Raw genomic sequence first — 144179 nt, forward strand, 5'->3', positions numbered from 1 at the left:
GAGTAGATTTATTCATTTTTTGGTTTGCATGTTGGGAAGACGATGTATCTTTTCTGGATATTGAAAGAGGATGTGAGAACACAAGAAACTGCAGCGGGCCAGGTGCAGTGGTTCATGGCTGCATTCCCAGCACTTTGGGAAGCTAAGGCAGAAGGATTGCTTGAATCCAGTAGTTCGAGACTAGCCTGGGCAACATAGTGAGACCTTGTCTGTACAACAATTTTTATTGTTTAATTTTATGAAACAATTAGTCAGGTATGGTGGTGTGCATCTGTAGTCCCAGCTAATCAAGAGGCTGAGGTGGGAGGATGCTTGATCCTGGGAGGTTGCTTGATCCTGGGAGGTTGAGGCTGCAGTGAGCTGTGAATGTGCCACTTCACTGAGACCCTATCTCAAAAAGGCAAGCCAAGGCAAGGCAAGTCACTGCATCCTATTCTATATCTTGGTAGATTTACTTGAATATTCCCCAAGGCCCATCAGCTTTTCCATCCTAGGCAAAGTCATTATTTGTTCCTATAGTTGCTGGATTAATACCCTCCACCTGCTGGTGGATGGGTCTCAGTCCTTCCCATTCTTGTGTCTGTCTAAAAGTCCCCAGGAAAAAAGGGACAGTCTCTCATACATAGTTGGCCTCTGCCTGCAGCTCTGCTCACCTGCTGCTCTAGCTCTTGCTCTGTTCTTGGGGCAGCCTCTGCTTCAGGTCTCTGAGGCTTTAATGCTGCTGCATCACAGTCTCCAACCACCCAAATAGTAAGAGGACACATCCCCGACCTTCATGACCCAGGGCAGTTGCATGGTAAACTGATGTCACCTAGAGTTCTTTGCCATCTGCTTAATGGTCTCCAATGCTCACCTCCCTTTCAGGTGACAGCATTTCTCTTCAAATGACCATCTCTATGCTGGACAGGAGGCCAGGGAGTGAGAAATTTGAGAGAAGAAAAGGTGCAGATGGTGGGAAGTAGTGGCCAGAAGGCAAAGCTGGTCACCGAATAGTGAGTGCTCTGTGGCGGAATTGAAGAAATTCAGCTCAGAGTCTGCCATTTATTTATTTATTTTTAGATTTTTTTAGAGACAGGATCTCACTCTGTCATTCAGGCCAGAGTGCAATGGTGCAACCATAGCTCACTGCAGCCTCAAACTCCTTGGCTAACATGATCCTACTGCCTCAGCCACTGAGCAGCAGGAACTATAGGCATGTGCCACCATACCTGGCTAATTTTTTAAAGCTTTTTCTAGAGACAGGCTGTCTTTGCTATTTTGCTCAGGCTGGTCTTGAATTCCTTGCTTCAAGCAATCCTCCCACCTTGGGCTCCCAAACTGCTAGGATTACAGGCATAAGCCACCGTGCTTGGCTGTCTGCTATTTAATGTTAAGTTTTTATGTAAGCTGTGTTATAATGCAAACTTTCCTCCATTTCTCTAAGCAAAACTTTAGTCAAGTCTGCTATCCTTGTCTGTTTGACAAGTCAGCTGCACTCAGAGGCACCATGTCTACTGTTTGGTCAGGTGGTACAGAGAGAAGAGAACAGGCTCAGAAGGCACGCTGGCTGACTGGCTCAGTGGCTTAGATGTCAATGGAAGCAGGAAGTAAGAGGAACAGAAACTATGATATTGTGAGCCCCCAGAATTCATGGAAATCTCCCTGGATTGTCAGATCACTGGATTGGCCACAGCATGTGAGACAGGGAAGCCTGGAGGGGATATTCTTTTTATTAATTAAAGGAAAGGGTTAGGGGACTTGGATCCCCTCAACCCAACAGGCTGAGGTGACTTGGATCACTTAGGAAGCAATAACACTACTGAGCGTCATCATGCCCTTTCCTTCCAGGACACAAAATCTTGCTAGAGAGTAGGCAAAATTAGGCTGAGTTAAGGCCGAGAACAACCACCAAGACCTGCCTGCCCTTGGCTCTGAAGCCATGAATCCTGACCTATAAGGATTCTTCCTCTCAGGGACTCCCTTTTTTACTCCCATAAGTCCAGCTCCATCCCTTTCCTATTTGCCCTTGTCTGTCAGACTGGTTTGTATACTAAGGCTGGATCAAGTTTAGTCGCCCACCATGGGACCTCTGGTCATCTGGATCATCAGTGTCATCGAGCAACCTATTCCCGTAAGAAGGCCTTCTCCGCTGAGAGCACGTGGAGGATCTCCACAGGGAGCCACCAACTCCTGATGCCAGCATAGCTGAGTCTCAGCTGAGCTGCAGCCAAGAGGTACTGAGACAAAAAAGCTTGTGGTTACTTAGTTGATACCTCCAAGCCCGAAAAGACCTCAACCTTTCTTGTTTTTGGAAGTCCTTCTTTCTATCCTTACACAGCCCATTGCTTGTGAGCACATACAGATGGTCCAAGGTAATGGCAGACTTCTTTTGTGACGGGTGTTGACTGACACAAACATGGATAGCTTATTAGGTCACGAGGTACCATCTTTTCTTGGCACAGGCTTATAGCACTCGTTATTGCTCCAGGAGCCCACAGACCCATCACCACATTACTTTTGGTCTGCAGGCTCTTCCACAGACTTGGGTGCTCTTCAACTTTTGCCGGACATCAGAATCGCCTGGGGCAATGTCCAAGATGCAGGCCCCAGGGCCCTGTGCCGTGGGGATTTTGAGGCTGGTGGTGCACAGCCTGTCCTGGGAGAAGCCCTGCTGGAGCCCTTGTCTTTCAGCTTCCAGCGTGTCACCTCCATGCTCCCCACCCTCCAGGGTCTTCTGAAGCTCCTCTTTGCTCTGATGTGACCCCCTTCAGGGCCAGATTCATCCTTTTTGCTTTGGGCGTATTACTGGTTCAGTCACCTATCACACCATCCTGTCAGTACTCTCTTTTATAGTTTTCCTGCTCTCTTCACATTTTTTTTTAACCGCTCATAGTTCCTCGTAATTCTGCTCTTCCTCCTGCTTCCATCCCCCACCTAACCTTCTGGATAAAATTCACTTTGTGTCTGGGCACAATGACTGATGCCTGTAATCCCAGCACTTTGACAGACTGAGGCAGGAGGATCACTTAAGGCCAGGAGTTCAACACCAGCCTGGACAATGCAGTAAGATCCCCATCTCAAAAAAAATCATCTCTATAATGTCTCCTTTAGATAGACAAAACAAAAACATTTACATGTTAAGAGAAACTTCTCTTTACCACCCTTAAAATATTTAAAATACCAAAGATCTCATATTTATATGATTAACAGAGAAAACTCAGACCCACGGGCCAGCCAGGAACAGTGACAAAGTCCACTTCAAAGTTGTTGCTGTGGCTGAGTGATTGTCTCCGTAATCGGGGAGCTGTTCCCAAGCTGCCTTCACTGTAACACTGAGAACCCTGAGGAATTTTCACTATTTCCAGTCACTGTTACTGTGACAGGGCTCTACGTTAGCAGTTTTAAAGTCACCTACATTCCTTATTGTAAATGAAAATTGAAATGCTTTGAAGATTTATATTTACCAAATGAGCTGAGGAAAAAGTAAGTGCTTAAAATATATTGCAATTGCTGGAATGAAAATCATTTTTAGGTATAAAATTGAATTTTTAGATTTCAATCACTTCCTACTCATTTAAATTCTTTCAGTAAAGGTCTCAAAGCTTTAAAGGGAGAAGAGAGCAGAACTAAGAATTGAACCATTTAAAACTTGGTGAGACAGGTAATAAATTATACCTGAATCATTTAATGGTTTAATAGTCTGGCATTTAAGCAGTCTTCTATAAATGTGGTGTTGGGTAGTATCACGTGAATTCAGCTACTTTAATAAAGAACTATACTTTCATAGAGAGGAAGGAAAAAGCGATGGGTCTAATCTTGACTTCAGATAAAACAGCTCCCCCGCGCCCCCCAACGCGGTGTTACTGCCACCTAGTGGTAGCATATCCTCATCACAGAGGTCCTGCCTGTGGAAGTGGAGGGGAAGAGGTGTAGTAAGCACAGCCCGCAGGGCGAATCCACAAATTAAATACACCCGGGGGTTGGGGGTAGCGAGGGGAGCGCTAGAGTAAGGCTATATTTTCTGTAATGTCCATTCTCATTGCTTCCAGGACTATTTTAAGAAATATTTATTTTGATGGGGTTTCAAAGTAAGTCATATGAGGACCTGTGAGCCACAGTTTTTACTCCCGCGGAGTTTGTTTTATGTAGGCTTCAAATAGACAAATAACATATATCTGAGGTTCAAGTTTTCTATTAATTTGATGCTGGCCTGGAAAACATTTTGTGATTTAAAAGAAAGCACTAAAGTTAGCTGTATTACTGGACTCAGCAAGGAAAGAATTGGGCTCAGTCAGAAGTGCCAGAACCCCTGTAACTAGGGGTGAAATCTCAGGCAAGTATCTTAATAGTTTCCAACCCCACTTGCCCAACCTGTTAAATAGGGGAATCGAAGTAGGTTCCCTCTAAGATGCTCTCCATGAAAAGCTCTGACTCCTCTTATTCATTTCTTAAGTCCTACCCCAAGGTAGACCAAACGTTCCGACATTTTGGCTGAGCTGCTCCATTCACTCACGTTATCATGAACGATTTCAAATTTTACCCATTTTCAAAAGCTGAATCTACCCTGGTGCTTCGTGGAAGCTAAGAATCTGGGAGATATCTCAGCTGGCCAGTTGGTCAAATGATCTTTGTTGTTTGCTATTAGCTCCCGTTAGTTAACACAGCAATCTTTTCAGATGAAGTGTGGCCAAGAAGACAAAAAGTATTTGGATAAGGCCCACAGGATCCAAAAGTGTGTAACCTTGTTTAATTTCATTTGGTTGAGTTAGCAGCTACTTTTGCAGACTTAAATGCAAAAGCTGGTGTGTTTGAAGTTTCATTTTTGTCCGGGGTTTCATTACTCAGAAATCAGTGCTGACACAATTAAGCATGACCTTTCCATGCAGATGGTGCCTTGCTTCACCAGCGCAAACAGCATCTGCCACACTCACCCGCAAGTGCACATGTTTGCATATTTTTAAGACACTGCGTCTAAAAATGGGAAAGCAAGTGCTGAAGTAAAGGCTTTGCAGAAGGGAGCATAATATCACTTAATCTGTTTGCATTACCTGTTAAGAAAGCCAGAGTGAAGTTCTAGGAAATTAGGAGACGTGTAAAACACAGCACTCTTCTTAAACCACACATGTGCTCTCTTAACATTATTGGAATAATGTATTAACACTGTTCTATCTGAAGGCATGTTGATTTGCTGTGATAAGAGGTGTTTGGTTAAATATAAATCATCCCCAGCTTCAGCGAGAAAGCCTAATATATATTATGTATGTGTGCAGGATAGCTTCAGCAACCCTGGGTATTTGTTTCTAAAAAGTCACATTATTTCAAAGTTAAAAGTGACTTAGAATAACTTTCCTTCTAATGTAAGAATCTTTTTTACCAGTGACATACAAAGGTGAAGGGGTGCGTGGGAGCACTTTAATCCCTGGTATAGTCAATAAGAATAAAGAAACAGGCTGTGCGTTGTGGTTCATGCCTGTAAACCTAACAGTTTGGGAGCCTGAGGCGGGAGGATTGCTTCAGCCCAGGAATTCAAGACCAGCCTGGGAAAAATGGCAAAACCGTGTCTCTACCAAAAAGTACAAAAATAAGCCTGGTTTCATGGTGCATGCTTGTAGTCCCAGCTATTCAGGAGGCTGAGGTGGGAGGATGGCTTGAGCTGAGGAGGCAGATGTTGCAGTGAGCTAAGATCATGCCACTGCACTCCAGCCTGGATGACAGAGCCAGACACTGTCTAAAAAAAAAAAAAAAAAGAAAGAAAGGGAATAAAGAAACAATGATAAAACCAATGAGAAGTCATTCTGCTCTTTATGGTCACCAGAAACCAGCAGTTCTAACCAATGTCAATGATAGAATATACCTCTCAGCAGAGGCAAACCATTCCTCACTCCCTACCAAAAACTGAACATTTGTGTCCCACAAAATTCCTATGTAAAAGCCTAATCCCCAATGTGATGGTATTTGGAGGTGGAGCTTTTGGGAGGTGATTAAGTCATAAGGTCATAATTCTCATTAATGGGATTCGTGTCTTATAAAAGAGGCCCCACGGAATGTCCCAGCCCCTCCCACCATGTGAAGACACAGCTAGAAGACAGCCAGAATCTATGAACCATGAATCAGGCATTATCAGACCCCACATCTGCTGGTGCCTTGATCTTGGACTTCCTAGACTCCAGAAATGTGAGAAATAAATTTCTGTTGTGTGTAAGCTACCCAGTCTGTGGGATGGGGTGAGGAGAGTAACCCAGGACCCCTAGTGATGAAGGTGGGGAGAGTGACCCAGGACCCCTAGGGATGGGGTGGGGAGAGTGACCCAGGACCCCTAGGGATGGGGTGGGGAGAGTGACCCACGTTATTCACAGTCATGTGAATAAGAAATTCACTTCTGTGTTGAAGTGTTAAATTGTGGGTCTTTCTGAAGTAGCAATTTAGCATACCCTGATGAACACAGGAGAGAATGAGGCAGAGTGAAAAGAACCTTGAGTGAAAATGTTATGTGCTAGTTATTCATCAATTGGCTTCAGCTCCACTTCTGACCTCCTCTCCTCCCCTGGTATCATAGGGGACTGGAAGCCCACAAATTCACTAATTCCCTTGCCAGCTGTCTTCCAGAAAGAATTTGCTAACAGGAAGACTGGAGAAAGGTAGAAATCTGTTTTTTTTGTTTTTTTTTTTTTTTTTCTTCCTTAGGCAGTGCTTTCAGCAGCACGAGCAGCCTTCAGCAATGGTGGGCAGCTGCATGCTCCAAAAGCCTCAGTCCCAGTTTTCAGCTGCTTCAACAGAGTTGTGTCCTTCTGGTCCCACAGACCAGCAGTGGCAGCTAAATGTCTACAGTGGCTTCTTTTTTCTTAACTGGATAGTGACTGATGCACATAAATTCTCTTCCTGGTGCTGCTAATTTCTGACAATTTTCTTAACATTTCTGAGCTCCAATTTTCTTATCTATTAAAAAATAACAAGAATAGCGATACCTGCTCTGTGTCAATAACATAATGTTCATGATATACACATTAAAATGATTATGAACACTCATAATCTAAAGAAATGTATTTTTATGGATCCTGGTTAAGTTTGCTGTTATTGGTCACATCTTTCTCTTTCTAGACCTCCAGGAGCCCATTGAATGTTTCTAAATTGTGATCCAGTCAAATATGTTAGTTATTTTTTCATTTGAAAAGATGAATATAGCCTGCACCAACAGGGGGAGCTGTTCTTTTATAACCACTGAGAGTGGCTGTATTTCTTGTTTGAGGGCAAATCTTTAATTGTTTCAACACTGGCTACTGGGAAGTGTCACCAATGAACCAATTAGCCTGGCTTCCTGAACCATGTAGAACTGATTATCCAAGTCAGGCCGGCAATGGGCTTGGGTACAGGGTATATGGTAGACACAAATGAAGAGTGACCTCAATGTCCCATTAATGTTACTTGACTTGTGCTCACTTGACCTCAGGTTGCTTGTAAAAAAGGTAGGGTCTTAGCCCTTTCTGCCTGAAATCCTCCCCAGTGATTTCTGGGAAGGGCTGGCTTTTTATTTCACTTTAGCTCTCTCGTTAGGTAGGTGACTTTGCATAGTTACCTTCAGTGGATTTACTGTATTATGGTTTTTAGGATGCTCTTAAAATGAGAAAAAAAAATGTGCTTGAGGTAGACCAGGTAGCCCTTTTGATACTTTTAGCCAGGTAATTCTTTATTGTGGGGTACTGCACACTAGGATATTCAGCATCACTGCACACTAGATGCCAGTAGGCTCCCCAAGTTGTGACAACTAACAATGAAAACCACCTCAAAAATGAGGACCCAATTGAGAAGCACCATTTTAGGGGCTATGGATACTATATCAGTGAAGGTTCTCCAGAGAAACAAAACCAATAGTATGTATATATGTGGAGTGTGAGAGTGTGTGAGAGAGAGAGAGTGTGTGTGTGTGTGTGCATGTGTATAAAATAAGGAATTGCCTCACATAATTATGTAGGCTGGCAAGTCCAAGATCTGCAGGGTGGGCTCACAGGCTGGAGAACTACTTCAAGTCCAAAGGCTGTCTACTATAGTACCAAGAAGAGTTGATGCTGGGAATGAAGACCAAATGCAATCTACTGGAAAATTATGTTGCTTGGGGGAGGCTGGTCTTTTGGTTCTGTTCAAATTTTCAACTAGTTGGATGAGGTCCACCCACATTATAGAGAGCAATCTGCTTTACTCAGAACCTACCATTTAAATGTTAATTCACTCAAAAACACTCTTACAGAAACACCCCCAATAACATCTGACCAACTATCTAGGCAACCTGTGGTCTGGCCGAGTTGACACATAAAAGTAACCATCAAAGATATAAGGTGATCAAGACCCTGGAAGTCCCTGCCTCTGGGAGCTCACATTCTAGGCATTGACCCAGATGATAGGCAATTGTTTCAGTTATCTATCGCTGGCTGTATTAGTCCATTTTCATGCTCCTGATAAAGACATACCCGAGACTGGGCAATTTACAAAAGAAAGAGGTTTATTGGAATTATGGTTCCACATGGCTGGGGAGGCCTCACAATCATGGCAGAAGGCATGGAGGAGCAAGTCATCTTATGTGGATGGCAGCAGGCAAAGAGAGCGCTTGTGCAGGGAAACTCCCATTTTTAAAACCATCAGATCGCGTGACACCTATTCACTATCAGGAAAACAGCAGGGGAAAGACCCACCCCATGATTCAGTCACTTCCCACCGCATCCTTCCCACAACATGTGGGAATTATGGGAGCTACAAGATGAGATTTGGGTGGGGACGTGGAGCCAAACCATATCACTGCCTAACAAACCATCCCAAACTTCATGGCATCAAATAGCAAACATCTTATTAAGTGCATGTATTCTTTAGATCCAAAATTCAAACAGGGCATGGTTTGTCTCTCCTCTTTGATGTCTGGGGCCTCAGCTGGCAATATGCAAACCATTAGGAGAGAGTGATTTGAATGGCTGGAGGCTGGAATCATCTGGAGGCTTCTTCAATCAAGTCTGGCAGCTGGACTAGAATGATTCAGGCTGGGCTTATCTGGGACTGTTGACTGGAGCACACACATGAAGCATTCCACATGGATTGGGCTTCTAGGCATAACAATTATGTTCCTAAGGGGAACCCCTGAAAGTGACATCTGGAGAGTGAGCCTTCCAAGAGACCACAATAGAAACTGCAATGCTTCTTCTGACCTAGCCTCAGAAGTGACCCAGTGTCACTTCCACCACATTCTATTGGTCACAAGTGAATCACAGAGGCCAGGCCAGATTCAAAGGAGGGGAGTTAGGTGCTGCCTCTTGACAGGGAGCAGCAAGGTCACATTGCAGAAGAGCATGTGGGTTGGGAGGTGTATGTATGTATGTATGTATGTATCTATCTATCTATCTATCTATCATCTACCTACTATCTATCCATCAAGAGAATTTGCCACAAGTAAGCAAGTATTCTATATAATTTCAGGTAGAGCTAAAAACAGAAGTGGTATTTAGACTGTTATAGATACAAAGGATCTTCTGGGGGTGATAAAAAGCATTCTAAAATTGTATTGCAGTGATGGTTGCATGACTCTGCAAATTTACTCAAAATTATTGTACACCTAAGGAAAATGAACATTATGATATACAAATTATACCTCAATATACCTGTTAAATATACAACTAGCATGCCACAGGCACTGAAGGATAAGAACAGACATGACGCTGGCCTTGGTTCCAAAACAAGATTTTTTTTTTTTTTTTTTGAGACGAAGTCTTGCTCTGCTGCCCAGGCTGGAGTGTAGTGGCATGATCTCGGCTCACTGCAAGCTCCGCCTTCCAGGTTCACACCATTCTCCTGCCTCAGCCTCCCGAGTAGCTGGGACTACAGGCACCCGCCACCATGCCCGGCTAAGTTTTTGAATTTTTAGCAGAGACAGGGTTTCACTGTATTAGCCAGGATAGTCTCTATCTCCCGACCTCGTGATCCACCCACCTCGGCCTCCCAAAGTGCTGGGGTTACAGGCCTGAGCCACCACGCCTGGCCCAGAGCAAGATTCTAAATGCCCCTTTCAGTTACACAGCAATAGATGTCCTGGGAGGGATGGGGTGGCCAAGATGACTGAGGGACATTCAGGGTCTCAGGACTTCTACAACCACCACAGGATAGTGACTATTTACGAACTAGTATGAAAGTATTTTCTACCAATATTAAGAGCTTTGAAAAGCAATAAGCAGGGTAAGAAAATAGAAATGATAGGCTTGAGGCAGAAGGAAAAGCATTTTAGACACGGTAGATAAGGAAGCTCTTTCTGAGAAGGTGACCTTACAACAAAACCCCTGAATAAAGTAAGAAAGCCACAGTGAGATCTGGAGGAAGAGAGACCCAGGAAGAGCGAAAAACAAAGGTATAGCCCTGAGCCAAAAGTGATCCACGCTCAGAGAGGAGAAGGAGGAGGGGAGGTTTGATTGAAGAGAGTGAGGAGAACATTAAACATCTATTTGTTTTATCACGAAGACAGTTGTATCACTATTTAAATGGAAAAGTAGCTAGAATATTGGTAGAAACTGAGACAAAATCTGCAGAAGCCATGAGCTTGATCCATTTCTGTGGCTCTTGTGCACTTTGCTCTACTTTAGACATACAGTGGATGGGGGACACATATTGCCACTGGGAAGTCCTGGGAGAATGGAGCTTTTTCTTTGTGACACCCTACAAGGAGATTCCCAGGACACTTAGGTGTAGGACAAGGATTCCCTTCTACCCCAGGGAACTCTGTTTTCCATCTTTCCTGAAGTGGGTTTTATGAACTACACAGCAGTGCTACTTCTGGAGAACCTTCTCACACCTGAAGTGATATCAAGGGATGAAACCAAGTGACTGAACTGACAAATAGAACAAATATTTCACATTAGAGAAAGAAAGGTCAGAATGGAGTTCAAGACTGAGTGTTGAAAGTGAAAGGTGGGAAAACAATAGAGAAGAGAAATAAAGAAGAAGAAAAGAGGAAGGTTGGGAAGATTTCCACTTGGTTTGTTTCTGGCAGATGTCTTAAGTGTGGTTGGGAAGATTTCTGCTGGTTTGTTTCTGGCAGATGTCTTTGGTGTGCCTGGAGATGGTGCCTTCTAGTTCTGCTGCCCACACTCCCACCAAAGCTTTCCCTGGCTGCTCCCAGCCATTGTCTGAGCACGATGGGGCTACTAGATCTGGCTCTTTCTGCCCAATGCAAATGCTTGCTCTGGGGCAAATCCTTGCTCTGGGGCTCCCCATGGGCCTGACTGAAGCTTTCTTAGAACTGCAGTCCAACGTTCTATCTACCCAATACCTCCCTTTCCTCTATCTCTTCACAGATGCCAGCTTATCCTGAATTGAATAATGGACCCCTAAAATTCTTGTCCACCTGTAACCTCAGAATGTGACCCTAATTGGAAATAGAGTCTTTGCAGATGGAATTAATTAATATGAGTTCATAATGGATTAGGGTGGGTCCTAAATCCAATGACTCATGTCCTTATAAGAAGTCCAGGTGGAGATGCAGAGAGGGGAAGGTGGTGTGAAGATGGAGGCAGAGGTTAAAGTATTGTGTCTACAAGCCAAGGAATGCCAAGGATTGCTGGTGACTACAAGAAGCTGGGAGAGAGGCCTGGAACAGATTCTCCCTCAGAGTCTCCAAAAAAACCCATCCTACCAACACCTTGGTTTAGGACTTCTGACTCCAGAACTGGGAGGCAATACATTTCTGTTGTTTTTAGCCATCCAGTGTGTGGTCCCCTGTTAAGCAGGCCTAGTACACTAACACACAGATCCACATTGTGGTCTGAGACTCACCCTGTCTGCTCTTCTCCTTCTCGCCTCTGTCCTTCATAGGGCACATCCACCAAATAAATCCCCTGCACTTTTAATTCCCTGTTGGTGCCTACTTTCCAGAAAACCTACACTGTCATACACCCCAAAATTAAAAAAAAAATCCAAGTTTTAGGCTTTCAATCAAAAGCTTCAGAAAGAGACTCTACCACTGAGTCAACAAGAATACTGAGCTGCTAGTCCTCCCCACGTACTTGGCTGAGTGGAAGGGGTATAAAGATGAACAAGACAGAAACTCTGCCATAAGTGCTCTCTCAGTCCAATTAGAGGAGAGTTTTGTCTTGAGGACACATAATAAATCAAAATAAAATATCTCAATACAGTGGCAAAAATGTAATCAAGACATGAAGTACTTTAAGGCAGTGCAGGTGCTTAGCAACACGGAAGGTCACCTGACCCAGTATACAGAAGGGATAGCCAGGAAACACCTCTCAAGAAGAGATAACACTTATGCTGAGACTGGAAAATGCACAGGAGTTGCCTGGACAGAACACAGAATAGAAAAGCATTCTAGGCAGACAAAGAGCGTGGACAAAAGCATATGTATTCTTTAGGAGACTAAAATTAAGTTGATCTTAAGTCTCATCCACTTTGGGAAAAAAGAAAGGAGATAACATGGCCAGATAGCTTTTCAGAAGTGGTCTTAGAATTGTGCTGGACTTGAGCATACAACGTGGAGTTGGGGACATATTTCTTAAACCTCCCCCCACCCCTGACCCCTTGTCCAATTAGACTCACTCCTTGTTTTGCATGGGATTTTTGAGACTCTGTATGAAGTTGGGTTTTAGACATAACAGACATGACTGAGGGTCTAAGGCATCCAGCAGAACTCTGCTTAAAATCAACCTCCAATACCCGTGTGGAAAAAATTCAGTGCTGTGAACCAGCACCACTGAAAAGAGATTGTTGAAATAATAAGTAAATTATGCGATTTTTAAAAACATACCTTGTACTTGCTTGGAAGCAAAAGTTGAGGTCCCTTTAATAAACATACTGGATGCAGTGGCTCACACCTTTAATCTCAATATTTTGGGAGGCCTAAATGGGAGGACTGCTTGAACCCAGGAGTTTGAGACCAGCTTGGGCATCTCTAAAAAAATAAATAAATAAACAAGTATTTAAGAATTATATCATTTGAATAATCTAATGTAAAACATATATTACCAAATATTTTTATGAAGGTCCAGCGTTTTGTTGAAACTATCTAGTAAGCCTCCTGTAGCTGTTACCACTGCAAAACTAAGTGTGTAGTTAGTGGAGCGGGCAGGGTGGTAGGGATACTGTGAAAAATTGAGTAAATGACAAAGTGGAACAATGACATCAAAGGAGAGGGCAACAGACAGGACAGCAACATGAGGAAGGGAGAAAGGCAGGAAGATTCAGACAGAAAAGCAGGACGATCTTAGAAAATTCTGCCACTTGCGCTTCCAAAAAAGTTAAGAAAAAGAATAACCAGAATTTGCTAAAAATGGGAATGAAATAGATACTAAAACACCAAATAAAGGGCTCTAGAGAGGGAACAGGAACTCTAGTGCCCAGGCTGTTCCCTGTCACTGCTGTGTGCATATTCAGTATCTCCCTGGCCTGCACTGGCCTCTCTGTTCAAGTGGGCCCTGTCCTCCTCTGTGAACAAACTGTAGCCAAAAGAATTTTAAGTGCTCATTTAGTCAGTTACATATGTATTATCAGAGCTTAGTCTTCAGCAGACTGCCTCTAGACACTCAGGAATTTCTCACTGGCAACCAGTGTTGCCCAGGGTCTCACCGATCCTGGGTGAACAGTGGTAATAGGGAGGAACATGAAGGATAGAACCATTGCACAGCAGCCTCTTGCAATCATCTAGTCCTTTAAGAACAGCTCTGCTGTGCTGCTAGTAGTCCTCAGGCCACACTGTGAGAACAAGTTACAGAGCACCGTGGTGAGTGCTGAGTGAGTCAGGAAGTAGAGATAGGAAGAGAGAGAGAGAAAGGGAGAAGGGGAGAGAGATCTGTAGTCCACAGAAAAGGCAGGAAGCAACATATGTCCTTGACTCATTTGATACTGCACTTTGTCCTACTTCCCAAGGATTCAGTCACTGCCATTTACCTTTAGCATTCCAGGCAGATAGAATCCTGCTCTACACATGAATCTGGGCACAAAGCCATGCAGGTGTGAGTACACCCATGAAGGAAGTGGCACTCAAAGACTCCAGGAGTTCAGGCCAGGCGCAGTGGCTCATGCCTGTAAGCCCAGCACTTTGGGAGGCCGAGGTGGGTGGATCACCTGAGAGTGAAACTCCATCTCTACAAAAATACAAAAATTAGCCGAGCATGATGGCAGGTGCCTGTAATCCCAGCTACTTGGGAGGCTGAGGCAGAAGAATCACTTGAACCCTGGGAGGTGGAGGTTGCAGTGATCTTAGATCATGCCATTACACTCCAGACTGGGTGACACAGCGAGACTCTGTCTCAAAAAAAAAAAAAAAAAGACTCAAGGAGTTCTAATATGCCCCATTAGGTGGACACCAGAATGGCCCCCTGTAACTTTTTCCTACCTTCTTCTCTCCTAATTCTTTTTCTGTGGAGGAAACAATAATTGTCTCTGAATCATCCCTATTCGGAGCATCAAGGATATATTAGAAGGTCTGGGTAAACAAGCAGAAATATTGCAAAAGTGCTAAAACATCAGACTTCAGGGTCGAACTTGTGGTTTGCTTCTGCTTTTTCTACCCGCTCTAAAGGTGTTCCTGATGTAGAAGCTTCCTCAGTGTTCCCTGTGTTGGTGTGCAAGGCAGAAAGAAGATGGGGTAAAAGAGTGCATGCATCCTCCCCTACAAACCAGAGGCTGATAGCATTAGGGAGAAGCTAGGGTTTGGCCTCACACAAGCAGTTTGCACTGTTGTCCAATCCCAGGTGGGGTGGTTGCCTCTTCATTTCCTTTGATAGCAACCGCCTGTTGCATGATGCAGTGTGGGTGTCCTCAGAGGTAACTACCTAAGTTTGCATACTTCCTGACTGACAGAACACTCCTGCCAGTGCCTCCAGGCCAGGGTGGTGGTGTTGGTGGGAGGAGTAAGTAACCAAGTTTCACTTCCTTGCCTTGGAGACTCAGAGCCTTAGCAGGCTGCTGTCTCACAGAGCGAGAGGGTGTCAGGAGCAGCCCAGTTGTCTCTCTCTCTCTACCTCTGTGAAGGGTGCGAATGGGCAGAGCAGAACTTCTAGAAGGGAAGATGAGCACCCAGGATCCCTCAGATCTGTGGAGCAGATCCGACGGAGAGGCTGAGCTGCTCCAGGACTTGGGGTAAGGCAGCAGATCTCCTTTCAAAGTACCTAATGGGTGGATATTGACTCCACACTCCCACCTGCATGCTTTGATTAATGACTATCTTCAGTGCCTTGTTGCCCTCTGCCACCTCAACCATTTATTTTTTTCCACTTTATTCATTTATATCTGTTAAGCATCTTCTTGTTTAGGGCTAATTCCACTGGAAAAGCAGACATTATTTTTCTAGATGTGAAAACAAGTAGGTTGAGAAAATAGGAAAAAAAATCAAATGTTGGACATTCTTTGAGAAGAGGGACAGAATTGGGATGTAGAGGTGATGTTGCCTGGCTTCCTTGATGTTGCTCTGGTTTATGAATAAATGTGCTGTTCAAGAGTTTCTAGCACTGACCCAGGGACAGTAAAAGGACTGTGTTTCTGGTAAGATAAACAGAAAGTCTACTCTACTGTAAGGGAGAGGGACTTTTTCAAAAGATAGAGAATGAGGAAGTTTCTGCAACAGTCTCGCTTGAATGTTTCTTTCTCCTGATACTGCATTTGTTAGCTTTTATATCATATGTATGTCCAGAGAGCCAACTTTGAGCCTTTCAATACCAACAATCCAGGAAGAGGATAAAATTTCTGCTTCAAACAGGTAGTTATAGGTAGGTGGAGTCATTGGACCTCTGTCTTTAAGAAGGGACCCAGATGACAACTCATCCGGGTATTTAATAAGAAACAAGTATTACACAAGAGAGGAATTGGGAATTTCCTAAAGAAACTGCCTAATGCACTGGGAACATCCCAATGAAGGTGGCTTTGACACCTGTGCATGAGGAGAGGCAAAACCTTTACCTTCTGCCTGGATAAATAGCTCTAAATCTTCATAGCAATCCAATGACATAGGAGCTGTTGTCATCTTCATCTTACAAAGGATGAAAACAAGCACCAAACAGGTTTGAATAACTTGCCTGCTAGTCACATATCAATTACATAGCAAAGCTGGGCATCCAAACTGCCACAGGCTACGTCCTAAACCAAAGAAAAACCAAAATAAAGTTGAAATCTCTCTGTGTTAAGGCTGCAGAGATTGTATCTTTTTATGTTGTATTACTGTAAAAGTTTATCAATAATTCCTGTCTTTAGATTATAAAACTGAGGTCTCGGAATTGAACTCTACTTTCATTTGGCAAATCAGATAAAACACCTGGAATTTTCATTAAAGAAAACTCCCCTTATTAGGAAGCCAGAGCTCTAGAATCTCTCTATCCCTCTAGATTGAATCCACAAACAGAAGAGGTAAAAGGCCCTTCTGTGAGCATCCAGCACAGGTGTCACCAAGTCCAAAAGCTAAAGCTGAACTGTGGCCCCCAGTGCCTTACTGAACTATTAAGCTGCAATGCTTTACATGTTCTGTTAACTGTATTCCCAGCCCACTGTAATAGAAAACCCCACAGGAGGAGATAGAGGAATATATTCAATTCTGGTCCTTAGTTAAACAAACAATCCTAGAACCCAGAGTCTATGGTTGAGTACTGTGGGAACATGCTTAGATGACAAAGATTGGTTAGATGCTGTCTCTGTGCCCCACCATGATGTCAACAGCAAGAAGCAACTACAGGTGAACCCCACAGGTGAAATAGGACTATGTCTTTCCTCCATGTGCAAAGAATAGACATTGAATACAAAACCGAGTCACACCACTTCCCTGCAAAAAAAGGGTACATTCATGTCCCGATTTCCCTATTTCAGAAGGCCTGAACAATTAATAAACATGAGGATGATTTCTATAGCAGTGGGCAACCTGCAGTTATCTGGGAAAACTGCTCTACAGTCCTGGTTCTTGACCTTGGCTGCACTCTGGAACAACTTGACACCCAAGCCACAGACTTGACAAATGATTTCAGTATCTCTGGGGGTGGGCGTTTTCTTGTCAAACTCTCCAAGTAATTCCAAAGTGAGACCCTAGGTTGATGATTACTGCATAGAATATGTATCTACCAAATGCATTAGCTAAATGTGGTCTTATTTTTCATTTTAAGTCTGTTGGGTGTGTACTTGAATCTTAAAATTACTAATAGATGTTGATATTTTGTTTGTTGGTTTAGGGGCATTTTGATTAGCAACTTTATTGAGGGATATTTTACATGCCATAAAATATGCCCGTTTCAAGTGTACAATTCAATACTTTTGACTAACTTTACAGAGTGATACAACCATCACCATAAATCAGTTTTAGGACATTTCTGTTCTCCCAAAAAGAACTCTCAGATGTATGGCTTATTTAAGCATGCTCAACAGTGTGCTGGAAAAACACCTAGGAAGAGTTGGGGTGTGGAGAAAGCCCTGATTTCAAGAACTTGCCTAATTCCCTGCTATAAGTACTCCCACTATAGACAATTTCAAGCTGCCAACAATTTAACATCATTGAATTGAATATTTAATAATCAACTTGTGTCAGTACTTGCTCCTGCAGCACCTCACTGATACATTTTTTATAGATAACAATTTGAGAACTCTTGACAATGACTTGTTGCCTCTGCCAGAATACTGAACATAACTCGAATATTATACTGACTTTTTCTTTGAACCTTTAACCACTGGTGCGATAGAATCTCTACCAAACCTTCTGATTAATTTAGTTTCCAAAGACCTCCTTAAAAACAAAATGATTTAATGTAATTGATAGATAAAAGGTGGCTGGTTTTAATGACTTAATTTTTCAATTATTTTTAAGAGGTTATTTGAGTAGTTAGATAAATCCTTACATTTATATTTTTGATAGACATAAACAGATAAGTTAGTGGTTAAATTACAGAAATAGCAGAAGTCTTTGTTCCTGGGCCTCTGTTTTTTTCAGGCTCTGGAATATGTAAATCCTGTAAATTGAGCCCTGAACTACAGCAAATCCATCACTTGCCTTTCTAGGACACATACAACTTGCTCAGAGTACAGGTTTATTAATTTCTAAAATACCTAAATCAAGCAACACAGTGCTTTTCCATGTCTCATTTATAGAGTGTCAGCCTAAAATCATTAATTTTCTTTCATCTAAAATACATTAATGTATCCAGAAGCAAAGGAGAAATAAAATCATCTTAAATTGTTGCTCAGCTTCGCTTACACTTCGCAGTGGAGAGTACGGGCTTAGGGGAAAGAGAGGTGTGGGGAGGGCAAGAAGTGAGGGTGTGGAGAATCGGGGGAGAGGAAGGAGGTGGACCACGAACGAGGAGATGGGTCAGGCTGTTTGCTGCTTGCAAAATGAAAATATGGCAAAATAAAACAAGCAACAAATACTGGAGATATCACCTAAGTAACAAACTGGTAAAGAATAGCTAGTTAAATTACTGAAAATTCCAGCAATTCTTTGGCTTTAACAAAGGTTACTATACTATTTCTACATATAGCTATATATATGTATAAACACAAAAGAAATAACATAAAATGAAGGTGTTTTAGTACACTTTAAATATTCAAATGATCTAGTCAGTCGTAACTCCAAGTAAGAAACATAATAAACGTTCTGTTTTTTATATACTTTCTCAAATCGAAAGCTGTATAAGAAAGTGCCAGTGTTTGGCTGGATTGGCCAGTGCCAAAGAACCAGATTCTAAGCTCTGAATATTTAAATAAATTGATAACTAATTCTTCACGTATAAGAGAAGGTTAGAGTAGATCATGGAGCAGCAAACCTTTTTTTATAAAGGGCTGGGTAATGAACGTTTTAGGCTTTGCAGGCCTTACAGTCTCTACCTCAACTACTCACATCTGCCATTGTGCAAAGCTACCAGAGAACACAGAAACAAATGACCGTGATGGCGTTCAAACAAAACGTTATTTATATACTGAAATATGAATTTCATATAATTTTTATGAATATTCTTCTATTTCCCCCAAGCATTTCAAAATGTACAGCCATTCTTGGCTCTCAGGCCATACTAAAACAGGTATGGAAAGCTGACAGGAATTACCCCTCAGCTGGTGGTTTGCTGACCCAAGGAATAAATGATAATAAACAAAATGAGTCCCTATTATAAGGCAGGCATTTTGTAGACACTAGCTCTGGTCTTCAAAAGGCACTGGTATTCCAGCTTTACACAGGAAGAGACTCAAGAGCAGAAAAATCAGGTTGCCTACAGTCTCGGAGTGTCTGTGTTCAAAACCCATGCTGACTTCACAAACCAGGTTATTTCCCTGCTGTGACAGTCCTAATTTACTGACCACCTACTGTGCACCAGCAGCATGCCATTCACGTGCATAATGCCATTTAGCCTTCACAATAACACTTTCAATACGATATCACCATACTCATTTCATAGATGCAAAAGGTGACTTCAATAAGCTAAGTATACAATCCAGGTCACAGACTTTGTAAGTAGTGGAGCTGAGAGACACACCTAGGAACTTACCCCAGAGCTTTTCACTGCATGGTGCTGCTTTGTAGAGCCCACTGGTCAAAGGTATATATTCTAATAATGGCAATTAGTAATTATTGGATGCTTATCATGTGCCAAGCACTACTTTAAGCCCTTTGCCCATGTGAACTTGTTTAATTTACACATTGCTGTGAAGTGGGTATTATTACTAATGTCATCCCCATTTATAGATGAGAAAAGTAAAGAACAGAGTTTTAATCACATGCTCAAGGTTCCATTCTAACATATCTTCAAATCCAAGAGTTTTGCTCCAGAGCCTTCATGCTTGACTGCTAACGTAACCTCCTGGTTTTCATCAAATTTCTCTCATCTTATTGTACTAGCACATGTTCATAGTGCTTAATATGAACTGAGAGAAGCAAAGAAAGTTCTATGATTATAAAAAGTTTACTATAAAAGACATTATTCTTTCTATTCCTCACATAATATACATGCATATGTACACAAAGCCAGGCCAGCATCCTGGTTAATCAGAACATTATTGAATTTTGTGTAGATTTCATTTTCAGGACTAGAAAAATTTATTCAGCTAAGAAACTAAAGTCAAAATTTCAGTGGAACCTGTTTACAGAGGTGTGACACCAACTACAGCAATACAGCTTGTTCCTCTTCTGTGCACAACTCTGTAATCTTGGATTCTAAAAACGGAAGGTGGTTCTTCTGTGGTTGTATAATTAGTATGTAACTAGTGTACAGTTCCATCTCTTCTTAACTCAAGTGAATTTCCCTTCAGTTGTGGTGTTTTTCTGTTCCTCCGAAGGGTGACTTCCTTCTACTTACAAGTGGAAATCTGTCCCACAGATTGTCCATGTTAGAGGGAGTCACTTTGTTTCATTCATTCACTCTTCTACTGGGTCATAAATCTATCTGTTGAATGATGACGCCAGGCAAGGCAGCATAGAGGAGACTACAATAAAGAAGGCATGGCTGTGCAGAGATGGAGGATTCATATGCATGTAGCGTTAGAATGCAGTGTTGTGTGGGCTGAGGGCTGTGACAGTGTCTAGATAAAACAGCCTCCTATGGAAGGCTGTCTTCTCCACAGTGGAAGTGGAGAAGATGGCCTTGGAGCTGATATGATTTTTGTCAGTTGAAGTTAGAAGAGGTGAAATTTTCTACAGAGAAAATGGCACGAATAAAGGAGTGATGGTAGCAAAATACGCAAGGATTCAGGATTGAAACAGCTCACATGAACTCAGACCCACCCAGTCCCCAAGACCCATCTGGTTTGTCAGCATTCAGGGTGGTCTGGTTCTGGTCTCTACCTCCATCAGTCTCATCCTATGAGAAGCTTCAACTTGGCTTTTCTCTTGTAATTCTGCTTTCATGACCATATTCTCAGACATTTTGTTAAAGCTTGCATTAATTTCTGGCTCCTACCAACTCCCGTAGAGGATAAATTCCTATTGTGAGCCCATAGACCTCTGTCTCCTACTCCCTGATAGAGGCCTGCCTCTACCAGGAGCATAGTGCACACTGCTGGGCCTCACTGGTGTTCCTTGCTCACCACCTCCTTCTCTATGGTCATGCTCCCCCTGACCCTGCCTACTAGTACCTGCCCCCATTATCTGCTGTTAGACCTTCTTTGTTTAAAAAATGTTTATAACTTTGAAAAGTGTAAGAGTAATTGTTACGTAACAGGGGTACCTTAATGGCGCCGGTTCCGGGTTCTTCTCCCCTCCTTGACCAGGCACTATCTGAACCCGCCAAAGGAGGGCCAATCAGAAAGAAGCATCTCCCGCCTTCCCTTGGGCCCGCCCCTAGCCCAATCCACGTAGGCCCAAGGGATATAAAACCCAGCACACCAGCAGCCCTCTCTCTCTTCTCTTCCTTCTCTGCTCGATACCTCCAATAAAGATCTCTTGACCGCGACCGGTGTAGTTTGGTCTCCGCCCGGCCCCTTTCATTGGTGCCGTGACTCGGATCGGGACTCCCCACCCCCCTTGGTGGGACCCAGATCCCTTTTGGGCTCAGTCCAGACCCCGGCCGGTCTTTGCTTATTTTCCTGTTCGCCGACCTCTACGCCCAACACCAGCCTCATCTCGGTAAGTCTCCCCTTCCGGTGTCTGACACCAGTCGACCGGCTCCCGCCTCAGCCGCCCACATGGCTGCTGTAAATCCTATTTTAGACTCGGCCTCCAGGGAGCGGGGTTCCCTCCTTTTCCTCCTCACTCGCCAGGCCTAGGCCCCTTCCCCTTTCTCGCTCCGAAAATCCTGGTACCAGGTGGCCCACGGCCCTCGGCCTCCTAGAGGCCCTCAGTCCTTTCATGTCGGTGACGACCAACTCGAAGGGTCTGACTCACAGCATGGTCATTGGCTGGTAGGGGACGCCCTGCCCAGCCCTTTGCCATATATTTCCGTAAACCCCCTCTTCTCATAATGGGAGCCTCTGCATCCCTGCCGGCCGACTCTCCCTTACAATGCCTTTTAAATAACTTATCAGCCCTTGGTTTGGCTGCTGATCAAAACTGGCCCACCTACCCTCTAGACAACCAAAACAGATGGCCCACTTATGGGTCCTTTGATCCCAACCTTCTCCAGGATTGCTACAACTATTGTGAGTGAACAGGAAAATGGTCAGAGATCCCCTACGTTCATGGCTTCTTTCTTCTACGGGACAAACCCAACCTCCGCCTCCCTTGCAAGCCGCAACACCTTATCGCTGCTCTCAAGCTACCAACCTCTCCTTCCGCTCCCGACTTTGATCCTGCTAATGAACCCCCTCCCCCATACCACCACCCTCCACCTCATCTTCCAGTCGCCGCTCAACCGGTTGAAACCGGCTACCAACCCGGACCACACAAAGACCAAACTGCTTACACCCCGCTCTCATGCATCTCCTAAGTCCTCTTCTCTGGCTTTCCGCCTCTCACATCTTTACACTTTCCTCCGCTGGCGGGCCCTCTTCCCAGCCCTATTCTCACTATGATAGAAAATGGCTGGGACCCTCTCTTCCACATGTTCCACTTCGCCGTCTGGCTCCCACATCAACAAACACACCCCCTTCCTATATTATACCACTAAAAACAATGCCTCCTCCCGAGCCATACATATCGACAACCCCGCCGACCCGGTCTGGGGCCAGTCAGTTACAGGAGGCATATATCCCAGCAATGCCTGGGCATATCCAACTCAAACCATAACTATTTCCCGTTCCCTCAGAATCCATCTCTAACCAAACCTTTAACCAGCTTCTCCTCAGAAACTACCAGCTCCTAGTGACTTGTGAAGACACGGCAGACTCCAGAGACAGTCTCACACCCTGCTGACCTCTTAAACGGCCAACGACAAGCAATAGATACCCAGGATTGGAGGGGGGAGGGGGTAGGCCTGCCCTCGCACCCTAAATTAACTACCATCTTCTTTTCTCTTCGGGCAGACCAAACTCTACCCCTAGTACCCCAGATGGCTACAGCAAGCCGATTCTACCAATTCTTAAACACCCTTCGCTCAGACAGCTGGCTCATCACAGACCCCTCCCTGCCCCTTGGCTGCCTCACGGCTTTGGCATAGACTTCACACCCAAGGAGGTGTTCATATATAGCGCCCTACTACTTGGCCTTATACTCCTACTGTGCCCTGTCCACAACCCTCACAGTCCTCCCTTACCCCTCCCCCACAACGCCCCTGTCCAGCAGGAAGTAGCCAGACGAACTACAACGCCCATTTCCCCACTTCTTAAAAAACAAAAAAGGGAGGGATGTTAGGTAACAGGGATACCTTAATGGCGCCGGTTCTGGGTTCTTCTCCCCTCCTTGACCGGGCACTGTCTGAACCCGCCAAAGGAGGGCCAATCAGAAAGAAGCATCTCCCGCCTTCCCTTGGGCCCGCCCCTAGCCCAATCCACGTAGGCCCAAGGGATATAAAACCCAGCACACCAGCAGCCCTCTCTCTCTTCTCTTCCTTCTCCGCTGGATACCTCCAATAAAGATCTCTTGACCGCGACCCGTGTAGTTTGGACTCCGCCCGGCCCCTTTCAGTAATCACTCGTTTTGATAACGGTATGATGATTATTTAAAAGAATGTCACTTTTTAGAGATGTACGTTGAATTATTTAGGGTTAAAGTGTCAGGATATCTGTAATTTACTTTAAAACTGTTCATCAAAAGAGTCAAAATTAAACATTGTATTAAAAATGTGGCAAAAGTTTAAAAATTATTCTACCTAAAATATGGGTATTATTTAAATGCAGTAACATTCATGCTATTTTTCTACTTTTCAGTATATCTGAATTTATTTATAATAAATAGTTGAAAATAATAGTAATATATACTAATTATTAAAAATTAGAGAGATAAAGAGAAGCATCAAAATACAAAGAAAAGCACTAAAATGTCAGCCATGTACTACCACCTAAAATAACATTGTTCATCTTGATTCCAGTTTTTAAAAAAGGTTTTTCTCTACACACATGTACACATATACGGAGATTGAATTGTAATCGTATTATATGTATAATTTTGCTTTTGCTTTTTGGTAGGATATTTTTCCATCATCTCCTTCTTGATCTGTCTCAAAGTAGGCTCTTGTTTCCCTCTGAAAGCATGGATATTTAGGTTGATCTAGATTCCAGAGGGCCTAAAGTAGATTTGGTCAATTAACAATGTGGACTCACTGAAGGTTTGTAGGAATGTGGAATTACATAGTCATCATGTTTTGTTTTTAGGGAGATTAATCTGGTAGTTCAGCATGATGGGTGGCAATGGGGCTAGAGCCAAGACAGTGGGTTAGTGAGGGAGTTTTCAGATTGGTGAGTAGGAAACTAGAGTACTGACCTGGGAATAGTCAGGAAGGAACAAGGGTAGAATCCAGCAATTCCACTGAGCTAAGCAAAATAAGTGACCCATGTCCAAACAAAACTAGTTCTACTGCTTTTGTGTACGTTTTCAAAATGGTATCAAAGAAATTTTGAAAACCTTAATGTCTCACAAATATATTATAACTCATTGTTTGCTTTATCACTATAAATTACTAAATTTTCCTGGGTTTCATGTTACTGCTCCTAGAGTTCTGACTTATACAACTTGATTGCATGTTTGGGTTGATTCACCAGATAATCTTGAAACCATTTTGCAGATGTCAGTCCTGAGGTACTGAGAGGTTTAGCCACCTGCTTTAGGCTAGAGCACAGTAAACTCCTTTTAATGGTGAACTCCTTAGGAGCAGGACAGTGGGTTATTCATCTTTGCATTCTCCATCTGAGCATACCATTTGATAAAGAGCAGATGTTTAAATGTTTGTTGAATTGCCCCAAGTTGAGTCAAGGCCAAGACCAGAACTCAAGCCTCCTGACTTAAGCCAGTGAGCTTTCCACTGCACCAACGCTGATGATGTACTTGCATTCATCACTTTCAGACTCACTCAGTCCCCTTATGCTCAGTGGTTTTTACTGGTGGAATAAACTGACGTTGGTTAGAGGTATCGCCTGAACCATGGAATAGAGAAGAGATAACTAATGAAACAAGAATCTGCCTGTATTTTTTTTACAGACCCCAATGTTCTTGTAGCTCTTTCTTGTAGCTGAAGCTTCCTGAAAGTGACCCTCTCTGTCTCCTATACTAGCCCATAATGGTAGGTTGTCAATGGCAACCACAGTTCGAAGACAATTACCCTGAACCAGCACTTTGTGAGGGATAAGTTACAAGAGTAACCATAGTAAGCTCAGAGTCAAGCTTGATTTTACTTGAAGATGAGCCCTCTTAAGAGAACCTCTGATTTTCATTCCCTGCCTAGTCATTCTAGGCCTTTTCATGGTTTTTTCCAATCCAAATAAAATGTCCCCTGAGCCTCAGTTGATGGGGAGCAGTGGTGCTCTTTTGGTCTTGCAGCCATTCCTGTACTGTGAAGGCTTCCCTGGGGACCGAACAGAAGGATCTCAGCACAGTGAGATGCAGTTTTCACCCCTCCCCAAAGTAGTGGCTCTGTCCCCAAGGTCTGTCCAAGTCTGACTTCCCTGGGTATGTTGGTCCATCTCTGAGTCAGACTCTGGATTTTTCTTTATCTTTGAAGACATCTCTTTATCTTTCACTGTTTTCTCTGCCCCTGTCTCCTGGATCACTCTTTGGGTCTGCATGTGCATTCCCTAAGTCTCTGTCCCCATGTGCTTCTGGCTATCTGTGTGAGCTGGCGAGTCTATCTTGGTCTCTTGAGTTTTGTGTCTCTATCTTTCTAGCTGTCTGTCTGCAGCTCTTTGACTTTTGTGTCTCTGAGACTTCGTGCCACTCTGTCTCTGAATCTCTGAGTCTCCATCTCTGTCTCTGTTTTCATCTTCCAGAGCTTCTTGCCTCATTTCTCAGACTTCTTCAAGAACCAGTCCATCCTGATCTCAAACTCCTACATAATTCTCTCCTCCCTTTCCGTTTTGATTTCCATTAGCTGAGCCTTGACTCCCACCAAAAAACTTGGGACCTGACTTTAACTCACAGATCAATGAGATATTTGCATGCTCCGCCTCTGTCATCACTCAGGTCTGTTCTCTAAAGCCTGGGGCAGCTGGTCTCACCATTTAGCTCTGCTCTTAGCTCATGTAAATGTGGGCATTTAGAAAAGTAATTTTGAAAGATACAGCCCTGCTGGTTCCATCACAGAAACCTCTCTATTGGAGAGACTCTGGAGAATCTTGGCCTCCCCTGTATATCACACTACATCTGTCTGAGACCATGTAAGAACTTCCAAAATCCTTTATAAGGCTTTGGCTTGATTCTCTGTTTGAACAGGGTCCATTGCTATTATCAATGGAAAAATAAGCCCACACTTGTGAACATGTGACTTAACGAGCTTGTGTGGGCAACACCATCTTTCTCAGATATATCACAACCTGATTCTAATATAAATTACAGCACTGGTAGCTCTTGAGTTACATAAGACACCCTAAACCCATGATTTCTAATGGCATAGAGGGCCAAACACTTTACCTTTCACAAAATCAAAGTATCTAGCACCGACCCTATGAACAAATGAGCATGAATGAAATCAGCACCCAAGCAATCCCATGGAATAGTTCAAGTGGTAAGAACAGATTAACCCTTAGAGTGTGGATGCCTAATAAATTCATCTTTGTTCAATCACCATTGTGTTCAGAAAGATTGTGAGGCTAAGTATAGTCTCAGCAAGAAAGACACATCAGTTAGCTGTGCCATGTATGACCTTAGAGAAGGGATGTGGCATGTATGTTATGCATTTGTCATCTTTGGTCTAGATAGTTCAGAGGGGTGTCAGTGTCATATAAAAGTGAGAACAACTTTGAAAATGAAGAAATAAGAGAAAATTTTCTAAAGAAGAATACTTTTGTTGGCTGTTCAACTCCAGGGCATTTGGGCTGTTTTAACACAATCAGGAACTTTTTTTCCCACTTTGCGTTGAAATATATGTCCTCTTTACAACTCTGATGAAACAGAATTGAGGTTCTATTTCATGTATCTTTTTCAGGCAGGGAAAAATATATCATTAAATATGTGAATAATCTGTAGACATGAGTTACTAAGAAATTTTGTTGTCAAGAAATATACTATCTAGCCGGGCGCGGTGGCTCACGCTTGTAATCCCAGCACTTTGGGAGGCCGAGGCGGGCGGATCATGAGGTCAGGAGATCGAGACCACGGTGAAACCCCGTCTCTACTAAAAATACAAAAAATTAGCCGGGCGTGGTGGCGGGCGCCTGTAGTCCCAGCTACTCGGAGAGGCTGAGGCAGGAGAATGGCGTGAACCCGGGAGGTGGAGCTTGCAGTGAGCCGAGATCTGGCCACTGCACTCCAGCCTGGGCGACAGAGCGAGACTCCGTCTCAAAAAAAAAAAAAAAAAAAAAAAAAAGAAATATACTATCTAAATGGATGTGTGGCGTGTGTTTTAAAGTGCAAGACTGCTTTCTGTGTCCACCAGTTCTTCCGGAGTTATTTTGCATCACTTCCCAACAGGGACCCTGTGCTCCAGCTAGGCATTTGGTTGTCCATACACACCAAGCACATGTCAACCCCAGTGCCTTTGCTTGTGTCATTTCTCCTCTCAGAATGCCTCTCACTGCCTCATGAATCCTATATTCATTCTTCAAACTGCAGTTTGTCATTTTCCCGCTCCATGAAGTTTTCCCTGATCATTCCAGCCCACTGTGAGCTCCCCTTCCTATGCTATAATATTTACTGTCCATATCACTAAGATAGCAGCTATTTGGTGATTCTTCTATGTTAACCTGCAGATCCTTCTCTTTTCCATTCTGTTGGTACTGAAAAGTCTCTTAGTACTTTGCTTTGCCCTTCTCTTCAGATGCCAAATTCTGTGAACTCAAACTGTTCACATTATTGAAGTGAATTAAAGTTTTCAGGCCCAAGAGTCCCTCCCATGCATGCTCCTCAAACTCTAAATGGCATAACAATCATGTGAGACTTAGCAGGTTGAGGGAGGGGGCTGAGGTGGTGTGTGGACCATGTTGGCTGCTCATTAGCAACTCTTTTCACTTGGCATTTCCCAGTAGTAAAAAGTTTCTTACTGCACTTGATTTTAAAACCATCACTCTTGGCCGGGTGCAGTCTGTAATCTCAGCACTTTGGGAGGCTGAGGCGGGAGGATCACGAGGTCAGGAGATCGAGACCATCCTGGCTAACAAGGTGAAACCCCGTCTCTACTAAAAATACAAAAATCAGCTGGGCGTGGTGGCAGGCGCCTGTAGTCCCAGCTACTCGGGAGGCTGAGGCAGGAGAATGGCGTGAACCCGAGGGGCAGAGCTTGCAGTGAGCCGAGATTAAGCCACTGCACTCCAGCCTGGGCAAAAGAATGAGACTCCGTCTCAAAAAAAAAAAACAAACCATCACTCTTATAAGTGCAGATGAAGGAAATGACCTAATTGGCATCAGTAAGTCCAATGTGAATCAGCTGTGTGATGCAATTGTGAAGAAACTAATGCATTCTCGGGCTGCCTTATGTGTGCCCAGCAGCCAGAATAAGGGAGCTCCTGTGCTGCTTTGTTTTGCAGATCAGAGCTTAACGTTAAGATAGATTTTTTAAGTTTGAAAGGTTTTCAGAGGAGATGAGGTCTCTGGGTGATAAGGTCCCTGGATGATAAAGGAACTTAAAGCCTGTCATAAAAGGAAAAGTTGAAGATGATGGAAAGAGAAGAAGGTGCATTCTAAATGCTTTCAACTCTTTCTATAAGTATCATCTATGTAACTCCAAGAAGTAGCTCTGAAACCATCTGCTGAAAGCCATCTACACAGCAAAAAATGGCAATTCATTGTTGCCCAAGAGTTTTCTAACCATGAATCACGAACATATGGATTGAGCTTGCCTATACAGGTACCGAGTTGCCCATCATTAGCAATATGTAGGCAAAGATTGGATAAGAGTACTATAGAGTTTAGAAATTATTCAAACATTGCTGTTGTACGTTTCTGACAAGATCCCAGGTAATGCTGATGCTGTTGGTCCATACTCTGAGTAGCAAAGCTTTGCACTGTGATTTAAACACCAGGTACAACCCGTTAGTAGGGTTAAAGTGAATTTAATGGGTCACATCAATATTCGTTCAAAATAAAGAGAAAAGAATATATTCAAGTTAATAGCCTATAGAAAGATAGGTGTTATGTCCTGTAACTTTTTGTTTTTTGTGTGTGTTTGTGACATATGTATGTTTATATATACACAGAGTGATATAAAATGTATTTTGTACTGTGAGTCAATTCAAAAAATTTAAAAGCCTCCCCTTTAAAGAACAGAACAAATGAGGTACAAAGTTAGATTAGTAAATTAAAACAGTAAAACGCAATGGGATAAGAAACTATGAAGTTTCCACTATTCTGGAGCAATTTTCCGGAAGATTCTAGCTCAAAGAGGCCCCAGAATGAAAGGAAAGGAAGCTGAACTGAGGACCAGCTTTCTGGATCCAGCCTGTCTGCATTCTCTGTGGCTGAGTTTATTTTCTGTACCTTACTAAGAGGCACTATGAAAATTCTTTAGTGGGCGGGTGTTTCCTAGTTTTTTACTGTATCATGGAAAAGATAATATCACTGTTTCCTTCAAGTTGAATTGCTGGTTTTCATAATCTTATAAACTCAGTACAGATATTCTTTTGGAGCTTGATTAGTCTTTCTTCTGTTGACTCTATCAGACTTGAGACATAATTATGGCAATGTGTGGGCCTTGGGGAAGATAGAGACTATTAACATTCTTTCTAATAGGAGTTTCTTGCTCTTTTTTGCTTCTTCAGGGAAAATGAGACTAGAAGACTTTTTTTTTTTTTAGTTTCAAAAAATGAACCTATTCTCAACTGCATAACAGTGTGTTCCTACCACTTTGCAAATGTCTAGCATATTCATAATACATTGTTTAATTTAGCAAATCTAGTTTGCTTTTTTCTGTAAAAGTTAAAGAATTGCGTAAAAATTTATGAAAGAAGAAAATTGTTCCAATACATGAAAATAAGAAGGTTTTCTGGCCAGGTGCAGTGACTCACGCCTGCAATCCCAACATTTTGGGAGGCCGAGATTGGCAGATCACCTGAGGTCAGGAGTTTGAGACCATCCTGGCCAATATAGTGAAACCCTGTCTCTACTAAAAATACAAAAATTTGCCAACTGTGGCGGTGCATGCCTGTAGTCCCACCTACTCAGAAGGCTGAGGCACGAGAATTGCTTGAACCCGGGAGGTGGAGGTTGCAGTGAGCCGAGATCGCACCATTGCACTCCAGCCTGGGTGACAAGAGTGAAACTCCATCTCAAAAAAAAAAAGAAAGTTTTTTTCCTAGGCATTCTTACTAGTCACCTTGATGGATGAGAAAACTGAGGTTGCTACTTGCCAGAGGGTCACATAGTGAATAAGGTAAAAATTGTTGGAGCAGATGGACTACCTGAGGGAACGACCAGAGACAAACGCATGGCCTCTCCTCACCAACAATGATAAAAACTTCATTACTAATCACATTGAGAAGCTGAACATAGCTTTTCTATACTATCAAGAATGTTTTTAAAGTGTTCTAGATGAAAGACTGAATTATCATTCCATTCCCCCTATAGAAAATTATATTATTAAATTATTACATGAAGAGACAATCAAATACCAGACAGCAAAAAGATAGAGAAAAAAATTATAAGGTTTGATTCAACAGTTAATTAATACAAATAAGTTATTTTCTCTGTGTTGTGATGTTTGTGATATTTTTCAGTTTTTAAAATTTGTAATTTGCGATTTCTCATTTTAGATAAATATTCCTTTCTTTTTTGTAATTTTGTATAATTTGTCTTAAAGAGACCTCCAGATTTTATAAGCTTCAAGACCATTGAAATCTGCCTCTTCTCCCTAATAACTGGAATATTCAAATTTTTTAAAATTGAATATAGTTCTGGCCCGGCACAGTGGCTCACGCCTGTAATCCTGGCACTTTGGGAGGCCAAGGCAGGGAGATGACCTGAGGTCAGGAGCTCAAGACCAGTCTGGTCAACATGGTAAAACCTCATCTCTACTAAAAATACAAAAATTACCCAGGCGTGGTGGCACATGCCTGTAGTCTCAGCTACTAGGAAGGCTGAGGCACGAGAATTGCTTGAACCCAGGAGGCAGAGGTTGCAGTGAGCCAAGATCATACCACTGCACTCCAGCCTGGGCGACAGAGCAAGACTCCATCCAGGAAAAAAAAAAAAAAAATCGAATATAGATCTAATTATAGAAACTGTAAGGTCCATGCAATTAGATTTTATATAATAAGCTATTGGACATGCATATTAAGCCACAGGCGGCTCTATAAACATCAGACAAGGAACTGTCAGTATCCAGTGTCACACATACAGCCTCAATATCCTCCACCTTCCTCTCTCACCATTCCCAACTGCTGTCCTTCATCACTCACTTTGAATTCTCACATGACTGCATGATATTCTGATTCTCATACACGCTTGGCATTCTCTCACTTCTAGGCCTTTGCTGCTGCTATTCCCACCCATGTTACATCTCCCTGAACAACTGCCGATCCAAACACCACCAGACTTTTAATGGGAAAAAGCCAAACTCTCTCTTTCTCTCTCTCTCTCTCTCTCTCTCTCTTTCTCTCTCTCTCTCAATCTTCACCTAAGTGCCTAGGCCAGTCCAAGTACTCAATAAGCAGTAGTTGAATAAATGAAAGAATACAGCAAATTATTAATAAGGTTATCTCTGGAAGTTGGATTAAGGAAGAAATTAGCCATTTTCTTTTTTTCTAATTAAATTTGTAGTTAATTAATATAGAAATCTATTGTTTTCATTAGAATAAGCTAAATTAGAAAAATCTGATCAAGCTAAAGTCTCCTTTGAACAAATTCTGGTTCCTTCTACAAAGAAAATCATACTTATGAATTTGGTATATATTTTTTTAAACTCTTATTTTATGTTTTTATATATCTTAATATATAAGCGTATTTTTGTTGTTGATTTTTTGTAGGGTAACGTGTTAAAACCAAGTGGTAACATTTGGTGCCTGCAACTGGTTCTTCTAACTTTACAATATATGTTGGGATCTATCAACTGTGGTGTGTGTGTGTATACACATCGTCAGTGATTCTCAGTGGTGGGGTGTAATTGACATCATGAACAAGACAATTCTTAGTTCCTCAAGACTGTATCATTTGTAGGATGTTAAGCATCCCTGGCACCGTCTCACAAAATAACAATAGCACCCCACCTCCCTGCCCTCACTATCTGGCAATCAAAAATATGCTCACACCTTTTCAAACACTTTTGGTTAACTTTTTACATAATCTCATCCTTTTAGCACTCTGCCTTATTTATCATCTCCGTGTCAATGGACATTTAGGATGGCTCTAGATTTTTTACTCTTACAAACAATTCTGCAGTGAACACCCTTGTTCATATTTTCTTCTGCTCATGTATGGGTGTTTCACTAGGTGGAAACTAGAAGAGGAATCACTGGTCATATGTGCAGGTTCAGTTACACCCTATGTGCTAAATTCTCCTCCAACTTAAACGCTTATCAACAATGGACAGTAATAGCCATTGCCCAAATTCTCCAATACTTAATACTATCCAACCCTTTCATTATAACCGATCTGGTGGATAAAGAAAAATATCACATTATTATTTTAATCTGCATTTCTCTGATTAATAGTGGGATTATTTATTTGAAACACATCTTTCTTCTTCTGAAAAACACATACTTTCTCTTCTTTGCATGTATATATTTTAACTTCTACTATATATGCTTTATAATCAGAATAAAAGGTAACACATCCTTAAAAAAAAAAAACAGGTTATCTTTCAAGGCCTATACAGATGTTGGCTCATTCATGGAACCTAATTTCGATCTTTCTTTTTAGAACATCCCTTGGGTACTTTATTCTCTCTTGGATATAGTTTGCAATATGCTTGTCTTATTCTCCTGACTAGATTAATGGTTATTTGTCACCCAGTCTGAGGCTTTTCTATTTTTGTTCCCTTTGACCTGCCTAGCACAATGCCTTGCACAGATTTGAAGCAATGATTGAAGGCAGAAAAGGTTGATTATGGGAAAACTACCAACTTAACTCTATTTTTAACTTTTATGGACACAGTCTTGAATCATCCTTATCAAAGGTGGACATATTTCTATAAAGAATACAAAATGTCATTAGGATATATATTCACTCCCCTGGAAGAAATGCTCATCAGAATGTTCCAGGAAAGGAATGCTTAACTCAATTGAAAGGGGAAGTTTAGGTTTTTGTGGAAAAGCTATTTGGGGAATGAGGATCCTTATTGCACCATTGACATCATGGAATGTAGGTGGCTGCCTGGAAAGCTCTATAATGGGCTTGCCCAGGCCCTGGAGTCTGTAAACTCCTGGAAAGGCAACATTGACTCAAGCAAAGCTGCCACCAAAGAATTGCAGTCTCCAGTAATTTTCCAGACTGCAGCATAGTGTGATTCTTCTTGCATTATACTCAAGTATTTCTTATGTATTTATGGTATATAGTTATTGTTTTTTAAATTATCATTAAAACATTATTAGCGAAAATTGTTATCAGGCTATAATTAGATGTCAAAAGAATTCTATAAATGCTTTAAACACAAACTTCCAATTCTATTGAAAAGAATCCAAAGGAATGTCCAAATCCTTTAAATGTTTTGGAATTTTGCGAATCAAGTATTGCTTTAAATAAACAATCTGCTGGCTCAAACTGAAACTTATGCTGAAATGTTTATTATAAAGTTAATTAGTGGCAAAATATATCTAAGTTTTTATAACCTTGTGGAAATTTCACCTATCAAAAAGAATTAGAATTTTGGCTTCAGTTGAACTTGAAATTTTTTATTGCTTCACTTATAATTCTTCCAATTGTTCTTTGAAAGCATTTTGTAGTGAACAGATTTGAACTTGTCTGGGAATCAGTTCAATGAATGGAGCTGCTTTGGGTAAATAGCTCTGTGATTATTCTTATAAAATGTGTTTCATGCCATTGCTTTCAGCTAGCAAATATATTTCTAATATAGGATGAAAGCCTCTCTGCCCCAAAGATAAAATATGCTAAGAAACATGCATTAGGAAATGCAGATTTAGAAAATAGGTATCTTGGAGACCTATGTAAAAACTTCCACAGGTGCACTTACGTTTACTCTTTATTACTCAGGCTAAAATTTTATGCCACAGGGATGTCTCAGTGGATACCAGTGTGGTTCATGACAACAAGATCCCTTAATGCCAGAATAGGGCTATTCCTCAAAGCTTTTTTACACTATACACACTTCTTTAATAGCATTCAGTTCATCACACTGACATTATTTGTATAATTGCCTGTCTCTCTTTCATCTTCACTGGCCTAAACTATGGTCCCTAGCAGTCAGCAACTGCCTCTGCTATCTAGCTTTCTGTTATCTGATCTAAATAAAAAGTAACAAAAATTATATTTGAGCAACAGGAAAATCATGCCACAGAAGGTAAATTGAAAGTTACAGCTTTGTGGATCTCAATGGCTTTCTGGTAGCAATTAACACATACTAAGCACTGCTTTAGTTGCCAGGCTTTATGGAGCACATCTCACCCATGTTAATGTGTGCAGGACTCACAACTGGCCTGTGCCGTATGCCTATTAGTCATACTATTTTAAACATGAGGAACCAAAGCTCAGATTGGTTAAGTAACATGTCCAAGGCCATACAGCTAGTAAGAGGTACCACCTGGATTGGGACCCAGGCAAAGCAACCCCCGGGGCCACAATCCTAATCATCACATTGTATGACTCTGACATCGTTTAAAATAATGTGAATGACCTGTTGTTGGAGAAAAGACAGATGGTGCAGAGCAATATGCCTAGAAAATAAAAATAATAAAAAATGCTTGTATGTTTGTACAATCAGGAGTGGAGGTACACATCCAATGCCTCTAAATGTGTAGACTATCTCTTAAGAGGAAGCACAGGAAAATGGTTACCATGGTGTCCTCTAGGAAAGGAACAGGGAGCCCGACGGCCAAAGGTGAAGAAAACATGTTTTGCTATGTCTCTTTTGGACAATTTGAATTTTTTTTTTACCATAGATATGTATTACTTTTTCTAAAACACAAAGATCAGTTTGAATCTCCTTGAGCATTCCCTAGCTCTTCAGATACTTGTCAGGCTGAAACAGAACTTGGCGGCGTGTACTTCATATTATAATTCCTTCCATCCGGCTTTGTTTCACTCATGACAATAGACTTTAGTATTATAGCTCAGAGGTTTCGCCGTGAAAAGGTACCACACTTGAAAAAGAGTGTGAGAGACCAAAAAAAGGAGAAGGAAATTGGTAAAACCTATTCTTACGGTATTTTGACTTGGACTTTAAAAAGCAATTCTGATTACAAAGCAACACTGTGTTAGTTTGCTAGGGCTGCTATAACAAAAAACCACAGCCTGGGCAGCTGACTATAAGAAATCAATCAATTTCCTCACAGTTCTGAAGGCTCAAAGTCGGGAATCAAGGTGTCAACGGGATTGGTTCCTTCCGAGGGCCGTGAGGGAGAATCTGTTCCAGGCCTCTTCCTGTGGCTTGGAAGTGACCATCATGTTCATGTGCTATTGTCCCCGTAGGCAAGTCTGTCTCCTGATTTTCACTTTTTACAAGAGGACACCAGTCATATTGAATTAGGGCCCACCCTAATGACCTCATTTTTTTTTTTTTTTGAGATGGAATTTCACTCTGTTGCCCAGGCTGGAGTGCAATGGCATGATCTTGACTCACTGCAACCTCCGTCCCCCAGGTTCAAGTGATTCTCCTGCCTCAGCCTCCCGAGTAGCTGGGATTACAGGTGCCTGCCGCCATGCCAGGCTAATTTTTGTGTTTTTAATGGAGACGGGGTGTCACCATGTTGGCTGGGCTGGTCTCGAACCCCTGACCTCAAATGATCCGCCTGCCTCAGCCTCCCAAAGTGCTGGGATTATAGGTGTGAGTCACCACACCCAGCCATGACCTCATTTTAACTTGGTAAAGACCCTGTCTCCAAACAAGGTCACATTTTGAGGTACTAGGAGGTTAGCACTTCTACATAACTTTCAGGACACAATTCAACCCATGTCACACTACTATTAGTGAACTCTGTGCTCTCCTTTCAGCCCCACCCAGGGATTTCCTTGTCCCGATGTTGTGACTGAGAGCTGGGTCTCTGGGCTACTTATCTTGAAGAATGTTGCTAGGTAATCTTTGCAAGGAAAAGCCAGTGCAGGGGGAGTCATGCCATGGTTTGGCCTGAGTGAAAGCGCTGTTCCCTCCTTTCTAGGTGGTATCACGGCAACCTCACGCGCCATGCTGCCGAAGCTCTTCTCCTCTCAAATGGGTGTGATGGCAGCTACCTTCTGAGGGACAGCAATGAGACCACCGGGCTGTTCTCTCTCTCTGTGAGGTAAGGTGCTTCAGGGCTCTATGGCTTCAGCGTGGGCTCCTCTGTCACTTACTGACTTTATCATCACTCAAATTGCCAGACAGCAAAACTTCCCAATTCCTGTTGGACCACCAGGTTAAAGGATTCCAAACTCTAAATGATGAGGGTGTAAAAAACATTCCTGCTCCATTCATTAGCGGGAAAAAAATTGTTAGAGCTGGAGGAGACATGAGGAATTATTTGATAGAAACCTTTCATGGGGCTGTTGAAGAATGTGAAACCCAAAGCGGTAGAATGTCTGGTACCTCCAAAATCAACAATAGAAGCAGTGCCAGAATCCAAATTCCTGACACCTGGCTCAGTGTCCTTTTCACTCTTCTTTGATTTTTCTGTAAGTGCAGAATGATTTATGACTGTACAGCTTTCATAGTCACAACCTCAAGGAGGCAATATTGCAACTTTAAAATTTTTCCTATAGTGGGCTAGCTTTTCTTATTGAGTCTCCATTTCTCCCAAATGGTAAGAAAGTTAATCCAGTCCCCACCAGGTTCATACAGCCAAATGCAGTCATTGTCCAGCTCTTTCAGGTCCTCCCCACCCCACACCCCCTTCTTTCTGGCTGGCGCCCCAGATCAGAGAGGCTGACCAGGCTTCTGGTAGTCAGGGGAGGCGTCTGGTTCTCAGTCAGGATCTGACACTCTGGCTTCCACTGACATGTAGCAAGTATTCTTGGGTTTTTAGGCACTTCTCCATGGATTAGGCAGGGGATGTAAGGACTCCATTAAATTTCCCTCAGCCACCCACCCATTAGACTCAAACTGTTATTGTGTTACTGTTCTGATGGCACCTCCATATACCCTGGAGAGTCACTCTTCCCTTCATAGTGCAGTCCCTCAAGCTAATCTGGCCTCAGAGGCTTTCTCACTTCTTTCCCAGTCTATACGGTCACTACTGGTCACTAACTCAGTAGCAGCATTCACATTGTCTCTCTGGGCTCTGGGCCTTGTTTCTATATTCATTTTCTATGCTACATAACAAATTGTCAAAAACTTAGGGACTTAAAGCAACACAACTTGATTATCTCGCAGTTTCTGGCTGGATTCTCTGTCCAGGGTCCTACCAGGCTGAAATAAAGGTGTTGGAGAAGCTTGTGGCTCTGATCTGGCATTTAGTGTCTTCTTCCTTCATTTTCTCCTTTCCTCTTCATTCTTTTTCATCCATTCCCTTGCTGCCGTAGAACTGAGGTCCTCATTTTCCTTTTAGCTGTCAGCCAGGGGCCATTTTCAACTCCTAGAGGCTACCCACAGTTCTTTGCCACATGGCACCCGTGGCTGTTTACCACATGGGTGTTTGCTTTCTTGCATGCCAGCCAGAACACATCTCCCTGACTTTTTCTTCTGTGAGCAGCCAGAGAAAACTCTCTGTTTTACAGGGCTCATGTGATTAGTTCAGGCCCACTCAGATAAAGTCCATATCTTAACATCAACTGACTTGGGACTTTATGACCTGCAAAATCGTTTCCCAGTAGCACGTAGACTAGTTTTTGACTGAATAATCGGGATAAAGTGTGTGTACTCCAGGGGCTGGGATTTGGGATCATCTTAAAATGCTTCCTGCCACAGCTCCTATTCCTGGAATAGTGAAAATCTACAGGCCTACTTGAAGTGGGTGTGCTAAACAGGTAGAGGGTGATGGGGTAAGTAGGGGTCACAGAGGAAAAAAAAAGCATATTCATTAACATTTCTCATGTCACCCTGTTATATTTTATTTATAAATTTTCTGAATAACATAGATGCAAAAAATATTAATCCAAGATGGAATTCTGTTTGAGTGGCAACAAGAATTGTGCTTTCTCTGCTCAACAGCAAATGTTAAAAGTTCATCTAATGGTTAAGTTGTAGATGCTTTATTGCACACATCAGAAGTCCTCAACCTTTTTGGCACCAGGGACAATTTTGCCACAGACCGGAGAAGCAGCAGATGGTTTTGGGATGATTCAAGTGCATTACATTTATTGTGTGTTTTATATTTGTTATTATTACACTGTAATGTATAATGAAATAATTATACAACTCACCATCATTCAGAATCAGTGGGAGCCCTGAGCTTGTTTTCCTGCAACTAGGTGGTCCCATCTGGGGGTGATGGGAGACAGTGACAGTTCGTCAGGCATTAGATTAACATCAGAGGCACACAGCCTAGATCCCTTGCATGTGCAGTTCACAATAGGGTTTGCGCTCCTGTGAGAATCTATTGCCTCTACTGATCTGACAGGAGGTGGAGCTCATTGAGAATGCAAACAATGGGGAGCCACTATAAATAAAAATGAGCTTCGCTAGCACACCCATCACTCATTTTCTTGCTACGTGGCTGGCAGGGGGATGGATGGGGACCCCTGGCATGAATCTTCCAAAAATGAAAAGTGAATTAACTTTTCACCTATGTATGTCTCATCTGAGCAATTAGATCATAAGCTTTTTATAAATCAATGACACATATTTCATATACATAAAAAATAAAGAATAAATTATTGATTTTCATTACAAGCACTGGAGAATGCTTATTAAAAAAATGACCAGCAGAGGTGACAAAAACCACAGACTAATTCAGGAGAATGACTATTTTTGTTTTATGAACAAATATTCACTTATTTGTTCATTCTTTTAATGATGAATATTTGAAAGCATTTATTCTGCACCAGCCACTTTGGTAAGTGCTGCAGAACAGTGGTCCCCAATCTTTTTGGCACCAGGGGCTGGTTTTGTGGAAAACGGGGGTTCAGGATGAAACTGTTCCACCTCAGATCATCAGGCATTAGATTCTCATGAGGAGTGTGCAACCTAGATCGCTTCACATGTGCAGTTCCCAATAGGAACTTCACATGTGCAGTTCCCAGTAGGGTTCAGGCTCCTGAGACTCTAATGCCATCACCGATCTGACAGGAGGCAGAGCTCAGGCAGTAGTGCTTGCTCACCCACTGCTCACCTCCTGCTGTGCGGCCTGGTTCCTAACAGGTACCCAGTCTGCAGCCCCAGGATAAGGGGCCCCTGCTGTAGAAGATTCAAATACCTTATTTCAGGGAATTATAGCCTCACAGAGCCAAAAAGACCACATACAAATAACATACTACAAAGTAGAGGTTGATAAATAACACAAAAGAAAGCAAGATAAGTGTTTAGGTGGTTCAGAAGGGAAAAAGCAATTAACTTAAGCTGGAATTATCATGTAATACTTGACAGAGGAGGTGGTACTTGAACTGCAACTTAATGAGTGGCTGGGATTTCTACCAGCAGAGACAAAGAGAAAGACCGTTTCAGGAAAAAGGAACAGTATGAACTAAGGGACAGAAGTGGAAACTCCTTGAAGAGCAGTAGGTCCAGTTGGACTAGGGCAGCAGTTCTAAAGGTGTGGTCCCCAGACCAGGTGTGTCACCTAAGAACATGCTAGGAATGCACAGTCTCAGGCCCCATCTTGGATCTACTGAATCTGAATCTGCAGGGGTGGAGGTGGAGGTGGCAGCAAGCTGGGTTCTCACAAACCCATCAGAAGATTCTGATGCATGCTAACATGGTAGCATGGGCTGCAGTGAGAGGAATAGCAGGAAGTGAGGCTAGAAAGATAGAATGGGGTCAAATAAAGTGAAGAGGCAGATATATATATATAATTTAATACTCTGCCTCATTTCAAAAATGAAGTGGAAAATGACAATGTAGAAAATTTGATATTTTATTCAGTAGGCAGTGGAACATGCATGGGAGGAAAAGGGCTGGGCTCACATAACTAATCAAGCAACAGAGCTGAATTCTGATTGACTCCCAAACAAGCAAGGGAGAAAAGCCCAAGGCAGAGGAGAGTGTGGTGAGGGTGTCACATGTCATTTCTATCATTCCTATTCTCTGCCCTTCTTAAACTCATGCCCCTTAGCAGCATAATGTTCAAGGACTCTTTTGGTAAGTCTAGGAGTAGATAGGGAGAACAGTCTCTTGTCTTCCATTAGAGTGAAAAGTTGAGGCTGGGCGTGGTGACTAATGCCTGTAATCTCAGCACTTTGGGAAGCTGAGGCAGGAGGATCACCTGAGGTCAGGAGTTCAAGACAAGACTGGCCAACATGGCAAAACCCAGTCTTTACTAAATATACAAAAATTAGCCAGGCATCGTGGCAGACACCTATAATCCCAGCTACTCAGGAGGCTGAGGCCAGAGAATCACTTGAATCCAGGAGGCGGAGGTTGCAGTGAGCTGAGATCATGCCACTGCACTCCAGCCTGGGTGACAGAGCAAGACTCTGTCTCAAAATAATAAATAAATAAATTAATTAATTAATTAATAAAAGTTGAAAAGAGCACACTCTGCCAGAAGAAACTAGTGATGCTCTTTAAAATTGTCAGTGGTTTCAATGATTACCTAATTCTCAGCTCTTAGAAAGGGTTAATAGTGATGCTAACATCTAAGATCATATTTCCCTTCAACAAGATATTTATTTGTTAAATAATATTAAACACTTCTTTTTCCCTTTTAGGGCCAAAGATTCTGTTAAACACTTTCACGTTGAATATACTGGATATTCATTTAAATTTGGTTTTAATGAATTCTCATCTTTGAAGGATTTTGTCAAGCATTTTGCAAATCAGCCTTTGATTGGAAGTGAGACAGGTAAGCTATGAGCAGACATTTGACTTATGAAATATTGTTTCGGGATGGAGGAGAGACAAGGCAGATTTCAATTAAAGAATGTCATAGTTGTCATTTATATTTCAGTATTATCTTCAGGAGAAAACAATGTACTTTGTATAAAGTAGATATTTTCTCAGAATCTGTTACTTACTTAATGGATTGATTAAAAGCACACAATTTCTTTAAAATCGGCTCACCATTTTAAAATAACATATACAATACACACAAAAAGAACAAAGGTAAAAATGACTTTTTGATTACTCATAATTTCAGGTATAGGCAGTTTGCATATGAATGAGACCCACAGAAGTAAATTTTGAGCACTTTAAAAACTAAAATTCCCACTTAAATGTTCACAGAGATCACTGAATATTGAAAATATTAACTAAGAAGTGCTCTCCTAAGTTATAAAATTCTGTTTCTATTGTCAAGGTTTTTTAAATAAAATTTTAAGCTATACTTAACTATGGCTGGAAAAGTTTGAATTTTCCTGTTTGAATGGTTAGAGAATTAAACCAGAAAAAAATTCATGTTTAAAGAAAAAAACACAAAAAACAGTCTATCTTGGCACTTGAATTATCTAAGATTGAACATCTTGTTTATTTATATTATTTTAATGAAGTAAAATATCATCCCTGTATTTGTGATATAGAATCACAACACTTTTGTCCTAAATAATGATAAATCTTAGTTAATCAGAGACTAGGAAATTCCAAGAAACTGTGGCACAAGAGGAACTCAAGACTTAATAACACAACCAGTTACCATGAATTTGTACATACATGTTTTCTTGGCAAACTTGCCAGTGGGCTTTCTGTTAACTTCAGTGTGGTGGGAAGAGATGGCATCATTGGCTTCTGTCTTTTCTGCTATTTATGTGGCATGGATAGTCCCTGATGTGACTCACACGGTGTCTAGTATACATGAAGTACACAGCGGAAACTAGAAAATAGTTGCTCTGCTTTATACTGACCACACCAAGCCTAAGATAGAATAATCCAAACTACAAAATGAAGCTATAACCTTTTTTTCCATCTTTCTCCTGGTATAAATTCTCCCAATCAACCCTGAAAATTACTTCACCATTTAACAAGCAGTCATTCTCATGAACAAATGGCCAGTGGAGGTGTATTTATTTCCATTGCTACCTTGGCCTTGGCAAGCATTTCAGTTTCTCAAATCCCTTCACTTCAGTCTCCTTTCCTCCTTGCATCCAATTCCACACTTGATTTTGTTCAGTTATTGGTCACTGGCCATGGAGAGGAGATTTTTAAAGCCAGGGTTTTGTTTTGTGTACCTCTAATTTTTGTCTTTCATATCCGCCAGGTCCTGGCCTACTGCAGGGCATTTTGGGTGAATAAATAAATGAATAAATGGATAACTATGAGTAAGAACTCTTTGTAGTCTTCAAAGCCACTAGAGTTGTCATTTTTCTACTTTCTCTTTTTCCTCTAGCCAAAGACAGCTCCCTTCTTTTAAACTCTTCTCCTAGACTCTGTTTTCAACTTTTTTGATCATTCCCTGTGCTCCTTCCTGGGCCTTCTCCAAGTTAGGGAAAAGATACATATTCTGCCTACTGGCAGATTTCAAAACATTTAAGATCAAAGTGAAGGCAGTGCTTTCTGGTCGAACCTTTCTGGCACTGATCCAATCATCAGGCAAGAGGATCACCTAAGGATGCTCCAAAATAAAGATGTTTTGATATTGCATTTGGGACAATGATAAGCTTCCTTTTAAATACACTGTTTTGAAGTAAAGAAGCCTTATGATTAATGCATTAGGGATTGTAAGGATTTGTAATCCAGACTTCTACAGTAGTTTCTCTAAAACTCAAACTTGCTGTATTATTATCTTGACTACAATTACCATTTTATTTATTACAATATAACTCAGGAACCTAATATTTTTATCCTCTCCACTGCCTCTCCTCTGTTCTGTTCATTACCCAACAAAGAATTTGCTGCTGTTTGAATTCCTGCTTCCGGCCCCTCGTGCCGATGGATATGCACTTGACTTGCTGGCTTCCAGCCCTTGAGTTAGAGTCCACTAGCTTTATTCCTCTTATCTGTCCCAGCCAGATGAAGGGAAAGCCATCAGGGCTAGGAACAACAGGCAAAACCCATGACAGATGAGTGTTCAAATCTTGCCCCTCTGGGAGTAATAGGCCTTGGGAAACAAGATAACGTGCTCAAGTCATGATGACTTGTAAGCCCAGAAAGTCCTCGAGGTTACGGAGTCAGCACTGCAGACTATAAAGAATGGTGAATGGAAACTGACATGCCACCTTCTAAAAATAGGCCTTTTTCTTCTTGTTCATTTAAGCATGGGCTCCTAGTATTGGCTCCCAGTGATCAGAAGATCTTCAGGCTAATGGTTTCATGTTCACCATCAGATGAAGTACAAATACTTCTTATAGTTTATGTTTGATTAACATCACCAGGAAAAGCATTTGTCCACACAATGGACAAGCCCCTCCCAGGGCTCTCAACTTCAGATTACCAGAATGACAAGGACTAGAATTGGATGTTTCAGGCCACTCCTGTCAGCCAGACCCCACCCAGGCCCAGCCTCACCCTGCAGGGCCTAGAGGGTAAGTTTATTAAAAGAGTGACTTTCTTATAATACATGTATCTACTGGCACAAGTGGCATTACCTTTGAGGGCAACAGAAATGATATCCAAATAACCAAAACTTTACACTTTTGCCTTGCAGTTATATATAATGCATTTGGTAGAGTGAAACACAGAATATTTGATTTTGGGTCATAAGAAAATTTTTGCACTCAAAATAGATAAAAATGTTCACCTAAGGGAATTAATGCTATTTTAAGATATCTTTTTTTCCTATTCCCTACTCTTTACGCTCTTAGGATTTCTGTTTGCTAATCTGAAAAGCAAGGATTTCCTAAGCAACATCTAAGCCTCTTGCCAACTTTAAGAGTATGTTATGATAATTTCCCTTTCCCTTGCCATAATCTCTATTTCATCTCTCTAATCTCCATTAAAGTTTGTGTTCACTCTAATTTCTTTTTATCAATACCCATAAACACTCTTAAGATACTTCCAGTTCTCAAAACCTAATAATTTCCCAAATACATGATAGAGATATACAATGTACTCTCTTGCTTTATTTTTCTCAATGGCCCTTTTACCTTCTGACATATATAATTCACTTATTTAAAAAAAAATACCTTTTTTTCCACACTAGTGTGTAAGCTCCATGAAGAAAGGGACTTTTGTCAGCTTTGCTTCCTGCTATGTCCCAGGACCTGAAAACATAAGTACTAATCATTTCCACAATATGTCATGTTGGATGCCCCATTTCCAATGCCTGCATTGCAGTTTTTTGCATGGCAACATCAAAACTAGCAAACTTTTGACAATTTTAATTTTCAGAGTTTATGAAAACATAATTTGAAATGATGTTTTGATGTTTTGTGTTGCATGTATGCTCAGTGATGATTAAATTCAGAATTTGCCTTTCATTTGTGATAGTGTTGCAGGATTTTTCCTTAGTTCAGCTAAAGATTGGGTCCCTCTCCATCCCACGGCCACAAAAATTTAGGCTCGCAGACGGTTTGAAGGGTGAGTGAAGCAGGGTTTTATTGGATGAAAAGAAAGAAAAGCAGGAAACAGGGAAGCTAGAGCACTTCCTGCCCAGCAGTTTGAATTCTATGCTCCTCACAGGAAGAGGAGGGGCTAGGCTCCTCCCCACTGCAAAGGACAGGAACTTCCTAAGGCTTCACCTCAGTGGGCAGGCTGGTTGGAGTTTTTCTGTCTCAATAGTAGGATATCAAATAAAACATATTCATGTCTGTGCATGAACTCTAAACTCAACTCAAATAGACTTAAAAAACTGAGAAACTTTTTTATTAGTATAAATATGTTTGGTCCATTATTAATTTTTTTGTAGCCTCTTGTAATTAGCTAAGTTTCATATATATAGTCTTGAAAATGTAGATGGCATTTATCTTTATGCTTAAATGTCTAAATATGATTAGAACAAAAAAATTACCTTTACCATTACCTTTTGTTTATATTTCAATAATTCTTAACATGAAATTGCCATGTATAATTTATTATATTGTATTGTGACTGTAATCACTTAACTGGCACGAAAAAAATATAATACAAGTCAAGTTCTATGTTTGTGCTTACCCTTTATAGTAATTGGTTCTCAATTTTAAAGATCGCATCTGGTTTTTTTCTAAATGTCAAATCTCCATTTCTCTTTTTGTTTTGATATGGGGATTCCCAATCTTTTGACGACAGCTACCGCTATTATTATTTTATTTTGTGACACCACTCAGGTGGTATTTTTAAATAATGTGGTTAAAATTAATTTTAATTTGAGAATTGGGTGGTTCTTCAGAAAACAGCTGTAACAACTTAGAATTTTGCCAAACTTCCTTAGTTTATGTTTGCCAAAAATACAAAATGTTCTCAGTTTATAGATGAGTTTTGTTTGAAAAAGGAAAAAGCAGCTGAGGAAGGGAATTAAGCCAGCATTTTTAGAGTGTTTGCTAGGTTCCAGGCATTCACCTACATCAACTTATTTCATCTCAACCACCCACAATAATGCATACAACGGTGCTATTTTCAGATGAGGAAATGAAAACTCAGAGGTTTTAAGTCACTTGCCCAAGTTTTCACTGCTGGTAAACATCAGGGCTGAGATTGGAATCTGGGCTAATCTGGTTCTAAAGCGTAGATGCTTTCCATGTACCTTGCTATCTTTTGAAACTGGTCCCACAATAACAATACATTGTTGCCATGGTACAGCGTGGCCTTAAATGGATTTGGAAGAATTCAGAGCTGAGATTGGAATCTGGGCTAACCTGGTCCTGAAGCATAGATGCTTTCCATGCACCTTGCTATCTCTTGAAACTGGTCCCACAGCGACACTGCAATACATTGCTGCCATGGCACAGCGTGGCCTTTAATAAATTTGGAAGAATTCCTGCCACAGTAATGTAGTAGAATGATTGTAGAATATGGCAGGGCTGTAACACATGTCTTAGTCCTATCCCTCAGTCTCTTCTTTATCTCTTCTTTAAAGTCTATAATAATGTGTTTGGTACATGAAGTAAACCTATTGTTCTAAAGAGTGTGAATCAACTTTAACTTCTGCCTTTGTATTTATTGTTATTCCCATTTTATTTACATGAATTGCTATTTCAGAAATTATACCAGAGGAAACTTTAAAACATAAAAAGGCTGAAAAGAAAACATCCCCCCAAATATGCAGGCTCATCTTAGTCATGTGTCTTCAGCAAGGATATCAAACAGCCTATCTAAGTACAACAAGGTAAAATAAAATTTAAAGCTTGAGAGAGAAACTGAAAGAAAGGGAAAATGAAAGGTAAGATCAAACGACAGCAGGAACAAAGTATTTCAAATGAATATTGTACATTTACAGGAAGCAGTACAAGCATTTGGTAACGAAGCTTCTTGATGTTTTTTTCCCCTTATTTGGGCCTGTATGCTTAATTAGATTTACAGGATGTTAGAGTTGAAAGGGAGCTCAAGGACTATTGCATTTTTCCTTTATAAATGAAGAAACTGAGGCCTGGTTAGAAATGGGGAAGCAAAAACTCACATCTCCTTTCTCAAGCTGCCTCCTAAAGAATCAATTTCTTCAAACTTTGATTTATACATGTCAACTCTTGCCCACAATACAGCACAGTATTTCACATGCCCTAGAGGTTTCCATGGTGACTAGATAGAGGCTGAGAATAATTATGCTATAATGAGTAAACACACGAATTCTAAGTTTCAACTCCAGCCTCTGCCATTTGCCGGCTCTGTGTGTCTCCTCAGGCAAGTTACATAATCTCTCTGAGCTTCAGTTTCATCATCTTATGAAACTGATTAGATGGTAGTAGCTCATACTTTAATGACTTATTGTGAAGATTGAATGAAATTAGGCACACAGGACATTTGGAATGATTCTTAGCATAGTATAAGTATTCAATAATTATTATTTATATTTAATAAAACCCTTTTATGGTTATTAATTCCATCAGATTCTATGCAAAAGCTGTATGTTCTTTGATAAATAATAGTTAGTTTAGGGACAATTGAATTTGCATTTATCAAATGTTTGTGATGTCCCCTTTTTCAAACTTTAATCTAGTTCCATAGTGGACTCATATAAGTGGTAGAATCAAGTGAGCACTCCAAAAAGAGTGACTTGACTTGGATATTTGAACAGAACTTTCTCTTACACTGACTAACTGGTATGTCTCTCCTAGTTCAGTGCACTTCACCCTATGAGACTGGAAATTAAATATTAAAACCCCTTCACATGTAAATGAACAGGGCTTAAAGTCAATTTGCAGAGCAGGTGGCAAAGAAGGAAGGAAAAAGATCTTGAATAACCCTATTCTCTCCCACCAACCCCAATAAATCTACTTCTCATTGGAAGGAGGGGAGAGAGGAACTCATTATGCCAGTTGCAGAGCTTATTTTCTGAACCTGAGGGCAGTAATGAAACATGGATGGACATGATCTGATTTTAATTTAATTCAACAAAATGTTTTGAGTGAAATGGCACTGTGAGCCACTGATAACATAGAAAGATAAATCAGATATTATTCTTGCCTTCAAACACCTTACAGGATAGCTGGGGTACCTGATGAATAAGCACTGACCTCATTGCATAAAATAAACACTCTAAACAAAAGTTTTTCTTTAGGAGTTTTGTGTACCCTGTGCTACACTCTATTTCAGATACCAAACCAACGCCTAAGAATTGAGACTGTTCTTACTCTCTTTCTGAGTTCCTGCTGGAATACAAGATAAAGGGTCCTTCAATGAAATTTCATATTATTGCATGCAGTTATATATGTAACTCTTACACATAACCGTAAGTTAGCATTCAGTCAAAGTAAATGGAAATGCCTGCCTCGGTCCAGCTCTGATCATCTCAAAAACGTACCTCCACTAAGCATGGCTGAAACCAGGTTTCATGTCAAAGGCAGGAAACAATAGTCACTTTTACATAGTTCAGAAACTGAAGTGAAACTTACAGCCAAGTTTCCAAGGCCTGTGGTTACTGGTCTTCCTCCCTCTTCTTGCTCTGCTACCCCTGCCTCCTGTTGCCTTTTTCTAAATCTCCCAGCTGAGTTCTGGAGTTCATTTGGTCTGAATCTCAGTAACCCAGAGTCCCTTTCTTCCCGAGCTGAGGCACTATCTTGGACCTTGGATGCAAAGTATTAAGAGTCTGTGGTAGCCACAGTAGATAAGTTTGTTTGTTTGTTTGTTTGTTTTGAGACAGAGTCTCACGCTATTGCCAGGCTAGATTACAGTGGCGCCATCTCGGCTCACTGCAACCTCTGACTCCCTGGTTCAAGCGATACTCCTGCCTCAGCCTCCCGAGTAGCTGGGATTACAGGCATGCGCCACTATGCCTGGCTAATTTTTGTGTTTGTAGTAGAGATGGGGTTTCATCATGTTGGCCAGGATGGTCTTGATCTCCTGACCTCATGATGTACCCCCTTGGCCTCCAAAAGTGCTGGGATTACAGGCATGAGCCACCGCGCCCAGCTGATAAGTTTCTTTTGATTGGAAATGACAGAAACCAACTCTGGCTAGCTGGTTTTTTTTTTTTTTTGGTCTTGTTTTTGATTTTGTTTTTAAGTGAGTAGGGTACAAGAACAGGAGAATAGGAACAGAATTTTTTTTTTTTGTGATGGGGTCTCACTCTGTTGCCCAGGCTAGAGTGCAGTGGCACGATCTCAGCTCACTGCAACCTCCGCCTCCCAAGTTCAAGGGATTCTCCTGCCTCAGCCTCCCAAGTAGCTGGGACTACAAAAGCATGCCACCACACCTGGCTAATCTTTTGTATTTTTTTTAGTAAAGCCAGGATGGTCTTTATCTCCTGACCTCGTGATCCACCTGCCTCGGCCTCCCAAAGTGTTGGGATTACAGGCATGAGCCACCGCACCTGGCCCAGGAGCAGAATTTTTTAAAAGGATATTAACAATATACCCTCCCAGAATTTAAGGGCAAGTTGAACAACCAAGAGACAACAAGGAATCGGCTTAGTAATCATGGCAACTCTGAGGCTTTCAGTCAGTTGATGTGTCTGTCTTGATTCAGCTCTGATCCTCTCAGAAGTGTACCTGCACTCAGCCTTTCTGAAACCGGGTTTCATGTCAAAGGCAGGAAACAATAGTCTACTTCATGTAGTTCAGAAATTGAAGTTGGTGGACCTTCTCTCTAGAGAAGCAATTAAGTGGATCCCCAAGAAGTGAATCCAATTAGTGTGACCAGGTCAGGTGTTCGAAGGCCACGCCAGGTCTGGAGGTATTACATGGTTGTAGGGAACCTATCTCTGTATACTGGGAGGTACAATCTCTGCAGAAGGGGAAATCATTAAGCCTCACAGCCATGCCAAGAAGTCTGTATATTGGCTCTTCCTTGGGCAAGAATAGTCAGCTAAGGAGAACTGTCTTTTAGGACACCAGATTTTTATCAGCATAAGTTGCCGTTTTATAAGTACTTTGTCATCTTCCTCATCTCGCAATTTAGTTTAGCCTCATTTGTGGGGTTACTAGTTAAAATCAATCTACAGTCAGTTTTACTCTCCTGATTGACTCAATACCATTTTCCTTTGTTTCACTTTTGTTGAATTAAACTTTAGAGGAGGTTTTCAAAATAGAATTTGGGTTCCTCCAATAGAGATTTGAAAAGCTGTGCCTAAGGTTGTTGTCCTTTCTTGCCTCAGGCCTGGAGAATTGTGGACCTGGGAGGCTGGTTCATCCCAAGCTCTTTCCTGGTTCAAGCCTGCATTACTGTAGCATTCATTCATTAATTCATTCACTCATCTGCCTTCATTATGTCAGAAACTCTATCAGGTGGTAGGGATACAAAGATAAATTTGACCGATATGTGCGCTGAAGAGGCTCACAGAGGTTGGAAATGCACACGTTGGAAAGGCTGTGGCTGTCTAATACCAAGAGGTGAGAGCACTGCAGGCTCAGGTAGCAGCCCAGCCCAGAGATCCTTACCCTGCAGCACAACTGGCCCCAGTGGCTATTTCAACTCCAGGGACTGATACAGTGGTAGCAGGATAATGCCCCCACAAGATGTCCACATGTCTCCCTGGACCTGTGAATATATTGTTACATGGCAAGAGGGAATTAAGTTTGCAGATGGAATTAAGGCAGCTTATCAGATAACTTTGGGGTGGGGAGATTATCCTAGATTGTCTAAGTAAGACCACTGTAATTGACAGGGTCCTTATAAGTAGTAGGGAGCCAGAAGGGGGAGAACCAGAAAGATGGCAGCAGGAGAAGGATCTGACTGGCTGTTACTGGCTTTGAAGACAGAGGAAAATGGCCACAAGTCAAGACATGAGGGAACCTCTCAAAGCTGGAAAATGCAAAGGAATGAATCCTCCCTAGAGCCTCCACTAGGAAAGCAGCCTTGCCAGTTTTAGACTAGTGAGACCCATTTCGAACTTCTGACTTCCAGAACTGTAAGATGATAAATCTGAGTTGTTTTAAGCTGTTATGTTTGTGGCAATTTGCTACAATAGCAATAAAAAATTAGGCCAGACACAGTGGCTCACGCCTGTAATCCCAACACTTTGGGAGGCCGAGGCGGGTGGATCACCTGAGGTCAGGAGTTCAAGACCAGTCTGGCCAACATGACGAAACCCTGTCTCTACTAAAAATACGAAAATTGGCCTGGTGTGATGGTGGATGCCTGTAATCCCAGCTAGTCGGGAGGCAGAGGCAGGAGAATCGCTGGAACCTGGGAGGCAGACGTTGCAGTGAGCTGAGATCATGACATTTTACTCCAGCCTGGGTGACAGAGCAAGACTCCGCCTCAAAAAAAAAAAAAAATTAACACAGGTATTATTAAGTGAAGTGTGTGCCTGGTCGTATCAACTAAGTACATCTTTCTGGAGTATCATTTAAAGCATTGTTTTCATATTAAGTATTAAATATATGAAGTAGAATGAAAATTAAGCATCAACTTTGAAGATAAAGCATAAGAGTTCAAAATGTATCTAATTTGGGAGCTGCTTTGAACCCAAGGCTTCAGTTCCCCTCTCCTCTTCTGTAAGGTAAAAGTGTTTAAGAGGCACCGATTTAACTATGGTTAATCACAAGTAGTGATTACTAGACTACCACCAATTTTATTCCTAGCAGAATGTTGCATCTAGATCTTTTTTAAGATTTCAAAATCCATGTCCCCAAAGATGCAATCATTCAAATTTTATTTAAGGATTTAAAAATATTCTGTCAAAGAATAATAATATCTAATATGTTATCATTTTCCCACAAACATTTATTTGGTGCCTTCTGAAGGAAGCATAATTATTCTCACTAGTCAGAAAAGGGGCAGAAGCTTGTAATGATTGTCCAAGGCTGATAAGTACTGAATGGTGGTAGTGACAATTGAACCCTGTTCCTCTGCCTGTACATCCAGTGCTCTTTCCAAGGGTCCAGAGTGACTATGAGGCACATCACTGGGAGTGGGAGCCAGCACTGAATTTACCATGCATCTGCAATGTGAGCACTGTGTTCACAGAGCCCCTGAGCCTGCACAGCAGCTACTCTTGATATAGGTACTGCTGCTTTCATTCTGACTGTAAAACTGTAGCCGGCCCCTTCTCCTTGTATGACTGGATCTGTTCTTATGGGAAGATCACATTGACAAAAGAGAGCACAGACAATGTGCAAGAATGGGACCGTTCTGATAATGGCAAAATCCGTTTTTCATTGTGATCCCAATGCTGCAATGCCAATGAGAGGCAGCAAGAGGAAGGGCCAGAGGCTTTCATTCTTCTCTGAGGTCGAGATCAGACACCCTCTTCTGGCTTTTCTCAACAGCTTTTCATTTTACAGCAGCATCTTATCTGGGCCCAAGTATCAAAAGCCACAGTTCTGTTTTTGCAGTCAGACATTTTATGTATTCAAGTATCATAGAATGGTTTTGTTTTGTGTAGATTTTTTTTTTTTTTTTTTTTTTTTTTTTTTTTTTTTTTTTTTTTTGCGACAGAATCTCTCTCTGTCACCCAGGCTGGAGTGCAGTGGTGCGATCTCGGCTCACTGCAACCCCCGCCTCCTGAGTTCAAGCAATTTCCCTGCCTCAGCCTCCCGAGTAGCTGAGACTACAGGTGCCTGCCACCATGCTTGGCTAATTTATTTTTATTTTTATTTTGTATTTTAGTAGAGATGGGGTTTCACTATGTTGGCCAGGATGCTCTCGATCTCCTGACCTCGTGATCCACCCACCTCGGCCTTCCAAAGTGCTGGGATTACAGGTGTGAGCCACTGCGCCTGGCCTGTTTTGTGTAGATTTATCATTAACATTAGGGTGTTTTTTAACCACAGAGGAGATATTTTTCTTTTTCATTTTCTCTGTCTTACTCTAATTCAGGTTCTATACTTTCCAGAATCTTTCAAATCTTTTCAAAGACGGCCTTCCTGATAACCCTTGTAAAATATCACCCTCTCCCAACCCCATCTTTTTAATTCTCTATCCCTTTACCATGCCCTATTCATTTTTTCCATAACACTTCTCACACATAAAATATTTTTTTAAATTTTTTTCTGTCTCCTCTACCTAGAACATAAGCTCCATAAGAGCATTTAAACTCCTTTGTGTGCTGTTGTATTCCCAGTACCTAGACAAGTGCCTGGCACAGTGCGAAGCTCTGTAAATATTTGTTGAATGAATTGCTGAATTCTTTACATCTCTTCCATGTCTGGTACAATCTTAGGCTTGCTATAGAAAAGACCCTAGTAAAATTAAAAGCAAGAAACCATAGCAAGAAGAAAAAAAAATCCCCTTAAGTTGCCTCTTTTTGTAGTTAGTTTCTAGTTTCTGATTGACTGATTGATTGAGGGAAGGATTTCAAGAAGGAAATGTCAGAAACATAGCCTCAGAACTGCTCTGAGCTCTTGGAACAAAGTTCCCCAGCCCCCCATGCCTGGACCCCCTGGGCTGAGCCCTTTTTCTGCCTGGAGGCTCCCCACTCCAGATGGAATGGGAAGGAGGCAATCACTTGTGAACACCAGCTTGTTCAGGTCATGTTCACTTAGTAATGCAAAGACTTTGCTTGGTTACTTTCATTAATTGGGTAGTATCAGAGAGTAGGGAGAATGCTCACTTTTTTGAAATCCACTGATTTGTTACACGTTTATTCTGAAACTGATAGGAAATAAGGGCAATGGAGTGGATCTTCCTCTGCCCCAGTGCATTTGTTCAGTCTTGTTTTCATGGCTTTCATAAAGCCTTCCTGGAAAACTTGCAGTAACTACTTAAGATCTAAATCAAATATCACCTCCTTTACGAAAGCTGTCCTGAATCCTTTCATGGAAAGGTTATTCAGGCAGTCTGGGGACGATTATCATGCTTTGCTCACATGGCTGCCATTGGTCTCATCACCCTGTTCATTTAAACGACCATATCTGTTACCAGTTCAGAGCACAAGGAGGCCAAGGAGCATCTCCATCATGCTTTATATCTCAGTGTCCAGCTTAAGTGCCTTATACATAATTGGTATTTGATAACTGTTGAGAAAATGAGTGAGGGAATACATGAAAAAAACAAAAGACTTTCCAATCCAGCCACAGTTATCCAGTTAGCATTTGGACCTTCCTTCTGGGAACACTGTTCGATTATATATTTTTCGTCTTCATTCAGGCACTCTGATGGTTCTAAAACATCCCTACCCAAGAAAAGTGGAAGAACCCTCCATTTATGAATCTGTCCGGGTTCACACAGCAATGCAGACAGGAAGAACAGAAAATGACCTTGTGCCCACAGCACCTTCTGTAAGTGACCTTCAATGTGACCACAAGCTCTCTCACTGTCTAAAATCAATCAAGTTCAATAAAAGTTAATAAGAGTGTATTTGTTCACATAAAAATTCTAGCTTGGAATATAAAACTTGGAAAGGAATGTAAGATTTGAAGCCTATGACTCAGTTCATCTGGTCCTGGGTAGATCATAAAAATTATAATGCAGCCAGACATGGTGGTTCATGCCTGTAACCCCAACATTTTGGGAGGCCAAGGTAAGAGAATTGCTTGAGCCCAGGAGTTGGAGACCAGCTTGAGCAACATAAACATCTCTACAACAAACTTTTAAAAATATTAGCTGGGCATGGTGGCATGCACCTGTAGTCCCACCTACTCAGGAGGCTAAGGTGGAAGGATACTTGAGTCAAGGAGGTTGAGGCTGCAGTGAGCTGTGATTGCGCCACTGCACTCCAGTCTGAGACCTTGTCTCAAAACGAACAAACAAAAGCAATGTAATAGTAATAGGATTTTAAATACTTAGAAAATGGAACTTAAATCTCTGTCCTTAGTTAACCAAACAACTTCGTAGTAGAATGGAAAAGAGAAATTTGCATTCACGTAGTTTACTAAACTGTTTTCTCCTACAATTTTCTTATATTAAGAAAATATATTTTTTTTAATATTTCAACTATCTATGGAAGACAAATATTCTCCACCTTTACTATAAAAACTCAGTGTATTATTTTTTCTAGCTTTTTTTCCTTTACTGACTGAAGTTTACAGACAGAATACACTTGTGCTTCTTTGCAACACGAGCCATTGTTCAGTTTCAGTGCAATTGGAGCACTCATTGTTTGTCCAAGAGTCCATTTATGTTTGTTCTGTGAACTGTGACTCTGCAGAGGTTCCTCTCCAACACCCTTTTCCCTTCATTATTCTGAAGGCTCTTCTATTTGTTGTCTCTTCCTTGTTTGCTGAATACTCCTGGTATAAGAAACCTCGATTTGGGCAGATGGTAAAGAAGATAATACCCAAATAAATATCAAGAACTAATTCTGGATAGTAATCATGACACTTGAAAAATAATCACTTGAAGGTATTCAGCTACAAATTATATTAAAATAAGTGTAACTTTCTATATCTGCAGTACTTTTCTCTACCCTTGACCAGAGAGATCTTTCTTAAAAAGAAGCCTTGCCACGTGACCTCTGCTTTACATCCTTTGATGATGCCCTTTGTCTTCATGGCCCACCTGGACCCTGCTTGCCTCTGTCTTCATCTCATGCTACTCCCACACTCACACTGTGAAACCTGTCTCTATCGACATTGTGCTCCTTCTCCTCTCCCTACATCTGAAATGCTGCCAACACCATTGCTATCTACTCATGCCTCAAGACTGGTATCAGGGATCATTATCTTCCAGGAAGCCTTTCTTCACCCCCACTAGCTTCTTTTACAGTGCTCCTCTTCTGTGCTCCAGAGCACCCTCTGCTTGCCTTTATTCTAAAATTACCATGCTGTGGGTTAATTACCTTCACATCTCTCTGCCCTCCCCACCAGCCAGAAACATCTAAGGACATGAATCATTGCTTGTCCTTGCAGCTTTACAGCCTAGCCTGGCTCATGGCACATCTTACATTTTCATTGCAGTGCTACATCTCCTCAGAAATAAAAATCCTGAAAATTGACGGATAAATTTATTTTGGCTTTGTTAGAAATGGGGGAGAAGGCATCAGAACTCAGAACTTGAGAAATTTAGGAGTGCAAAACAATAAATAGTCCAAAGGCAGAAAAGACCAAAGAACAAATCAAGATCTACTCTGCAACCAATTCTTGTTTTCCACTTGACCAGTCCCTTCATAATTTCCTCTTTACCCACCCTTACCCTTAATATAGATCACCAGTCACTTCAACATCTCTTTCATTTGCACTGTTAGTTTAACTTCACATTCTCCTCTGCTACACTTCCCCTAAAGATCTCCACTCAAGGTCAAACAAACCATGTCCTACTAAGTGTGTTCTTTATCAGCAATAAAATGCAGATAATACCTAATTTGTGAGATTGGTGTGAGCAGAAGATATAGTATCCTTATGCAGAAATAAACCTCTTTAAAGCACATTCTGGAAACCTTGTTTCTTACCTTCTTTGCTCACTCCAGCTATCAGATGGATTCACCTCTTATAAAATGGAGTTTTTAAAATAGTGGTGAGTGATTGGTTGACAATGACTTGAACTCACACTATATAATGACAAGCTTATGAAGTTGATTGTACATCACTATGGGCAAAAAAACTGTAAAGGTTTCCTAGAGGATCTGAAATGTTTCTCACTACTTCTCATTGGGGAATCATTGGTGACTGGACCAGTATAGCTGCTGGGGAAAGAGTTCTGGTCTGATCAGAATGCTCTTGTCCCTTATTGAACACAAGTTCTAAGCCTTCATTTGCTACCCCAAATGGCTGCATGATGCTGCACCTCCATCTCCAGCCTGAAAGCCCTGAGGGTTTTCAAACTTCTGCATTTTCTTTTTGGGATGTAGTTCTTGCTCAAGGTCTAGCAGTGGAGGAAGAGAATTAAAAGAACTTCTTGTTTGAAGCAAAAGTGAAAGATGCCCCACTGCCCAGAAATGCAGATGACTGTGTAAAACTGTTTAACATCTTTTAGTAACTGCATTTGGGGAAATTGCTATTTATGTCTTATAAACAGCATAACATTGAGTTCCCATGATAGGATTAAATTTAATTAATTCATTTATTAAACAAACTTTTTTTTTAAAAGTGCTTCCAATACACTCAGAACTGTTTTAAGCACTGGGAGTTTGGCAGTGATTTTGACAAAGGTCCTCCTCCCCTCACTGAGCTCACATTCCAGTAAAGATCACAGACAATAATCAATGCAGTAATCTAATACCAGACAGTAATACGTCATGAAAAGAAAAGTAGGATAAGGGGAGAAGAGGGAAGCAGGGGAGGCCTCTGTGAGGAGGAACCATTGGTAAGAGACTTCACTGAAGGGAAGGAGTGACTCACGTCAAGATGTGGAAAGAGTGCTGCAGGCAGAGGAAACAGTACAAAAGCCCTGGAGTGGGAACAAAATTGAGGTGCCTCAAAGGCTAGAAAGGTAGAATTATGGGATGAAGTGAGCTAGAGGAAAAGTTGTAGAAGGTGAGATTATTGAGGTAATGAGGGATCAGATCACATAAGGTAATGGAGTTTTCAAAGAGCAGCACCTCCCAGCTGAGCATTTAAAAATATGAGTGTTTCTGTTGGTGCAATGCTTTGCGGCACTACTATCATGAGTGAGTGTCAAGAGCCATGAAGAGTCTGACTTTACTCTGCTTGCAAGCTAACAAGTTGGCCTGCTGCAGTTTCATGGATGCTGATGGATGACACACGACTTCTAGGTAAGAGTTGAAAAATAGCTTGCTATTCACAGGAAGAGCAACAGCCAGGATATCAGTATTTGTGCTAGTTCCCTGTGCTGAGCCGAAGTTCCCAAAGGGCAACATTGAAAGGGCCAGGTGATATCCACAGTGGGTTGCCCTACAGGAGAGGAACCCTGAGCCTCAGGAACCCAAATCTTTTCTAATGATCAGTAGACATGTCTTTTGCTCTGAAGGGAAATATTTCTCTATTCCAAAGTTGCTTGTATATGCATACTTTAAATATCAGTCTGCAACAAAGAACTGTTAATGCCTTGCTCATAAGACATTTGGAAACTTGACAAGAGACCCGAGGAGAATTATTTCCCAACAGTGATCAGGGGCTAACTACTCTTCTAAGAGTGGTAGAGAATTATCTTGCCCAAAATCTCAGTAGTACCTTTTGTACATAACGTGAAAATTCTTTACCTTCTGAGCTTGTTTAAAAAAAATTCTTGCAGATGGATTGAATGTGATACATGAAAGAAAGAGTAGCAGAGTCATGGCAGAGAAGCCCTGCTATTTACTTAGAAGGCTAACTCTACAGGAGGGGTGGGTTGAGGGGATGAGAAAGAAGAGCTCTATTCTGGACATGTTAAATGTGAACTACCAGTTAGTTGGCTTGGTAGAGATTGAGATTAATATAGTTCAAGTTCCTGACATAATATGTCCTATCTAAAATGTTAGTTTCCTTAGCTTCCCTTTTGTGGTATTTGACATTTTTAACAACTCCCTCCTTCTAAAAATTCTGTTTCCTTAGCTTTGGCAACATCTTTCTCTCTTTATTCTGTAATCTTTGACACATTTTATGGTTCCTCTTCTTGGACACTTTCCTTGCATGTTGCTCTTTTCCAGTATTTTGTTTTTGAAACTCTTCTCAGGTTTAGCATTTTGTTGTTTATCCTTTCAGTCTTTCACTTGGAAAAAAAAATGCATATATATACATATAAACACACACACACACACACACACATAAAATAATGAGCTCTTCATTGTAGATTTGTAATATTCTTGTTTAATTAACTATATATTTAAAATGTTTTTCAAGTAATTACTTAGTTTTCTAAAACACCATTAAACAAATTCCGTAATTTTCCATTATTTGAGTATATAAATTTATTCAGTTAATCCGCTATTATGTTTTAACATGCTTTTTTATTTGAAATAATGTCAAAGTTACAGAATAATTGCTAGAATAGTACACAGAACTTGGTTTTCCCCAAACCATTTGAGAGTAAATTGCCTACATGATGCCCCATCACCCTGAATATTTCAGTGTGTGTTTCCAAAAATAAGGGCAATTGCCTACGTGACCACATAGAGCCTTTCAAACTAGAAAATCAACATTGAGGCTGTGCCACTGTTTCATCCACAGATCTCATTCAAGCTTCACTAGTTTCCTCAGTAAGGTCCTTCAGAGTAAAAGGATCCAGTCCTCAAGCACAAGTTGCACTTATCTGTCCTGTCTCTGGAATATTCTTCACTTTGGAACACTTCCTCAGTTTTTCCTTAATTTCCTGACTTTGACACATCTGAAACTTAAAGGCCAGTTATTTTGTAAATTGTTTCCCAACTTTGGTTTATATGATATTGAATCATGATTAGATACAGGTTTTTTCATGTTGAGTACAAATACCACAAAAGTGAAGCTGTGTTTGCACTTCTCACTGCATCTTCTCAGATGGAACACAATTGCAATCTGTCGCATTATGGTGTGTTTGATTACTTAAGTGGTGTCTGCCAGGTTTCTTCACTCTGAAGTCACCATATTCCCTTTGTTATTAAAAAATATTTGGGGTGAGGTTATTTGAGACTATAAGAATATTCTGTTACTTATTAAATTTTTACTTGCCAATTTTCACATTTACTGATGTTTCTTGGCTGTTTTAATCATTACTATGATTGTCACCAAATGGTGACTCTCTTATTCCTTTTTACAGTCATTGGTTGTCATTCTACTGTAAGGAAAAGCTTTTTATTGTTCAAAATTTTCAATCATTTTTATATCAAATGGTTATAATCATGACTATCATTATTTATTTTGATCCTTCAAAATTTCCCTGATTTGGCCAGTCAGGGAAAGAGCCCTTTCAAGTGGTGTCTGTGTTCATACGACCTCAAAAATAATTTTTTTTTTTTTTTTTTGGAGACAGTGTGTCACTCTGTCACTCTGTCTCCCAGGCTGGAGTGCAGTGGTGTGATCACGGCTCATGAAGCCTCGACCTCCTGGGTTCAGGTGATTCTCCCTCCTCAGCCTCCTGAGTAGTAGGGACTACAGTTGTGCACCACCACTCCCGGCTAATATTTGTATTTTCTTTCTTTTTTTTTTTGTTTTTTGTTTTTTGTAGAGTCAAGGTTTCACCATTTTATCCAGGCTGGTATCGAACTCCTGGGCTCAAGCAATCGTCATGCTTCGGCCTCCCAAAGTGCTGGGATTATAGTTGTGAGCCTCCGTGCCTGGCCTGGCCTCAAAATTCTTTTAAGAACTTCCTTACTTTCTGAATAGCAAGATGATCCGGACTTATCTTGTTTTTTCTTTGTACCCAGCTCTAGAACCAGCTATCTCTCCAAGAAACTCTGCTCTTTTTCCACGGAATAGTACTTTAGAAATTGACATCTAGGTACTATGTGCTTATTGTTATCAGGATGTCACTCTCCCAGCCCACTCAGTGAGCAGAGCTGGGAAAATATGTATGTATATACATATGTACACATACATACTTTTACATCTGTATTTATCGATTCATTCATTCATCCATCCATGAGTTCACAACAATACTTCCAATACCACAAATTTCATTCTAGTGTTTTCCCTTCTCCCACAGTGAGAAAATATGGATCTTATCCTCAGTACATTTACTCATGTGATGATCAGTTGAATATAAGCAATCTCCTATTGTTGTTTCTGCTATCCAGCCCCCACCCCGACACTCCAGTCACCCAGTCATGCTTCAGTAACCAGTTCCGGGCCACTGCTGCTCCCACCCTCACTACAGATGCCCACCTAGCCCAACTCAGCTCTGAAACTGTGCAGTAGCTGCCTCCTCCACCCCTTCATGCAGAAGCCCTCCACACCCTGCCAGGCTTCAATGCCTCGCACACAGCTGCTGCTGCCACCGTCACTGCCATTGTCCACACAGAGGCTCCCTGTGCCCTGCTTGGGCTCCACCACCCGGTACTAAGGTGCTTGAAAGCCCTCCACTCACACATCGATGCCTGCCTTGCTTCACCTGACCTGTTGGCTTCTGACATCATTTAAGGCTGGTAGGCAAGTAGGTAGGTAGGATGTCAGGAAGGACAGTCCTTTGTTTTTGAACATTTAGATGGTACCCCAATGGGGGCTCTTACAAAGAGCTTTTCTACTACAGATCATAGATTTTTAAAGATAAATGTGCTCTGTAATTATTTACTTTCTTACATCTTGAGACTCTGAATAAAATTAATAGTCTCATTGCTTTCCCATGCAGCCTTCTACTTACCTATCAAAACCTTAGAAAAATACTACACTTATAGTATATTGTTTGGGTGGAGGTAAGATAGGATTATTCCCTAGCTTGATTTTAGTAAATAATTCTATCAGGATCTTTTATATAACAATTTACTCCTAGTTATTTTGCCTCTACAGATTTTAACCTGCAACAGCCCAAAATAATTACTTTTTGTCATTGCTATAACACCTAAACTCAATTGAGTCGATTCAATTTATTTAATGTCAAAATAAATCACACCGATTATGAGATATCAAATTCACTAATATTGATTAATATTATTTAAGTGAACATTTGGGTAGTTTATCCTTACTTTTACATCATAAGATTTTAAAAGAAGTGTTTGCTTATTTCCTGCTTTAACTCTTTTTAATGTGGTAGAGATGGTTGTTCCTCTTTTTATTTGGTTGGGAAAATTCACCTCAGAAAAAAATATTCTGGAAATTACCATAGAAAGAACCTTGTTGTCAACCAAATCACTTCCCAATTTTTGTTAATTTTGTTTCTTACTAAGACACATGATAACATCACATTTGAACAAAATATTCTACCACAAATTGAATTTCTTCTGGAATTTATGAAATGATAAATTTCTTGATGTTAGGCTACTTTTCTTATGCAAATTTCTGTTCACACAATTCTCCAGCCTTCCTTATATTTCATAGGTGCTAGGTAAGTGTGTGCTATTATTTTTACATTTGAATTAATGACAACATGAGTTAAAAGAACTGGTTCATTCTTATTTCAGATTCATTTTGGATAAATCACGTGTAAATAAATCTACACTCCTCCTGACAGTCTGTTTCTTGGAACATGGATCTCAAGAGAGTGTGGGGGTGGGGAGGAGGATTATGTGATAAAATAAATGGTAAAAATGCTATTTCTAAGGTTCCCTCTTAAAAATTTACAAAGTATATTAACATAATACAGACTCTGGGAAGCCCTGAAGTAAAAACATCCTTTTAGTTTTGTTAATCCGCTCTCCCAAACGTATTGACAGTAGATGTGTGCGTGTTTATGTGCTAATAACCCTGTAACAATCCAAACAGCTGGATTTCACATGACACACTTTGACAAACACAGACTTTTGTAAGTGAAACGATGTGGTTTATTGTTTGCAAATTGCTAACTGGAGTTAGTAGCTACAGAATGACGCCAGTGGATCCAGTCTGAAAACAATCTCTCACAGCACATGGAAGCTTTTCAAGTGCCTAGGTGAAAAATGATAGACAGTAATTTAAAGATCAAAGGCAAACATTCTTCATTTAAAAATAGGATAGGAAAGGAAGGACAAACGTCTTGTTGTGACAGTTCTGGGGTTCACTCAGTGCTTTTCTTTTTCAGCTGGGCACCAAAGAAGGTTACCTCACCAAACAGGGAGGCCTGGTCAAGGTAAGGAAGTGTGGTTTTGCTCATGCCAGCCACAGAAAAAGAGAACACGTCATGTAGACTCAAGTCTCATCTTGTTAGTTTTTCTTGGAAGCATAATTGCCTGCTTATTTTAACCCACTTGTAATATTTACCTGACTCAAGAGTTCATTTTTATGGCTTATTAGTCAAAATTCTGGAAAATGACTTGACTATTTTTTGACAAAGCCCTGCATAGGTGTAGCCTGTAGTTAAAAGTCAATAAAACATAGTCCTCTGAATGGAATGATTGAGGATGAAGATAGCAAGTTAACTCTAGAACATCTTTCCTTCTTTTTCTAAAACAAGGAAGAAGTCAAAATTGTATAAAATGTTTCCTTAAAGATAGGCCAAAAACATCACTGATGCTACTGGAACTATGTTATAAAATCCAAAGAAAAACACAATTTAGTTCTTACAAGTTCAGAGTATCCAAATCTTCCCCATTTATGAGACTGTACCTTTAGAATTCCTTTGTTTCATCTCAATGTGCCAAGAAGACCTTCATGGAATGTGTCTGCTCCTTCTTGTTTTAGGAGTCACAGTATTTAACCTCTCACAGACACTGGCGTGCTTGGAATTAGCCTAAATAATTTCATTATTTGTGTCCCTTCTAGATCGAATGCTCCCTGAGGACAGAGAGTATTCATATTCATAGCATACTTATGTTTAAATCCTCTGTTACTTCTTTTAACTGGGCACATTGCCACCCAGGGTAGAGTAGGATGCTGTTTGTATATAAGAAGGTAACAGCAGGCAATGACGGTTTTTACCACTGATACCTTGGAGTTCTTAGGCAAGGTTTAGAATGTCACGTGAGTCAGGGTTCCTAAACCTCAGTTTTGTTATTTGTAAGACAAGAATAATAATACTGGCATTGTTTTGTGAGGATTGGATATAATATATAAAGCCTCCAACGATAGTATATCGTCCATATTAGGTACTCAAAGAACAATATTTATTTTTATTATAGAGTTAATAAAATGGAAATTGTAGTGGTTTGTTATAAGTCACATTGAATATTTATGATAGACTAATTCTTTTTGTATTTAAAAATATACTAATGATATATCTGCCTTCATTTTTGTTATAAATCACATTGAATATTTACGATAGACATTCTTTTTGCATTTAAAAATATACTTATGATATATCTGCCTTCATTATGAGCTTAATGCATGAAATTATTTTAATTTTTATAGATATTTTGAAACTTTTTTCTCAGAAATGACACACAAGAATTTTTTCAGGGTTATAGTATTTAATTTTTTAGGTACTTTTAAAATGAAAGTAAATCATCTGGTTCAAATATTACATTCCTGTATTCAAAACTTTGTGTGTGTGTGTTTGTATGTGTGTGTGTTTTTCTCAGACCTGGAAAACAAGATGGTTTACTCTGCACAGGAATGAACTGAAATACTTCAAAGACCAGATGGTGAGAAACGTGATAATATATTTTTCCTTTAAAAATCAATTATCTAGATGAAAGAAACTTATGTCTTTAAAATCTCTGAAATTATTTTTATATCCACCTGAAACACCTAATAAATGATTGGAGTTATGAATTCTTGATTCCTGAAATGAGCAGAGTTATTTTGCAAAGATGAGATGTATATCCCAGAAATTGCTGTCTTGGATTGGCTAAACTATAGCTCCCCAGGGCACATAATTCCCTCTGTTTAGGGCAATGTAATTATTCTCTTGCCACAATTTATTAACTGTCTGTCTGCAGCAATTTGTCCCTTTATTAAAAATACAGTTTCTCTATTTCCCATGCCCATTTCATTAAGCCAATTTAAAATTATTTTTTCTCACTTTTCTTATATAACATTTCTAAGAAAGTAGAAGTTTTAAAAAATGAGAGAAAAGTATGCCCCTCTTCCATGTGTTAAAATCTATCTTCATCAGTAAATTGATGAAGGTAGTCTCTTAATGCCCAGTTTTATGAAAGGCTCATTCCAAAACCAAGGACTTCCCTTGGTAGGGCTTTTCTATTGTCAGTCCTGTTAGTGAAAGGAAATTTGACAATTGCACATAATGGAAGACTTGTCAGAGGAATAACTGAGGGACAGATTTGTCTGTTTTTTTTTTTAATGATGACGTATGTTGCTTTTTATTTTATTTAGTCACCAGAACCAATTCGAATCCTTGACCTAACAGAATGTTCAGCTGTACAATTTGATTATTCACAAGAAAGGGTAAACTGTTTTTGGTAAGTTATTTTATAAAGAAAACGTTTTTTAATGTCTTCTTGCCAGACACTTATTTTGGCTAAGGAATAGAAAGCTGTATATCTTAATGCCTACAAAGTTTAGATCTGAGGGGCATGCCTACATGTAAGGAGTGTTTTCAGCTGAGCGTGACATAACACCTCATTTAAAGTAGCTTAAACAAACAGGCAGGTCAGCTCAGCTTACGTTGTGTGCTGGAGAAGTATGACTCACGTAGAGGATGCCATTCACATCTTAGACAATTTAATTTCTTTGAGGTTTTCTCTCTCATTTTATTTATAACTTTGTTGACTCTAATGATAGGTGACTTGTATTGTTTTGACAATTTCTGGCAGATGGCACAAAAATATTTTGTTCTAACGTAATCAGTATGTTATAAAAATGTTCTAACTGAGAGAAGAGTCTTGATAAAGGAATGTCTTATTTCCCACTACCTTTTATTTTAAAGTTTTTCAAGCATACACAAGTTGAAAGACATATGTTTATATACCCTCCATAGCAGTTATTAATATATCTTACCATATTTGCTTTATCCTAGTCTATCTACTTTTTTTTTTTTTTCCTGAACCAATTGAAAGTAAGTTGCAGACATCATGGTACTTTATTCCTAAAGACTTTAGTATGTGTCTCCTAAGAATAAAATATCACATATGGGACTACAATATCATTTTACACCTGAGGAAATTAATGTTAATTCTATAATATCAACTGAGAATGGGTGTCTTTTTAAAATGTGCGTAGACATGCCCTGTGAGCTAGCAGACCTTTATTTTTCGCATATATCCAAAAATCAGGAGGCAAGCAGCTGTGGTGACAAGACCAGGTCCAGGGTCTCTACTGTTCTCCTGGCCTTTTCTTATGCTGGCTACTTCAGGATTTGAGTGTCTACTACACCTGTAGGTCTCATGTTTTCAACAAAGTACAAAGACAGATGTAGGGATGATATCATCCATGTCTGTCCCTTTTTATCAGGAAAACCAATGTTTCTCCAGAAACTCCCCTGTGAGACTGGGTGCCATGGCCATCCCCAGCAGCTGATCATAATTGGCTTAAACAAATTAGGATTTATTGCTGGGGTTCTGTTAGCAAGAGAAAGGGATAATTATCTCTATTAATAGACAGTTAATAATGTCTCCCATAGGGAGTACCAAACAATGACAATGTCAGAAACCAGTTTTCGAGTATATGCACTGTATCACTCCCTCTCCACCACTGTCCACTCGCCCTCCACTAGACCTCACATCAAGGTATTACAAACTTCTATGCACAGGGACTTACCTCTTACCTATTCAACTTTAATTGCTGGTATCAACAAAATATACTGCTTAGGCTTTAAGATATAGAAACCCTTCTGAAGGCTTTTTCACAAAAAGAAAAAAGATTTTTGGTATTTTTGCATCTCAACTGTAAGTACAGGAAGTATGTTCAGTATGTAATTTAGGGCTGACCTTATCGCTTACATAATTTTAACTAGGTAATCAGACACAGTCAAATGAAAAATTACTATACATCTAGGAAAAGTATTTTGTTCCAGTGGGAAAGTTCTTACTCCCTGCAGCAGAGACTGACTCTTGGCCAGAGATGGGAGAAATAACTAATTGAGTTTTATTGTCTCTTTTTATTGTCCCAATAGTTGAAATTGCCTACAACCACAGAAGGCAGAGGTATCCTCATTGAAGCAAGCTAACACAAATGAGTTCTTTTTAGCAAACTTCTCTGTCTTGCTTATTCTTTGGATCATAGCACAAGTTTTTGAGAGATCTTTGAGAGATCAGCTGAATAAACACATAAGTATTAGAGTTAACCTAAGACATGAACTAGAAAAGGATCTAGGGGTGTCCTGAACATGTTTCTTTCTTCTTCAAAGTTTTATTCGCGTATATACATCTGACTTGGAATAATAATATGAATCTACAACTTCCTTAACATTTCTGCAGTTTGCTGGCAGGAATAGGTGCATATATACCAACACTTCAAGGTACTTACCTGGATCCTTTATCAATTCTTTTTTCCCTTGCAATACTCTAATTAGTGTTCAACTAATATATATATATATAGCTAATGATCTGCAATATCTTATGTTCTTTCTTTTGTCCTATTAGTTTGGTATTTCCATTCAGGACATTTTATCTCTGTGCAAAGACCGGAGTAGAAGCTGATGAGTGGATCAAGATATTACGCTGGAAATTGGTGAGATTTTTAAGCCTTCAGATGTCGAGTCTTGAGAAATAACATGTTGATGATTTCAAACATATTTCTATGAAAAGAGTCAGACTAGCCCCGAGAATCAAAGAGATGTCTGGATGTCTACTTCCAGGCTTGCGGAACAGTCTGTTAATTCTTCTGGGACGTGAGAAGAGATGGAGACAGGGTTGTAAAAAAGAAAGAATTAAGCCATATTTGGGTCTTAGACGTAGAGCCTTAGCCTAATAACCACCTATCAGACTTCCTTTAAGGTGTGTCAGTGAGTTCAGTTTTGTCTGGAGGGGGTCATTTGGAACCAGAAGGTCTGACAGAGGAAAGCTGACATATTTCTCTAGTTGAAAAGCCTTTTAAATTGTTAGAGAAGAAAGTTTGCCAGAGGAACTTAGCTTAGTTTCCAGTGTAAGCATCACTTTGTGCAGGTCAGGGACAAAAGCTGGTTTATTTTGTCTGCTCTCTGTATCTCCCGGGGAGAAGACTGAGTGAGTACTTATAAAACTTCACCAATCTTCTGCGTATTTTTCATGTGCTTGCAAGTTAGTGAGTTGTTAGCCTAGAACTTGTCCTTAAAGCTGACTAAAATTTCCTATAAATACCATCTTGAAAGCTTTGATGATTTCTTTTTTTTTTTTTTTTTTTTTTTTTTGAGACAGAGTCTTGTTCTGTTGCCCAGGCTGGAGTGCAGTGGTGTGATCTTGGCTCAGTGCAACTTCTGCCTCTCAGGTTCAAGTGACTTTCGTGTCTCAGCCTCCTGAATAGCTGGGATTATAGGAGCTCGCCACCACACCTGGTTAATTTTTGTATTTTTAGTAGAGATGGGGTTTCACCATTTTGGCCAGGCTGGTCTCGAACTTCTGACCTCAATGATCCACCAGCCTCAGCCTCCCAAAGTGCTGGGATTACAGGTGTGAGCCACCATGCCCAGCCAGATGATTTCAAACATAAAACATTTTTCTTAATTATTTTTTGCAAAATTTTCTGATATATATGAAAATTCCTTTCTAGATACTGAGACTTTTGCTTTCAGTTATCTTTTCAGCTTGAAATTCAAATAAATATACCATTCATTTTTAAATTGTTCCAATGTATTTATTATTCAGTGAGGGATAATTTGTCTTGTGAAACCTTTGCTCAGATATGAATTAATTTCTTATTCTTTCTGTTTTTAATTATCAAAGTAACACAAAATCATTATACAAGAATTATAGAAAAATATATCAAGTATACACACTTTTAGACTTCTCTCTTTACACATAAATATTTAAAAACAAAATTTAATCACTTGCTAGAAGTAAAAACCACAATGATGTATCACTACACACCCTTCAGAGCAGATACAATGAAGACTGTCAATATCAAGTATTAGCATAAATGTGAAGGAACCAGAACTCTCCTACATTGCTAGAGAGAATGAAAATGTGTACGGCTACTTTGAAAAATTGCTTGGCAGTTTCTTTTAAAACTATACATATACTTACACTATAATTCAGCATTTTCATGCTTAGGTGTATATCTAAGAGAAATGAGTGCATGTATTCACTAAAAAATGTTAATGTTCATAGCATCTTTATTGATAATATACAAACTACAAACAAAACAAATCACTTGCTAGTGTTCTATATTTGCTCACTTCACTTAGCAATATATTATGAACATTTTTCCATATTATTAATTTTAGATCTATATCTTCCTTTTGACTTGTTGAATAGTATTGTATTTTATAGATTACTATAAGTATTAGACCAATTCCCAATTTGTACATGTTTTAGCAATCACTTTACAATATGTGTCCTAAAAAAAAATACAGAAAATTTTTCTGGACACATGGTAATTAGCTTATAGTTGGGGGTGAGCACATGATAATTAGAGTTGTGTGACATCCTTACTAATCAACATGTCGTATTTAATATTTGTTAGAAGCCAGGGTTCATTACAATCACTCAGTAATGGATACACATGTGTGTACTTTATTACAGTCACAAATAAGAAAACAGCTCAACCAAGGGGAAGGCACGATCCGATCTCAGTCGTTCATCTTTAAATAGATCTTTCTTGCCAAGGAATGCTCTGGCCCAGGAGCAAGGTGGAATGTTCCCTGATGCTGTGATCTGCAGCAGGCTTCAAACGAAAACCGACTAAGGATTTTCTTTCAAAAACAAATCAGAAGCAGATGCTGATTGGGACCCATATACCACGTTGCTGACTCACGTTGCTGCCCTTCCATGATGTTGCCATCTCCTTGAGAATACTGAAACAATCACCATTCTGATAGAAAGTGCTTAAACCACCACTCTTAGGTCTGCTCACTCTTAGAACACACAATGGAAGAGTAAGGGCTTTTGTTTTCACTCATTGTGGTCCCCAAGCCTATTGACAGTAGTTGCCTAGAGTCCCACTCTGAGTCATGGTCAGCCTGTCTGACATCCAGGTTGTGCTATTAACCAGGAAGGAAACAGATACTTGGAGGCTTAGATGACTTCTGCAAGATTTATACTGAGATAGCAAACATCAAATATTTTCAGGGGAGAGTTTTGTTTTTTTTTTAATTTTTCCCCCTTTATACAAAAAAACAAGAACATTTCCAAAACTAAAATGGAAAATGCTTGTGGCATTTATTTTCTCTTTTTAAAATGTTCAGAAATTTGGCAGGTCCTTTGCTTCTAATGATAAAACTGTGAAAGCTAGATGTCTTATGGGCAATTAGGTAGTATAATAAAGGTAAATGAAGGTACAATTTTTAAACCATTATTTTCACCCTTTTGGGGTAAATGTTTTAAAGAGTGAAAAAACATAAATTGAGAAAGGGTGATAAAGTAGTAGATAACTTTTAGTTTAATAATAATTATTGTTATTATACTAATAATAATAGAGCACTTGTAAGCACTAAGTTATCTTTATCCAACATTTCTCCAAATGAGCTGAAAGAAACTTTTCAAGGACAGTGTATTATAACAATTCCTTTCCCAGATTTAGTTGTATAGGGTTGGCCCAAGAGATGTAAGAAAAATCTTGCATTGCACCCTAAGCACCCTGGGCCTTATTAAAGAGCAACTTCTATTTCCAGTTGGGGGAGTAACACTAAACTACAAGAAATATGTAATAATGATAGGTAATAACGTGTTCCAAAGCTTTTTCAGACTAGAATAAGGAGACAAATAGAAGAATGAGATACTGGTGTCCACAGTTCATTGGCAGAATCTAACCCCTTCTGTTTTTTTAATACTATTTTTGTTTAGATAGAAGTTTCAAAGAAGATAAAAATGCTTGAAGAGCCTGAGAGTAAAAAGATTATGCTGCAAAGCTATGATATAAACTGCTCTTGCAGTCCAAAGGGATACCTGGTTAAAGAAGTTTCTTATTTAAACATCTCAGATGCAAAAATTACATTAAATTTTTGTATATTTCAACAACATTGTTATGTTTGTATTATATAGGATAAAGCAAATGTCAAGTTAAAATGTAATGTGTTGTTTGTAAAGTAAGAAGTTACTGGCCAGGCGCGGCAGCTCACGCCTGTAATCCCAGCACTTTGGGACGCCAAGACAGGCATATCACTTGAGGTCAGGAGTTCGAGACCAGCCTGGCCAACATGATGAACCCTTGTCTTTACTAAAAATACAAAAATTAGCTGGGCATGGTGGCAGGTGCCTGTAATCCCAGCTACTCAGGAGGCTGAGGTAGGAGAATTGCTTGAACCCGGGAGGTGGAGGTTGCAGTGAACCAAGATCGCGGCGCTGCACTCTAGCCTGGGTGACAGTCAGGTTCCGTCTCAAACAAACAAACAAAACAAAACAACAACAACAACAACAAAAAAACAGAAGTTACAAATGAATCCTCACAGATATGTGTAGTTTTATGTTTGTTTTCTTAGAAACAAATGTGTTTCTTTGAGTGGGTAATACTGTTTTACTATGTTTACCTTTTATAAAACATAACCTGTTTATTTATATTCTTTGGCTTTGTTTATTAAAAAGAGCATGATTTTGCTGTGCATGTACTATTTTGCTATTAAAATTTATTTTTAATATAACTTGAAAGAAATATACAACTGATTAATATCATAAATAGCAATGAAGAATTCACTTCAGTTAGACTATTAACCACAAAGGATTGGAAGTTGAAGAAATAGTCCAAGGCCTCAAGGAGTTCTTAGTTGAATATGGAGAGAACAATAAACACACACACACACACACACATATATATATATATATGACAATATATAGCAGTAAATAAGATCATTACTGTAAGAGAAGTACACAAAGCTATATGATGGAGCAGGTGCTTCAGCAGGGGATACAACAATTTGTTGGAGGGTTTTGACATGAAAAGGGTGAGCTAACATGTACCTGCTATGTAATTAGTACTAGACTAGGTGTTTTGCCTGCCCTCAGCAGTCCTGCAAAGAAATGATTCTAACTCCTAAGTGGAGCCTGTGAGGGTTCCTCATCTATTTCTCCAAGTCCAAAAAGAGGGAGCATGTTTTGTGCCAATGGCAGATCAGAGCGGGGGAATATAAGAGAAAAGAGAGTGGGCTATCTGCATTATACTCTGTCTGCTAACAGGTATGAGCTTATCATTAAGACAAAGTATTCACAGTTATTCTCAGAATTCCCTCTGGGAAAATCCCAGTCCACAAGAGCAGTTTTGTCTGGACCAATGGCGACACCAACATGGTGAGGGAAAGCTAATACAGATGGTCCCTGACTTATGATGATTTGATTTAGGATTGTTCAACTTCACAATGGGTCTATTGGGGTATTAAATGCATTTTCTCCTTATGATATCTTTGACTTAAAATGAGCTTATTGGAATGGAACCCCATCATAAGTCAAGGAGCATCTGTACTGTTTCTGGGGGAAACTTCCCCCTATGCCAGAACACCTGGACATTAGAGAACTCACTGGGGCGGGATCCTTCTTTTCCCAACCACATGGCATGCAAGAGAGTGAGTTCCTCTCTCGTTATTTCTCACAAGGGCTTGGCATGCAGGTCAGGGCATTATGCTGTGTCCCTGTTTCAGGCAGAAAGCAAGAGAACTACTATAAGGAGAAGGTCAGTTCTACTTCCTTCCCTCTCCACTACTTCAGATCCACTGCAGCAAATCCATGTTTCTACCAAACTCTTCCTAGCCAAGTATACTACATAGCAGAGTGCCAGGCTGAGCCTACGGTCTGCTCACTATGAGTTCAGGCTGTCTGACCATGATGTCAAGCAGAGTTTCTTAAACCATCTGTGGCAAAGGATCTGATTTTCTTTCTTTTTTTTTAAATTTATAATCTATCACAGACTGAGATTTCACAGAATTCAATAAATTATTAGAAAAATCCAGCAAAAAATACAAATATCACAATCCCAGTTTATTATTACCAGATTCAATAGACGTAAAGTTACTATGTCAAATTGTTGTAAGTTTTTCAACACTTAAAACTGGCATTTCTGTACTTACCTTGCTAGCAAACAGTGTGCACAATAGCCCAGTCTGTGGACCACGTTGTGAGTAGCACGGGTCTAGCTGACTGGCAGGTAAAAGGAAACAGCCTTCTTGAGAAAGAATTCACCTGAAGACAGGAAGGGTTGAGGTGCACATGCTTTGTTGATGGAATATAGGCATCATTAGACGGGAAAGGTGATTCAGAGCACATTCTTGACTGTTTACTCAGCCCCTCCTCAGCAAAATCTAAAAGAGCTATTTCACCAGATCTCCAGTGCCTGGACAATGAGATTGTAAGTTGTGTCACATTTTCAGCTGTGAACAAAGATGGCACCCTTGGCCTTAAGCAAGGGTTGTGCGCCACAGCCTGACTTAGCAGTAGCAACAATGGCCAGGGTTATGGGGCATAATCATCCCAGAGAGCAAGAACAAAGGAAGAAAAATGGCAGATGCCATGTAGTTTCAGGAGTATATGTGAAGGGTCTATGAGGACTTCCAGAAATGTCTGGGAGGCATTTGAGAATGACCATATTTTCCACAGAAAAAGCAAGATTGGAGCCAGAGAAGTTAGACCAGCAGGTCCCTGATCCCATCCTACAGTTATTTCCCCAGTTCCAGATGCATCATTGGTATAGCCATCCGGGCATACCTTGAAGATACTGCAGGTTTGGATCCACACCACCACAATAAAGCAAATATTGCAATAAAGTAAGTCACACCATTTTTTGGTTTCCCAATTCATACTAAAGTTATTGCTAAAAAAGATTATAATGATCATCTGAGCTTTCAGAAAGTTGCAATTGCTTTGCTGGTGGAGAGTCTTGCCTGGTTGGTGATGGCTGTTGACTGATGAGGGTGATGCTTGTTAAGGGTTGGGGTGGCTGCAGCAATTTCTGAAAATAAGACAAAAATGAAGTTTGCTGCATCAATTGATCTTCCTTTCCTGAAAGCTTTCACTGTAGCATAAGATGATGGTTGACAGCATTTTACGAACAGCAGAATTTCTTTCAAAATTGCAGTCAATCCTCTCAAACCCTGCAATTGCTTTATCAACTAAGTTTATGTAACATTCTAAATCTTTTGTTGTCATTTTAAAATTTCATAGCATCTTCACCAGAAGTAGATTTCATCTCAAGAAACCACTTTATTTGCTCATCCATAAGAAACAACTCATCATCCATTGAAGTTTAATCATGAGATTGCAGCAATTCAGTCGCATCTTCAGGCTTCACTCCTAATTCTAGTTCTCTTACTATTTCCATCACATCTGCGATTACTTCCTCCACTAAGTCTTGAACCCCTCATAGTCATTCACAAGGGCTGAAATCAAGTTCTTCTCCACTCCTGTTAATGTTGATATTTTGACCTCCTCCTGTAAATCACAAATGTTCTTATTTTTGTTTGTTCTTTGGGTTTTTGTGTGTGTGTGTGTTTTTGTTTGTTGTTGTTTTTTTTTTTTTTTTTTGAGATGAAGTCTCACTCTGTCACTCAGGCTGGAGTGCAGTGGTGTGATCTCAGCTCACTGCAACCTCCACCTCCCAGGTTCAAGCGATTCTCCTGCCTCAGCCTCCCGAGAAGCTGGGGCTACAGGTGTGCGCCACCACGCCCTGCTAATTTTTGTATTTTTGGTAAAGACAGGATTTCATCATGTTAGCCAGGCTGGTCTTGAATTCCTGACCTCCTCTTGGGAGGCCTTGGCCTCCCAAAGTGTTGGAATTACAGGTGTAAGCCACTGTACTCGGCCACAAATGTTCTTAATGGCATTTAGAAGGGTGAATCCTTCCTGGAAGGTTTTCAGTTCACGTTGCCTGGATACATCAAAGGAATCACTATTTATGGCAGTGATAACCTTATTAAACATATGCCTTAAATAATAAGATTTGAAAGTTGAAAGTCAAAATTACTCCTTCATCTATGGGCTGCAGAATGGATCCTGTTACTAGGTATGAAAACAACATTAATCTTATTGTACATATCAGAACTCTTGTGTGACCAGGTGCATTTTCAATTAGCAGTAATACTTTGAAAGAATTCTTGTTTCTGAGCAGTAGGTCTCAACAGCAGGTTTGAAATATCCAGTAAACCATCCTGTGAACAGACGTACTATTATCAGGCTTTGTCTCATTTATAGAGCAGGGGCAGGGTAGATTTAGCATAACTCTTAAGAGCCCTAGGATTTTCAAAATGGTAAGTAAGCACTGGCTTCAGGTTAAACACTAGCTGTATTAACCCCTAACAAGAGAGTCAGCCTATCCTTTGAAGCTCTGAAGGCAGGCATCAACTTCTCTTTAGCTATGAAAGTGCTAGAGAGGAGAAGTCAATGACTGGCTCCAAAGCTTCAAAGGATGGCATCTTCTTCCAATAGAAGGCTATTCAGCTACATTGAAAATGTGGTGTTTAGTGTAGGCACCTTCATCAATGATACTAGCTAGATCCTTTGGATACCTTGCTGCAGCATCTACATCATCACTTGCTGTTTCACCTTGCGCTTTTGTTATGGAGATGGTTTCTTTCCTTAAATCTCATGAACCAACGTCTGCTAGCTTTGAACTTTTCTTCTGCAGCTTCTTTACCTCTCTCAGCCTTCATAGAATTGAAGGGAGTTAGGGCTTTGCTCTGGATTAGGATTTGATTTAAGGGAATATTGTGGCTAGTTTGATCTTCAATCCAGACCACTCACACTCAAACTTTCTCCATCTCAGCAATAAGGCTGTCTTGCTTCATATTCATGTGTTGATTAGAGTAGCACTTTAAATTTTCTTCAAAAATGTTTCCTTTGCGCCGGGCGTGGTGGCTCACGCCTGTAATCCCAACACTTTGGGGGGCCGAGGCGGGTGGGTCAAGAGGTCAGGAGATCAAGACCATCCTAGCTAACACGGTGAAACCCTGTCTCTACTAAAAATACAAAAAATTAGCTGGGCGAGGTGGCGGGCGCCTGTACTCCCAGCTACTCCGGAGCCTGCGGCAGGAGAATGGCGTGAACCCAGGAGGCGGAGCTTGCAGTGAGCCGAGATTGCGCCACTGCACTCCAGCCTGGGCCACAGAGCGAGACTGCGTCTCAAAAAAAAAAAAAAAAAAAAAAAGTTTCCTTTGCATTCACAGTTTTTTGGCACAAGAGGCCTAGTTTCTGGCCTATCTCAGCTTTCAACACGCCTTTTTCACTAAGCTTAATCATTTCTAGCTTTTGATTCAAAATGAGAGATGTGAGACTTTTCCTTTCATGTGAACACTTAGAGGCCATTTTAGGATTATTAATTGGCCTAATTTCAATACTGTTGTGTCTCAGGGAAGGGGGTGTCCAAGGGTAGGGAGAGAGATGGAGGAACAAGTCAGTGAAGCAGCCAGAAAACACACATTTATTAAGTTTGTTGCCTTATATGGATGTGGTTTGTCGCACCCTAAAATATTACAATAGTAACATCAAAGATCACTGATTACAGATCACCATAGCAGATGTAATAATCATCAAACCAGTTTGAAATATTGCAATAATTACCAAACTATGACACAGAGACAAAAAGCGAATATATGCTGTTGAACAAATGGTGCCAATAGACTTGCTCAACTCAGGGTTGCCATAAATCTTTAATTTGTAAGAAACACATCTACAAAACACAGTAAAGCAAAGAGCAGTAAAACAAGGTATGCCTGGGTAGATGAACTTAGCTATTCAAGACAGCTAAGCACAGCCTCAGACAATAAAGTATCCTTCATGTGATGAAACCAGAGTAACCGACAAGTCCAGCCTGGTTTGTTTAAATCAGATACTGAAGTTGGCCTTTATTAAAAAAAAAATTAGGGGCAAACTACGATCCAAAAAGACAGGTCTCAAACAAGGGCAAACTGCATGATCAAAAAACTTACAATTTTTTTTCTTCCCTACACAAAGATACCATCTGCAACAATTTCATCATCTTTTTTTTTTCTTAACTGTTCCTGAAATTTTCAAAATATCATCAAGATTTTGCCATATTGTTGAACTCTCCTACACTTAAAAATTTCTTTTTTCTGTTTGGAACACTTTAAAGCAAATTCTAGACATAGTTAATAAATGAGGTATGGCTGTACTCAGCAACTGACAGAACCCCAACATTGGCTCCCTGATCTATAGAGTGTGGGCTATTATAATAGGAAAGGCCAAGTAGAAACCACGAGAACTGCCTCCATCTGGAAAGATAGTAAACCGAAAGCAATCCCACATTCCCAGAGGGACTTAGAGGTTAGTGCCACCATCAAGGACTTGATGGATGCAGTGGTGGTGATTCCACCACATCTCCATTCAAGCCACCTATTTCACCTAAGCAGAAAAAGATAGGTCTTGGAGAATGAGTAGATTATCACAAACTTACTCATGTGGTGACTCCAGTTGCAGCTGCTTTTCCAGATGTGATTTCATTGCTTAAGCAAATTAACACATTCCCTGGCACCTGGTATGCAGCTACTGATCTGGCAAATGCCTTTTTCTCCATATCTGCCCATAAGTCCCACCAACAGCAGTATGCTTTCAGCTGGTAAGGCCAACAACATACCTTTACTGTCCAACCCCAAGGGTATATCAGCTCTCTGACCCTATGTCATAATTTCTCCACAAGGTCTTTGATCGCATTTCCCTTCCACAAGACATCACACTGGTGCATTACATTGATGATATTACGCTGATTGGACCTAGTCAACGAGAAGTAGCAAATACCCTAGACATATTGGTACGACATTTGTCTCAGAGAATGGGAAATAAATATGACAAAAATTCAAGTGCCTTCCAGTTTACCAAAATTTCTAGGGGTCCAGTCGTGTGGGGCATGTCAAGATATCTCTTCTAAGGTAAAGAATAACTTGTTGCATCTGGCCCTCTGACAGTAAAAAAACAGTACATACCTAACAAGCATCTTTGGATTTTGGAGGCAACATTGTTTTCTATATTGCTCATGTAATTCATTGGTCTTACCATGTTCCCCACCATCCTGGAGCAGCTGGCTTGATAAAATGGTAGAATAGCCTTTTGAAAACTCAGTTACAGCACTAGGTAGGTGGTGATATCTTGCAGGGCTGGGGCAATGTTCTCCAGGAGGCTATATATGCTGTAAAATTAGCATCCAATATGTGGTGTTCTTTCTTCCATAGCCAGGATTCACAGATCCAGCAATGAAGGGGTGGAAATGGGAGCCGTGCCACTCACTTATCACCCCTTGTCCACTACCATAATTTTTGTTTTCTGTCCCCAAGTTCCTATGCTCTTTAGGTCTAGAAGACTTTGTTCCAAAACTAGTAATACCTCAAACAGGAGACACAATGATTCTATTAAACTGGACATTAAGATTGCCACTCTGCCACTTTGCACTCCTCATGCCTCTGAATTAACACATAAAGAAGAGAATTCCTGTACTGACTAGGGTAACTAGTCCTGATTGCCCGGGGAAACTGGGCTGCTACTGCACAAGGAAATAAGGAAGGGTATGTCTGGAATACAGGAGATCCACTAGATCTGTTTTACCAAGCCCTGATTAAAGTCAGTGGAAAACTTTAAAACCTATTATAGGCAGGACAATGAATGGTTCAGGTTCTTCAGGAATGAAGGTTTGGAATACCTCACCAGGCAGAACCACAAATAGTCAAGTTGCTTGCTGAGAGCAAGGAAATATGGAATAGGCAATGAAAGGTAGTTAAAAATACCAGCTACAACCACACGTCCAATTGCCAAAAGAACTGTGATTATGTCTATTTATGTATACAAATATGTATATATTACACATACACACATATATACTGAACAAATCTTTTTCCCCCTCCTTTATCCTCTTAGCTAATGTAAGATATATTAACAGTGGTATCCTTACATCACAGTATTAAGGTACAGGATAGCAAGGAAAAAAGTGATCACCAAAGGACTTTGCATCCTCCTTTGGGGAATGGATTGCATCCTCTTCTGAGGAAACCTCCTCCAGGGAATATTTGCGGTTGTACATGTTAGAAGTACAACCTACTTAGTCTTTATTTGGAGACTAAAATATGGTTTAAGATGCATACAGGCCGGGTGCGGTGGCTCATTCCTGTAATCCCAGCACTTTGGGAGGCCAAGGCAGGCGGATCACCTGAGGTCGGAAGTTTGAGATCAGCCTGGCCAACATGGCAAAACCCCGTCTCTACTAAAAATACAAAAATTAGCCAGGCATGGTGGTGCACATCTGCAATCCCAGCTACTCGGGAGGCTGAGGCAGGAGACTTGCTGTAACCCAGGAGGCAGAGGTTGCAGTGAGCTGAGATCAGGCCACAGCACTCAAGCCTAAGTGACAGAGTGAGATTCTGTCTCACAAAACAAAAATCAAAACAAACAAACAAAAACAACAAAAAAAGATGCATACAGGTGCCAAGCTGACTAGGAGTGGACTGTGAAGGTTAGTTTTATGCATCAAGTTGGCTAGGATACATTGCCTAGTTATTATAACACGAATCTAGGTACTGCTGTGGATGTATTCTGGAGATGTACTTAATATTTATAATCCCTTAAATTTAAGTAAAAGATAATACTCCATAATGTGGGTGAGACTCATCCAGTCAACTGAAAGGCTTTAAGAGCAAAACTGAAGTTTCCAAGAGGAAGAACTTCTGCTCCAAAACCGCAGCCTCAGCTCCTACCTGAGACTTTTCAGTCTTCTGGCCCATCCCACAGACAGACTTGCCAGTCCCCGCAATCGCATAAGCCATTTCCTTGAAATAAATACACATATATCCAACCGGTTCTGCTTCTTTGGAGAACTCTGAGACAACTTCCTTCCCCAAATATCCTATTTTATTGTTTGTTGAAATATTTCATTTCTATTATTTTTGAACAGTTAAAAACTCAAAGTACAATGAAGTTTACAATGAAAAGGCTCACTCCTGGGATCCTTATCCCCCAGGTATCTAGTTCCACTCCTTGGAGACTACCAATGTGATCAGGTTCTTCCATGTATGTCTTCAGAGACAGTCTACCATATACAAATAAATAGGAATACATACATATTTTTTCTTTTTATACAGCAATTGTAGCATGCCATAGTTTGACACCATGCTTTTCTCAATAAACATTATTATGCATTAGAGATCCTTTCATCTCAGTACCTAAAGCACTTCTTCATTCCTTTTTCCACTGGGCAAATTAAATGTTTCACCAATCCTCTATAATTTATTATCTAAAGTGAGACATTGAGAGTGAAAGCACTATTAATAATTATCCAAGAACAGCAGGTATAAACTGGTAGTCTTCAAAAAGCCAGAGCATATGGTTATCCTACCTATGGCAGATATTTAGGTTGCTTCCAATTCTTTGATATTACCAAGTTGCAAAGAATATACTTGTAAATACATACTTTTGCACATCTATGTGCTTTGTTTGGTAGGATAATTTCTAGTAGTGGAATTGCAGGGCAAAAGGTTATGTATATGAATTTAAAAGTTTCACAGACTGCCAATTGCTGTACATAAAAAGTATAACAAGTTACACTTCCCTAGCAGGCATAGAGAATGCTTGCCCTACTTATTGAATAATCCTTTTCCCATTGTGATCCCATCTTTATAACAATGTTTTAAGCCCTCACATGTATGTACTGGTCTTTTTTCTGGGTGAGTACATACCATTGATATCTAGTTGTGCATTCAGTTCTGTACTACCTTTCAAAAATAGTTAATCTAGGTTTATATTACCCTTTCAAAAATTTCTCACCAATTTTCACCAACTTATTTTTCCAGATGAACTATGGGATAGTTTATCTATTATACTGCCTCAGAAATTTTAACAGTGGCAGCATTCAACATGTAAAAGTTAAGTAGCTCCATTTATTATCATTTCTTTTTCTAGGATTTTTAGATATACAATTATTACCTGCAAATAGAAATCTGGCCACCTCATTTCTAAAAGACATTGTTTCACGCACCATTGCACTGGCAAAAATTTCCTGAACAACATTAAATAATCCAGATAATGGGAATTCTGGATTTCAATGAGTACATCTAATATTTCAATTGTAACAATTAACTACAGTCATGTGTTGCATAACAATGTGGATACGTTTCGAGACATGCTTTGTTAGGTGATTTCATCATTATGTGAACAGCATACTGTACTGACAGGAGCCCCAGATGGTACAGCCTACTACTACACACCTACGTTATGGTATAGCCTGCTGTTCTGACCACCCTCGTATGTGGTCCTTCACTAACTGAAACATCATTATATGGTACATGGCTGTATTTATAGCTCTTTGCAGGTAAAGCATTGTATCTCTTGCCTCTATTTTCTTGGCCATTTTAAGGCTATTTTCTTGCCCATTTTAGGTGCCCCTAGTCTGTGGTTCTATATCATCCTATGTATAGCTTTATCATAGCACTTTCTATACCTACTTCCTTTACTGAACTCTAAGTTCTACAAAGGAAGGTATCAGAAATTAATCTCATATTTACACTGGAAGGAAGGAGGAAGGATGGAAGGAAGAAAAAGTAGCACATGGCCCAGTGCAGTGGCTCACACCTTTAATCCTAGCATTTTGGGAGGTGGATCACTTTAAGTCAGGAGTTCAAGACCAGCCTGGCCAACATGGTGAATTCCTGTCTCTACTAAAAATACACAAATTTGCCAAGCACAATGGTGTAAGCCTGTAATCCGAGCTACAAGGGAGAATGAGGCATGAGAACAGCTTGAACCCAGCAGGCAGAGGTTACAGTGAGGCAAGATCATGCCACCACTGCACTCCAGACTGGGCGACACAGCAAGACTCTGTTGCTTAAAAAAAAAAAAGAAAGAAAAAGAAGCAGCACGGCACCTAGCCAATTGCCTCACTGCACAATTCTAGGGATAACAATCACACATATTCTACGCGAAAGACAACTCCCAGAGCATAGATGTATGATGAGACATGAATGGTGCTTCTTAGAATTGTGCAATGTGATAGCTCTGCTGACTGGCACACAGGTGCTCAATGAATATGTACTGAACTGTTCCAGGGAAAAACTGATTGTCAAAGAGCCTAGAAAGAATTTAACTCTGAATGATAGACTGCATTCCTGAACATAAAGGGCATATTCTAGAACTGCAGTACCTCTTTCATGCAGATTAAATTAGGTTCATGCCTGAGGTTTCTTGGTTTCTTTTCTTTTTTGTTTCTGAGACGGAGTCTCTGTTGCCCAGGCTGGGGTGCAGTGGCGCAATCTCGGCTGACTGCAACCTCAGGTTTCTTTTCCAATTAACAGTTCATACTACCATAATACAATCTCCAAACCAATACCTACAAGAAACACTCATTATTTATTCATGTGGCTGAAAGAGTAAATTAATTATGTTTAGATTTTTGAAAAAAGTCTGAACAAAAAAAGGACCTATACAGTGCTCAAACTATATTTTTAAAAATACTATTTTATTTTTACCCACATATGAAAAAAATGGCTGTACTATCATGTTTACATACATACTAACATTGGAAACAGAATAACGAATTGTATTTAAATTTTATAAAGAACACACAAACATTAAAACACTGATTGGTTACAGAAAGCAGAGTTTGAGGAAAAAACATTAGCTATAATTTTCATTTTCATTAAAGAGCAGCACCCTCTGAGAATAATCAAACTGATTAGTAATATTCATCTATACTGCAAAATAATATGTACAAAGGAAAGTTAGTGATTGTACTGATTTTGTTACTTTTACCAAGCCATTTTATGTTCCTCATTCAATTCAAAGAAATAAAACATAATCTGAAGAAAAATATGTCCTTATTACTATTCACAATAAAAAGGTGGCTTCATTCTGCAAGCCTGGGCATATTGTACAATTGGGAGCACTTAACGGCTCAAGTGGATCGATGTACCAGTTTGATTCTGATCCACTTAATAGAATCTCTCATCCATATCTGGCGACCAGACTAACTCCATGGGAGCTGTGATAGACTGAACCATTTCTGTGGTATCCCTAGATCTCACTAAATAAGAAAGACCCTACACCAGAAAATATAGCAACTGATCTATCTATAAATTACATCTATATGCTAGCTCTTTAGTGTAAGTTGGAAAAAGGGGCCCTTTCTTGAGCATATGGATAAAAGTATTATTGTAGTCTAAAGATTGCTGGATTGATATTGTGTTGTTATAATGAAGATAAGGTACACACTGAAACCACTGTCAGATTAAGAAACTTCCACAACTTGTCTCAATTCTTCAAATAATGGAGCAAGTTCCTTTTCTAGGCTGACAATTAGTCCTAAAATAAAGAGATTAAGAAAATTACATGTTAGAAAAGTGTTCCTCAAAGTCTGAAACTCAAATTTCCTTATGTCCAAAATACACAGTTACCAAAAGTAAATCAGAACATAGTTTATTTCCCACGACTGAAATAAAATACAGGTTGACCATACCTTATCCAAAATGCCGGGTACCAGAAGTGTTTTGAATTTTGGAATATTTGTACAATACTTACTAGTTGAGCATCCCTAACCCAAAAATTTCAAATACGAAATGCTCCAGTGAGCATTTTCTTTGAATGCCATATTAGTGCTCAGAAAGTTTCAGACTTTAGAATGTTTTAGATTTCAGATTTTTGGATTAGGGATGTTCAACCTGTACTATAACCCTAAATAAAGCAATCAAAAACTCCGCAGTCATTAAGTTTATTTTCAGCATCTATTACTAAAGTGAATGAGTGAAAAATACATAAGTATACATAATATACATAAGTACATTAGGAAATACAGAATAAATTATATGCACTATAATTTGTTAGAGTTTTGAAAGGAAAATCTTAATTTATACCTTACTGCTTCAAAATTTGCATTGACTCAGAAATAATACATACAATTTTTACTAAATAAAGCATACTTTTGTCTCTAAGCAAATCTTAACAGATTACATCAAAAGATAGGTAGATAGGGTGCTTCTATATTGAACAAAGGAAATCAGAAATTTATTTTTATAAATTCAACAAAGCTAAGACATAAATACTTCAAATGAAAAAGTATTTTAAAAATAAATGGCAGAGTACAAAACACACTGGAGTTCAATGATGAACCTGGAAGATAAACATCTAGAAATAAGCATATCTTGCTTCTCCTTAGTTTACTAGAGTGAAAGGCTATCTACCTCAAACAGAGCCTGTTTTATGTTCAAACAAATAAAGGTCTTTCTCTGTCTTATAGAATATAAAAAGCATCTGGACTCTCAAGGAAAGGGTCCAAGTACTAAAACAGTGTTCTGTACATTATCATAATATATAACAACTGGTGACTTAGTATGCGATGATAGGTGATTTATCAAAATTTAAGTATATTTTACAGATATACTTAAAATCTTAACACCATTACTATCCTATATAATTCAGAAAGTGTTTTTACATATAGTATTTTACAGATTCCTAAAATGTTTTGAAATGGAAGAGATCTAATAGATCATCAAATCTAAACCTCTCATTCTAAAGATGAGGTATCTAAGAACAGGCTTCAGTGACATAGCTAGAAGAACTTGCTCAGCTTGGGAGAAAAAAGAAACAGTAAAAAATATGTTACAATTCTCAACAGCAATCAAATCTAAAGGAGACAGACCTTTTAATAAAAATCCTACTTTATATAAAATGAAGTAAAAAAATTACAACCAAGTGAATAGTCATTATTTTACACATAAATATCCAGTGAAGGTATTGGATACAATGGAATTTTACTATTCTCTGTAAAGGGTACAGCTTCCTAGAATTTGTTCTCAAATTCTTCAATTCTCAAGAAGAGTGAGACTATGTTCATCCTATTCATGCTCTTTCAATTCTCAATCATATTCATTTTCCCCATTAGGTAAAATTTTAAAAATTCTAATTTAATAGATTGGTCTATAACTCATCGATCATTTTAATGCATTTTGTTGGGTTATCTTCACCTTGTTTTCTTAAACTGCTGTAATGGGAGCAAGATGTAGCACTCAAGATAACATTTAATTTTCCTGTCTCCAAAAAATAAAAAAAAAAAAATCACTTAACCATACACTTGTCTCATTTGAACTAGAAAATAACACTGTAAGATGGAGAAAGCGTATATTATCTCCATTATACAGATATGGAAACCAGGATTCAGAGAAATCACTTTTCCCAAGACATGGAAAAAAGATAGTGAAACTGGGCCACAAGTTCAAGATTTTTGGCTCTAAATCTACTATTCCTCTTAAGGTATGGTAATTAAATTAATTTTTTAAAATTAAGGATTAAAAGTGATATTTAAGGTAATTAAACAAACCTGTATTGGCACTGCTGCTGGCTATGAAACTCACCACCAAAGGTAAACGATTAAATTGAACCACCTAAAAAGAAAATAAGAGCCAAATAATATGTTGCATTATGAAAAGGTAGTATAACTAAACTGAAATGTCTTAATCTTTCAACAACTTTAAAATCATCAATGTTTTAGCCCAACATCATGGTATTATATTATGAAATAGGAAGGAACTTTATATTTCAGTGAATATTTCCATAAAACAGAATTAGTGATGATCTCTTAGAGACATTAATACCATTTAGCCTGGAAAGTTTTTAAGGTGAAAACATATCTCCATCTTTTTATCTCTAAAGCCCAACAGAATGTCAATTACATCGTAAGGACTTAATAAATAGTTGATAATTAAATGGATAAATGCAGTATTTCTCAGTTATTCAAGTAGTTTTGTCTTCATGTTATTTTCTGGCTCTTGTGTATTACTGTAATTTAAATTAAAGTAACTTTAAATCAACTATCTTAAAAAAAAAAAAAAAAAACTTAGTTTCAACCTAATCCTTATTGATGAAATTAAAGGTCAGATGGTTTGGTTATCTTTTACCTAATACACATTAAAATACATAACTTTTAAAATAAAAGATGGGCCTGGCACGGTGGCTCACGTCTAATCCTAGCACTCTGGGAGGCTGAGGTGGATGGATCACTTGAGGCCAAGAGTTCAAGACCAGCCTGGCCAACATGGTGAAAGCCCGTCTCTACTAAAAATACAAAAATTAGCCAGGCCTGGTGGCACATGCCTGTAATCCCAGCTACTTGGGAGGCTGAGGCGTGAGAATCACTTGAATCTGAGAGGCCGAGGTTGCAGTGAGCTGAGATCATGCCACTGCACTCCAGCATGGGGCAACAGAGCCAGACTCTGTCTTGGAAGAAAAAAAAAAAAAAGAGTAACTTAACATCAGTTGATTAGGAAACATCACTCTAAAGCACAAGGAATTAATTTAGTCTTAAGAAAATGTAGCTTGAGATCAAGAGACATGCAAAAACTAACTTCTTTCCCACAAATAACCTCATTTATTACATATATATATTTCAAAACAATGAAGGAATTAGCAGCAAGAGCAAATTTAATAAACTTTCAAGGAAAGTTTTTTTTATCTGTTACTACAACAAAAAAAGTGTGTCATCTGAGAATTCACAGTTGTTTAGCTAAGGGCACCATCTACTGGAGGTAACAGTGACCTGATGTACTCTTTTTAGGATAACATGTACTTTATTAAATCACTTAATTACTTTTGCATAGTAATTATTTCCTGGTATAAAATGTGAAGAAAATTACAACATTTTAATACAACCAATTTGAAGGCTAAAATTTTACAATTTCATCCGCTTCAAAACTAAAATTGAGAACTACAACACAAACTATTTTATATATAAAAGTCACAAAAATGACAACTGAAATCAGCAAATCATTTGATAATTATGAACTTACCTGGTAGGTGTTATAGTAACAGATGATACTTTTATTTTTTGAAAGTCCAAGTTTGCTCCCTTGGTCTGTTGCAAGGGCAAAAGTGGATAAGAAACCAGGTCGCAAAGCATGCTCCGGAGCATTGTCATTGGCCACTAGAAAAATAAGTGATTTAAATAAAAATTATGCAGAGGATATGGTAGAGAGATTTACAGCCCTTTTTTTTTTTCATAAACCTCTTTTCAAAATTGAGCACAAAGGTTATGTTTCACAATACTGAAAATCATACCACTAATGGGGTCTCACCACTAATCAGGAAAAATTGCTCAATCAAAAGTTCACTGATCACAAGTCAGAGAAGAAATGCTGACTCTCACAATTTTGTTAAATTTTAAAAAGAAAACTAAATGTTTATATTTTCTTGATATCTAACTTAAAACATAGATCAAGTACATTTAACTGGTTATCTGAGGACTAGGCTAGAATAAACTAATGAAAAAAGTTACAAAACTTCTGCTCTTATAAAACCCACAGCAGCAGTATCGCTCATAGATATTAACAATCTGCAGCTGGTTACCTGTTTCATGTTTCTCTCACTCATTAAAAGGTCTGCATGGAGTTTGTTATACTAATGAGCGCAGGGCTCAAGGCTTTAACACAGAGATCCTCATGAAGAACATTAGAGCTGGAAAATCTGAGATTATTTTGTTCCAATCCCTCATTACAGAATTAAGAGAAGGCAAGCAATCTGTCCACAGCCATTCAACAGCCATTTTATAGTGCGTTAGAAAGCACACTGGACCACATATCAGGAGATGATGGGTTCTATTACTGTTTTGTTACTGACTCATGTCCGACTTTGGACAGCAATGTCCAAAGATTATAAACCACAGGACCTCCTTTGTTCTTATAATGTGTTTGCCAAAATTCTCCCAGAAATGGAATCAATGTGTATACACAAATGTTTGTAATCTTTACAAATTCATGCAGTTTATTAATAAGAATCTAAGACATAGCTAACTCTCCATTAAAACTGCTAAGAAGTCCAAATGTCTTTGCACTTTATCACCTTCACTTATAAAATGAAAGAACTACATTAGTTGACTTCTAAACCTCCTTTCATTTCTAAAGTCTAAAATTATCTGATATATATGACAACTCCAGGTGGAAAATTGTAAACAAAATATACAGAACATTATCCAATTTTTAATCTCTGATAAAGCCATTACAGTGTCCCAACAAAACTAGGAACATCCATTCTCCTAATACCATAAAATAGAAATAGTAAAAATTGTCTGAATCCATACTGACTCTCTGTGACATCATGTTTACTTATGATCCAAATACATGGGTATTATCCTAAAACAACTAGCAATTTGATAAAATGTGTGTATGTATGTACGTATGTGTGTGTGTGTGTATATATACACATATATATACACATACATATATATGTAGGGATGTCTGTGTGTATATCCAGCTGAATACATGCTCACTCTCATCACTTAGATTTACTAATGGTTTACGTTACACTGTAAATGTCTTTAATGGGAAATGGATCTGTGATAAATCCATGCTTAAACTCTAAATGTAATATGATACATGTGATACATAATACATTGTAGATTCAAATTCAACCTTTAACATACAAAAGCAAACACTTTCCCCAATACTAAGACCATCTCCCAAATTTACTAAAATGAATTACCATGTTTGCCTGCTGTACTACTCAGATGTAAATTACACACATTTTTAGTCAAAAGCAAAGAAGACATTTGCATTTAAATGTTCAGTTTTACCTTTAATAACAGGTACTCCATCTCTATCTGATACAACAATGGCATGGAGCCCTTCGACACTAGAAAAAGAAAATAGTTAAAATATAAAAAAAGTTAAAATATAAAATTTTAAAAAGTTAAAATATAAAATATTTCATTTTCTCAAACTATGCACCTCAAAGACATAATAATTCTCATGTATTTTCTGAAAAACCACAGACCCCAAAATTCTCCCAGAAATGGAATCAATGTGTATTACAGAAATGTTTATAATATTTACAAGTTCATGCAGTTTATTAGTAATAATCTAAGACATAGATAACTCTCCATTAAAACTGCTAATGAATGATCAGTCCACGGTACACAAAAGCATGAAAGATTATTAGTGGCTATAGTGACAAAAAAGAGCCTTTTTCCTTTTTCATTCATGCAAATGTTAAGCGGCCAGTATTTGTGGCACTTAATACTTTGATACTATGAAAAACAGAAATAAGCACAATCATTGCCTCCACATGGCTTACAATCTAAAAAGTGAGTGTGTTATCAATAAAATAATCTCACAGTAACAAACGTAAAACTAAAACTGGTGGCAAGTGTTAAAAAGTTCATAGGGATATGAGAACCTAGAAAAGAGGAGGTTGATGTAGACAGACAGTAGGCCAGAGAAGGCTTTCTTGGACGCAGTAATACATCAGCTGAGATGTTATGGAACTACGTGAAAAGATGTGGAAAAACTGTTCCTGGCTAAAGAAACAGGGCAAAAGGAATGAAGGCCATGCAGTAATCCTTTCAGCCATGCTTACGTAAGAAGTAGTAAGCGGAATGGTCAAGCTATAGCTCTAAAGTTAGAAAGATCTGGGTTCCAGTCTAGGCTCTGCCACTTATTATCTATGCTATCTTGGGCTAGTTATGAAACCTTTATAAGCCTCAGATTAACAATCTGAAAATAGGAATAACTGTACTTACTTAGATATTGTGAAATTTAATAATACAAGGCACGTAAAGTGTAGGCTGGCACATAATTCAAAAATATCACTTATTAACTAATACCAATGGTGTCAATTGTACACACTGACAATGACATAATTTATCACTACAGTTTAAGTACTAAATTATCAGTGAGAATCCCTGGGAAATTAGCAATTAAGAAATACATACGGTAGAGCACAAAAATACTGTGTTAAAAAATATAAGGTGACACTGCTCAACTTTCAACATTTACGCAAAACCCTTTCATTATAACATAAAACTTATAGTCCTGTAACTATCTTACAGTATCTATAAACTACAACTCAGAGATTTGTTCAATGTCCCTACAGCAACCCGGAATGATCTATTCTTTGTGTTAACTTTAATGTATTAACTAAGGAATAAGAAATACTTATATTAACCTAATGTTTAAATACTGACATTAAATTTTTAAAATTCCCATTGTCAAAAACTTTTAAGTCAGAGAAGTGTTATTAAATGTGAGTGGAAAATGTTACAAACAAAATCATTTGTCTTCCTTACATTAAAAATAAGAATAAAATAACTTTATAAATGACTTTTATACTGTTTTTATCCTATTATTGGCATGATTTCCTATTCATTCAATCCTAAACTTATTTATGGATTAAAATATATCTCTAAGATTAATACATAACATAGGCCGGGCATGGTGGCTCACGCCTGTAATCCCAGCACTTTGGGAGGCCAAGATGGGCAGATCACCTGAGGTCAGGAGTTTGAGACCAGCCTGGCCAATATGATGAAACCCTGTCTCAACTAAAAATACAAAAATCAGTCGTGTGTGGTGGTGCTTGTCTGTAATCCCAGCTACTTGGGAGACTGAGGCATGAGAATCGCTTGAACCTGGGTTGCAGTGAGCCAAGATCGCACCACTGCACTCCCAGGCTGGGTGACAGAATAAGACTCTGTCTCAAAAAAAAAAAAAAAAAGATTAATACATAAAATAAATATATTCTTCTAAGTTAAAAACTAGATTATATAAAACATATCCTACAGATATTTGTAGATATGCCAATTATTTTGTGCAGTTACCAAAAGCAACATCATTTGAAACAGTAAAGCATTACAAATCCAACTGTCCATCAAGAAGGACAAGGTAAGTTATGATATACACCTACAAAGGAATACTCTGCAGCCATGAGAAAGAGGAAGTTCTCTATGTACCAGGAAAGATTACTCTCAAAGTTACATTCTTAAGTGAAAAAATACACAGTTTAGAACAGAGTATAGAAGAAGCAATAAATTATGTACCAAAATGTGCAGGCATATATGTATGTTGTGTGTATAAATACGTGTATATACATGTCTGCTCATAGGTACATAAAATATCTCTGTAGGTAATGGTGGGTGCCTCTTTGAGGGGAAACTGTGCATGTGGCTGGAGAGGAAGGATGGACAGCTTCTCACTCTATGTTCTTCAGTTAAGTCTTGAATCTGAACTTTGTGAATGTACTACCTACCCCCAAAATAAATTAAAAAGCAGGTAAAAAGAGGACCACAAAAATGTTTAGAAAAATTAGTGCCACCACAGGTAGCTTCTTTTTTTAAATTTCCATGGAAATTACTTTAAATACAACTAATGCTCCAAAGAAAATAAAAGGACTTTCTTTTTGATGGACTTCACAGAGAAATGAATTCAAGAAAGTAGAAAAATTATTTACACTCTTAAGTATATAATTGTAGAAATCAGGTCACAAATATAAAAGCTGTTTGCAATTCTACATACAATGCACAAAGAGTAATATGAATAGACTTTACTAATAATTAAAAATAACTGGCTCATTAAGAGATATTACACTTTTAGAAGAAATGAATTAAATTTTGTGAAATATTCTGAAGAAATCTAAACCTTATGCTTACTAAAACAACCATTTTTTCTAAAAACAAATGTTGCATTACTAATCAAAGACATCAGATTTAGTTTTATACACATAATTATGAAATATTTGGTTGTTTTAAAACATACAAAGTGGGATTATTAAAGCCTGAGACTGCTTTGAGTCACAACCAGATTTTAAATTGCAAACGCAAGAATGATATTTTGCAGAGAATTCAAAAAATGCACAAAAACACACATTCCATTAGTATCCGTAGCTGGCTGACTCTGTTACTGAGAGGCACTGAGGTACAACAGTTAAAAGCATGAATCCATGGCTCTGAAGCAGGATGCCTGCATCCAAACTGATACATCTAGCAACAAATCAAAGTGTATATTCTACTATTCTTCATAAATGTTCAAAACATTATTATTTCTTCATTATTATTGTTCTGGGATGCAGTAAGCCTGTTTTCAATAAATGATATTATGAGTTGAACTGGCTTTTTTTCATTATTAAAAAAAAAAACAGTACTAATACCTTTCCTGCCATTATGAAAGATTTTCATAAAGCTTTTAACAAATATCCTTTAACTGAATTTATTTCTTGGATAAGCACAACAACCTGATATTTCCCCTTTTGTTAAAAGATAAAAGACATCCGAATTCAAAGAAGAAGCAAGCACTTACTTTCCAACTATTTTTGATCAACATTAGAACTGCTCAGTAATATAATAAATACTTTTGGTATTATTCTCTAATTCCTTTATACAGACAGCTTCACCATACCCAGTGTCACACGCTATTATGATTTTCAGAGTACACTTAATAGTTAAAATGAGATCCCCACTGTCTGAAACATTTTTATTGCTTATAATCACAGATGATGTAATTAGAATCAATTATTGCTTTATTTATTAGATCTCCAGGTGAACAATGAGTATCTTTCTGGTGGGTTTATAACTTCAGAACACTGTATGCAATTTTGCTGTTTCTCCAATAAGAGATGCTAACACTCAAAAAAGGATTGTAAATCACTAAGACTTCTAAGTGAATTAACTATGCACTATTAACTATTTCATCATATCACCAGTGTAGTGGGGTATCTCTCCGTCCCAATTTGAGCGCCCTTTCATTATGCTAAGGTAACTACAGAAAAAAACAGAAAGCCCTCATTTTGCACAGTTCCAATATGCACATTTTAGTTCCTATGGTTAAGTAACACCACTCCCTGCAGAAGAGCACAGGTCAAACATTAGTTAGGATGGCATAATACCTCAATAACTACATAAAGTATAAACTTCTCTCTTTAGTCCACAAATCACGACATAAATAATTATGTAATTAACAGATGCACACTCTCATCAGTAACAAGCCACATCATTTCTTTCAAAGTATGTTGATGGTTGGTCACTGTGCATCTGTTATGCAGTTCATGCAGAGATAGCAAAGCATGTAGTTTTGTACCTCCTTGTCTCCCAATGATAAAGTATGTGACATTTAGAAAAAGAGATAATAAAGAGAGGAAACTGGCCAACAAAGACGAAACACAGCAAAGAAATGAAAAGTAATAATGCTGGAAGTGAATTTCAAATAGAAAGTAAAGAGTTATAGAAGAAACAGATGACCAAGGGAATGCTGATACTATCGCTCTAGATACACAGAGAACTCAGTGAAGGCAAACTTGTTGACATAAATGAGGAAAGCGGTTGTGATGAAAATTTACCAGAGGACATGATGCTGGCAAAAAATATTCATATTAAAGGAAATCTCAGAGATACTTCACAACATTGAAAATACACAGACAAAATACTTCATAAAATTAACATATGGCATATAGAATGTATTCAATAACAAATTAAACATTTCTTACCTTGGTAACTTTTTATACAAGAATCGCTTTAGGTCCTGAAAGAGAACATTAAAAAAAATCATGTTATAATAATAGGCCTTCCACTGTTTTCTAGATCCTGTCCTATCCAAATTTTAGGGAACTTCAGTTATCATTCATAACCTTTCTTGCTGTGTTTTATCTTTCTCTGTCTGATTTGGGTGTTTACTAGTCATGCAACTTGGAGTAAGTTAACTAACCTTTTTTCTCTAAGCCTATTTCATTATTTGTTGAATAGGGCTAATATAGAACCTACATCATAAGAGTGTTGTTAAAGTTTATTGAGAAGATGCATGGACTAGCGTACCTAAAAATGGGAAACACAAATACATTTTAGGCATAAAATTACATCATAATTTTCATACTAGTGTTTTACATCCTGTTGCTATTGTGTTCACTTGAGAAGACATTATAAACATCTTTCCATGTTCAAAGACAGACTTTCCACCATCATTTTAATGTTCTTGGGTAAGGTGATAAGACTTCTGTAAGACTGTTGTCTCACGTGACTATCACATTATAAAAATATGCCTTCCATTGTTTCATTATTTGTTGAACTCACCTACTCAACAAATAATGAAACAGTGTAAGGCATATTATTATAATGTAATTTTTAAAATATTCTGTTTAAGGACCTAAAATAAATTCTGTATGACTATGTGAGGCAACATTTTTTTTTTTTGAGACGGAGTTTCGTTCTTGTTGTCCAGGCTGGAGTGCAATGGCGCGATCTCGGCTCACTGCAACCTCCGCCTCCCAGGTTCAAGCGATTTTCCTGCCTCAGCCTCCCGAGTAACTGGGATTACAAGCACCCACCACCACACCGGGCTAATTTTTTGTATTTTTTAGTAGAGACAAGGTTTTACCATGTTGGCCAGGCTGGTCTCGAACTCCTGACCTCAGGTGATCCACCCGCCTTGGCCTCCCAAAGTGCTGGGATTACAGACGTGAGCCACCGCGCCCAGCCTAGTCTTACAGAATATAAGATAAATGACAATGTGTGTCAAGTGTTTAACACGAAACACAGTTAAGACTAAAGAAATAGAAGACTACTTTATTTTTCTAAGCTGGGGCTCACTGCAACTTCCAACTTCTGGGCTCAAGCAATCCTCTCGCCTCACTTCCAGCATAGCTGGGACTACACGGGTATCAATGTGCCTGGCTAATTTTTAAATTTCTTTTTGTAGAACGGGGTCTTGCTACGTTGCCCAGGCTGATCTTGAACTCCCAGCCTCATTTTGAATTCCCAGCCTCAAGTGATCCTTCCATCTCGGCCTCCCAAAGTGCTGAGATTACAGACTAAGCAACCGCATCAGCCAGAAGACTATCTTATTTTGTCTCATTACTCTCTCTCATCCCAGGAATTTCACTGACAATTTAGGTATCAATTTTGACCTCACATGGATTAATCAGATATCTGTTGTTTTGAGCCTCCAACACTTACTATTCTCCAAACCCGAATGATCATTTTATTTCATGTTATGACTACTGGCTTACTTTTGTTCTCATCCTACACACACACACACACACACACACACACACACACACACACACACACACACGTTTACCATGTTTCTAAAGAGGCATGCGTTAGAAATCATCGTAAATTGCTACAATAAACCTAATGAGACATTGTTACCACTTACTGGAAAAAAGTATTGTGGGTACATGTCCTACTGACCGAATTCTCACAGGAAAAGCAGCAAACCATCATTCAGAATTTCAAATGGTAAACATACAGAGCCTCTCTTATGCCCCAGCTGGACTGGGGAGTAGGGAGAATATAATTTTCTCAGTCTCAAGCACCTTAGTGTCCTACACCCCCATTCGAGGCAGAAACTCAGGATCCTGCAAATTCATTCATATTAGTCTCCCACTTCAGATATCAGAGAAAATAATTAACGGGGATGACTGGGGCTGGGAGGATCAAAACAAATTTCTACTTGGGAAGCTCTACCTCTCCCCGCTCAGTATTCCCCTCAAAATTCCCCACTCTTCCCTTCCTCTTATGTAGGGGTGTCACTCACATCCGCCATGATGAACCCCCTTCTCTCGCAGGATCAATCTCCACGCCTGGAAGAGAAACTCCCGGTGACTCTTCCCTCTTCGGCCTCCTCGTCCTCCCCACCCACAACTTAATAAGCGAGATCAGCCCTGGTCAGAACCAGGTAAAACCCCCGCGGTTCTAGAGCTTGGCCCAGCGAGCCCAGCGGGAGTCGGAGTGCCCCAACACCCCCAGCTGAGTAAGGGTACTCAGCTGGCACGCCTTACCTCAGCCCACCCCATCCCTGACCCTCCACCCCAAAGAGGTAGGCCCAAAGAAAAGAAGAGGGGGTCCTCTCCTTCTGTTTAATCTCACCACTCGCGCCACCTGCGGGACTAGGCCTCAAAACCAGGCAAAGTAGCGCCAGTTACCTCGGGTTTCTGGGCTCTCCGGTTCTCTCCGCTGTTACTTAAGGGACAGCTTTAAAGACAGGTTCCTCCTCAAGCCACCGTCACATGATTCATGACCTCTTCTGCACTCCAGGAAGCACTTTTTACGCCGCCGTCGCCCCACGATATGGGATTTCCGGAGGGGCCCGGCGGAAGCTGCGAGGGCGCGGCCGCCGGCCGCGCCCCGCCCCTTCCCCGCCCACCGCGGGCCGCGTCTTGCTCCTGCGCCTTGTGTCACGGGCCGAAGGACGTCAGCTGTGGGGCAGAGGATTTGTACGAGATCGCTGGACCCTAAGAAACCCAGAAAATGCAAGCAAGGTTATGTGTTACAAGACATTCTTGTGCAGAGAGGGTGTATAAATGTCATTAGTTTTGCAGGGTCCGTTATCTTAAAACCTTTTCTTGTAGATGAAGAAATTTGAGGGGATGGTGTGATGAACTGAAGAGCAAGCACCAAATTGCCTGTGATTGGAAGTACCAGGTCCACATGTTTCTGACCGTTTCCTAGGCTCTTGTGACTTCCCCAAGGGTGCTGTTTACTCAAGGCCTTATCTAGATTGAATGGGGAGGAGCCATGGGTATTCTGGAGCACTTCAAGCGTCTACTTTTAACATGCAGACACTGATTACGGGCACCTTCTATGTTCCCTTTTACATCAGAATTTTAAAAAATTACTAAGGTCTCATGTAATAAATAATAATTGAAAAAAATAAAAGCCTTGCCGGGTGCGGTGGCTGACGCCTGTAATCCCAGCACTTTGGGAGTCCGAGGCGGGACGATCCTTTGAGCCCAGGAGTTCCACACCAGCCTGGCAAGATAGGACCCCATCTCTACAAATAATAATAATAATAATAATAATAATAAATTATCCGAACGTGGCGTGCGCCAGGTACTCGGGAGGCTGAGGCAGGAGGATCCCTTAAGCCCAGGGTTTGAGGCTGCATTGAGTGGTGATTGCCCCACTGAACTCCAGCTTGAGTGACAGTGAGACCCTCAAAAGAAAAGCTTCTTTAGAAATCGCATCCTCTTTCAGCTACCACCCTGTTTTTCCTCTACTCCCTTTCATAGCCAAATTTTCAGAAAACTTTAGCCTGGTTTTTAATTGCTGCTTCCGTATGTCACAAATCTAATCAGAGTTCTGTTGATTCTACCTCCTATCTTTGAAAACTATTCACCTATCTATATTCCTACCCTAGTCCAAGCCATGATCATCTCTCTTTTGACAATAACCTCCTATTCTTCTTACATTCTCTTTTGCCCTCCAGTCTCCACAGCAACAAAAATGAGTTCTAAAAACCCAAATCAGATCATTTAACTCCTTCCTTGAAAATCAGGTTTATTGACTTAGGATAAAGTTCAATATCAGCATCATGGTTTATATATCATTCTTACGGGGATCTGGCCCCTATCTTAATTCTCTCACCTACCCTGGATTCCTTATGCTATGATCATACAAGTTTGTTTTCACTTCCATAAAGATTTTTATCACTTTACCAACTTAGCACATTCTGCCTGAGATATTTCTCTAGCATACCTTAATCCTACTAATCTCATCTTTTGCATTTCAGCTTAAATTCACTCTCAGAGAAGCCTTCCCTGACCCTCACTGAATAGTTTAGGTCTTCTAGATAAATGCTTTCATTGTACCCTGTAATTTTCTTTGTAGAATTTATCATAATTATAATTAGTTATTTACTTGATATTTATTTTCTTTGCTAGATGTAAACTCTTTAAGGTTTTTGTCTTTCTTATTCAATGATTAATTTCCAGCACCCAGCTCACTGCCTGGGATGTAGCAACCAATGACATACTTGTTGAATAGTTGAATGAATGAAAGAGTGGCCATATTAAGAGTATAAAACATGATAAAAACAAACATTTTACAGTGAGAACAGACCTTTTTATTAATATATTAAGATAAACTACAGAGACTGAAAGACAAAAATTCATATTTCATTCAGAACATTCATCAAAAATCAAATGCATTTACTTTGAGTTCTCACAGAAAATTTTATTTAAGTCCGATATAACATTAAATATTTTACAAATCAGACATTTCATTTTAAAATCTAATTTATAATCCTGAATGCATTATAGACAAAGTAAGCTCTCCTTTACCAGTTTCGTTTAACTTATACAAGGCTTCCATTATAATTCCATCAAACCTTAAAAATTACCTGCAGCTTTTAAAAACACATAAAGTAAATGGAAAGAAAGTCTTATGTAGCAATCCAAAAACCAATACCAGAAATTGGCAAGAAGCATTTCTTAATACAGATAAACTGCAAAATATCATTTGTGTTTCTTTCTTCTCATTGGTTTAATCATCCTATTCAAAATAATTTTTTGAAACTAATAATTACAATACTCCAATGTCACTGAAAATCTCTATGATTTTAATGGTGTACTTAAATGGCAAAGTAGAATATCAGATTGAAATGTACAGTCTTGTGCTGAAGTGAATGAGACTTGCCATGCCAGATGTCATCTGCTATGTAGTTACAAGACATCTTGGCAACTAGTCGTCCCAGTTTTTACTAACTTACTAAACAAGGACATTTCAAGAAATACTTCTGACCCCTATATATTTCCAGATGGCTGGATATAGAAAGATATAATTGTGTTTGAAGCATGGGCCTTATAATAGGAATCTCTGCATTAAAATATGAAAAAGAGCAACGGAAAGAATTCACACCAATGAATTTGTGTTGACTGATTTTCAAAGTTAGAAATAAAAGTATCCACTGCTAATGGAAGCCCTGCTCTGTGCAAACATAGTGTGGTATATATTAAACAATCACACATTTGAGGTATTAGCTGGAAAAAATATATATATATATACACCTATACATAGACATATCCACAGAATATTCACAAATCTATTGGCCCCAACACCAGCAGATAGTCATATTAAATGAAAAAAATCACATACCAACAGGAAAAAGTTACACATAGGGAATTTACAAAAAATATGGTGCTATAATCCTTAATATAAGGAGTATGTTTTGAATTAATGTTTTGAGGAAAAGTGTTTCCATTTATATGAAAGTATCTATTTAATAGTAATAAAACCAAAAAGGAAGCTGAATTCTAGGACTGTTTTGCCTGCCAAATAATTGAAGGGATGAGCAAAAATTCCTTGAAAAGCCTCATTCTATCCTTTTTCTTTGTAACTAAAAATTAGAATTTAAAATGTTGGAAATTATTGCCAGACAAGTTTCTTTTCATTGGTTTATAGAGAATTTTATGGATTTTAACTAGGCAATGGTCCAATGTGGTCAACAGACATGGTTTTTCAGCTGTTGAATGAAAATTAAAATAAAGATTTATTGTTGATTTTCATTAGTTTTTCTGTTCAGATAAGAAAAAAGATTATGAATTCTCTTTCAGTTTGCTTCACTAATTATGAAGATGGATAGTAATAGGATAGTACGGAACCCAAGCTTCACATGGGGAAGCTCAACAAATGTACAAATTCTCCTCTTAACCATTTGGTCCTCTGACATAAAACTTGCTTAACTGGCAAGATGGCTCACTTGGTCCTCAAGCCAACATCAAGAAATATTTAGCTGTCTTAATACAGATGGGAGATTTTTTTTTTAATGAAATACATAGGAATCCATTAAGTAACATTAGCATGGCATATGTGTTAAATAGCTTCATTTAAAAATGTTACAGATCAACAGAAGGGAAATCAAAAACTTAATCATTTTTCTCAGTAACTACTTTACATACTAGTGTAATTAAAGATTTAACTGGAAGAAAAATTAAGCATAAAACTATAATTAAAGTAAAAAGCTGGTATTCCACATTCCTGTTCCTATGAACACCTGAGCTGACACAAAAGCTGAGTAGTTTAATGCATTGGCATATATATGCCTTAAGGACTGTACTTTTCTCTACCAAATCTTTGTAAATCATAAACAAGCATGTAATGATTATTAAACAAATACTTATTTAGGCATTCAAATGTAATCTGTTTACAAAATATATTATTTTCACTTATTAGATGAATTCAACTTGACATTTTTCATTGTTGAGAATTCAGTTCACATTTAATCAAACTACATTCTGAAATTTACAAATAACTAAATGACTAGCACCAGTCTATTTGGGAACTAAGGAATCAAAAGAAGAGGAGAAAGGTACTATTTTCATTTCCCCCAAACCCTCACAAGGACAATAATGTTTGTGTGTATATGCATGGGTGTATTTGTGTTTATGCAAAAAGGGGTAAAATGTAAAGCATTAATAAATATAACTGCTGCTAAACTGTTAGAATACCAGTTAGAGGAGCTAATAAAGCAATATTCAAAGATTGAGGACTTTTAGGTGGTCATTAGAATGAGCCAATGAAATTGCGAAGTTCATGTAGCTAAAAATAAGATGGCAAAATGTTGGGATTTTTATTATAAAAAAAAAGCAGCAAACATGAAAATCTTTTATCTCAAGATATCTAAACTCTTCTTACTTTATACAATTAACTCCAAATTATAAGACACTTGTTGAGCTTTTATACCATGATATAGATGACATTAAGGACTGAATCTTTACTTGCATACTTCATATGTGGCTTAAATTGTCAGGCACTCAGTCTGTCATTTCTCACTGCAGAAAATTTTATCAAACACATTTTCCCTAGCATTTTATGAAATTTAATGGAATGCAGCAATGCAACTGAAATACTGTCCAAAAGCCATGTATGACTTTATAATATATACTTTATGGTATCACTTAACTTTGTACAATAGACCTATCTCCTTAAAGCTGGGATTAAGGGAAAAAGAATCAGTCAACAAGAAGGTAAGTTCACAGAATTATCAGCCATAATAGTGTAAATTTGCCATTAAAATTAGAAAAATAAATAGATGAAATTTTTTTCACTCAAGTTTTCATAAATTTTCTGATGCATATGAACTTTCAAAGTTAATTAAAATGCTATGAACTTATTTTTTTAAAAACTTACTCTACAGGCTCAACAAAATATTTAAAATTGTATTTTCTCTTAAGCACTGCGTTTTTTTTTTTAAGTTAACATTTCTAAGAGCAAGTTGGTTAAGCTGTCCAGTTTTCCTATGACAGTATGTTGTTTAGTTTAACCTACTAATTCAATCAGGCATTTCTATTGATTCACCTGGAAAAGGGGATACAAGAGAACATTTTTAAGAGGTCATTTTAGCAGTTGTATTCAACAGATGCCATAAATTAACTACATTCAGAAAGAAAACTTAAACAAAGAACAAAGCCACCCTATCTAGCATTCTCTCACTCACAAAGAAGTATCAAAGATATGTTTATGTTCCATTAACTGAGTATGAAGCAAAATCATTAAAATATTACAACTGCTAAACACAGAAGACTAGAAATCAAATAGTTTCATATCCAGTATACAGGCACCAAAAACTTCAATTTTCAGCTGTTTTTTTTTCTAATTCATATTATGGATTTACTTACAAGGAGCTTATTCCTATAGGATTAATTCAGTTACTCAATGGTGAATAGATTTTAGCTCAGAATTTTTAAAGGATGACTTGCTTTAAATTACTATTCTACCTGCTGCTATATTTCTGCTCACACTTGCATGTGGCCAAACAGATCATGCTCTGATCAGATAAGTATACTGTAATCTACTTATATGTTTAGGAGTTGGCATAGAGTTAAAAGGCACAAAGCTGTATTTCAGTACTCATTTTTCTTATTACTTATTTGTAGAAGAACTTCTTTGGATCCTGCTTAAATGATCACCAAGAAACTGCAAATTCCTATGGGGGAAAATGTGAGTCCTCTTTATAAATTTTAGCAGCCCTTCAAGGACATATACATCAAAATTTGGTGGCCTTTAAAGTATTGGAATTGTAAATGACATAACTGCACTTTACTGTTGAAGACCCTTTTAGTTTAATATTTATAGCCATTTCCTCATATTTTCTTTAAAATCTATCAGTATAGTATTTTCATTTCTATGCATGTATATGTATAGTAATTCATAAAACTAAATGGCAAACTGATATTCTACACCAGTTCATTTATCTCAATATATATTTTGGAATATAACGGCAATATTAAAAATATCAATTCCCTCTAAGCTGATAATACTATAAGATTTTACACAAAGTTAAAGTTTTTGTTTTTTCTTTTTGAAAAAGTTTCATTGTTTAAAGTCCACATATTTGACACCTTGATAAGGAAAATGTAAATGTGTCATATAACATTTATTCCATCAATTTAAACTGAAGTGTCTCATGGAGCTAAACACTAAAAGAATTTAAATAAAAAAGCAGTAACCTGTATGTACACAAAATGATCATTCCATAAATATTTACATGACAAGGGAAAAAATGGGGAATCACTAAAACTGGAAATTGCTACAGGTGTGATAATCCTTTCTCAAGACATTTTAGTTAGGAATCATGTAAGCTTTTAAAATGAAAATAATTGTAGAAGCGTAACTAAAATATTCCATTTTAGTTTTCAGTTACTATTTAAAGGAGCCAGTAGGTCATAAACAGTCCAAGATTTCAGGAACCAACTGTTCAGTTTAGTTTTCAGTATCAAATCTTTTCCTTCATCTCTCATGATGAAACCAAACTTACAGAAAAAATAAAGAGTACGCTAAAAGGTATAAATAAAAATTCCAGTTCATCCTCCTTTATAAAGACTGGTAAGCCGCTCTAATTCTTTACAGTTGTCCATGCTCAAGGCATCTGCCTTCCTTCGGAGTCGATCATCACGGTATACTTTTGCTGCATACTGCATATCTGTTTCTGTTAACAAAGAAAAATATTTTGCTAATTGAATGAAATTTTTGTCACCTAGCTGCTTAAGCTCAAGTGATGCTTTACAGGAGCCCTTCGACATATTTTGATTAACTGACTTAAAAAAAAATCCAAATACAACTCCTAAAAGCCATTTTAGTAGGAAAAAAACTTTTTATGAAAACTTTATCTGAAGTCTAGCAGGTAAAACAAACACAGAAAATAAATAAGGATAGAATCCTGTCAACTCATGTTGGAATCCTTTCTCTCTACTCCTGTTCCCCAGTGGTTTAAAAACTATTCCTCTGAAGCATCATCTTTGACTCTTTTCCTAAAAATATTATATGCTTTTCAATAATGCCAGTGGTTGTTTTTGCTGTGGCCTTCTGTTAAGATTTCAGATTATCCCAAGACTTAAGTATTTAATAAAAAACTTAAAATCTTATTCTGAGTTTACTTAAATTAAAAAAATACATATAATAATGTTACTGAAGGAACACAGATTTAAAAAATGCTTGTTATATGATCGTAATATTGCTATTCAGCAAATAAGTACTTCTGAGGCTTCCTTCAGTGTGTGGGACAGCACAGCTACTAATGAACACAGATTAAAAAAATGCTTGTTATATGATCGTAATATTGCTATTCAGCAAGTAAGTACTTCTGAGGCTTCCTTCAGTGTGTGGGACAGCACAGCTACAAATCAAAATTCTTCAAGGAGTATTTCTTGTTTTTTCCTGTTACTCTCAGTCATTTCACTGTTTATTAATACCTGTAAAGACTAGGAGCACTTAAAGAAGATGTAACAGAAAAAGAAATCAGTTACTTTCTGGAACACAATGGCCAAAGTAGAAGACATCTGCTTTATATGGATTAGTCAAGATCACATTCAAGATACACTCACAGTTAAGACAGTATTCCATTTGTAAAGATCTCCAGAAATAATCTTTACTAAATCAACTGGACTAAGATTAACAACTCAATCAATATTATCCTATGCCTTTTATTTACACATAATGCGCTTATATCTATTTACAGATGACTGTTCCCAAAGAAGAAATTTGAGACTTAGATAAACCAAAGTTCACACTGCTAACGAATGGCAGAGTCTAGATTCCAATCCAACTCTCCAATGCCTAGCCTGCATTCTTTCCATTATTTCAAAGTACTGCTTGGGCTGGATAATTTTTTTGTTGTGGGGGGCCTGTCCTGTGCATTGTAGGATGTTTAGCAGCATCCCTGACCTTAACCCGCTAGATGCCAGTAGCAATCCCTTTCCATTCCCATCCCATGATGACACACAAAAGTATCTCCAGACATTACCAAACATCTCTAGGGATGGGCGGGGTGGGGGAAGGGTGGCAACTCACTCCCAGCTGAAAACCTAAAAATCACTAGTCTAATGTAACCTTCTCCACACTGAGGACAGACTGATTTCACAAACTCATTGAGTTAGAAGTCAAAGAGGTCACATCTCTAACTGCCACTATATAGAGGAGAAAACGAAGACCAGAGAGGTTAAGGACTCTCTTAGAAGTTACATTTTATCAACTTTTCCCTAGCAAGGGGGAAATGATGATAACTGCTGACACTTTCTGAGCATTTACTATGTGTGAAGTACTTTATTGCCTGATTTAATTTTCACAACAAACCCCATAAAGTTGGTTATTTCTGAGAAGACTTTGGAGCACAGGGCCTGGATTCTAGAGACAAATTGTCTGGTTTTGAATCACAAACGACCTCTATGACCTTGGGCAAGTTAGTAATCTCTCTTTGCTTCAGTTTCTTCCTGTGTAAAATGAGTATAATCTCACAGGGTTGTTGTGGAGATTAAATGAGTTAATACTTATAACGTGCTTGGGACAGTGACTGAAACAGTAGGCATTATATAAATGATAGCCATTATTTCCTCTTCCCACTCATCATCACCCATTTTACACATGAAATAAACTCACAGAGGTTACAATTTGTCAGCTAAAAATTTCAGAGCTAGGATTCAACTTTACTCAGTTTAATTCCAAAGTCAGTTCTCCTAACACTACACTATATGGTCTACATCATTATTCATAACAATGGTCACAAAAACAAGAACCACAACACTCAATTCACATGCAACATCTCAGCAGATTCTTATGTCAATCTTTATAGATGGAACTGTTCCTTAAATTAAGAAAACTGAGGCTGGAAAAGCCTAAGCAAATTAAGTGTTCTGAAGAGCCTCTCTGTGTACAAAGTAAAGAAAAAAGAAATGTCAACAAAACTCATTGTACATTAAATTCTAAATACAAAAGCTAAATTAATAAAGAGTTTCAAACTTAACTCTGAAAACAGGATGCATCTTAAAATTGATGACATAGTTTATCTGCCAGGATTTTTTTGTTTCTTGGTGGTACATAAAAGAATGATGTGTCTTATGATGGATATTATCAATACAATAAAATTTGGTATTACTTATTCAACCAAATATTTATGGATAACAACAATACACAAGTACCATTTATTAAGGCCTTACTATGTGTCAATTCCTGTGTTAGGCCACATGTATATAAAACACATGATCTCATTTAAGTACTGTGCTCCAATTATGTGCCAGGGAATTCCAGAACATTCCTTGAATAGGTAAATCTACATTAATCAGTTCTAAAGACTGTGAATAAGTTTTAAAATGTTAAAAACATGACAAACTTACTTTGTTGTCTTTCTTTCCAGCAGTTATTTCGAATATTAGTCACATAATCTTCCTCCACACTCTTTTCTACCTTTTGTAATAACATTCCTTTATATTCATTTTTAAAGTCCTTGTTGACATAATAAACAACACCCAAGTTTTCTGTCTGCATTTTAATAGTTTGCCCTGTTCCACTGTAAAAGAGATGCATCATTATTTTAATTAAAATTGGACATTCCAATATGCTACTGTAAACGAAGCGAACAAAAACAATTAAAAATCATTGAAAAGTTAATATCGCTAATACAGGTTGAGCCTCCCTAATCCAAAACTCTGAAATCCGAAATGCTCTAAAATCTAAGACTTTCTGAGCATCGACAAGATGGCACAAGTGAAAAATTCCAAAGCTGACCTCATGTGATGGGTCACCTTTTAATCAAAACACAGCATCATAGGTGGAAACTAAAAGCCTGTAGTTGTTTGTCGTTGCTATTGTTTAACAGCTCACACAGGTATTCTAGTGATGCTAATATGCTGGTTATTTAACCCTGAACACATTATTTTTTCACTGTTAAATACTTATATGTGAATTAGAGTAAGAAAGTGATTGGCCGGGCGCGGTGGCTCACGCTTGTAATCCCAGCACTTTGGGAGGCCAAGGCGGGCGGATCACGAGGTCAGGAGATTGAGACCACGGTGAAACCCCGTCTCTACTAAAAAATACAAAAAATTAGCCGGGCGTGGTGGCGGGCGCCTGTAGTCACAGCTACTCGGAGAGGCTGAGGCAGGAGAATGGCGTGGACCCGGGAGGCGGAGCTTGCAGTGAGCTGAGATCGCGCCACTGCACTCCAGCCTGGGTGACAGAGCAAGACTCTGTCTCAAAAAAAAAAAAAAAGAGAAAGTGATTGCTTATCAGTAGCATATAAATTCAGAGTCAGGAATGATGCCAAACAACCACAGGTTGTCCACATGGGTGGCTGAGATAGTAATACCTTTGCTTTCTGATAGTTCAGTGTATACAAACTTTGTTTCATGTGCAAAGTGACTAAAAATATTGTATAAAATTACCTTCAGGCTGTGTGAATAGGGTATATATAAAACATAAATTTCATTTTTAGACTTGGGTACCATTCTCAAGACATCTCATAAAATATACGCAAATATTACAAAATCTGAAAAAATCCAAAATCCAAAACACTTCTGGTCTCAAGTATTTTGGATAAGAAATACTCAATTTGTAATTTATTTACGTTCTCTCAAATTGCCTAAAACTATGATTTCATGTCACAAAAAGTAACCACACTTTTAAATATACTATGTTTTTATAAAGTTATCTCAATTTTTTGTTAATAAAAATCTTATTTGGAAGTAATAAGGTAATTGTTATTTTTGGACCAATGTGATTTTAATACTGTAAAATCACTGATTTTTATTATTTTTTCTTTATATGTTTTTTATTTATTCATGCTGCTATAACAGCCAATATGATGTTATAGTTTCTTTTATGTTCACTGTATTAAAGTTGTCTAGATTGCATGCTGTATTAAATTTCCTTTATTTCCTGACCTCTTATACATAAAGTATATGGTGAAAAAAATACATCATAAAAAAGTAATATTTGTTTTTATTTAATTGATATTTTGCAAAATGAAGAGTAAAGTCATTTCCCCCTTAATGATATAAATCTATGTAACATCAATCATTGCTCTTTCTGTCTTTAGTTCTGTCCTTTAGAGTATTTTTTGCCTTTAATGTCAACACGTTACCTACCACATTAAATTGTTATCAAGTTCAAATACAGCATTTCTGTCCTTATCCACAGTGGAAGAATAGAAACGTAAATTAACAACATAAGACAAATTTATTACTTAAAGTAACTATTATAAAAATTAGATAGAAATTTAAAATCTGGTACACTTGCAGTAATAGATTTGGCACTTAAAAGTTTGCAAGAGCACAAGCTCTTTAAAGGAAGCTAGGTCAGAAATAGCAACAATTCATTTTTGTAAAACTTCATTTAGCTACTTACGATCTGGGATATAAGGAATAAGGAGGATTAGAGACCATCAACTGGCTTAATAATGACACGAGGATCAATACAATTATGGGCATCAGCTGGATAAACACAGAAAAACCTCCCTATAAAAAATCATCAAAGAATAACAAATTGTAATATAACTGTAGTTGTTAATAATCCAACAGTTGTCATACATTTTGAGGCAAAAAGGGCATTTGAGATCATCTAATTCAGTGCTTTCAAATCTGCATAACCATACCAATGGGGTGATTCTTAAATATAACTGTCCAGGCACATCACCAGGAGATTCTGATTTGAAAAACACTGATAAAATTTGATTTCATTTTATGGATGAGGAAGTCTTCATTTATTTCTCTCTCTCCCGACTCCCTCCCCCGACACACACAGAGATGCTATCAATATGCTGCAGGCTGTAAAACCATTTTTTACCTTGGATAAGAGGGTAGAAGATAGGAGCTGATGAGTGGCAAAGCTGGGGGCCAGGCCTTTTAATTTCTAGTCTAGCGCTCTTTCCATTTACCTTTCCACTTCATGTAATTAAATTGCTATAGGCAATTACGTATAACTGCATTAGAACAAGGAAAGTTACCTCCAATTCAAGTTTTTCAGTATTCTAAATTCTTCAGGGCCAACAATAACAAGTTACCTTCACAACATGCATAGTGCAGGTGTACCTTCATTAGAATCATAGAATAACAAATCTAAAGGGGTCATACTATCCAACCACCCCTGGCTGACCTCTCCTCCTATTCCTACAATGTCCCTAAGGATTTTCTAGTCTCTACTGAACACCTCTAGTAAGAGAAAACTCATTATTTCCTACAACTACTTGCCCTCTTTTCAGACAACTCTAATTGCTTTTCCTGAGCTGAAATTTGCCATTTTGTGATTTCTAGTCATAAACGTACATCTCCTCTTTCCTCTTCTCTTTCATGTCCACTATGTCGATGCTGATGTTGTTGGCTATAACCAGCTCTTCCATTTGAAAAAGAATGTACACTACCTAAAAAATTAAAAGCAAGGTTAAATTAGGGAGAGCAATTATGATCAGAAAAAATACATTTTCTTTCACATTTTTCTTTAATTTTAAAAAATTACTAAAATAATGCATGTGTATTTTCAGTAGTAAATACTTATTGCCCTCTCCTCTTGTAAGTGAAGGGTGGACAGAAATATGAATGATTCTTCCCAATCTGCTTCCTTTACAGGTAGAAGTTCCTTCTTTATGAAAACTTGACTAAGAGTTTCTCTACACACATAGATATAAACCTCTTTTGTTTATGATTAGTTGTTTTTATAAATGTTGGATTATTACTTTGAAACTTTGCTTTTTGCATTTATCAATGAATCATAAACATCTCTAGAAATCAAAAGATAGTATTCAAATTCATTTTTAAAAAATAGCCCTATAATATATCTTGGTATAGATGGACCACAATTTATTCAAACACTCTCTTGCTGATAAACATTCAAGTTGTTTTCATATAAGATGACCAATCAGAAATGGCTACCATTGAGAAACTATGTTATAACTAGCAAAATAACTGCAAATCAAGTATCAGAAGAAAATTTACTATTGCCTGAAAGATTTCTGATTGTTCCTAGTATATTTCCAGTCAAAATTACTAGTTTTAATAATTTTTCTGTAATTATGTATTCTAACATGTCAAAACACAGGTTATATTCAGTCATTAATTTGCATTTATATATCCTCTTTCCTTCAAGGGTGCTTTGCAAAATGTCCTATCAATGAGCCCAACCTTGCCGGGCATGGTGGCTCACTTCTGTAATCCCAGCACAGGATTTGGGAGGCTAAGGTGGGAGGATCACTTGAAGCCAGGAGTTCAAGACCAGCCTGGACAACATAGCAAGACCCTGTCTCTACAAAAAAGTTTAAAAAAAATTAGCCAGATATGTGGTACACGCCAGTAGTACCAGCAACTTGGGAAGCTGAGGTGGGAGGATTGGTGGAGCCTAGGATTTTGAGGCTGCACTGAGCTATTATTGCCCCAGTGTACTCCAGCCTGGGCAACAGAGCAAGACCCTGTCTCTATTAAAAAATAAAAAGAAATGACCACAACCTTTCTCAATAATATTCAGAGAGGGCCACCAGGTCCAATTACATTGCTACATTCATGAAGATTCTCTTAATATTGAATGGGATTTACTTCAGCACCTCAAGTAAATTTTGTAAACAAGACTAAAGCTATAATTTTAAGTACCTTAGAGGAGCTACATTCAAGGAAAATAGATATCCACAATAACAACTCACAGTACAGTAAGTCCTCACCTAACGTCATCAAGAGGTCCTTGGAAACTGCAACTTTAAGTAAACGTGATGTACTATATGCCTTAGCAATTTAACTGTTGTTTGTATCAATTAGCCTGTGGTAAAATTAGTTGTTATACAGAACATTGTTTCACTTACAGTCACAGTTTCCAAAAACCTTATGTTAAGTGACCATTTACTGTAAATGTAAGTGGAGTTTAATACTATTTATGTTGGTACTATAAAATCTATCCATTTAGTAGTATCACTACAATATTTCACTTTGATAGTCTAGTTAAAGTTAGCTATTTCTATTTTAATATAAACTTAAAAACCCACTTACTTTGTATATAACCTATGAATCAGATTTTCTACTGTTTAAATGGAAATAGAGATGAGTACCTCTACATATATCCAAATTAGCCAACTATAATGTTATTGATAAAATATTTACAAAGATCTCTAGAGAAGCAATGTCAAATAGTCATCCAGGTTTAAGTAAAGAAAACCATTCATAATTGTAATAGTACTTACCTAAGACATTGCCATTACATTTCCTGCTTACATTCCCTTTCAGCTTTACATAAAATACAGAGTATCTGTACTCTTCATTTTTTTAAATTAAAATATGTTCTAGGAAAAAGGCAGGCTATTATAAAAGTAATAACCCTAATTTTTTTCTCCTGCTTTCATGAAAAACCATCACAGGATCATAACACTACAAGAAATGTAGGGGAAAAGGTAGATACATCTTTAAATAACGTAACTGGAGGTGAGACTCTGTAGCTTCATAAAATATAGTATCTATAATTACATTAAAATACCTGAAGGAAATCCACCCCCAAAAAATATATTAAACAAGTCTTCTGGAGTTATGTCAGCTTCACAACCTCTATGGAAGTTAAATCTGCCATTGTTTTGGTGGTTACATGCTTGTTCTTCATTGCCTGTGAGATCATACTGTTTTCGCTTTTCTGGATTACTTAAAACAGCATAAGCATTTCCAATCTCTGAAAAAGTAATGAGTAAAAGTTGGTAAGCAAAGTTTTTATATTATAAAAGGCTGCCCCACATAAAAACTAATGTCATGCTGAAAAAAAGACTACCTAAAACTAATCCAGAAACTTGTTAAAAATAAGTTCTTTTAAAGATATATATTGTTTGCAATTACACATATTATCTCTCAATACAACTTTTTATACCAAACAGACAAGACTCTCTACTGCCTTGAAAACAAAGGAATATCCATCTTCCTTTTTTAACATTGTGCTCCATCTCCTAAAATCCTGCCTCTTAAGCCATTCTTCAAGTGGTTTAAACCAATAACAATAGCAGTAGCTACCATTTATTGAGTACCTAAGAACTGCCAGGCTCTGCACCCAATACCTTATTACATTGTCCGTTATTATCCCCACTTTACAAATGAGGGCCCTGAAATTCAAGAAGGTTAAATAACTCATGCAAAGTCAAATTATTCTTAGCAAATAAGTACACTCTTTTTATGCAGCCTATACCAAAAATCTTTTTTTGCACCCTGGAGCCTGAATGAGCTATTCTTTCATTCTATTATCCCGAACAATTTATCCCCTAAAACAGTAAACTCCATAAAGACAGGGACTGTGTTTATGCTTTCATGGCAATATCCCCAAGGTCCAGAATAAAGTCTGAATTAGTTTTTAAATAAATACAGACAGTCCTCAGTTTTTCTATTTCACTTTGCTACCTTCATAACAAAAAAATTCTATTTCCCATCTCACAGTCCCAAATCCAAAAGAGATAATGTTACACAGGTTACCAGAATTTACTTAAAACAGCATAAGCATTTCCAATCTCTGAAAAAGAAATGAGTAAAAGTTGGTAAGCAAAGTTTTTATATTATAAAAGGCTGCCCCACATAAAAACTAATGTCATGCTGAAGAAAAAGACTACCTGAAACTAATCCAGAAAATTGTTAAAATTTACAAATTTACCAATTTACAAGTTGTAATGCTTTGAATCTAAAACTAAGAACTATCTTATTCTTATTCTGACACTTCTAATAGTTAATCACTTCATAAATACATCTTGCTTCTTAAACTAGATTGTAAGCCTCTTGCAATACAGAATATTTTAAAAATAGTTTTTGGATCCCATGCGGTGGCTGCCATAGGTACTGTACAAGCAAACAGATCTCATTAGGTAGTTGTTTTTGGATGATTACACATTACACTGAAATTAATTATATACAATACTCTGGATATTTTCTTCTAATCAAGCTTCTTAAAACTGGGATTCAGAGATTGCTTTCAAATGGTGTGTATACCTTGCTGAATGAAAAATTAGGTGAATGATCCATCTATCTGAGGAGATACTTTCTTCAGATTCTCAAAGAATCTGTGACTCAGAAATGTAGCCATCATTTATGAGTTATTTCAAAGGTAAAGTATAATCAAAGATCCAAACAATGTACTTACAAACAACACCAAGGTATTAACTCATACCTAAAAAAAGAAGCATATCTATCAATCTCTGCTAAAATTGTATTTTTAGTAACAACATCAATTTTAGGATTTAACATCTATAAACTAAAAGGGCTAGCCCATGTAATGTAATAATGCTACTTTAATAGTTTTAATACTTTAAAACTATTAATATATAGGCAACCCAATTATATTTTAAGGCTTCCTTTTTTAGAAAAAATAATTTCTAAACATTAAGATATTTTAGATGGTATTTGAGAAATACTGTCATAATCTATAATTGTACACATAAGACAATTTATATATTGTGGCCAGAGTAGATTTCTATTCATTTACTTTGTGCTATACCCATATAATCAAGATTTTTTTGCAGTTCTTTATTATCTAAATAATTATATCCAAAATTTATTTTGGTATTCAAAAGTTTTACAAAATGCATTTCTACCTCATTGTCACTTATTTCACCAAAAGGTACCTTCCACTTCATTTACTTTTCTTTAAACTTTTAATACACGGATCCACTGTACCTTTTCCCTAATTTTTCCCAATAGTAATATTTTGCAAAATTATCTTACAATATCACAAACAGGATATTGACACCGATATAGTCAGGATATAGAACCAATCTAATACCACTCTCATGCTGCTCTTCCATAACCACATCCAACTCCTCCTCCTTCCCTTCCCAACCCCTGACAACCATTCATCTATTCTCCATTTTGACAGTTTTGTCATTTCAAGATTATATTAATGAAATAACACAGTATATAAATGAGATATTATATGATATATAAATGGAATGAAACCTTTTGGGATTGGCTTTGTAAATCATAATACTCTGGAGATCCAGGTTGTCATATATGCCAACAGTTCATTTCTTTTTATTAGTGAGTAGTAGTCCATCGTTAAGGATGTACCACTGTTTGTTTAACCATTTACCACTGAATAACATCTACTTTTTTTCTAGTTTTTGGCTATTACAAATAAAATTGCTATATACATTCATGTACAGGATTATGTGTAAACATAAATCTTCATTTCTCTGGAATAAATCCCCAGGAGTGCATTGCTGGGTTGTATAGTAGCTGCACAGATTTTTGAGAAATTGCCCAGCTGTTGTACAGAACGGCTGTGTCATTATATATCCCATTAACAATGTATGAGTGATCCATTCCCTGCATCCATACCAGCATTTGGTATTGTCATTATTTTTCACTCTAGCCATTCTGATAAATGTGTAGTGATATCCCATTTTGGTTTTAGTTTGCATTTCTCTAATGACTAATGAATGACAGTGAAAATCTTTCACTGTGCTTATTTGCCCTCTGTATATCATCTTCAATGGAATGTCTCTTCATTTTTTTGCCCATTCTAATTGGGCTGTCTGTTATTTTACTTTTGAGTGTTTGGAGTTCTTTATATTTAATATATTCAAGATACCTGTCCTTTGTCAAATACGTGCCTGGCAAATCTTTTTTTCCATCCTGGAGCTTCTTTTCATCCTCATAATAGGGCAGAGCAAACTTAAAAAATCTTAAAGTCCAAGTTAACAACTTTTCCTTTTATGTACTGTGCTTTTGGGGTTAAGTCTTAAAAAATCATTGCCTCACCCTAGATCCTAAAGATTTACTCCCATTATTGTTGATTAAGTGTTATGTTTTATATTTACATTCATGATCTATTTTGAGTTCATTTTGTGTATAAGGAATGATACTTTTCGTCAGGGTTAATTTTTTGGCCTATGGGTGCCCAGTTGCCTCAAAACCAACTGTTGAAAAGGCTATCTTTCCTCCATCGAACTGCTTTTGCATCTTTGTCAAAAGCCAGTTGGCTATATTAGTATCAGTCTATTTCTGGGTTTCCTATCTTGTTCTATTGATCTATGTGTACATCTCTCTGCCATTACCACACAGTTTTGTTTACTGTTTATCTATACAGTAAATCCTGAAATCTGGAACATTGATTACTCCAACTACATTCTTTTAATAAAAATAAATGTTTTTAAATATTCAGGTTCTTTCTCCCCTCATATGAATTTTAGAATAAAACTTGTTCCTATCTACAAAACAAATCCTGCTAGGATTTTGACAGGAATTGTGTTAAATCTGTATATCAATCTGTGATGACTTGACATTTTTTTTTTTTTTTAAGACGTTGTTTTGCTCTTGTTGCCCTGGCTGGAGTGCAATGGCGCGATCTCAGCTCATTGCAACCTCCACCTCCCAGGTTCAAGTGATTCTCCTACCTCAGCCTCCTGAGTAGCTGGGATTACAGGCATGTGCCACCACGCCTGTCTAATGTTGTACTTTTAGTAGAGATAGGGTTTCTCCATGTTGGTCAGGCTGGTCTAAAACTCCCGATCTCAGGTGATCTGCCCGCCTTGGCCTCCCAAAGTGCTGGGATTACAGGTGTGAGCCACCGCGCCCAGCCGACTTGACATCTTTACTATGTTGAGTCTTCCCATCCATGAACATGATATTTCAGTCCATTTATTTAGCTATTTTCTGATTTCTTTAATCAATATTGTATAGCTTTCAGTATATAAATGTGATACAAGTTTTATTAAATTTACACCTAAGTATTTTTTGTATGACTGTAAATGCTAATATATTATTAATTTTAGTGTCTAAATGTTCATTGCTAGTAAATAGAAATGCAATTAATTTTTTGTATATTTATATTGTGTCCTGCAATCTTATGGGATTCACTTTGTAGTTATAGTTTTTTCTGTAGATTCCTTGGATTTCTACATAGATAATCATGTCATTTGCACATAACAACAGTTTTACCTCTTCTTTTCCAACCTGTATGCCTTTTATTTCCTTTTTCTCTCTTTAAAGCAGTGGTTACTACTTCCTGCATTTTGTTGAATATGAGTGGTAAAGAGATATTCTTGCTTTATTCTTGATCATAGGGGAAAAGCATTCAGTCTTTCACCATTTAATGTTAGCGTATATGAGTTCTGTAGTTGCTCTTTATCAAGTTGAGGCAGTTCCCTTCTATTGCTATTTTTCCGACAGTTTTTATCATGAATGGGTGGTGAAATGTATCAAATGCTTTTATTCCACTGATTAATATAATCGTGGGATTTTTTTCTTTAATTACTGTGGTGGATTACACTTATTGATCTTCAAATAATGAATTGACTTTGCTACCTTGAAATAAACTTCTATTGTTTGGGGTATATAATTCTTTTTATATACTGCAAAATTCTGATATTTTGTTAAGGACATTTGGGTTTATCCCACAAAGTATACGGGTCTGTGGTTTTTTTGTTTTTTTTTGTAATGTCTTTGGTTTTGATATAAACAAGGTAAAACATTTCTTAACATTAACTGGAAAATGTCTCTTCCTCTTCTATTTTCTGGAAGAGATTATGTAGAATTAGTTTTAATTCTTCCTTAAAAAGTTTGGTAGACTTCTTCGATAAGAGCATCTGAGCCTGGATATTTCTTTTTTTGGGAATTTCATAATTACAACTTTAATTCACTGAACAGTTCTGTCTTAGTCCATTTTGTGTTGCTATAGAAGAATACCTGAGACTAGCTTACGGCTCTATAGGCTGAGAAGTTTGTGGGCATGGCCTTGGCTTCTGGTGAGGGCTTTTGTGCTGCATAACGTGGTGGAGAAAATCAAAGGGGAAGCAGACAGGTGCAAAGAGGGGAAAACCTGAGGGGTGTCCTGGCTTTATAACAACCCACTCACTCAGGAAATAATCAATTCCTGCAAGCACTAATCTAGCCTCAAGAGAGCAAGAACTTACTACTGTGAGAACAGCACCAAGGCATTCATGAAGGATCTGCCCCCGTAACACAAACACTTCCCACTAGGCTACACCTCCCAATACTGCCACATTGGGGATCAAATTTCAATATACCAAACCAACACAAATGTCCAACAATGATAGACTGCATTAAGAAAATGTGGCACATATACACCATGGAATACTATGCAGCCATAAAAAAGGATGAGTTCATGTCCTTTCTAGGGACATGGATGAGGCTAGAAACCATCATTCTCAGCAAACTATCGCAAAGACAAAAAACCAAACACCACATGTTCTCACTCATAGGTGGGAATTGAACAATGAGAACACTTGGACGCAGGAAGGGGAACATCACACACCGGGGCCTGTTGTGGGGTGGGGGAAGGGGGGAGGGATAGCATTAGGAGATATACCTAATGTAAATGACGAGTTAATGGATGCAGCACACCAACATGGCACATGTATACATATGTAACGAACCTGCACATTGTGCACATGTACCCTAGAACTTAAAGTATAATAAAAATATATATATATATAAAATAAAAAATAAAAATAAAAAAATTTCAATATACCCAAACCACAGCAGTTTCTATAGGGCTATTCACATTATCTATGTCAGACTGAGTTGTGATGATCTGTATTTTTCAACTAACTGGCCCATCTCATCTAACTTGTAAACTTATGTATATGGAATTGTTCATAGTATTCTCTTATTATCCTTTTGATGTCTGCAGTGATATCCTTGTCTCTGACACCATTTCTGACAATGGTCATTTCTGTCTTCTCTCATTTTTTGATCAGTCTTTCAATTTTATTGATTTTTTTCAGAGAACCAGCTCTGTTTCATTGATATTCACTAGTGTTACTCTTTTCAATTATACTGATTTCTACTCTTATAATTTCCTTTGTTTTGCTTGCTTTGAGTTTATTTTGCTATTCTTTTTCTAGATTTGTAAGGTAGAAGCATAGATAACTGATTTGAGGCTGTTCTTCTTTTCTAACATATGCATTTCATGTTACAAGTTTCCTCTCAGCATTCCTTTAGCTGGTCTTCTCAAATTTTGATTGTTGTATTTTCATCTTTAGTTAGTTCACTGCGAGCTCTGCTTCCCAGGTTCACGCCATTCTCCTGCCTCAGCCTCCTGAGTAGCTGGGACCCCAGGCGCCCTCCACCACGCTCGGCTAATTTTTTGTATTTTTAGTAGAGACGGGGTTTCACCGTGTTAGCCAGGATGGTCTCGAATTCCTGACCCTGTGATCCACCCACCTTGGCCTCCGAAAGTGCTGGGATTACAGGCGTGAGCCACCATGCCTGGCCAAGTTAGATCAATATATTTTTTCAAATTTGTTTTGATATTTCCTGTTTGACCCATGGATACTTAGAAATATGTTGTTCAGTTTCCAAGGACTGGATGCTTTCCTATTACCTTTGTGTAACTGATTTCCACTTTGATTCCACTGTGGTTAGTGAACATACTTGTATGATTTCAATATTTTAAATTAGTAGAGGTTTATCTTATGACTCAGGATATGGTCTATCTTGCTGTGTGTTCTGTGGGCACTTGAAAAGAATTTGTAGTCTGCTGTTGTTGAGCGGCATGTTGTATAAATGTTGATTAAATTTTGTTGAGTGATGGTGGTGTTTAGTTCTTCTATATTCTTGTTGATTTTCTGTCTAATTGTTCTATCAATTATTTATTTTATTTTATTTTTTGAGACGGAGTCTCGCTCTGTCGCCCAGGCTGGAGTGCAGTGGCGCAATCTCGGCTCACTGCAAGCTCCGGCTCACTGCAAGCTCCGGCTCACTGCAAGCTCCGCCTCCCGGGTTCACGCCATTCTCCTGCCTCAGCCTCTCCGAGTAGCTGGGACTACAGGCGCCCGCCACCACGCCCGGCTAATTTTTTTGTATTTTTAGTAGAGACGGGGTTTCACCGTGGTCTCGATCTCCTGACCTCGTGATCCGCCCACCTTGGCCTCCCAAAGTGCTGGGATTACAAGCCTGAGCCACTGCACCTGGCCTGTTCTATCAATTATTGAGAGAGAGGTATCAGAGTCTCCAACTATAATTGTGACTTTGTCTATTTCTTCCTCCAGTTCTCTTAGTTTTTGCTTTACATATTTTGCAGCTGTCTTTTGGTGCATATACATTTATGTCTTAAAGGACTGACCCTTTTATCATGTATATGTTCATAATGTACTTCTCTGGTAATTTTTTTACTCTAAAGCCTACTCGCTCTAATATTAATATAGCAACTCCTGTTTTCTTTTGATTAATATTTACATGATATATTTTTTCAATCTTATTTTTATTCTGGATATAGTGTTATCAAATAATTTTCTTGTAGACAACATACAGCAAAACCACGTTTTGTTTTTGAAACAAGGTCTCGCTCTGTTACCCCAGCTGGAGTGCAGTGGCACAATCACAGGTCACTGCAGCCTCAAACCCCGCAGGCTCAAGTGATTCTCCCAACTCAGCCTCCCAAGTAGCTGGGATAACAGACACGTGCTACCACGTCCAGCTAATTTTTTAAATTTTGTAGAGATGGGGGTCTCACTGTTGGCTAGGTTGATCTTGAACTCATGGGCTCAAGTGATCCTCCCACCTTCACCTCCCAAAGTGCTAGGAATATATAGGCGTGAGTCACTTCACCTAGTGAAAACATGCTTTTAAAATGCATTATGCCAAAAGACTTTTAATTGGCATAGACAGGTCACTTACATGTAATGTAATTACTGATAAGTTAAGGTTTAAGCCTGCCATTTTATTTTTTATTTTCTGTTCTTTCATTCCTGTTTTCTTTTTCCTGACATCCTGTGAGTTAGTTACTTGAACATTTTTTAGAATTCCATTTTGACTTATCTACAGTGTGTTCTGAGTATGTATCTTTGTATAACTTTTTAGTGGTTGCTCTAGGTATTATATATACATTATATATACATAATTTATATGTATTATATATACATAATTTATAACCCTCTGGTGTCATCATTTTGTTAGTTTGAATTAAGTACAGAATCCTTACCTCCCTTTACTTCCCTTTATCTTCCTCCATTTAAAACATAATTGCCAGCCCGGTGCGGTTGCTCAAGCCTGTAATCCCAGCACTTTGGGAGGCTGAGGCGGGTGGATCATGCAATCGAGAGATAGAGACCATCCTGGCCAACATGGTGAAACCCCATCTCTACTAAAAATACAAAAAAATTAGCTGGGTGTGGTGGCGCGTGCCTGTAATCCCAGCTACTTGGGAGACTGAGGCAGGAAAATCACTTGAACCCGTGAGGCGGTGGTTGCAGTAAGCAAAGATTGTGCCACTGCACTCCAGCCTGGGCAACAGAGACTACATCTCAAACAAACAAACAAACAAAAAATTGCCTTATATATTTTCTTTACATACATCTAAAACCTTATCAGACAATGTTATAATTTTTGCTTCAAATATCAAACATAATTTGGAAACTCGAGAAGCAAAAGTATATTGTATTTAACCATATTTTTGCTTACCATGTGTCTTAGTCCATTCAGACTGCTATACCAAAATATCATAAACTGCATAGTTTATAACCAAATCTATTTCTCACAGCTACAGAGGCTTAGATCAAAACACCGGCAGACTCAGTGTCTGGTGAGGGCCTGCTTTCTGGTTCACAAATGGTTCCTTCTAGCTGTGTCTTCACAAGGTGGAATCTGACCTCCCAAAGGTCTCACCTCGTAATACCATCACATTTGTGACTAGGTTTCAACATACGAACTTTGGGGCACCACAAATAATACCAGAGTACCATGTTCTTTCTCTCCTCTTGATATTTCAAGGTTCTTTCCTTTATTGTGTCCTTTTGTTTAAAGAACTTCCTTTAGCTATTCTCTTAGGTTGTATTTGCTCATGACAAATTTTCCCATTTTTCCTTCATCTGAAAAATGTCTTGATTTCCCCTTCATTCCTGAAAGATATTTTTGCTGAGTATAGGATTCTAGGTTGACAGTTCCTTTTCCTTCAGCACTTGAAAAATGTGCCACTTCTTTCTGGCCTCTGTGGTTTCTGATGTGAAATGTGCTGCCATTTAAATTGCTTTTCCCCCTATAGGTAAGGCGTCATTTCAAACATTTATATGATGACTCATTGAAACATCTATATGATCATAAACATTTATAGAGTGTGAGATATTCCTGGTTCTTAGACTGACAAGTAATTTTCAACTGAAACTTCGTAATTTGGGTATTATCTTATGACAGTCTGGATCTTATTTACATATTTTGTTTTTATTGTATTCCTCTGACTCCAGTTCAGAAGAGAAGGGGGAATACCATCTCATTGTTCCTAAGTGGGAGTGGAAGTCCAGGGTTTTCCCCTTGGCCTCTGAAGACACTCAAGGGGAGGGGTCCCACTGGATAGATATGTAAGTTCCCTTATGGGAACATCAGGCCTCCACTCACATCTCCCTGGCTAGGAGGAGAAGAGATACTTCATTACTGTTCTCCATTTAACTTCCCTGATACCATAAAGAAATGACTTTGTTACCTCTGGGTGGTGACTGAAGTCCTGACTGTACATTAGGCTACCTCTGATACTACCCCAGCAGGGAGAATGAGCACCCTTTTACTGCCAGGTGGAGGTGAAAGTCCACATGATCTCCACTGACATCATGACGGAAGCCTTTCTTACTATCCAGCATAAATGAAAGTCTAAGCTATCTAGTTAACCTTCTCTGTTACCATCCCATTAACTACTGTTACTCGCCAAGCGTGTGTGGATTACAACTTGAGTTTTCTATGCAGTTTCCATCAGTGAAAAATGGGCTCATCAGCCAATTCCCTATTCTGATTCCTCTTTGGGACTAATAAACTGGCATTCTGATTTACGGGTAATCTCTTTGTGTATTGAACAATGTATCCTCTCCTCAGATATAAATCACTTCCCAGCATGTTGGTAAGTATTAAGTTTCTAGTTTTGCAAAGTAGAGCACTAAACTCTGAAATGTACCACACGAAAGTGTTGCTAACCTATTCAAAACGCAACACAGGCTGTAGAAATATGTTACATACATTGTTATTCCAAGATGCTAACATGACTTCAATACAGAAGTGGAAGAAATAGTTTAATGTTCTTAGCGTTAATAAAGAATTAACATTGAAATCACTTAGCAGATCACAAACATACAAATAACCCACTGCCAAAATATTTTAAACATTTTTAAAATTCAAAAAATTTTACATTAAATTTGTGGAACTCATAAATCTAAACTCACTTTTAGCTTTTGGGGGAATATATGATAATAAGTTAGCTATTTAAAGATTTCAGTTACTTTTTCTGGTAACTCTGTGACTGCATACATTAGGCTCAAGCTATAAAACAAATTAAACAAATATTTATTCTATTTGACAATTCCATCAGAAATTTCCCAACTTTCTGTATTATTGATTTATAAATTAACCTAAGTGCTATTATCTATGTTATTTTTAAAAATGAAAGTCTTATTTTTGTTTAATAAAGGTGTGTATTTGGAGGAAATAAAATAATGGCACTATTTTCTGGACACATTCTTCAGGTAATAAACTGAAGGAAATGTAATTTGCAAGTTAGTGTTTTCGAGTAAAGCTTTTCCTGTACTTTCAACATGCCACTTTTACTTTAAGGAAACAAACTGAGACAGCTCTCGCTGTCACAGTGGTATTTTACTTTCACCAGCACCACTTTGGCAGTGGCTTTTATTGGAATATATTATTAATTCCCAAATGTATTTTCCTTGGCAACTTCCTTCAAGAAATAAAACTGTTTTGGAAACAATCTTAACAATGTTTTCATGAAGGACCAATTGATTCTCCTATCTTTTTGGAAGATGTTTAAAATGAGTATCTACTTCCAGTTATTCTAAGACCCCACCATTGTACTGTAAACATTTTACACTGGCTTTATGAATGACAAATTCACAAGAATGAACAATCACAAATTTAAGCATTTAATTATGAATTAGAAATTATTACAAATAAATTGTATTTAACAAAATATAAAACTACAAAATCACTTCTCTGACATTTATTAAATTGGAAAAAAATTTAAAGAATATTGGGATGGAAAATAAAAAATAAATAGTAGGCAAGAGGAAAGATTAATTTTTAAAAAGAAAAAAATCACATTAGCTAAAACTACATATATAAAATGAAAAAACTGAGCAAAGTTTAATAGAAATAAAAGAACACTGAGGAGATATTTCTTAAATATCCAAATTCCAGACAGTCTCTTGTACCTTAAAAACTCACAAAAACTATATTTTGCTTTTAGTTCATTTAGAACCAGATGACAATACGCTAGAAGCTCATGCATAATCATCACCCTACTTGTTCCTGGTAAACAAGAAAGCATGCATACGTGCCTAGAAAAGTTACTTGAGACTGTATCAGAACTGGAATGTTGCTTTTGTGAAGCCAAACTGCATTTGTTTGACTTCGGGTATAACTAGTTAATACTGAAGTTTTAAAGGATTTTCCAGACTCTTGCTTACGCTGGTCTCTAAATGCATCAGTCCAAAAGCAGAATTTAATATTCTGAAACACTGTAAAGTGAATTCTAAAGACAGCTTAGTAAAATTGCTTTAAAAGGTTTACTTTACTTTTAAAAGCATCTGTTGCTCCAGGTGCATGGTTTTTGTCTGGATGAAACTTCAAAGCAAGCTTTCTATAAGCTTTTTTCAAATCTTCATCACCAGCATCTTTCGTAACTCCAAGTACTTCATAGTAATTTTTACATTTGTTTATGCTGTGAACAAGAGAGTGTGTTATAATGTAAATTTCAAGGAAGATGGTCATGTAATATCTCTAATTTTTAATTTATTAGAATACTATAAAGAACTATCTGTGGACTCTTTCTCAAAATCTAATGATGGCTTATCCCTTTAAGGATTAGTCTGCTTCATTCTCTTTTTCGACCACAGACCATTCCTCCAACCTCTTCCCGAGTCTAAGAAGAGTAAACCATGAAAATGTCCTTAGTGTAATGTATCACAACTACAGAGAAGTAAAGCAAAGCCCATAATAATTGTGGATGAAAGTCAGAGCATATATTGTAACTAAAATGAGACAATAAGAATAATTTTTTAGTACTTGTAAGTGGATAAAGAAATTCCAAACTCCTCAAAAGTATGTCACAGCTAAGAATGAACATGCATTACATTCCAAAAATTTTGTTCTTGCATAATGTAGATCTAACCAACTATCAAAGCAACAGTTTAGTACATGCAAAACAACTGCAGTATTCTATGGTTTAAATGTCAAATTAAGTTAGCCCAGTTATTTATTTATTTATTTTTGATATAGATGGGGTCTTGCTATGTTGGGGCTGAGGCTAGTCTTGAACTTCTGGCCTCAAATGATCCTTCCATCTCAGCCTTCCAAAGTGCTGGGATTACAGGCATAAACCACTGCACCCAGCCATCCCCATTATGCCAAAGATAATTTATCTGTGTCACTCTCTGAAAAAGATAACATCTCATGATAAAATATAACATGGGACTCAAAAAATGTTATCCCTGATTTTCATTGTGATAAGCACATTTCTAAGGATACATACAGTTTGTACCTTAAAGATTTAACAGATTTAATCCTGAAATCTTTAAAGTATATTAGAATTAGAAAAGAAATACTCTGAATGGAACAGAGAACATTAAGTACATGCAGATGCCAACCTTCTTCCACAACCTAGTAATTTACTTTCACAAAAGCCACAGTACATTTTCAAAATTTTTAGAGAGTACTTTGCAACTTTAGATGTGTTCCATGTGCGGGTGGCTTGATGACAGAGGTAGTGACAGGCAAAATGATCTAGGGTATAAGTGGACACTGGCAGCAAAAGAACTGCAAAGACTGACTCAAAGTTTTCAGAGAAAAGAGACAAGATTGATCTTTTTTTTTTTTTTTTTTACTATTAAACCTATTAGTTATCACAGTGCTTGGCACACAATAGGGTCTCAGTAAATATTTTTGAAGGAAATGAGCCTTAGCTTTCTTTATATAATGAAGGCATCTATCATTTGTTATATGAACTTGGGGGTAAAAAGGGAAAGTAATATAAAATTATACAAATTTACAGAAATTAAAATTGGATTTTTCTACTTTAGATACTTAAAAAACATTAACATACATCAATTTTATTCCAAAAACATGACATTTCCTTTATTTAGTCAATAATATTTATTGAATACCAACTATGCCCAGACAGTGTTCTAGGCATTTGACATGTATCTGTAAACAAAAAAAGAGAATGATCCCACCTGTGTAGAGACTCATTCTCCTAGAAATGTTTTGAAACTATGTGATAGAAAAAAAGGAAATGAGGGGCATTTATAAAACACCTACTGTGTGTTAGGTACAGGTCCACCATCCCATATCAATGTTCTAATATCCATAAAGCTCTGAAAAATCAAAGTTATTCTATAACTAATTTGACTGCATAAAAAACTGAATTGGACTCTAGATTTTGCCTCTAGGCAAAAATCTGACCTGAAAAGATGTGAAGCTACTACAGAATCTTCATTTATCCCATTTAAGTGTGAATACCTGTATGTTTTGCTGTAGAAATGTTACTATTTGTTATGGACTACTGCCCTAGACTCTAAGATGTATAATACATAATACACTGTCATCCCTTGGTATCCACAGGGGATTAGTTCCAGGATCCTCCCTCCTTGAATACCAAAATCTACAGATGCTCAAATCCCTGATATAAAATGGTACAGTATTTACATATAACTTTTACACATCTTCCTATGTACTTTAAATCATCTCTAGGTTATAAATAGTACCTAAGACAATGTAAATGCTACATAAATGGTTGTTACACTATATTAGTTGTTTAATGTGTATTATTTTTTATTGTTGTATTGTTATTTTTCACCAAATACTTTCAATTCACAGTTGGTTGAATCCACAGATGCAGCACCCATAGATGTGGAGAGCCGACTATATTAGTACCTTTCTAAAATATGAAGAATTCTGAATTCCAAATTGCATTTGGTCACAAAGATTTCACATAAAAATTGTAGAATTTTATTATACTGATTATTTTACACAAATTATCTCATTTACTCCTCATTTGGTAGATATTATTCCTATTTAACCAATGAGGAAACCAGTCTTTGAATGGTTAAGTAAATTGCCTAAATTCACATAACCAAGTAACAAATGAGAATGAGGACTTATTTCTTCAACAAAAATTTACTAAGCATTTACTTTGTGTTAGGCACAATTTCAGATGCTACAGTGGTGAATAAAACAGTCAAAATCACATTAAATTTACAACTGGGAGAAGAACAAGCAATAAACAAATATATAAGTAAAATATAATGTATATTATATGGTGATAAATATCTGGAGAAAAATAAAGAAGCTAATAGAAACAGAGAAAGGAAGGGCAGGCCTCCTATTTCAAATAAGTAATAAAGGAAGGCCTCACAAGTTAAGAATTCAAATCTGTTCATCTGACTTGAAAATCTTGCTGTCTCAGAACTGGAATACAGAAAAAAGGATACCCTTCAGATTTCAAAGTGACCTATCATCTTCCTATTTCTTTCTTACAATCAGTATTGAAGCTGACTCTCTTACCTCCTAGATCTTTGCAATTGTTTTTGGTGCTGAACACACCTTCTCTGCCTCTCTTCTTGGTTAGCTAGTTTCTACAACTTCTCCAGACCCTGGCTTAGCTCTTCCTTTTCCTAAGAATCCAAATTCCTCAGGACTAGGTTTGCTGCCCCTCTTATATCCTCCCCACATCCTCTGAACTTAGCCTTATCCCAACAATTACCACAGTGTAATTACCACAATTGCCTCTTTACTTGTCTGACAACACTTCTAGATCACAGATTCTTTGAAGGCAGGGATTATGTTTTGTTCACCATATATGTTGGATGGATGGACAGATGACTTTCAATTTGAGAGCAGAAATGATGAGGATCTAAAAAGTCATATTCAGATCAAATGTGATGAATGCTGTCATGAAAATGTAGTTGGTACTAAAAATCATTTGGAATAGAAGAGAAGCAGTTAACAGAAGTGAAACAGACTATGAGACAAAGTGTAGAGGTACGAATATGGCAGACACTACCTGAATGCAAAAAATAAAAGGTAAATTAAACACTGAACAATCCTAAAGCCTTACTACTTGGTTTGAGTGTGTAGGATGTTTAATTATGTTCCAGATTAAGCCTCTAAATTGTCTTGTTTATAATTACTGAGCACAAAAGCCTGGTCAACTTAAAAAGGCAGCTGGATAGTGTAGACAAAGTAAGTGAAAATTTGCAGTGCTCTAGATAGGGTCATAAAGCTAAGAATTGCCACAGACAAAAAAAAAGGGGGGGTGCCAGACAGGAAAAACAGTTATTTCACTAACTCTTAGCTGTATTCAGCTCCACCATATCTTCTCCACACTAAATTTTTCATTATATATTAGAGAAGAAATTCTTGAGAAGCCAGAAGTTACAGTCATCATCACCAATGGACAGCCTGAAGACTAAGTATTTGAAGTAATGCTCCAAATATACCCATTCACCCAAGTTTTCACATCTGAATGAGAAATTATCATTCATATATCTATTTTCATACATATTGCTGTTCATCATGCTCCTTTTCATCAGCTACATGTGTTTGTCACACTTTTTACAATCTACTGCTTTCTAAAAGAGGAAAACCTTCCCCTGCCTCACTGAAGAATTAAAAGAAATTAAAAAGGAGTAGCCCATTACCTATCTTGGAAGGAAATAACGTACAACAAGGCCAAAAGGATCTGTGTGGAGCTCAACAATGGGACAACTCTGCCTGGTCCAGACTTTGTCTTCTCTTATGTGCATGGAAGCATAGTTGGTGGGAGAGGAAGGTCATTTTTCGATTCTGTTTTTTTCATGTGCGCTATATAGCTAATTATTTAAATATACTCCAAATTTACCTAGTGTTTAAGGAAACATTTATTTATTCCTGAGAAAAAGAATTACTTATTTTATAAGTTTAGCAAAATGATTTCTTCTGAAAGAACTGAAGCTTAAATCAAATCTTAAATTCAAATCCCCATAATTAAATTGACTTAACAGTTGTACAGTGTTTCTAATTGATAAATACAATGATACTCCAGTTAATAATTTCACACTGATCTTGTAAATTCTTTAAATGATATATTAAAGTTTTTCAATGGTATACTAAAAATTTCAAATAAGATCCATGACAACTTTGTCTCAATTATTTTTCAATATACTTCAACTCAAAAAAAGCAAACCGCCAAGTTTAACAGAATATTAGTTTACAAAGTTACACACTTTCTCTTCAGTCTTACTGTAAGCTAGCTCTTACTTATGCAATGGATGCAGTATTATTGCAAGACTTCTCCCCATTGAGCCAAATTGTCACTGAGCAACTTGTTTGCATAATCGTGCTAACCAACAAGATAACATGGCTTTCTTCAGAAAAATCCCCTGTGTATAGGTAAAAGAAAAAACAAAAACATACATCATGTAAGCGTTTGCTGGTGATCTGTACCCTCACTAAAGCAACACTTATGAAGGCTAATATAAAAGTTATATTCAGCTAAGAAACTCACATAAAGTACAGACTGAAGTATTTTGAAAACTTGGGGATTCTCTTAGAGACTGTTCCAATCATATTTAGTCCCCAAAAGAAAAAAAAATACATTTAATTAAAAAGGTATAATGAGATTATTGACCAGAGGACCAATCTCTAATACAGGTATACTACTAAGCTATTTCTTCCACTCTTAAAGAATTCATGGTCTCAAATGTGGCTGGGCCTCAAAGCTAAATCAGCAATATTTCATTCCCTTTGCTTTTCTCCTCTGCAAATATTCCATACTTTTACCACTCTTAAGCTTTCAACCTCATCTCTTTTCTTCTAACTCTCAGAAGACAACCTCATCTCCAATTTGACAGAGAAAACAGAAAAATTCCTTCCACCTTTTATGTCTCCACCTGTCCAACTCTGGCCACATACAGAGTGTATCTACACTCAGCATCATCTTTCATTCTTCCATTATCAAGGTGTCTCCTTGCCTACAGCCAGTTCCTCTGGGCTTTGGAGAACCACACACACAACCACCCACATACACACAAAACCAACCCCACCCCACATATATATATATATATATAATCAATACCAGTACAAAGAGGCATTAATGTTCTTCCTTCCTTATTTTTACCACACCTTGGACTACTTTTCTTTTTCTTTCAAGGCTAGGGTAGAGGAAATGAAGAAACAGACTTTTTAAAATAACACCAGATTTAGGAGAGTCTTCTTTTTCAAAACTTTCAAGCACAGTTTTTTGGTAAACTTTCAAATATATAGGTGATTCTATATTCTTAAAAATATATATATAATACATTTAATTTTCTTTGAATCCTTCATTGAGAATATGTTCTCCCAACATAAATTAAATCCTATAAGCAAATACAATTTGTTTTAGGATGTGGTTTCCAGGAACGTGTTTCAAGCATACTGCTTACTAATAAAAGCTTTTTACGAAATAAATTCAAAAGTAAGTCTCTCACTTATTCACTTCTTTCACTTATTCAGCTACCTCTGACACAGTACTATAAGTATAAAAGTGGTTAGCAGCATTATTTATATTCTCAAAGTGCTTCATTACCATTCATACTAATCAAATACTCTACCATGGCTTTACTATGATTAAGGAATCCTTTGTTGTTCATTTGTTTGTTTGTTTGAGAAGGTGTCTTGCTCTGTCGCCCAGGCTGGAGTGCAGTGGTGCGATCTTGGCTCACTGCAACCTCTGCCTCTTGGGTTCAAGTGATTCTTTAGCCTCAGCCTCCCGAGTAGCTGGGATTACACATGCCTATCACCACGCCCGGCTACTTTTTCTATTTTTAGTAGAAATGAGGTTTTGCCATGTTGGCCAGGCTGGTCTTGAACTCCTGACCTCAGGTGATCTGCCCGCCTTGGCCTCCCAAAGTGCTAGGATTACAGGCGTGAGCCACCACACTCAGTTAGAGAATCCTTTTTTCTCATTGTAATCACTCTCAAATAAAATGTTACAATCAAGCTTTAGCATTTACATATATAAGGACAAATGCAAAATATAAACATATGGGTATTTGATTTTAAAATTAAGGTATGATAACAAATCACTTTCCTTAATAAATAAAACCTGTATCTCAAAATACACTTCAATCACAAATTATGGTAAATAAAAAGTTGAGAATGGGGTAAGAACGTGAAAAAAGAAGTAAAATTAAAAGAGAAACAGACAAGAAAGGACAAATGAAAAAGACAACCTAACTAATTTCAACTACTCTTCACTTGAGTTAGTTCACTATATTATGATTCACTCTCCATGAGAATTCTTGAATTAATCTCTGTTCAAAATCCTTAGTCTTTAGTTTCCCTAGCAAAGTAATATCAGCACAACATCAATATAGCTTCCTTAAGCTTTAGCAGGAAACAAAACAGACTTTAGTGTTTCAAACTCAAAGTTTCATTTCATTTCCAGAAAACCTTTTACTTATAAAATTAAAAAAGCCAGATACCCAAAACCCAGTTTACAGCTTTTCAACTCTAACATTTCTGCGAAAGGACATTATAGTGTCTGCGTATCTATAAAGATAGCCCTTAAAAAAGAATATAAATAGAAAAAAATCCTTCACTAATATAAGTCGGAAATTGAAAATGTTGCTATTACATTCAATATTCCTCTCATTAAATTCTCCCATTTTCATCTATGTAAAATAAAACAATTCTTCATCCTCTTTTAATATTGCTACATAAACAACATATTGTGTGAAAAAGGTGCAATAATTTTTCTTAAAGAAATTATTTGGAAAAAGCTTTGTAACTTGAGGTTACTTTAAAAAATAGAATATTCGGTAGAGTTGGTACTTTACAGACCAGTTTTATAACGAATATGAAGCATAAGACACACCCAGAGTTCAATTCCTTGATGTCTATTCTTCTAATGTTATATTTCGCTTTTTTCAGGTGTTATAACATCAAAAAGTACATTAATAACAATTATGATTGAGATGTAAACCATATTTATTCCTACCTGAGAACTCCATCTACTTGGTCTTTGGTATAGCCTTTTCCACCTTCACCACTACCAGATGTGCTGTCCTTTGTGCAATTAGGCTTGCTTTGATCACCACTACCTGATGGTTTTCGGCAATGAGGGCTATTTCCAGCCGTGCTTCCATTTTTCATAATTATTTCCAATAGTGCTGTAGAAAGATAAGTATACTGTGCCTGTTTACATCAAGGTACATACACAAGATCCTGAGAAGAAAGTTTTAAAGCAGACAAATTATGAAGTGTGTTCTCCAAAAAGATTCACCATAGGATCTATCTTTTTAATTAGCACGCATTCCCCTATGTACTTAACTGTTTACAGAACACTAATAACCATCTAGAAGTAGAATGTTAAGTTAAAGCTAGTAACTTGAGATTATAATCATTCAATTATTTATGACATAATTTTATTTGTCATATCACGTGACACTGCAGATTACCAAAGAAAAGGAGGTAAGTCTTTAAAGTAGCCAGTGAGATCATCCACAAAGTAACAGAAATTTAGACTTCCTGTTTAATTCTCAACAGCAACAATGGAAGCCAAGACACTGCAATATTATCATCCAAATGCTCAGAAAAAATAAACTGCTAACTTGAGTTATGCACTAATTTCCCAGAAAGTGCACAAGATAAAAACATTTTCCAACAAATAGAAAATTTATCACTAAAAGATTTTCACTAGAAGATACTGTAATATATACATTTCAGGCAAAAGGAAAACATTTACAGATAGGCTGAGATGCAAAAAGGAATGGTAAGCAAATAGTGTGGTAAATATGAGAGTAAATGTGAACAATGAGTGTAAAAAATAAGTCTCATCAAGGATTTGCTTTTTAATAATCTAGGGAGGAGAAGCATAAAAGTAGGGGTAGAAAGAATGTGAATGAAATAAGGTTGGCCATATATATTCATAATGGTTCAAGACAGGTGAGTGATAGGGAGTGATTATACTATTTTTTTCTCCTTTTGTGTGTGCTTGAAACTTTCCATAATAAAAGTTAAAACTAAACATAAAAAATTTTAACAAAACTAATGGAAAAAAGGGAAATCCATCATCATTGTGGATTTTAACACATTTCAATCAGTAACTGACATAAGGCGAATTTTAAGAAATCATTGAGGATACAGATGACTTAGACATCAAATTTATAAGCTTTATCTAAGAGATATAACATTATACCCAACTAGTGAATATCCCTTTCTCACAGGCCCACATTACCGCTAGACCATAGAGTGGTCCTTTTCAAATCTCAGAGAATTATTGCCATATATATATATACCACGATCTATTAGCACAATACAGTTATATGAGAAATCAATTACAAAAAAATGTAACTAAAAAAATCACAAATGGGCTGGAAAAGAAAAAACAAAACAAAACAAATCCAGACAGCTTGTGTATCAAAGAAATAATTACAATAGAAATTACAAAATACTTAGAACTGAATAGAAATTAAAATACTACATATCAGAACTTGTGGGTCAACAACTAGCTATCCATATGCAAAAGAATAAATTTGGACTCCATCACACTGGACACAAAAATTAACTCGGAATGGATCATGAACCTAAGTGTAAGAGTTAAAGCTTCAAAACTCTTAGAAGAAAATACAGAAGTAAATCTTCATGATGTTGATTTAGGCAAAATATTCTTAACTACAGAAACAAAAGTAAACGTGGTAAAAGGAAAACAGAAAATGGGCTTTATCAAAATTTAAAACTTTTGTACTTCAAAGGCTATCATCAACAGAATGGAAAAAAATGTTTACAAATAACATACCTGATTTTCAAAAAAAATGTATCCAGAATATATAAAGAATTCTTACAGTTCAATAATAAAAAGATCAAAAACACAAGTTAAAAAAACAGGTGAAGGATCTGAATAGACAATTTCTCCAAAATAAACAAACACATGGTCAATAAGCACAAAAAAAGTTGCTCAACATCATTAGCTATTAGGGAAATAGAAATCAAAACCACAAAGAGATGTATCACTTCACACCCACATCCAAAAGATGAACAGTAGCAAATGTTGAGAAGGATGGGGAGAAATTGTTACCCTAATAAGTTTCTAGTGAGAATGTAAAATGATGCTGCTGCTTTGAAAAATCATCTAGTAATTCTTTAAAAAAGTAAACATAGTTACCATTTGACTCAACAATCCCATTCCTAAGTACATATCCAAGAGAAATGAAAACATGGTATACAAAAACTGATACACAAATGTTCATTGCAACATTATACACAATGGCAAAAAGATACAAACAACCAAATGTCTATCAACTGATGGATAATGATATATCCAGACAATGAAATATTTTCAAAAATAAAAAGAAACAGAGTACTGATATGTGCTACAACATGAATGGACCTTGAAAACATTATGCTAAGTGAAAGACTCCAGTCATAAAAGATGGTATACTATATGGTTCCATTTATATGAAATGTACAGAACAGGCAAATCTACAGGGTCAGAAAGTAAATGAATCATTGCCAAAGCTGGGGGTGCAGGGGAGGGTGGAACTGGGAATAAATGAGGAGTGACTGCTAAAGAGTAATGAGGTGTCTTTTTGCAGTAAGGAAATGTTCTAAAATTGATTTCCATAATTGTTGTGCAACTCTGTTAAAATACTAAAAAAACACTGAATGGTATAATTGAAATGAGTGAATTGTATGGTATGTGAATTATGTCTCAATAAAGCTATTTATATATATATAATTATATGTAAATATTTATAAAACAAATATATGTATACATATATTTATATATAATGTTATATATACACACACACACACACACACACACTCAACTAGGTACCAATCTATCAGTTATTAATGAGAAATATAACATAAATATTCTTTTTTTTTTTTTGAGACTGAGCCAGGCTGGAGTGCAGTGGTGTAATCTCAGTTCACTGCAACCTCCATCTCCTGGGTTCAAGCGATTCTCCTGTCTCAGCCTCCTGAGTAACTGGGACTACAGGTACCTGCCCCCACACCCAGCTAATTTTTTAATTTTTTTTTTAGTAGAGATGGGGTTTCACCATATTGGCCAGGCTGGTCTCAAACTCCTGACTTCAAGTGATCCGCCCCGCCTTGGTCTCCCAAAGTGCCGGGATTACAGGCGTGAGCCACACACCTGGCCAATTTTTAAACTATAGTCTGTATTTAGTCTGCAATCACAATGAATGGAAACCAGCATGGTCTAAGGGAGGTAGTGGTTCACAACATTTAGACATAAAAACTTTTGTGGGAATTCTGGAAAAAAGGCTATGACATCAGCTTAAATTTTAAATCTCTCCAAATTCCCTCATAAAATCAGAGAAAACCTCATGCACAAAATCCCAAAATATAAGGTGGGGAAAAACCACCAACTGCCACAAGATCTGTGTGCGCAGTGGAGTATAATAAAGGGGCATTTGCCAGCCCACAGAACATAAAAAATAAATAAAAATAAAAATAACCAACAGGGACCCTCTTATATAGCACAACTGGGAATTGTGTAAAACTGGCAAAACAGGCAAAACTGGGAAAGGTGTGTAAAAAGGAATGAGTTTTGCCTACTACAATAGTACACAAGTGCAAGGGTCCACAATAAAGCTTGAAGGGCATGGAAGACTCTAGTCACTACATGCCCTCAAAAATAATCAATCAAAGCTCTCTTCCAGAACAAAGCCACGCCAAGAAGAAACTGCTGGGAACAGGACCCAAACTGAAGAGGACAGGGAAAACAGAAAAGAAACGAAAAGAGAAACTCCAGATAAAAGTAGGGAAGGATAAAAGAATGAGAAGATCTTATTTAGCAAGGTGACATTTTTAAACATTACACAAAAACAGAATGATCTCTACGTATTTAGAAAGTCTACCAGCACATAAAAATGAGTAAAACAAAATGACAGAAGTCAAATCTGATACAAAATAAGAAAAAAAGGATGAGTATGTATTAAACCTCTGAAGACAATGAATACACACCACAAACACTTGCTAACAAAACAGGTGAACACTTTAATACTTCAAAATAAGCTGAAAAGACTAGAAAATTGCGTGATATAAAAGAACAATATATATCAAAATTACAACAACATCAGAAATTACTGGCCAGACGCAGTGGATCACACCTGTAATCCCAGCACTTTGGGAGGCTCAGGCGGGTAGATCACCTGAGGTCAAGACTACCCTGGTCAACATGGTGAAATCCTGTCTCTACAAAAATACAAAAATTAGCCGTGCATGATGACCGGTGCCTGTAATCCCAGCTACTTGGGAGGCTGAGGTCAGAGAATTGCTGGAACCCAGAGGTGGAGGTTGTAGTGAGCTCAGATTGAGCCACTGCACTCCAGCCTGGGTGACAGAGCAAGACTCTGTCTCAAAAAAAAAAAAAAAAAAGAAAAAAAGAAAAAAGAAAAGAAAAGAAATTATCTGTTGAAAACTTATGTGATAAAACTCAATAAAAAATGACATTTTAAAAAATCAATTAAAAAAAGACTAAACTAGGAGAAACAAAGACTCATAAATACAACAGATAATGCTTTAAGAGAAAGAAAATATACCAGAAGGAAATTTTAAAATTTTTTTTTAAAAGTCAAAAAGACAAAAAAATTTCAAGAGAAAACAGCAAATATTAACAGTAAAGATCCACCATACATACAATAGGAGTACTGAAGAAAAACAAAAAAATAGAACAAATAAACTTTTCTGACATAAAAACAAAAAATCTGAAACTATTAAATGAAAGGGCAAATCACAGACCTAATACTGACCAAGAATAACTAACACCAAGACATATTCTAATAAAATTAACTAAATATCTAGGCAAAAAGAGCAAATGATTTATAAAGGAGAGGAAATTAGACTGTCATCAGGCTTTGTTCATCAGTAGTACTTGCATAAAACAATGGAGTAACACAGATACAAATGGAAAGAAAATGTACGGCAAAGACTTTGTATCCACCAAAATAACTTCAAGCAGTAAGGCCACAGATGAACTGTTTTCAACATTCTAGAATTAATGGAGCTTAGTTCCCACAAGCCCTTCTGGGAATCCACTATAAAACAGGCTTTAGGAATCCAAAATAATTACATACATGCTGACATAAGGACTGGTAGTAGTAAGCATTAAATGTATAGTTATTTATACAACTAAGACTAAATGACGGTTAAGAGAGAGCGTACAGCATGTAATGACAGTATCTTCTAACACTGTAGATACGGTTTGAATATTTTCTAAATGGTGGGCTTCCCCTGTCTTTCCCTCTTCTAATAGAAAAATTATTAGGCTTCTTCCTTTCCCTTCTCTTCCTTTTGGCATCTGGGGCTGGCAATGCCTGAACCCTGAACCAAGGAAGCTTATTGGGACTCAAGAGACAGTCATGGCCAGGTGCGGTGGCTCACGCCTGTAATCCCAGCACTTTAGGAGGCTGAGGCGGAAGGATCACTTGAGGTCAAGAGTTTGAGACCAGCCTGGCCAACATGGTGAAACCTCGTCTCTACTAAAAATACAAAAAGTAGCCAAGTGTGGTGGCACGCACCTGTAGTCCCAGCTACTCGGGAGGCTGGACAGGAGAATCGCTTGAACCCAAGAGGCAGAGGTTGCAGTAAGCCATGATTTTGCCACTGCACTCCAACCTCGGTGACACAGACTGTATCAAAAAATAAAATAAATTTAAAAATAGAGACAGTCACAACCAAAAACATGGCTGAGCTCAAGAGGGCCTGGACCAATGGCTTTTTATGTACTAAAATACATACAAAGTTTTACATAAAAGCTCGATTTTATATAATGAAGCAATTCATTACATAAAAGGGAAAATGAGCAAATAAGTGGGAGCCACATTTCTCATTCTGTTCTTATTCTCTAACAGAGAACAGAATCACAAATATGGAAATGGAGATGGCTGGAATGAACCCTGTGGCATTTTACTAAAAATGGAAGTGTGTGAATATACTATATGTGTGTGCATGTGTCACAGATACTAAAATTAATATTGACCAAATTACTATAAATATGTGTAGACCACAAATACATATAACACACATATGTACAGAAATATACATACATGCATTCACGCATACATTTATTTCCTGGCTCTGTCCACTGATAGGACTAGAAACAATGACAGTTCGGTAAGCTATGAGTTCATGTAGTATCTATATCTAGTTTCTAAATACCATTGTCCAGTAAAAGGAGTCAGGACTTCTTGGAGAACTAGCTGATTCCTAGGGCAGAGAAAGTAAAATGTGAGCCTGAATTTTTTTTGTGTTAGGAAACTTAAAAATTCAAAGAACAATGAGAACATGTCCAAAAGACACAGGAGCCAGCCTGAAGGGGCTCCCACTAACTAAATCTGAACACAAAATTAAATGATGATAATGACAGATTAAATCGGAAACCATGAATCTGTAACAGACAATTGAGGCTGAATGCTAACTAATAAACGTAGAAGGAATTATGGAATTAGAAAACCACATTTGGCAAGCATCAGAAATTTTTTCAGTAAAGAATAACCAATGGATGCTACAAAGAGATAGTGAAAGTTTGTTGAGTAACAGGACACATACACAGTTTCAAAGTATTTCCCTACAAAACATGTATTCATTACAAAGAAGAAAAGAATAACATCGCCAGGCGCGGTGGCTCACGCCTGTAATCCCAGAACTTTGGGAGGCAAAGGCGGGCGGATCAGGAGGTCAAGAGATAGAGACCATCCTGGCTAACACAGTGAAACCCTGTCTCTACTAAAAAATACAAAAAGTTAGCCAGGTGTGGTGGCGGGCGCATGTAGTCCCAGCTACTAGAGAGGCTGAGGCAGGAGAATGGCGTGAACCCGGGAGGTGGAGCTCGCAGTGAGCCGAGATCGTCCCATACACTCCAGCCTGGGTGACAGAGGGAGACTCCATCTCAAAGAATAACATCATAGTGGGGAAAAACAGCAATCACTAACTTAACTAAGTGATCAAAGTAACCTCACCAGTAAGGACCAAATCAACATCATATGTCTCCTGATATGTTACACTAAGAACACACATCAGCTGGGCACGGTAGCTCACACCTGTAATCCCAGCATTTTGGGAGGCCGAGGTGGGCTGATCACTTGAGCCCAGGAGTTCCAGACCTGCCTGGGCAACATGGCAAAACCTTGCCTCTACAAAAAATACAAAAATTAGCCAGGCGTGGTGGCATATGCCTGTAGTACCAGCTACTTGGGAGGCTAAGGTAGAAGAATCACTTGAGCCCAGGAGGCATAGGTTGCAGCGAGCCATGATCATGCCACTACACTCCAGTCTGGGTGACAAAGTGAGACTCAAAAAAAGGAACACACGTCACTTCCATAGCATTACACCAAAAACAGATACGATGAAATATCAGTCAAACCCAAATTAAGGGCTGGGCATGGTGGGATGCCTGTAATCCCAGCACTTTGGGAGGCCAAGGTGGGAGGATCACTTGAGCCCAGGAGTTCGAAACCACCCTGGAGAATACAGTGAAGCCCTGTCTCTATTTATTTAAAAAAGAAAAAAAAAAAAAAGTTGAGGGAAATTCTATAAACTCACTGGCCTAGGCCAGGCACAGTGGCTCACGCCTATAATCCCAACACTTTGGGAGGCAGAGGCAGGTGGATCACTTGAGGTCAGGAGTTCGAGACCAGCCTGGCTAACATGGAAAAACCATGTTAAAAAAAAAAAAAAAATAGCCGGGCGTTGTGGTTCATGCCTGTAATCCCAGCTACTTGGGAGGCTGGAGAATCGGTTGAACCCAGGAGGTGGAGGTTGCAGTGAGCAGAAATTTAAAAAAAAAAAAAAAAAATTGGCTTACACTCATCAAAAATACCAAGGTCAAGAAAAAAAAAGATGGTATCTGGAAAATATAACATCATGGCCACATAAATGCGACATGTGCTTTTTTTTTTTTTTTTTTTGCCATAAGGGGCATAATTGAGAAAACTGGCAGAATGTGAGTAAGGGGTAAGCACTGATTTCATAAACTTGATGGTTACACTGTGGTTATCTAAGAGAGTGTCCTTGTCTTAGAAAATGTATGCTGAATTATTTAGGGGTAATGGGAGATCATGTCTACAGCTACTGTTAATTGGTTCCAGAAAAATAGACTGTGGTGTGTGTGTGTGTAGAAAGAGGAAGAGAAAGAGAGAAGGGTAGCAGAGAGGGAGAGAGGAAGGTCATGATAAAGCAAACGTAAAAATTTTAACAAATACAAAGCAAATGAAATGTATTTGCAAATTAGTATTCTTTGTATTAAGTTTGTATTATTTTATATTTGTGTAAGTTTGTATCATTCTTCCAACTTTTCTGTAAGTTTGAAATTATTTCAAAATTTTCCAAAACTAAATATACTAATATAAAGGGGCTCCCACTGACCAAAAACCTAAAAAATGGTAACTTGCTAGTTTTTGGAGAATGAAAAAGAACAGCCTCCTTTTCTTGAAAACTGATAAAAGCAATCAAGCATTTGTCATGATTTTCCTATATAAATGATACCACTGCATAACCATAAGACAGGTGGAGGAGGAAGTATCTCTTTATATAAATATTTCGGCCAATAAATAAAAAAAAAACTTTTTAAAAATTGTAGAGCCAGATATGAAAGTGATTATATATGTTTAATATTTAAAAGTGCCCACCAGCTGGGCGCAGTGGCTTACAGCTGTAATCCCAGCACTTTGGGAGGTTGAGGCGGGTAGATCACCTAAGGTCAGGAGTTCGAGACCAGCCTGGCCAACATGAGGAAACCCCGTCTCTACTAAAAATACAAAAATTACCTGGACATGGTGGTGCACGCCTGTAGTCCCAGCTACTTGGGAGGCTGAGGCAGGAGAATTGCTTGAACCCGGGAGATGGAGGTTGCAGTGAGCCAGGATTGTACCATTGCATTCCAGCCTGGGCAACAGAGCGAGACTCCATCTCAAAAAATTTTTAAAAATGAAATAAAACAAAACAAATAAAGGTGGCCACAATGACCCAATGCATGCTAATTAGAAGTTATCTGTGTGTTCCTCCTTTCATTTTTAGCACAAACATGTTCTCCCATGGTTCCTCTGGACATTTTCCATGTTAACACCTAGATTTTGGATATTGCTAAAGCAGAATCATACAGTTGTTACAGATTTTTGGCATTTTTGATAATGAAAATTGTTCTGGAATTTCATGCATAGGGCTTCTGCCTAACAGTAGCTGTGTGCATACATGAGCTCATACTACACAGTCTTTAGCTCCATCAAGTGAAAATGTGGACAAGTTGTATTAGTTCTGGGCCTCAAAATCTAGCTTAATCATCTTAAAAATGGAATCAGCAAAGTTGTCAGTACTAATAATCACTGGAACTGATGCCTAAGAAGATGACTCAGTTCAACTACCATGAGAATTTAGAACACATTGGATCTTTCTGATTTATTAAATGTCTTAGTTATCACATGGGATCTCTTTTACAATAATGTGCAGTGTTACAAACATTAATTGGGACAGTACTTATAAACCAGAGAACATTCACTTTTATGAAATATTTTATCCAATCTTATGCATTTACCTTCCAGACATACTGCTCTACTAGGAGTTTTAACATAATCTGCATGTAATTTAGTATATTCCATATTAAAGACCAATGAAAAAGTTGATATAGAATTTAAAATGTTTATGTTGATAACCCAAAAAGGAAGAACTGAGATCTATTTTTATTCTTAAGTTTCTGTTGCACTCCTATATAATGTCTACCATTAGCTGAATTGAATATCAGAACACATGATTTGAAAAACAAATAGATTTTTTATCTTTCTCACAAAATACAAATAGCTTTTATTTGTGTGCTTATACAAACATGTGTGTTCAGCTTATTAAAAAATGTAACAGGCCAGGAGTGGTGGCTCACGCTTGTAATTCCAGCACTTTGGGAGGCTGAGGCAGCGGGATCACTTGAGGTCAGGAGTTTGAAACCAGCCTGGCCAACATGGTGAAACCCTGTCTCTACTAAAAATACAAAAATTAGCTGGTGTTGTGACACACACCTGTAGTCCTAGCTACTCGGAGGCTGAGGCAGGATAATCGCTTGAATCCAGGAGGCGGAGGTTGCAGTGAGCTGCGACTGCCACTGCACTCCAGCCTGGGCGACAGAACAACACTCTGTCTCAAAAATAAATAAATAAAATAACAAAGTAAAAATCACTTATAAATCCCCTTCCAACCCTCCCCCCAATCGCCCCCAAAAAATCACTATACCCTTTTGGTTACTCTAGCTAGCTAGCTGTCTAGCTTTTTAGACATTATTAAATTAAAAAATATAATAATCTACCTGTTTTTAGCTTAATTTTCTTCAATTGTTGACATATTAGAGATATCACCTTATAGCAATAAACACAAGTCCATGTCATCATTTTTAATAGGTGCATAACTTATGAATGCAATGAATTTAATCAGTTTCCACTAATGGACATTTATACGCTTTCCAAGTTTTTGCTATAAAGACAATCCCTATATATATATATTTTTTTTTTTTGAGCACTTAGGGTGATTATAGAAAAGCTTCATTTGTGAATGTATTAATATAGAAAGCCTTACAGCTATAATATTTTCATTTAGTTATTTAACAAATTATCTTTATTGAAGAGAGTAAAATTAAATAAACAGCTATCATTCCAGAAAATCCAGGCCCACAGATGTCACAAATATATGTAAAATACTGTTAGGCATCATGGGAGTAAAAAAGATAATTAAGATTAAAATGGTTCCTGACCACTTAGGTATTTTAAATGTAAGAGAGAGACAGCTATACACACAGGCAATGTAAGGGATGAAGTCAGCAAGGCAGAAGAACTAAATGTTAACTAAGCATGGAATGAGTAGTTGAATACAAATTGAGATTACTCCTAATTTAAAGCAATTATCTTATGCTCAAATAATTACTCTAACAAATGACAGAAGAGACAAACATACTATCAACTCCAAGGTACTATGCAAGTTTTTTTCCTATAGAAATAATACATGACATGCTTACAGCACTTAAGATAATAAAATATCCTCACAATAAGCCTGTGAAGATTACAAACGAGAAAGCTGAGGCTCAGGAAAGGAAGAGGCAATGACAGAAATGGAATTATTATGTCATATACCAGACAGATTCTTCATATTTCCCCTAGAAGGTAAGCTCCATGAGGACAAGGACTTTGTCTTACTATCCACTGAATCCCCAGTTCTTAGAATATTGTCTGGGACAGAAAAATGAATATTCAGTAAAAATTTGCTGAATAAATCAAACCCCATTTTACAGATGAGGAAATTGAGGTTCAGAAAGATTAAGCTATATACCCAAGGTCACATCGTTATTAAATTAAGATTCAAACCCTGAATCAGTATTCTTTCTTCAACTGTAATATATGAAATAATTTGGCTACTAGTTGAAATTTGGAAATCATTTTTGTAACACTTCAGTTGGTGCTATAGAAATAATTGTTTTGAATGTATAATTTGTACTTGTCACTAAGTTTTAATTAAGTCATAAACACAAAAGACTGAAATTATCTTAAAAAGAATATGTTGGATAATACTCCAGATGTATAATGACAATTTTAAAAGCTACTTTTTAGAGCATTTTAAGTAAGACAAAAAGAGACAGAACTTTGAATTTTTTATTAGATATAAATTTTAAAATGTCGCAAAAAATTAGGAAGAAAAAGGACTTTAAATTGCTATTGTGCAGATAGATGCTGCAAATTATATACTATTCAATACATAATTTGGATTATCATACTTATCCATTCATTACAGTAGATGAATAATGGCCTTTTTTGAAGCTGTAAGCCACCAATTGATTCAAATTACTACAGTGTTCCTGAAAACAATAAAAATGCTTTTCTCTTAAAAAAAAACAAATCTACACTTCAAACTATCTCCCAATTATTATGAAATTGCAATGCAAAGCATTAAAACAGATTGTATCCCTCTCTGAAAATCCAGAACATATCAATAACTCAATAAATGTACAGTTTATTCAGAAACTAGTTACTGAGTTCTGCTTACTGACATTTTTCTAGAATATTTATATTTTCTATGTGGTAGCTATTCATATATATCAATACTTTAAAATATTTGAAAGTTGTACAACTGAATTCACTTAGAAGTCCACTGCAATAAGTAAACTGTAAAATAATATTCTCAACTAAAAACATGGAAAGAAACAATATTCTAGATCCATGTGGGGATTGAGTTTTTTGTCAAGAAAAACTCTTGCCAATTTCTGAAAGTGTCTTATGTATCAGACTTCTTACCTGGCAAAAATAATATTTTAATGGGATAAAAATCCTGGAATCTAGCAGGAATTTAGTCTCATGTTTTACCATGTAAGAATAATGGAAATCAAAATGTGATCTTTTCTTTTGCCTCTCTTAGTTTAAGCATATCCAGACGAACATTCAGTCAACTTTCTGAGTTATAAGAATTTGGTGGTGGACTAGTATAAGTGAAATTCAGGGCTAAAATTTTAAAATCTAATTGTAACCAATAGCTTCAACTTCCTTCTATATGAAATATTTTATCAGGATCTCACACAAATGTCCTTGATCTTTCTCTCTCCTGAATTCTTAAATTGTACCAATAAACATCTTCTAGAATGTTCTATATAAAATACACTTCTCTGAGTACTGGCACATAACTTTATTTCAGCTCACATAAATCCCGTGATGACATCTTCACTTTACATATAACTAAAGAAGGCTCAGACCAGTTAAGTAATTTGTCACTGGTGAAAAAGGAGTCAGAGACAACATCTGCATCTGAACTAAGGTTTTTGGACTACACAGTTATCCCCTATCACTTTATTTGGTAATCACATACTGCCTCACATTTGTACTACCAACTTTCACCCTTATATTTCTTAATTTTTCCAACATTCATGTCTTTAAGAGCAACAAACTGTGTTTTGCTTTGGTATCTTATAATATCTTTTAGGAGATTTATTCAAATTGTTTGCATGACAGAAGCATGATAGTGTGTAAATTTGGATGGGTTTTAAGAATTCTCAGAGCTTCACACTTGCAAAATGGGGATGACACCAAAATTAATTGAGTGCTTACTGTTAAATGCTTTACCTGTATTAACCCATTTAATCCTCACAACAGCACTATGAGATCAGTACACTGTCTCCGTTTTACAGATGAAAAAGCTAAAGGCTACAGAGGTTCCCTACCCTGCTCAAAAATAAGGTTACAAGCTAGTAGGTGGAGTCAGACTTCAAAAGCCAAGTTATTCTGTCTAGACTGCCTACTCACTTAATGTTAAAACTGTCCCTCTAGGACTAGATAATGACTAAATGAAATCATATTCAACAGTAGGGGAGGATTCAAAAATAATTAACTCCTGGCAATGATTTCTTGAGTATGACAGCAAAAGCACACACAAAAAAAAACAAAGCAAAAATAGAAAAAAGGCACTACAACAAACTTAAAAACTTCTGTGCATCAAATAACACCATCAACAAAGTGATGAAAAGGCAACATATAAATAGGAGGAAACATCTGCAAATCACATATCTGATAAGGGGTTAATATCCAGAATAAACAAGGAAATCCTACAACTCAACAATAAAAAAACAAGTAATGTGATTTAAAAATGGGCAAAGGACCTGAACAGACATTTTCTCCAAAAATGGGACATTATAAAAATAGTCAATAAGCATATAAAAAAGATGCTCAGCATTACTAATCATCAGAGAAACGCAAATCAAAGCCACAACGAGATATCACCTCCCATCCAAGGATGGGTACTATCAAAACAAACACAGAAAATAGGTGTTGGCAAGGATGGTGAGAAACTGAAACCCTATGTACTGTTCGTGGGAAAGTAAAATGGTGCAGGCGCTACAGAAACTGTATTGTGGTTCCTCAAAAATTAAAAATAGAATTACTGTATGATCCTACAATCCCACTTCTGGGTATCCAAAATAATTAAAAGCAGGATCTTTGCATATCCTTGTTCATAGCAGCATTATTCATAATAGCCAAGAGGTGAAAGGAACCCAAATGTCCACAGACAGATGAATGGATTAACAAAATGCGGTGTATATATACAATGGAATATTATTCAGTTTTTTTATTGTAGTTTTTTGTTTTTTTTTTTTTTTTTTGAGACGGAGTCTCGCTGTGTCGCCCAGGCTGGAGCGCAGTGTTGCGATCTCGACTCACTGCAACCTCCGTCTCCCGAGTTCAAGCGATTCTCCTGCCTCAGCATCCCCTAGTAGCTGGGATTACAGGCATGCGCCACCACGCCTGGCTAATTTTTTTGTATTTTTAGTACAGATGGGGTTTCATCATGCTGGCCAGGCTGGTCTCGAACTCCTGACCTCAAATGATCCGCCCGCCTCGGCCTCCCAAAGTGCTGGGATAACAGGCGTGAGCCACCGCGCCCAGCCTAATCAGTATTTTTTTAAAAAGGAATTCTTCACATGTTACAACATAAATGAAACTTGAGAACATTATGCTAAGTGAAGTAAGACAGTCACAAAAAGATACTGCATGAATCTACCTATCTGAGGTAACTAAAGTAGTTAAATTAACAGAAACACAAAGTAGAATGGTAGTTGCCAGGGTCTTGGGAGATGGCGCGGTAGGGAGCTGTTTGATTAGTACACAGTTGTGTTGTAAGATGAAAAAGTTCTGAAGAGTCCTTGCACAACAATGTCAATATACTTCACTAATGGACTACACACTTAAAAATAGTTAAGACCGTAAATTTGGCGGGTTTTTAAACCACAATTTAAAAAATTATTAACTCTTTTCTTTCATTTTATTTTCCAGTCCTCATGGGTATAGTGTTAGAAGGCAATGTAATGGAAAGGATAGACAGAAAAGTAAAGAGCACAGGGCTTCAACGACGTAGAGAAAAAAATTTAAGAGACAACAAAACAAGTAGCCCCATATTTTCATTAATAATTTTCTACAATTAATTGAATCTATCGATAACTTTCTTAACCTGGAAATACTAATGGCAAGGCAACAGTGTAGCGGTTAAAGGCCTTTTCGAGTCTGAAAGTTCAGCTACTATTCTGACTTTGCCACTAATTGTGTGACCTTGGGTAAGATATTTTCATTCATTCGCTAATTCATTCATTAATTATCAAAAAGTCTGTTTCCACGTGGGTAAACCTGGTCAAATGAATCCTGCACCTCTACACAGAATTGTTCCGAGGAATAAATGAAATAATCCATGCAAAATGTTAGGCACAACTATTGGCACTTTGTGCTCAATAAATGTTGGCTATAATTACTCCGAAGCCTATCGAGTAGGAAAATAAATAAACTGAATTCAACTAAAGGAAACCCAGTACCATATTCCTCAGAGATTTGGTTCGTCGATAATTATGGTGTTATCAAATCAGATACTCTTCAGCAATCATTACTGACTCTTGACCATTCTTGCCGAATGTGTGCTCTTCTCTTTTAAAGGAACTCTCTCCCAGGGAAAAGCAATGTCATCTCAGGTATTCGATGTTTGCTTTGGGAACAGTTTTCTACAGATCTCAGAAACGATGGAACCTGAGATTAGCCACTAGAGTACACCGTTCCTCTCACTTCGATAGGGGCCTAGGCCTTATGTGGGACTGAGAATGGGGAGACAGGGGGCCACATAAACAACAC

The 144179-nt window shown here is 38.0% G+C and overlaps 3 protein-coding genes across 6 annotated transcripts in view; 1 reads left to right on the forward strand and 2 right to left on the reverse strand.

Annotated features, from left to right (window-relative positions):
* Positions 1-14905: 14905 nt before the first annotated feature.
* On the forward strand, positions 14906-70515 carry DAPP1 (dual adaptor of phosphotyrosine and 3-phosphoinositides 1). 2 transcript variants are annotated; one of them, XM_030819167.1, is made up of 10 exons: positions 14906-15093; positions 36190-36312; positions 40811-40944; positions 53631-53761; positions 61983-62030; positions 63418-63480; positions 64172-64257; positions 66379-66466; positions 66901-66960; positions 68455-70515. In XM_030819167.1, the coding sequence occupies exons 1-9, from the start codon at positions 14993-14995 to the stop codon at positions 66958-66960; spliced, it is 834 nt and encodes a 277-aa protein (XP_030675027.1). In that variant the 5' UTR covers positions 14906-14992; the 3' UTR covers positions 68455-70515. The 2 variants fall into 2 exon arrangements, with proteins under 2 accessions (XP_030675027.1, XP_030675026.1); XM_030819166.1 differs by lacking the exon at positions 66901-66960 and having other exon boundaries at positions 68455-69936.
* Positions 70516-81274: 10759 nt separating this feature from the next.
* On the reverse strand, positions 81275-94718 carry LAMTOR3 (late endosomal/lysosomal adaptor, MAPK and MTOR activator 3). The gene is made up of 7 exons (XM_003257500.4): positions 94504-94718; positions 94116-94161; positions 92071-92105; positions 87392-87450; positions 85614-85747; positions 84149-84212; positions 81275-82137 (listed from the first exon to the last, which is right to left on the reverse strand). Exons 2-7 carry the CDS (start codon positions 94122-94124, stop codon positions 82064-82066), a joined length of 375 nt encoding a protein of 124 aa, XP_003257548.1. The 5' UTR covers positions 94125-94161; positions 94504-94718; the 3' UTR covers positions 81275-82063.
* Positions 94719-96399: 1681 nt separating this feature from the next.
* DNAJB14 (DnaJ heat shock protein family (Hsp40) member B14) overlaps positions 96400-144179 on the reverse strand; it is a 48465-nt gene continuing 685 nt past the window's right edge. Inside the window, exons 2-8 of one of the 3 annotated variants that reach the window (XM_003257494.3) lie at positions 128528-128699; positions 121089-121234; positions 109076-109261; positions 106891-106985; positions 105974-106083; positions 103966-104138; positions 96400-101285 (exon numbers count right to left, since the gene is read on the reverse strand). In XM_003257494.3, coding sequence (XP_003257542.1) covers positions 101161-101285; positions 103966-104138; positions 105974-106083; positions 106891-106985; positions 109076-109261; positions 121089-121234; positions 128528-128699 — 1007 coding nt within the window. In that variant the 3' untranslated portion in view covers positions 96400-101160. Of the gene's footprint in view, positions 101286-103965; positions 104139-105973; positions 106084-106890; positions 106986-109075; positions 109262-121088; positions 121235-121769; positions 121947-122829; positions 122886-128527; positions 128700-144179 lie in introns of those variants that run through there. The other 2 variants (XM_012499397.2, XM_012499398.2) reach the window with 2 other exon arrangements.

Source organism: Nomascus leucogenys, chromosome 9 (genome assembly GCF_006542625.1).
Source record: "Nomascus leucogenys isolate Asia chromosome 9, Asia_NLE_v1, whole genome shotgun sequence".
In the NCBI taxonomy this organism is placed as follows: domain Eukaryota; kingdom Metazoa; phylum Chordata; class Mammalia; order Primates; family Hylobatidae; genus Nomascus; species Nomascus leucogenys.

Coding starts and splice junctions, on each gene's coding strand:
- DAPP1 (XM_030819166.1), top strand. CDS start 14,993: ATGGGCAGAGCAGAACTTCTAGAAGGGAAGATGAGCACCCAGGATCCC. Junction 36,313..40,810: donor CTGTTCTCTCTCTCTGTGAG/GTAAGGTGCTTC, acceptor TTTCCCTTTTAG/GGCCAAAGATTCTGTTAAAC. Junction 40,945..53,630: donor TTTGATTGGAAGTGAGACAG/GTAAGCTATGAG, acceptor GTCTTCATTCAG/GCACTCTGATGGTTCTAAAA.
- LAMTOR3 (XM_003257500.4), bottom strand. Junction 84,213..85,613: donor GTTACTATAACACCTACCAG/GTAAGTTCATAA, acceptor TTTTCTTTTTAG/GTGGTTCAATTTAATCGTTT. Junction 82,138..84,148: donor CAGCAGCAGTGCCAATACAG/GTTTGTTTAATT, acceptor TCTTTATTTTAG/GACTAATTGTCAGCCTAGAA.